Source organism: Coregonus lavaretus (genome assembly GCF_964263955.1).
Source record: "Coregonus lavaretus genome assembly, chromosome: 9".
NCBI lineage: Eukaryota > Metazoa > Chordata > Actinopteri > Salmoniformes > Salmonidae > Coregonus > Coregonus lavaretus.
This window is the reverse complement of record NC_139996.1, coordinates 42,102,416-42,231,513: the sequence shown is the minus strand read 5'-3', so window position 1 is coordinate 42,231,513 and position 129,098 is coordinate 42,102,416. Positions and strand designations below refer to the sequence as shown.

Sequence of the window (129,098 nt, the reverse complement as noted above, 5' to 3'; positions counted from 1 at the left end):
CACCAGCAACAGCATGAGGGTAACATCACAACAAGAACTTGCACCTCCATTACCCCAGCCACTAGCAGGTGACAACCTGTTGGATCTAACCACAACTGAACCAGTGGAAGCAGAGTTTATTGATTCTTGCAAAGTGAAATCGCGATTACAGCCAGCAACAACAAATTGACCCCACTCAGTGTTCTTCAAAGATACGGCGGGCCTTAGTTAGCAATGCCAACTGTGCTGTTGGCACTGAAACATGGATTTGGATTAACATTTGGGACATCTACAGCAACGTGAGAAAATTCCTTCTCCACTCTGAAGAATGTATTCAGTGAACACAGACGCAGCATGTTACATCAACGAAAAGCCCGGCTTGACCAGTTGGCATTTGAGAGGGACCTGACAAGTAAGGAAGGAGAATGGAATCAGAAACTTCTCATGATGTTCAACACAGCATGGAGGAGGCTGCAACTCTTCTAAAAGGTAAACTACAACCTTTATGGCCCTGGCCGCCATGCCAGAATTATTCATTCATTGGTTTTCCCTCATGTAAGCCTACTGGTTGTTTGGCAGATTTTTCATGTATAGTTTAGTCTTTGCTTTTTACTTCAATACATCTTTTAGATTTATTTATCTGTGATTCTTAATGTCATTGCTTGCTTTTGTGGGTCTAATTGCTATTGATAGATTGTGCTCTGAGGTGATGCTGAAATTGGCAGTGCATCTAACATTATTCTTTCAACGCGCTGACTGGTGCTGACTGGCGGCAGCCTTCTGTCCATGGTCCTGAATCATTGGTTACCATGTGTGCTGTTTTAATGAGAGCATCTTGGGCTACCAGGCTTCTCTTCAACATCTCGTGCTTTCTTGTGTGCAAAATGACAGTTGTTGTGTACATACCTAGGCCTACAATTTTTTACATTTTGTATGTAGGACCAATACCGTGTGTAGCCTACTAAAACAAGTAGGCAAACTTTTCTTCTGTTATCAATCATTTGCATTACACAGGCATTGTGTGATAGGCAACTGTAAAAGTGATGTCAATACTATGAAATAAAACATAGCCTACTTTTTCACCCCCTCCCCGATCTCTTGCTATAGTGTGTGTGTGTGTGTGTGTGTGTGTGTTTGTGTGTGTGTTGCTCTTGGAATGGGCATTTACTCTTATTCGCAGGCAGATTTAAATTACCTACAGCCATGTACAACATTTCACATCAGCTATGACTATAGAATATGCACTTAGTTTGATTTAGTTTGCTTTTCTGAAACTCTCCCATACAGAAAATATTGAGCACCTGGCGGCTTGGTTACGCTCATTGCATAGTATCACACATTTGACAGACATTTAGCCTATAGTTCTAATTATTGAAGTTTAAGCTATAAGGTCTGTAAGAATCTTTGATAATCTAGTGGTGCTCATCCTCTCGAGCTGATATATGCGTGTTGGTAGGCGCAAATTATGTTTAGGCCTACTGCAGCTACGGCTGCATTTCGGATACAAATGTGGTAGTGGGGCACATATCTTTCTTGTGTTATTATATAAAGCAACGGTTGATGATGTGTACGGCTACATTTCAGATACATTTTTGTATATTTGAACAGTAGTAGGACCAATCTACCTTGTGTTATTAGGGCTCGAAAGCAATACTAGTTTAAAATGGTAAATGCCCCCTCAGGCATGTCATCCTGGAGCTGGGCCTGACACACACACACACACACACACACACACACACACACACACACACACACACACACACACACACACACACACACAGTCCCTGCAGACCACACTACACATTTTTATCTCAATATCAAATCATTTCTGGGTATCAATTAAGTATCTTACTGTGATTGTTTCCATTAAAATGGTCAAAAAGAAGAAAAAAATAGCTTCTTAGCAAAGATCAATTTCTCAAGCAAGAATTTAGCTAGGACTGGAGTGGTCTGAGTAGTGAGGGGAAAATTGAAAACATTATTGGCAGAGAGGTTTGGAACTCTCTTTCTTTTTGGTCTATTAACTAATTTACCACCTGGTGATGTCACCAGGCAGACCAAAACTCCATCCCATCAAAACAGGCTGACATTTCAGGCGCTCTTTTCAGCCAGCTCATACACTAAAAGGACATGATCATAATTTTCACAATTGAACAGTATTATTCCAACCTCATAGTGTGAAAATATATACAGTACCTGTCAAAAGTTTGGAAATCGCTGCCCTAACGAACCCATATTAGATGGTGGGAGTGTTACTCTTCACTGTTATTATACAGTACCAGTCAAAAGTTTGGACACACCTACTCATTCTAGGGTTTTTCTTTATTTTTACTATTTTTTACATTGTAGAATAATAGTGAAGACATCAAAACTATGAAATAACACATATGGAATCATGTAGTAACCAAAAAAGTGTTAAACAAATCAAAATATATGTTATATTTAAGATTCTTCAAATAGCCAACCTTTGCCTTGATGACAGCTTTGCACACTCTTGGCATTCTCTCAACCAGCTTCACCTGGAAACATATGCTGAGCACTTGTTGGCTGCTTTTCCTTCACTCTGCCGTCCGACTCATCCCAAACCATCACAATTGGGCCAGGTCATCTGATGCAGCACTCCATCACTCTCCTTCTTGGTCAAATAGCTCTTACACAGCCTGGAGGTGTGTTGGGTCATTGTCCTGTTGAAAAACAAATGATAGTCCCACTAAGCCCAAACCAGATGGGATGGTGTATCGCTGCAGAATGCTGGGGTAGCCATGCTGGTTAAGTGTGCCTTGAATTCTAAATAAATCACAGACAGTGTCACCAGCAAAGCACCCCCACACCATAACACCTCCTCTTCCATGCTTTACGGTGGGAACTACAAATGCGGAGATCATCCATTCGCCCACACCGCATCTCACAAAGACACGGCAGTTGGAACCAAAAATCTCACATTTGGACCAAATAACATATTTCCACCGGTCTTATGTCCATTGCTCGTGTTTCTTGGCCCAAGCAGGTCTCTTCTTTTTATTGGTGTCCTTTAGTAGTGGTTTCTTTGCAGCAATTCGACCATGAAGGCCTGATTCACACAGTGATGTTGAGAAGTGTCTCTTACTTGAACTCTGTGAAGCATTTATTTGGGCTGCAATTTCGGAGGCTGGTAACTCTAATTAACTTATCCTCTGCAGCACAGGTAACCCTGGGTCTTCCATTCCTGTGGTGGTCCTCATGAGGGCCAGTTTCATCATAGCGCTTGATGGTTTTTGCAACTACACTTTGCAACTACACTGAAATTTTCCGTATTGACTGACCTTCATGTCTTAAAGCAATGATGGACTGTCGTTTCTCTTTGCTTATTTGAGCTGTTCTTGCCATAATATGGACTTGGTCTTCTACCAAATATGTCTATCCTCTGTATACCCCCCCCCCCCCCCCCCCCCCACCCTGTCACAACACAACCAATTGACTCAAACGCATTAAGAAGGAAAGAAATTCCACAGATTAACTTTTAAGAAGGCACACCTGTTAATTCAAATCCATTCCAGGTGACTACCTCATGAAGCTGGTTGAGAGAATGCCAAGAGTGTGCAAAGCTGTCATCAAGGCAATGGGTGGCTATTTGAAGAATCTCAAATACAAAATATATTTTGTTTTTTTAACACTGTTTTGGTTACTATATGTTTCCACATATGTTATTTCATAGTTCGATGTCTTAACTATTATTCTACAATGTAAAAAAGAAAAGCCCCTGAATGAGTAGGTGTGTCCAAACTTTTGACTGGTAGTGTATAAAACACAGGAAAACCCTGTTTTATACAGCACTGGGCCTTTAAAGCATGACAGTCTCTCAATGTAAGTGCATCTAATTGCATAAGAGCAGTGAGGAATGTGTGATTACTCTACTGTTGAATGTAAATGTATTAGAAATGTTATTGATTTAATTATAGCGAGCTTACTTGAAGACTTCACCTAGAGTTAACTGTACATACTGCAAAATGACATGAGGACAAATGAATGGCCCTCCACTGCCATTTATCAGTAACTGCTTCATTCTCATGTGTTTATCCTTAGAAAACAGTTTAGTTACATACAGTACATACTGTACATCTCAAAGTTTTAAGAAATACACACCTACACATTAGACATACACACACACAGCGAGAGAGAGATCCAAAGTTCTGTAAAAGCAGCCATCGCACGACTGCACTCTGTCGAGCTAATGAGAGAGAGGCCATCAGCTAACTCCATTTTAATTAGAAAATCCATTAAATGATTACATTTTAATTAAACTCGTCTTATCTAATAAGGATATGATGATCTTGAGTGGATTGTGCTCTCTTGGGTTTATTTATTTATCTATGAAGTTTACCCCCATCAGCAACCTCTTATCACTACTACTACTACTACTACACTTAAAATGAATCCCAATGAGGATATGCTGCTATCAACTCAAAAACATAGCATCTCTGGACTAAAATGAGGTCGAAAGACGGTTCCATTGAAGGCAGACAAGTGAGTTCAACATATATTCTCTGCAACCTGTACAACCATTTTGTATCACTCAAATGTTTCACAGTTTCAGGAGGAAAGACAGTCTTCCACCAATCAGCACCTGTGAGAAACAACACAAACCTACTTCATTTACAGTAACACACCCACAAATCCACCACCACACTTTATAGAAGAGAACATACAGTGCATCCTCATCATGGCTCTTGAATGAAGAGAACCGGCAAAAAACAGTTTGTGGCTGCAGGTAGGCAGGCAGCGGTGTTGAGGATCAGTGAACTCCAGTAGGGTTCTGTCTACCCCTTCCCTAATTAATACAGCCTCCGGACAGAGCTGAGCGGCTCACCACTAATGGCTTGTCGGTGGTAGCAGGCCAGAGAGCCAGTTAACACCAGCAGCCCCACGGTGTGTGATGATAGTCCACTGGGCTAGAGAGTGAGGGCTTACTCCGCTCTATGGTCCTCTCCTCTGGAGGGAAGAGTTAGCTAATACACCTGATCTGCTCTTAATGTGTCTAGTTACAGTTGAAGTCGGAAGTTTACATACACTTAGGTTGGAGACATTAAAACTCGTTTTTCAACCACTCCACAAATGTCTTGTTAACAAACTATAGTTTTGGCAAATCGGTTAGGACATCTACTTTCCAACAATTGTTTACAGACAGATTATTTCACTTATAATTCACTGTATCACAATTCCAGTGGGTCAGAAGTTTACATACACTAAGTTGACTGTGCCTTTAAACAGCTTGGAAAATTCCAGAAAATGATGTAGAAGCTTCTGATAGGCTAATTGACATAATTTGAGTCAATTGGAGGTGTACCAGTGGATGTATGGGAAAATCAAAAGAAATCAGCCAAGACCTCAGAAAGAAAATTGTAGACCTCCACAAGTCTGGTTCATCCTTGGGAGCAATTTCCAAATGCCTAAAGGTACCACGTTCATCTGTACAAACAATAGTATGCAAGTATAAACACCATGGGACCACGCAGCCGTCATACCGCTCAGGAAGGAGACGCGTTCTACACTGTCCTCTAGAGATGAACGTACTTTGGTGCGAAAAGTGCAAATCAATCCCAGAACAACAGCAAAGGACCTTGTGAAGATGCTGGAGGAAACAGGTACAAAAGTATCTATATCCACAGTAAAAACGAGTCCTATATCGACATAACCTGAAAGGCCGCTCAGCAAGGAAGAAGCCACTGCTCCAAAACCATAATAAAAAAGCCAGACTACGGTTTGAAACTGCACATGGGGACAAAGATCGTACTTTTTGGAGAAATGTCCTCTGGTCTGATGAAACAAAAATAGAACTGTTTGGTCATAATGACCATCGTTATGTTTGGAGGAAAAGGGGGGTTGCTTGCAAGCCAAAGAACACCATCCCAATCAAGAAGCACGGGGGTGGCAGCATCAGGCTGTGGGGGTGCTTTGCTGCAGGAGGGACTGGTGCACTTCACAAAATAGATGGCATCATGAGGGAGGAAAATTATGTGGATATATTGAAGCAACATCTCAAGACATCAGTCAGGAAGTTAAAGCTTGGTCGCAAATGGGTCTTCCAAATCCTATAGAAAATGTATGGGCAGAACAGAAAAAGCGTGTGCGAGCAAGGAGGCCTACAAACCTGACTCAGTTACAACAGCTCTGTCAGGAGTAATGGGCCAAAATTCCCCCAACTTATTTTTACTAGGATTAAATGTCAGGAATTGTGAAAAACTGAGTTTAAATGTATTTGGCTAAGGTGTATATAAACTTCCGACTTCAACTCTATCTCCATATTCTCTCAGTCTTGTGTCTATGCAGTATGTATGTGTGTGTGTGTGCGTGCGAGCGTGTGTGTATGAAGCCCTGATAAAGGTATTCTGTGTGTAATTGGTAGTGGCTTCCTCCTCTTGCCTGAACTGAAAGTCATTAAGAGACAGCAGTTTTCATAAGAGGATTGTAATTGTCATCCCTTCCTCCAATCGCCACCGGCTGAGTAATTGCATTCTAGTTTGCCATACAATGCATCTACTGAGTTCAATTCCACAGGAAAATATTGCTTGGGTTAGCCTGACAGTTAATCCCAATGTCATTGTCCCTGTTGGGCTGTTTCCAATCATGTCCTTTCTAAATCCCCCATTTTATGCAAGCTTACAGGCTCTCCATGCCCTGGAGGGGAGCAAATGCACACACACACACGTACACACACGCGTACAAGTACACACACGCACACAGACACACACACAGACAAACAGAAACACACACGCTGGCCCTGCAGACTACACTACACAGATTCATTCTCCACATCACTATTTTAACTCCCCTTTTCTGGGGCTCAAGAGTAGTAGCCTAAGGAATAACAAATGTTATATGGATTTAGATCTGGAGCTGTTGTCTCACTGTAAAATCAAAATATCATAGCAACTATTCGCAATAAGTCTCTGAATCATATTATGACACTGTCCTCTAATTACAAAATACCAGACGAGTTCTCTGCGACTACTTCACATCTTCCAAATGCCGAGCCAAGATAGGAGAATTCAGAGCACTGGATCCACTGGATACGGCTCCAAACAAAAAGGCGTCACCTTGTGGACATCTAGCACACCGCAACTGAAAACACGGGGGAGACTGCGCATGAAAGGTGTGATCTCGCTGGAAAGAGTGAGCCCATTGTCATTCTGCGTGTCACAAGCAGCAGTCCGGCCTAGGTCTACTATAAACATGACAACTATTTTTTTGGTTCACAAGATGATCAAAATATATATTTGCCTATTGTAACCTACCAATTGAGAAACATTGCCTTATAATTTAGCCTTCTATTTTGGTACACTAGTATCTAAAGTCAAAGCCATGGTTTTACTTCTATGCAGATGTGCGACCTACTACTCAGCTAGTGGTGGGTTCAGCTCCTTGTCTGGGCTTTAAAAGAACCAACTGGGCGGGGAGAAATGTGGCATCTGCTCTCTAAAAAAAGTAGAGGAGAAACGTTAGCTGTGTTTACTGTTCAGGTCGCTGTCATGTTTGAATGAGTCCTACTCTTGCAATTGAAAGAGCATTTATTTATATTTGCAGGCTATTCGATTTAATCAACCAAAAACTGTAGGCTATATAAAGGTAACTTATTTTAATTGGTTTATTTTGTTAATCAACCAAGAATCCAGGTGAAGGTGTGCAGAGGATTTTTTTCTAGGATGATGAATCAGCTTAGTGTTGTTATGGTGATTTTGGGTTTGCATCCCCTCTACATTGCCCATGGGCAGGTGAGTACAACACGTGTTCTAGCTAACAGCTATTGGCACTGGTTTTGTTTCTCTTGACTGATTACTTTTTAATGGAATATTGCTTTGATTTTAAAATGACCGCTTTATTTAATGTTGCATGAAAATGCTTGTTGCATTTAATTGTAATGAAAAGACATGCACAACTATTGCCCTACTGATACTAAATCCATATTGTGCATTTGGAAATAAGTGACATTGTATTACTAAAGGCATCAGTGGGGAAATTAATGGATTCTATTTAGTTCAGCATTTCTCGAACTGCATAAACAAGAAGACATCCATGGCATTCTGACACCTAGGAGCTGCAAATTGTGCCAATAAAAAATAACTGACTTCCGGGATCACATTTGCTCTTACATTTTCTCTTATATCAAAGTGGTCCTTACACATTTGGAGAACTTGGAGACTCTTTGGTCACTAATTCCTGACACACAAAATGTTCACACAGGTGGGACTTCAGTAATTGGAGCAAAACATTTCACAAGGAGCTCTGACACTGAAAATCTCACCTGTAGACTTCACACCTTTTACTCCTGTTTGAGTAAATACTACGTACACTTTTTTATTTTGTTTGTACGAAGTGAGCAGCCACACACTGGTGATACCTCAGTGGGTGTTTTCCATTGAATGGAGCCAAACATGACTGTCTATAGTTTGCACTTTAAATAAAGCAGATTTGACATACAGTATCCATTTCCCCCCAGAATGTGCAAGGAAAGCTATTGACATATTCCTATGGGTTTATAGTAATATGTCTCCTACCACTGATCTGTAATTAATAATTTACTAACCTGGGTAGGTTGGTATCTCTTGTTATGTTGATTTGAATCATTGGATCCCACTACAGTGTTACTCTACAGTAAACTAATTTAATATTTCATTCACTCACTCAAAACATTTAGGGCCAATATTTTACGAATATTCGGGTCAACTGAAATCTTAAAATTGTGGCTGTCTACTGACTGATCAGGACCTTGCTGTGCCCCCTACAGGACTGTCCGTTGAGGCAGGAGCTGCAGAGCTCTCTTCATCAGGTGGAGAAGTTGCTGTTAGCCCAGGAGGCTTCCTACCAGCAGAGCCTTCGCTCCCTGAGGAAGAGACTGAGTACCCTGCAGAACAGCGGTACCGTAACCGTCAAACATACCACCAAGGGGCACAACGGTGAGAGAGATAGATACAGTGACTGCTTAGTTTTGTCATTTGCACATTAATGTTTTTTTCTCTTTTATAATATATACTGTGTATACTGTATAGTATTGCACTAGCACTTTGATAATTACTGGACTTGTTTTATGCTTGTCTGTCTGAATATGTCATGCTTGTCTTACTGTTTGTGTGTCTCTCCCTCTCCCTGTTCAGCCACCTGTCCTAAGCCTGAGAGCCTGGCCTACGGCAGGAGGCTGGGGAGGGTGTTTGGTGTGGGGCACGAGGTGCACTTTGTGTGTAAGGCAGGTTATGAGCTGCTGGGGCCCCAGACCAGAGTGTGTCTGGCGTCTCTGAAGTGGAGCGGCCAGCAGCCCACATGCAGGGGTGAGTCAGAGCCCTGAGCCCTCACCCGCTTCTGTCTGTGTCTCTGCTCCCTCCGTGCCTAGAATGATAACATTGTGTTATTCTACTATGATATGGTACATCATTTATTACTGTATGTAATATTCAACACTACTGGAGTACTATCTCTGTGTATGAATGGGGAGCCACTTGTTTTATACTGTACTGTAACATGTGTAGACCTTGTCTCATTGCTCTTACTTGCTCTGCTTAGTGGTGTAATTTTATGGTCCCTTTTTGGTCCCCAGTCTTAAACACTGTGACCAACATCCCCGCCGCCCTACCCACGACTTCCTACCTCTACCCCTCCTCCCTCTCCACTTCTTCCTCCTCCATCTCCACATCCTCCCCGTCCTCTGCCCCACTCTCGGCCTTCGTCCGTCCGTCCCGCTGCACCCAGTTCCAGGGCTCCTCCCACTGCATCTGTGATGCAGGCTTCACCATAAGCGGCCGCGACAGCAGCATCTGCACAGGTCAGTACGGCCAAACCTTACCTGTAAAGAAGAAAGAAGAATCAACCATCAATATGGTCAAACACCATGGGCTCCACTAAATAATGTGTTACACTTTTAAGAATCAATCGGTTCTTAGAACCAGCCAATCTTAGAGCTGTATGTAAGTCATGGAATTTTTATATAGGAGTGCAGTCAGTGTACTGTTGTGATTTTGGAAGTGGACCCAATACATCAGAGCTTAAAAAATATGTAGCCTAGAGTATTGTCTATATATACTGAACAAAAATATAAACGCAACATGCAACAATTTCAAAGATTTTACTGAGTTACAGTTCATTTAAAGAAATCAGTCAATTGAAATAAATTCATTAGGCCCTAATCTATGGATTTCACATGACTGGGAATACAGATATGCATCTGTAGATCAAAGATACCTTCAAAAAAAGGTAGGGGCGTGGATCAGAAAACCAGTCAGTATCTGGTGTGACCAAAATTTGCCTCATGCAGCGCGACACATCTCCTTCATATAGAGTTGATCAGGCTGTTTATTGTGGCCTGTGGAATGTTGTCCCACTCCTCTTCAATGGCTGTGCGAAGTTGCTAGATATTGGCGGGAACTGGAACACGCTGTCGTACACGTCAATCCAGAGCATTCCATTCATTGGGTGACATGTCTAGTGAGTATGCAGGCCATGGAAGAACTGGGACATATTCAGCTTCCAGGAATTATGTACAGATCCTTGCGACATGGGGCTGTGCATTATCATGCTGAAACATGAGGTGATGGCGGCAGATGAATGGCACGACAATGGGCCTCAGGATCTTGTCACGGTATACAGTGGGGAAAAAAAGTATTTAGTCAGCCACCAATTGTGCAAGTTCTCCCACTTAAAAAGATGAGAGAGGCCTGTAATTTTCATCATAGGTACACGTCAACTATGACAGACAAAATGAGGAAAAAAAATCCAGAAAATCACATTGTAGGATTTTTAATGAATTTATTTGCAAATTATGGTGGAAAATAAGTATTTGGTCAATAACAAAAGTTTCTCAATACTTTGTTATATACCCTTTGTTGGCAATGACACAGGTCAAACGTTTTCTGTAAGTCTTCACAAGATTTTCACACACTGTTTCTGGTATTTTGGCCCATTCCTCCATGCAGATCTCCTCTAGAGCAGTGATGTTTTGGGGCTGTCGCTGGGCAACACAGACTTTCAACTCCCTCCAAAGATTTTCTATGGGGTTGAGATCTGGAGACTGGCTAGGCCACTCCAGGACCTTGAAATGCTTCTTACGAAGCCACTCATTCGTTGCCCGGGCGGTGTGTTTGGGATCATTGTCATGCTGAAAGACCCAGCCACGTTTCATCTTCAATGCCCTTGCTGATGGTTTTCACTCAAAATCTCACGATACATGGCCCCATTCATTCTTTCCTTTACACGGATCAGTCGTCCTGGTCCTTTTGCAGAAAAACAGACCCAAAGCATGATGTTTCCACCCCCATGCTTCACAGTAGGTATGGTGTTCTTTGGATGCAACTCAGCATTCTTTGTCCTCCAAACACGACGAGTTGAGTTTTTACCAAAAAGTTCTATTTTGGTTTCATCTGACCATATGACATTCTCCCAATCCTCTTCTGGATCATCCAAATGCACTCTAGCAAACTTCAGACGGGCCTGGACATGTATGGCTTAAGCAGGGGGACACGTCTGTCACTGCAGGATTTGAGTCCCTGGCGACGTAGTGTGTTACTGATGGTAGGCTTTGTTACTTTGGTCCCAGCTCTCTGCAGGTCATTCACTAGGTCCCCCCGTGTGGTTCTGGGATTTCTGCTCACCGTTCTTGTGATCATTTTGACCCTACGGGGTGAGATCTTGCGTGGAGCCCCAGATCGAGGGGGATTATCAGTGGTCTTGTATGTCTTCCATTTCCTAATAATTACTCCCACAGTTGATTTCTTCAAACCAAGCTGCTTACCTATTGCAGATTCAGTCTTCCCAGCCTGGTGCAGGTCTACAATTTTGTTTCTGGTGTCCTTTGACAGCTCTTTGGTCTTGGCCATAGTGGAGTTTGGAGTGTGACTGTTTGAGGTTGTGGACAAGTGTCTTTTATACTGATAACAAGTTCAAACAGGTGCCATTAATACAGGTAACGAGTGGAGGACAGAGGAGCCTCTTAAAGAAGAAGTTACAGGTCTGTGAGAGCCAGAAATCTTGCTTGTTTGTAGGTGACCAAATACTTATTTTCCACCATAATTTGCAAATAAATTCATAAAAAATCCTACAATGTGATTTTCTGGAGAATTTTTTTTCTCAATTTGTCTGTCATAGTTGACGTGTACCTATGATGAAAATTAAAGGCCTCTCTCATCTTTTTAAGTGGGAGAACTTGCACAATTGGTGGCTGACTAAATACTTTTTTTCCCCACTGTATCTGTGCATTCAAATTGCCATTGATAAAATCCAATTGTGTTTGTTGTCTGTAGCTTATGCCTTCCCATACCATAACCCCACCGCCACCATGGGGCACTCTGTACACAAAGTTGACATCAGCAAACCGCTCGCCCACACAACTCCATACACTTGGTCTGTGGTTGTGAGGCCGGTTGGACATACTGCCAAATTCTCTAAAACAATGTTGGAGGCGGCTTTTGGTACAGAAATTAACATTAAATGATCTGGCAACAGCTCTGGTGGACATTCCTGCAGTCAGCATGCCAATTGCACGCTCCCTCAAAACTTGAAACATCTGTGGCATTGTGTTGTGTGACAAAACTGCACATATTAGAGTGGCCTTTTATTGTCCCCAGCACAAGGTGCACCTGTGTAATGATCATGCTGTTTAATCAGCTTCTTGATATGCCACACCTGTCAGGTTGATTGATTATCTTGGCAAAGAAGAAATGCTCACTAACAGGGATTAAAACTAACATGGAACATTTCAGAGATATTTTATTTCAGCTCATGAAACATGAGACCAACACTTTACATGTTGAATTTATATTTTTGTTCAGTGTATATCAGTGATATATTGAGGAACTGTGTTTCAGACATGGATGAGTGTCAGCTGTTTCCGCTGGCGCAGCCTGGGCGCCTGTGTATGCACACCTGTATCAACACCCCTGGCAGCTACCACTGTGTGTGCCCTCATGGCTACAACCTGACCAGAGACAACCGCAGCTGCAAAGGTCAGGACCACAGACCAGACCATTCCACCAAGAAGAGCTACCACAGTACCCTGGCCTGAGCCAGTGGTTGTTACAGGGAGATTGAATTTTGATACCGCCTCTGATATTTAGCACTACTAGCGTCCATGGGCTTTTGATGGAACAGTGCTGCTTTGTAATTGCAATGGGAACTAACGGTAACTCTGTATTATATGATAAAGTCTTTCCAGTTAAACTGAAGCTTTGGAAATGTGACGTGGGCTCAGTGGGTACCAGTCTTGGTTACTTGTGTTTCTTGTCTCCCCCTCCACCTCTGGATAGATATTGACGAGTGTGAGAGCAGACTTCACAACTGCACCCAGGACCAGGAGTGTGTGAATACATACGGGGGATTCCAGTGTGTGCAAGTGGCGTGTCCTCGCATCAAAAACGCCACATACATCAAGACCTCTCCTATGTGAGTAACTGCTGTAACAAAAACAAACACTACTACCCTATCTGGTGTCACTATGCTTCCTGTTTTAACCAAATCATATAATGGTTGCACTAAGAGACTGAAAGCTACACTGACTCAATGAAGGAGGAGATTCCCTACACTCTCAATCATTTTAAAACAAACATACAATTTAGCTGTTTCTGTGGAGAGAGAGAAAAAAGTTTTCATTTCATTGTCACCACAGTGCAGCTCCACCCATCATTTGGCTCACATAACCTCATTCACCTAAATTACCCCTTGCAATAGACAACTCGTTTTTATTGCTCATACAAATAACTACTACAATTAAGACAGATATACAATCAAAAAACAACATTATTACAGTGGTTTAAGGATGTGAGTTTGGATTTATTTCTCAGTTAAGTTATATTTACTGGGTGAAACAAGAAGAACCCTCCTCTCACCCTATCCCTGACCCTCCTCTTCCTCTGCCGCTGTCCCAGGCGGTGTGAGAGGAACCCGTGCATGGTGGGGGACAAGGCCTGCTCCCAGGCTCCCAACTCAGTCTCCTTCCACTTCCTGCCCGTGGTCTCCAACATGTCCGCCCCACGGGTGCTCTTCCGGGTGTCTGCAGCCCGTGTGCTGGGTGACACGCTGCGCTTCGGCCTGCTGGGGAGTCACGGCCGCAGTCACTTCAGCATGCAGCGCTCTGGCAGGCAGACGGGCACCCTGCTCCTGGTGAGCCCTGTGCAGGGCCCTGCTACACTGGAGGCAGAGGTAGAGATGAGTGAGCTGGAGAGACAAGCCCTGCTGGGACGCTACCTCACCAAGGTCACCCTGTTCGTCTCCCCCTACGGTTTCTAGAGTGATGGAGAGGAAGAAGGGAGGAGGAGGGGTTGATGAGAGAGCACTGTCAGGTGTGGAGGTGGAGGAGAGAGAGAGAATCGAACCACTGCGAGAGCATTGTGGATAATGGCGAAGGGGAGGCCTCTGTGTAGATGGCTGTGGGTTCTGTCCTTTACAGGAAGTCCTGAACCAGCCATACTGTTAATGTGGATGCATTTTCTCCCTGGTCTGTCGGCAGAGGGATCATAGTCATGTAAATAGTGGTTTATAAACATTCCTCAGGCTTTAGGCTGCTCTCTTGTTATCACCTTGGAGAATTTTAGAGGTATTTGTATGAATAAACCAGAACGGTTCGGTGTGTTTAATTTCAGTGGGGAATGCAATGTGTTTCTTTGGGCTATGGAATCTGTAGCTCTACTATGACAGGCAGACCACCACATCAGCTGTAATGCATATACATGAGAAATGTTGAATTAAGAATTTCTGTATTTTAGTGGTATTTCTCTATATTTATTGTTTTGTATGTGTTCGGTTTTGTGTAAGGTATTTGTGATTGGAGGTCCTCTTCAAACTATATCTACTGTACCTTTTTTCTTAATTGTTACTGTTTTGGTTTATTGGATATTCTCTGAATACGTTCATAGAATAAAAAATCGATCCATTTACCTAATATAGCATGTAATGCTTCACTGTGCATGTAAAAACATCATATTGTATGCCAGGGCGACTTGGATGAGACACTTGTCCCACTCACAAGGCTATTGGGGCTGTGTCTTGGCCAGCTGATCGATGAGTGTTCAATTCAATCGTTCCACCATCCCATCACATTGCGGATGATAGGGGCTGGTCCTGGTTTTCTGAACTCCCAGAAACTGGCAAAGGTCTCCAGCCACCATCTAAAGAACACTCAAACTCCAATATCTAAAAAGCCTCAAAATGTCTTATACTGTATAAAGTGCACCTGATCCTTACAGAGAGTGTAAACTACCTATCCATCTACCCATGTATGCAGAGGAAGGCAGAGTGGGGTGGTTTTGAAGTAGGTGGAAAAAATGTAACACTCCCATGTCAGAGAGCAAACACAGGATCTGTCCCAGTCTCTGGCCTTCACACTGTCATCTCTCCATCCATCTGACCATGACTGTACACAGCTGGAAATAACTCCAACATGTGTGTACATGCACACACATCCAGAATGTCACAGGTCAGTACTTCAGATGGTCATGGGGAATAGGACATCATGTACAGTACCAGTCAAAAGTTTGGACACACCTACACATTCAAGGGTTTTTCTTTATTTTCACAATTTTCTACATTGTAGAATAATAGTGAAGACATCAAAAATAAGAAATAACACATATGGAATCATGTAGTAACCAAAAAGTGTTAAACAAATCAAAATATATTTGAGAATTTTCAAAGTAGCCACCCTTTGCCTTGACAGCTTTACACACTCTTGGCATTATCTCAACCAGCTTCATGAGGTAGTCACCTGGAATGCATTTCAATTGACAGGTGTGCCTTCTTTAAAAGTTAATTTGTGGAATTTCTTTCCTTAATGCGTTTGAGCCAATCAGTTGTGTTGTGACAAGGTAGGGGTGCTATACAGAAAATAGCCCTATTTGGTAAAAGACCAAGTCCATATTATGGCAAGAACAGCTCAAATAAGCAAAGAGAAATTACAGTCCATCATTACTTTAAGACATGAACGTCAGTCAATCCGGAAAATGTCAAGACCTTTGAAAGTTTCTTCAACTGCAGTCGCAAAAACCATCAAGCGCTATGATGAAACTGGCTCTCATGAGGACCACCGCAGGAATGGAAGACCCAGAGTTACCTGTGCTGCAGAGGATACGTTCATTAGAGTTACCAGCCTCAGAAATTGCAGCCCAAAAACTGTTGGAAAAGCATTCCTCATGAAGCTGGTTGAGAAAATGCCAAGTGTGTGCAAAACAGTCATCATGGCAAAGGGTGGCTTCTTTGAAGAATCTCAAATGTAAAATATATTTTGATTTGTTTACACTTTTTTGGTTACTACATGATTCCATACGTGTTATTTCATAGTTTTGATGTCTTCACTATTATTCTACAATGTAGAAAATAGCAAAAATAAAGAAAAACCCTTGAATAAGTAGGTGTGCCCAAACTTTTGACTGGTACTGTATGTCTGTGTATTCTGGGCCAGATGCATAAGTCGCGGCATAAGGGCCTTCTTTGTAGAAATGTTTTTATCGGGAGCTGTATTATCGGACACTGACTACTGGGGCAGGTTGAGGTGGGACACATGAAGGGTTAACCCCACGCAAGCAGACAAAGCAAGGCAGTGTGTTCCCTACAGACAGGTAATTCACTAGTCATATTTATACATTTTAGTCATTTAGCAGATGCTCTTATCCAGAGCGACTTACAGGAGCAGGGTTAAGAGCCTTGCTCAAGGGCACATTGACAGATTTTCACCTAGTCGGCTCTGGGATTCGACCAGCGATGTTTCGCTTACTGGACCAACGCTCCTAACCACTAGTCTACCTGCCGCCTCATGGCCTGAGAGCACCTCTGGCATATGATATGTTTGAGTATTCATCCTGAATGTAGGTCAACTACCTTGAATGGCCAAGTCTAGTACAGCCAGGCCCACAGAGTAGGCTAGGCATGCAGGTGTAAAAAAAACACAGTTTCACTCAGGCATTCTCAATTAGTCTACTGAAGCTGGCATCACTGGGTGTGCTTCAGAATTGTTTGTCAATTCTGGCTACTCGTGGCTGTAGATTAGAGGATTTGTGTGCTAAGGGCTGGAATGAACAAAGACCCTCCTGGTTTGGAACCTAATCTGAGTGGGAATGTGGGTTAGTGTAGGGGTTCTTGTCAGAGGAGACTGGTCCCGGCCCTATAATCCTCCCTCCTGTCAGTCCTGTGCCTACAAAATAGTGGATAACATTATAAAAACTTGCAGACTTTATTAACAAATTGTCCAACTTCAATGGTATAGAACAGAAATCAAAACCAGGGAAATGCACTGTTATTCTGTTACATCTCAATCAAATACATGGCATAATCAGAGATGAAAGCAAAGGACCTACATAAATTTATACACAAAAACATAATTACAAAACATATTTTTCATCATAATCTTAAATCATATGTTATAGTCATTGTTTAATTTTGACTGGATGAAAGCTTTTCACAGACAAAAATAACAGTAAGTATTGATAGATTGAATGACTCAACAGAATTCAATGCTGTCTGGGTAGCACAAGAGAGGAGTGGTGGTAAAAAAATAAACGCAACGGGTTCTCCCAAACTAGGTGTCTTTGTTGGAGTGTTTCTTCCCAAATCTGGGGTGTTACAGCTTTGAGGGGCGCACGAACACACACACACACACACACACACACACACCTCTGCTCAGTATTAAGGGGTGTTAGGAGTAGACTAGGGGCTTCTAATATGTATGTATGTATGTACAGTGCATTCGGAAAGTATTCAGACCCCTTGACTTTTTCCACATTGTTACGTTAGCCTTATTCTAAAATTGATTAAATAAATAAAAAATCTCAATCTACACACAACACCCCATAATGACAAAGCGAAAACAGATGTAGAAAATGTTGCTAATATATATATATAAAAAATTAAATAAAGACCTTATTTACATAAGTATTCAGACCCTTTGCTTTGAGACTCGAAATTGAGATCAGGTGCTTCCTGTTTCCATCACCCTTGAGATGTTTCTACAACTTGATTGCAGTCCACCTGTGGTAACTTCAATTGATTGGACATGATTTGGAAAGGCACACCCCTGTCTACATAAAGGTCCCACAGTTGACAGTGCATGTCAGAGCAAAAACCAAGCCATGAGGTCGAAGGAATTGTCCGTAGAGCTCTGAGACAGGATTGTGTCGAGGCACAGATCTGGGGAAGGGTACCAAAAAATGTCTGCAGCATTGAAGGTCCCCAAGAACACAGTGGCCTCCATCATTCTTAAATGGAAGAAGTTTGGAACCACCAAGACTCTTCCTAGAGCTGGCCGCCTGGCCAAACTGAGCATTCGGGGGAGAAGGGCCCTGGTCAGGGAGGTGACCAAGAACCCGACGGTCACTGACAGAGCTCCAGAGTTCCTCTGTGGAGATGGGAGAACCTTCCAGAAGGACAAACATCTCTGCAGCACTCCACCAAATCAGGCCTTTATGGTAGAACGGCCAGACGGAAGCCACTCCTCAGTAAAAGGCACGATAGCTCGCATGGAGTTTGCCAAAAGGCACCTAAAGGACTCTGACCATGAGAAACAAGATTCTCTGGTCTGATGAAACCAAGATTTAACTATTTGGCCTGAATGCCAAGCGTCACATCTGGAGGAAACCTGGCACAATCCCTACGGTGAAGTATGGTGGTGGCAGCATCATGCTGTAGGTATGTTTTTCAGCGGCAGGGACTGCGAGACTAGTCAGGATTGAGGGAAAGATGAAAGGAGCAAAGTACAGAGAGGTCCTTGATGAAAACCTGCTCCAGATGGCTCAAGACCTAAGACTGGGGCGAAGGTTCACCTTCCAACAGGACAACGACCCTAAGCACACAGCCAAGACAATGCAGGAGTGGGTTCAGGACAAGTCTCTGAATGTCCTTGAGTGGCCCAGCCAGAGCCCGGACTTGAACCCGATCTAACATCTCTGGAGAGACCTGAAAATAGCTGTGCAGCGACGCTCCCCATCCAACCTGACAGAGCTTGAGAGGATCTGCAGAGAAGAATGGGAGAAACTCCCCAAATACAGGTGTGCCACGCTTGTAGCATCATACCCAAGAAGACTGGAAGCTGTAATCGCTGCCAAAGGGTCTGAATACTTATGTAAATGTCATATTTACGTTAATTTTTTTATACATTTGCACAAATTTCTAAAAACCTGTTTTTGCTTTGTCATTATGGGGTATTGTATGTAGATTGATGAGGGGAAAAAACTATTTAATCAATTTTAGAATAAGGCTGTAACATAACAAAATGTGGAAAAAGTCAAGGGTCTGAATACTTTCCAAATGCACTGTATGTATGTATGTATATATATGGGGGATTCCTATCTGGGAATGTCAGAATAGGCACACATTGACAAATCTACCTTTTGCATGGTTACAGCGGAGGCCATTTTACAAGTACATTTATCAACTGTTTTTACAAGCAAGGAGGGAAGCGCTCACAGCTCACAACAAATCAAGAACAAGGCAATGACATAGTAGCAATGAGGGGAAAACTACTCTAAAAACTCATTTACAAGGCATAACAGTTTGTTTTGAGAAAACTATTGTTGAATCATCGTGAGAACGCATTTCAACTCCTCCTCGAGAGGAGGGCTTTCCTCTGTTTGGATTGGTTAAAGTTTAGATCACACCTGAATAAGAACTTTTGAGTTCAGTAACTAAAACCGAGCCAAGATTCTCCTGGAGTGACAACATCCAGCACCTCCCCCAAACTCGTCCCCACCACCACCGCCCTCTTCCCCTAACCTCGGCTCCCAGGCTTCACTCGAAGGTAAGGTGAAAGCCTGTGGCTACTCTTAACCTGGTCTAACAACATGGTACTTCACAGGCAATGAAGAAAAAAGGCAACGAGAACAATCAAATCAAAAAACGACTCACCAACTTTGACCATTAGTAAACAAATAAATAACGCTATTACCAAAAATACATATACATACATACATACTACCAGTCAAAAGTTTGGACACACCTACTCATTCAGGGTTTTTCTTTATTTTTACTATTTTCTACATTGTAACTATGAAATAACACATATGGAATCATGTAGTAACCAAAAAAGTGTTAAATGAAAAAATATGTTATATTTGAGATTCTTCAAATAGCCACCCTTTGCCTTGATGACAGCTCTGCACACGCTTGGCATTCTCTCAACCAGCTTCATGAGGTAGTCACCTGGAATGCATTTCAATTAACAGGTGTGCCTTCTTAAAAGTTAATTATTTCCTTCTTAATGTGTTTGATACAATCTGTTGTGTTGTGACGAGGTGGGGGGGGTTTACAGAAGATAGCCCTATTTAGTAAAAGACCAAGTCCATATTATGGCAAGAACAGCTCAAATACGCAAAGAGAAACGACAGTCCATCATTACTTTAAGACATGAAGGGCAGTCAATCCGGAAAATGTCAAGACCTTTGAAAGTTTCTTCAACTGCAGTCGCAAAAACCATCAAGCGCTATGATGAAACTGGTTCTCATGAGGATCACCACAGGAATGGAAGACCCAGAGTTACCTGTGCTGCAGAGGATAAGTTCATTAGAGTTACCAGCCTCAGAAATTGCAGCCCAAATAAATGCTTCACAGAGTTCAAGTAACAGACACATCTCAACATCAACTGTTCAGAGGGGACTGTGTGAATCAGGCCTTCATGGTCGAATTGCTGCAAAGAAACCACTACTAAAGGACACCAATAAGAAAAAGAGACCTGCTTGGGCCAAGAAACACGAGCAATTGACATTAGACCAGTGGAAATTTGTCCTTTGTTCTGGAGTCCAAATTTGAGATTTTTGGTTCCAACCGCTGTGTCTTTGTGAGATGCGATGTGGGTGAACGGATGATCTCCACATCGCCCCAGGTCTCTGAAATCTACAGGAATTCAAATGTCTAATCTGTATATATATGTATATGTTTTATCATTTGAGAATAAATAGTGATTTAAAAGAAAAACAGATCAGTTGTTGAACCGCTCTGCTCGTGATATTCTAATGCCGTTGATGTTGGAGGTTGCTCTTATCCACCTCGAGGACTAGATGCGATAGCCAGCACGAGATATGCAGCAGCCCAAATCACGAAAAATCGCCATCCTCGGGTACAGATCCGTAGGAAAGTCCTCGCTAACAATTCAGTTTGTGGAAGGCCAGTTTGTTGACTCATATGACCCAACAATAGAAAACAAATTTACCAAGATGATCACGATAAACGGACAGGAATACCACCTGCAGTTGGTAGATACAGCGGGACAGGTAGAAGTGGACACCACAGGGATTTATTTATCAACACTGAAAACATCTTACAGACCTTGAATATAATATGTCCTTCAACTAACTAATAATATGTCCTTCAACTCAAAACTGTTCGCTGCTCTGGCACCCCAATGGTGGAACAAGCTCCCTCACGACGCCAGGACAGCGGAGTCACTCACCACCTTCCGGAGACATTTGAAACCCCACCTCTTTAAGGAATACCTGGGATAGGATAAAGCAATCCTTCTACCCCCCCCCCCCCCCCCCCCCCCCCACACACAGCGGAGTCGCTCACCCCCTTCCGGAGACATTTGAAACCCCACCTCTTTAAGGAATACCTGGGATAGGATAAAGTAATCCTTCTACCCCCCCCCACCCCCCCACACACACAGCGGAGTCGCTCACCACCTTCCGGAGACATCTGAAACCCCACCTCTTTAAGGAATACCTGGGATAGGATAAAGTAATCCTTCTACCCCCCCCCCCCCCCCACCCCACAGCGGAGTCACTCACCACCTTCCGGAGACATTTGAAACCCCACCTCTTTAAGGAATACCTGGGATAGGATAAAGTAATCCTTCTACCCCCTCCCCACCCCCCCCCCCCCCCCCCCCCCCCCCACACACACAGCGGAGTCGCTCACCACCTTCCGGAGACATTTGAAACCCCACCTCTTTAAGGAATACCTGGGATAGGATAAAGTAATCCTTCTACCCCCCCCCCACCCCACAGCGGAGTCACTCACCACCTTCCGGAGACATTTGAAACCCCACCTCTTTAAGGAATACCTGGGATAGGATAAAGTAATCCTTCTACCCCCTCCCCACCCCCCCCCCCCCACACACACAGCGGAGTCGCTCACCACCTTCCGGAGACATTTGAAACCCCACCTCTTTAAGGAATACCTGGGATAGGATAAAGTAATCCTTCTACCCCCCCCCCACCCCACAGCGGAGTCACTCACCACCTTCCGGAGACATTTGAAACCCCACCTCTTTAAGGAATACCTGGGATAGGATAAAGTAATCCTTCTACCCCCCCCCCCCCCCAAATTGTAAAGTGGTTATCCCACTGGCTATAGGGTAAACGCACCAATTTGTGAGTCGCTCTGGCTAAGAGCGTCTGCTAAATGACGTTAATGTGCCCTTGAGCAAGGCACTTAACCCCAATTGCTCCTGTAAGTCGCTCTGGATAAGAGCGTCTGCTAAATGACTAAAATGTAAATGTAAATGTGTATTTCCCACCGTAAAGCATGGAGGTGGTGGTGTTATGGTGTGGGGGTGCTTTACTGGTGACACAGTCTATGATTTATTTACTGGCTACCACAGGATTCTACAGCGATACACCATCCCATCTGGTTTGGGCTTAGTGGGACTAAGATTCCAGGCTGTGTAAGGGCTATTTTACAAAGAAGGAGAGTGATGGAGTGCTGCATCAGATGACCTGGCCTCCACAATCCCCCGACCTCAACCCAATTGAGATGTTTTGGGATGAGTCGGACGGCAGAGTGAAGGAAAAGCAGCCAACAAGTGCTCAGCATATGTGGGAACTCCTTCAAGACTGTTGGAAAAGCATTCCAGGTGAAGCTGGTTGAGAGAATGCCAAGAGTGTGCAAAGCTGTCATCAAGGCAAAGGGTGGCTATTTGAAGAATCTCAAATATAACATATTTTTTCATTTGTTTAAGACTTTTTTGGTTACTACAATATTCCATATGTGTTATTTCATGTCTTCACTTATTCTATAATGTAGAAAATAGTACAAAATAAAGAAAAACCCTTGAATGAGTAGGTGTGTCCAAACTTCTGACTGGTACTGTGTGTATATATATATATATATATATATATATATATATATATATATATATATATATATATGAGAGAGAGATAGACATAAAATAAAAATGTGCAATGGTTCCAGTATCCTTTCAAACTAAATCTTCAGATCTCTATAAGCGTTTATATTTATTTTATATCTTTTTTTTTTTTATTGTTCTTGACCCTTTGTACCACCAACCATTCTTCAATACCAATGTAACACTGCGCTACCAATACCCTTGGTTTAAACCTGCTACCCTGCAGGTTCACTACTTGAAAACTAGATGGGACGCTTTTTAGAAGCCAGTTTTCAAAAGGAGACTTATCTTTCTGCACCATCCGTCAGTGTTGTGTCCACTCAGACAAATAGACCCAGCTCTCTGTCAAATGTTCATTGTTAACTGAGTACCTTGAGAGAAATGTGTGTGAATACTAGTCTGGTGTTCCAGCTATCTGTTCGATGTAAACCGTTTCTCTACCATACCACCCATTCGGTTAGCATCATGCTAACCCTACCACAAGCCAAGCATGGAGTGACTGGACTACCGTTTCAGACTGTACTATCTAAGCAGGCATCCTTGGCACTGGAGCCATCTATGATACACTGCCAGGTCTGTCAGCATAACCACGAATAGAGTAATCAATATTATTATCATCAGCTTTTAGGAGTGTAAGACTGATATAATATACTGTAGGCTGTAGGACTCCTATCCCATGAGGCTCAGTCTGTGGAGGGCATCTCAACACAACACCTGGCAGTCCCATGGCAATTCAGTGAATCTAATACACATCGGGCAACCTAAAGTCAGTCAACCACCCCATCCTCTCAGGAGAAGAACAACAATTTTACAGAAAAACAGCGTTAATAATCCCCTTCCACACACTGTCAAACACACACAGTCACACACTTTCATTCTCACACACAATCGCTCTTACTAATATCAATCTATCAGCACTGAAATCATTGAAAGCCTCTTAGGCAGGCCATAAGTAAGGAGAGGTTCTTTCTCTCTCACATAATAACTCTTCATGCTTACTGAGAACCCACCTCCCCTTCTGACCCACCAACCCCCCACAAATGAAATATTACTTAAAATAAATACTGCATCTAAATGAGGTGAAGAAAAAAAAGAACACTGCAAAAGAAACCAAAAGCAGAATCCAAATCAATAAATAATGCTTATGCCCAAGCAGGCTGGCCTAGCCGGGCCGCCTGGTGGTACAGGTCTGTTAGCGTTAGCTGGTTAGCAGTGGAGCGATAGAGGATAAAGAGGTGGCGGCATCGTCCTTCTAGAAGTCTGCTGTAGAACATAACGTGAAGACTTGGCTTTCATCAGTCAGACACTGGAATAGGGTTGGAGGGGTTGTGTGTCAGTCTCACAGTCGGGGCATGTGGGCTCTCATACCAGTGAAGCTGGGAGACCAACCACCATAGGGGAGTCTGGGTAATGTAGGCCCCAAAGTGGCCCTCCGACAACATAGCGATGATGACAGGGAAGCTTGAATGGCTCCCCCATGAAGCCCAGTCTCAGGGAGTGACGTGGAGGAGGCTGGGGGGTAAAAGAGGATAGGAGAAAGTAGGGGGACATGGTTTGTACATGGAGCCAGGCTGAAGTGGGGGTAGTTGGGGCTATGCTGAGGGAGGGGAGGGCCCTGTCCAGGTTTTTTTGCTGTTGTGGCCCTCTGAGGCCCCCCTCTCTACCTGTCCTTCTGCTCCTGCATTACTCGCTTGGTGATGCGGCCACACAGCAGGCCGAACAGGAAGAGAACGCACACGCCCAGGCCAAACATAGCCAGGATGTAGTTCTTGGAGGGTGATGTCATCACCTGCATGGCCAGGTCTGAGAAGCCTTCGGCTGGGGCCACCTGGGAGGGACAGAGAAGGAGGGGAGCAGGTGTGGGTGTCAGTCAAAGTATGGAAAAGTAGAGAGGGTTCAATGTGAAATTGTGTGAGTTCAATGCTAGACCATAGGAGGGTAGCATCCACTGTAGTGTCGCACGGTATACCGGTAATATCACGGTACCAAAACCTCATGATCCCAACATTTTTGAATACCGTAGTACCGTTTCATATGATAGTGCAGACTTTTTCAGCCCTACCGATCTAAAGAACCTGCTGGCGCATGTTTTAAAATGTTGTATAAAGTCAGTTTTGTTAAAAAATTCAGTTGAATTTAAGCAACAGCCACTAGACTATAATATCCACTATACTTTAATGCGCATTTCACGTGTGGCAGCTGTAATCAACCAGCTGCATCCCCTACCAGCCCTCACTCACCTGCTTCTCTCAGCCTACTCTTCATGTGCATCTATTCCTCCATCAGTTTTTTAAAATATAATTTAGCTGTGATGGTGATTGGGGATGCAGACCCAGACCCTGATGAATCTTCTGTTGTTAGATTTGTACATTTGTTACATCGGAGCAGCGAGCAAAGCAAGCAATGTGGATACATTGTCTTATTTCATCGCCTGTTATAACCAAGAGCACAGACCAGTCTGAGTATGTGAGCGGAGCTGGAGGAGAGCGTGCCCAATTTGACTGGAGCGCGGAGCGAGATTCCCAAAGGCGGGAGCGTCGGCCTTCTCAACCGCTCCAATTTCCCTCCAATAGCGCTCACTTCACGAGCTCAGGGCATGCTCGGCCCAGCATGCATTTGCAGTCTACTTGTGTGCTGCTATAGACCCTTGCTTTAGCTACTGTCATGGAGTTCGCTAAATATTTTCAAAGAAACTGATAGAACACACAGGTGCTAAATCAAGGTGACTTACAAAGATGTGGACCAAGAGCAAGAGAGGGAGAGCAGTGATGTAATGTCCACAACTAAATAATCACTGTGGAATCTGAAAATACATGATGGTGTACTTACTATATGCATATGCTAAAAGAAAGGAATGAGGTGGGTAGATAACTAAGTGTGTCATTGTCACAAAAGTATTTATAATATTTAAAAAAAATCTTCTCTCTTAAACGTTTAATTCATTTTTGTTCTATGATCTATACAATAGGCCATAATTGATTTTGGCCCAATAGGCCTGGCATATTCCCATGTTCAAGGAGCTTTCCGTTTTGATTGGGTTATTTTGCCTAAAAACCTTCAGGCCTACCTATAGAAAAATAAAAAATAAAACTACATCTCTGCCCAGCCTGGCCAAAAGGGTGTTTAGCATCCCCAGTGGCTCTGCAAGTATGGACAGGATCTTCTCCACTGCTGGCCTGCTCTCCAGGCACCATCGCATGAGACTGAAGCCACAGACTGGCCAAACTCGTGTTTCTAAAAATGATTTAAAAAGGCACTAAGTCATTTTTCATTTCATTTCATTCTAAGTAAGTCACAGCCTACAGTGCCTTGCAAAAGAATTCATACCCCTTAGCGTTTGTCCTATTTTGTTGCATTACAACCTGTAATTTAAATGGAATTCTATTTGGATTTCATGTAATGGACATACACAAAATAGTCCAAATTGGTGAAGTGAAATGAAAAAAATTGTAAATAATCAATAATGGAAAAGTGGTGCGTGCATATGTATTCACCCCCTTTGCTATGAAGCCCCTAAATAAGATCTGGTGCAACCAATTACCTTCAGAAGTCACATAATTAGTTAAATAAAGTCCACCTGTGTGCAATCTAAGTGTCACATGATCTCAGTATATACAGTTGAAGACGGAAGTTTACATACACCTTAGCCAAATACATTTAAACTCAGTTTTTCACAATTGCTGACATTTAATCCTAGTAAAAATTCCGTTTTAGGTCAGTTAGGATCACCACTATATTTTAAGAATGTGAAATGTCAGAATAATAGTAGAGAGAATTATTTATTTCAGATTTGATTGCTTTCATCACATTCAGAGTGGGTCAGAAGTTTACATACACTCAATTAGTATTTGGTAGCATTGCCTTTAAATTGTTTAACTTGGGTCAAACGTTTTGGGTAGCCTTCCATAAGCTTCCCACAATAAGTTGGGTGAATTTTGGCCCATTCCTCCTGACAGAGCTGGTGTACCTGAGTCAGGTTTGTAGGCCTCCTCGCACACGCTTTTCAGTTCTGCCCACAAATGTTCTATAGGATTGAGGTCAGGGCTTTGTGATGGCTACTCCAATACCTTCACTTTGTTGTCCTTAAGTCATTTTGCCACAACTTTGGAAGTATGCTTAGGGTCATTGTCCATTTGGAAGACCCATTTGCGACCAAGCTTTAACTTCCTGACTAATGTCTTGAGATGTTGCTTCAATATAGCCATATAATTTTCCTCCCTCATGATGCCATCAATTTTGTGAAGTGCACCAGTCCTTCCTGCAGCAAAGCACCCCACCAGCATGATGCTGCCACCCCCGTGCTTCACGGTTGGGATGGTGTTCTTCGGCTTGCAAGCACCCCCTTTTTCCTCCAAACATAACAATGGTCATTATGGCCAAACAGTTCTATTTTTGTTTAATCAGACCAGAGGACATTTCTCCAAAAAGTACAATCTTTGTCCCCATGTGCACTTGCAAACCGTAGTCTGGATTTTTTATGGCAGTTTATGGAAGAAGGTACTCTGGTCGGATGAGACTACAATTGAACTTTTTGGCCATCAAGGAAAACGCTATGTCTGGCGCAAACCCAACACCTCTCATCACCCCGAGAACACCATCCCCACAGTGAAGCGTGGTGGTGGCAGCATCATGCTGTGGGGATGTTTTTCCATCGGCAGGGACTGGGAAACTGGTCAGAATTGAAGGAATGATGGATGGTGCTAAATACAGGGAAATTCTTGAGGGAAACCTGTTTCAGTCTTACAGAGATTTGAGACTGGGACAGAGGTTCACCTTCCAGCGGGACAATGACCCTAAGCATACTTCTAAAGCAACACTCTAGTGGTTTAAGGGGAAACATTTAAATGTCTTGGAATGGCCTAGTCAAAGTCCAGACCTCAATCCAATTGAGAATCTGTGGTATGACTTAAAGATTGCTGTACACCAGCGGAACCCATCCAACTTGAAGGAGCTGGAGCAGTTTTGCCTTGAAGAATGGGCAAAAATCCCAGTGGCTAGATGTGCCAAGCTTATAGAGACATACCCCAAGAGACTTGCAGCTGTAATTGCTGCAAAAGGTGGCTCTACAAAGTACCTTCAAAGTGGTAGGCATGTTATGTAAATCAAATGATACAAGCCCCCCCAAAAATCTATTTTACATTTACATTTACGTCATTTAGCAGACACTCTTATCCAGAGCGACTTACAGTTAGTGCATACATTATTCTTTTTTATTTTCATACTGGCCCCCCGTGGGAATCGAACCCACAACCCCGGCGTTGCAAACACCATGCTCTACCACCTGAACTACCTCCCTGCCGGCCATTCCCTCCCCTACCCTGGACGACGCTGTGCCAATTGGTCTCCCGGTTGCGGCCGGCTACAGCAGAGCCTGGATTCGAACCAGGATCTCTAGTGGCACAGCTAGCACTGCGATGCAGTGCCTTAGACCACTGCGCCACATTTTAATTCCAGATTGTAAGGCAACAAAATAGTAAAAATGCCAAGGGGGGTAAAAACTTTCATAAGCCATTGTATATGCGCAATTTATAGACTATAATGATTTAATACAACAAAATGTTGTTTAAATGCTGAGCCCTTTATGTCCCTACCAGCCTATTGTGTCGCACTCGCAAATGCTTCACAATGTATTTCTTTGTAGGCTGTAGCCTTGAAGTAATTGAAATAATATAGCCTAAATAATTCATTTTCGTTCCTTCCTCCTTCGGCTCCCTGTCTGGCTCCTGACCTATTTAGAATGTTTATATGCTGTTTAATATGACATGTAGACTATTTGAAATGATGTGCGCTTCTTACATTCACCTTTTCATGTTTATTAAAATACTTTTCATTCAAATCCATATGATTTGGTTTCAATACTTGAAAACCAAATGGTAGGTCCAGGGAGTCACAAAATTAGATTGGTGTTGGTTAAATTGTGATTTTAATGAATGAAGCGAATTTGGAGTGGCAGTTTTTTTTACTGTGAGCACGGAGCTGTTTTTAGCGGAGCGGTTGGAAAGGACATGGAGCTCCAGAGCGGCGAGCAGGATTTCCAACCGTTCAACTCCGCTCACATGCTCTGGTCTGCAGCTTTACATCTAAGAAAATGGCTTGTCTCTAGCCTAAACTGTAAAAAAAATAAAATGCCCCTATTACCAGAGATGCCTTATTTTTCCTTTCTATCGGGATTCGGGCGCATTTGATATAATTTCACAAACCATGTCGTGGGCCATTTTATACTAATCCTGGGTTACTAATTATTGGTGTTGTTCAGTCCTCTTACCTAGCTAGCTAACAACCTGGTAATTTGACAGTAGGTTTAAGCAAAGTTGATTGTCACAGGAAGAAAGGAAAATGGTCTGCTACTCATGAGATGTGCTTGAAAAGGTAAGATTCATAGAGGCCTAATGTAAGCCTAAACTATATTCAAAAATAAATATTTCTGGTGCTTCTTAAATTCAGTTTGTGTGTGTGTTTATGAGAGTGAGGGAGACAGAGAGAGTGTGTGAGGAAGGGAGGGAGAGCGTGTCTCCGTTAACTGAAGAGTAAAAAATCAAATCAAATCACATTTTATTGGCCACATGCGCCGAATACAACAGGTGCAGACATTACAGTGAAATGCTTACTTACAGCCCTTAACCAACAGTGCATTTATTTTTAACAAAAAAAAGTAAAAATAAAACAACAAAAAAAGTGTTGAGAAAAAAAAGAGCAGAAGTAAAGAAGGTTTCATGCAGTGTTTTCCCCTTACCGACACAATGAAATGCAGATCATTATGAATGTATATCATAGGAGGTTGGTTGGACCTTAATTGGGGAGGACAGGCAAGTGGTAATGGCTGGAGTGGAGTAAGTGGAATGGTATCAAACACATGGTTTCTATGTGTTTGATACCATTCCATTTGTGCAATTCTAGCCATTATTATGAGCCGTCCACCCTTCAGCAGCCTCCACTGATGGGGTGGGGGTCCATAATAAATACAACTACTGATGTATATTCCTTCCACCAATTCCTCCAGCCAAATCTCAGGTAGGCCTTTGCAAATATGAGCAAATCAGCCATTCTATGCAGTATTATATTATACACTGAACAGTGTGAAGTTAAATTGAAATATGTTGTATTGAGTAGAAGTGTCAATTTCAGTGACAGGTTTTTGGAGAACGTTTGGGAAACATAAAAAAGCGTCCGGGGGACGGGGCGAACAGGATGCTAGACCACTGTGGTACTGCGATACTACTCGGTATCGTGACACTTGGTCTGCTATCATATTGTTTGTAAGATTTTGGTATCGTGACAAGCCTAATCGACTGATAATTCACGACAGAAAATGTAAGTACTTTAAAAAGTACAATGTAACGTTCCATAGGTTCTCTCTTGTTTTGAAGGGACACGGGTGTGAGTGTTTAGTCAAGCTAGTGACGTGTTGTTGGTGTAGGTGTCTTGTTCACCTTGGCAGCGTAGCTCCACATGTCGATGCGGTCCTGCAGTCTCTTCTTACACTCTGGCTGCAGACGCACCCTCTTGTCCTGCAGAGCCTCCATCAGACAGGACATCTCTGAGGAGGAACCAACACACACCGTCAGGTAAACAAAGCAAATATACACATATATACATAAATCGCATACACATATTATCGCAGGTGCAGCGAAATGCTTACGTTTCTAGCTCCAACAGTGCAGTAAGGCCATTCAACACAGAGGAAAAGGGCCAAAGGGGTAAGGGATGTGTGTACTAGGGACAGAGGTGTGTATACAAATTGACTGTGTGTGTGTGCGTGTGTGTTACTCACGGCGTCCTCGTCCTGGTGGGATGGCAGCACAGTGATGTTTGATGTCCAGAGCACATGCTGTGTGGAGGACAGGGTCCACAAAGATGTCTGCCTTACTCTCCTTCAGTATGTTCAACACCTCCTGAAGAGAAAACAGAGAAAGTGGTGAAGAAGAGGGAGTTTATCAGACTATTGACTCCAAGAAAGCGGAACATTGTCAGTTTGAGGAGATGAGAAACACCCACCTTCTTGCAGCCCTCCACTTTGATCTTGAGCAGGTTGACTTTGAGACACTCCTCTACTTGACCCGTCTGTTCCTGGGCCGCAGCCTCCTCTGGACACAGCCGAGAGATCTGACACACACACACACACAGTGTGTTACTCAGTGACTTACCCAATGTGTAAAAAACCTTAACACGTGTGTAAACAGTAGAAATAGTATTGTGCAGGACCGGCCGGCCTACTCACCTCGTCAGTGCAGTGCACCTGCAGCTGAGGGTCCAGTCTGTAGTCCAGAGCTGACTCCTGTAGGATCACCCTGATCTGATCCTCACAGTCAGGAGACAGACGCTGTGGACAACATTACACGTTTAGTACACACACCCAAACAGAGAAATATGCAGAAAAAATTGAAAACGCCTCAACACAGTAGTAACAACCCCCCCCAAAAAATGGTGAACGAAATAAAAAGAACCAGTGCCTTCTGACCTGGTCGGCGTATTTGAGTTTGAGGCAGGAGACGACCTGTCCCTCCAGCTCACTGTCTCCTGTAGCCTTGTTTAGGATGCTCTGGCAGAACTTCGGGATGTCAGCCTTACACGACTTCCTCAGCACCGGGTTCAACCTGTAGTCTGGACAGGACACACAGGAGAGGAGACAGGGTGAGAACCCCGGGTTTAGAGACCAGGTGAGAACAAATAATGCACAAATAATACTACAGAGGTGCTGTGTATGCATGCTGGAAGCCATAATCTCTGCTCATATTGTGAGCAGTGGTGGCTGGTGGGAGGAGCTAGAGGACGGGCTCATTGTAACGACTAGAATGAAAGAAATGGAACAGAGTCAAATATGTGGTTTCATATGTTTGATACTGTTCCATTTATTCCATTCCAACGAGCCCGTCTTCCTATAGCTCCTCCCACCAGCCTCCTCTGATTGTGAGCTATAGTGTGTGTGTGTGTGTTCAGTATCTACCTGTGTTCTGTGTGATCTGTCTCTTGGTGATCATCTGTTTACACTTGGGGTCCATCAGCTCACTGTTCTTGTTCTGCTTCAGGCACTGCAGCATGTTCTTGGCATCAGCCTCAGCGCAGAACCGCTGGTAGAGACACAGACAGACAGAACACTATGAAACTCAGATGAAACCCTGATGAAGGCAGTGTAGCTGTCGAAACGTTGGTTGTTATTATAAATGACGTTCATTTCAAGAGAGCCACAGACTATGCAGCTTTTCTCTTGTAAGAGACCAGACTATAAAAACACTGGGAGAGAAGACACATGGGAGAGACCAACATAGACACCACAAGCCACAGTCATCCTGCCTGTATGACAGTTTTACTAACCGCCAGGAACCTCTTCTTCAGAAAATTATAATTACACAAAATACACTAACATTTTATTTCAAATGCAATGTAATCAGCAATCATGGTTTGACTGAGGCGCCTTTGAGCATAGCTACATTGTTGAAGACTTCCTTACAATGTTTGCATTTGCCTTGTGTTTGGACCTGTGTTATGCTAAAACGACTCAGTGAAAAGTACATACCCGGATCATCTGCTTGCAGACCCTCATGAGTTGGTAGTCCAGCTCTGGGTCCATCATCTCTACCTCCTGCAGCTTAAACACCCTGTGGTGACAGCGCTGGGTCAGCTGCCTCTTGTTCTCCTTCAGACACTCGATCACCTATTACAGAGAGAGGGCACTCATCTTCATCGTCACAGTCATCAATAATTATCATGTAGAAATATTATAAATTAAATAAATAAATTGGTCATTTAGCAGACGCTCTTATCCAGAGCGACTTACAGGAGCAATTAGGGTTAAGTGCCTTGCTCAAGATTTTTCACCTAGTCGGCTCGGGGATTAGAACCAGCGACCTTTCGGTTACTGGTACAACGCTCTTAACCACTAAGCTACCTGCCGCCCCATATTACCGTTGCTAAACGCTTTGGTCTAGGGCACGACTGACAAGTGAGGCTGTAGTCAGGCTGATGGGAATCAGATGGAGGGAAATGCGTTTAGAATACTCATTAATAATACTGACCTGTGCGTTCCCGAAGGCCACGTTCTGGCACAGCCTCCCGATGTCCTGCTTACAGGAGTCATAGAGCTCAGGCTCCAGACGGACATCCTCAGACATCTCCAGCTCCTCCACCCTCAGCTGCTTACGACACTTGACAGACACACGCTGCTCCTTCATGTCCTGCAGAGTGTCGTTCCTCACCGTGGTGCTCAGACAGAGCACTACGTCCACCCTGGAGGGAATGTGAGAGAGGGGGAGCGAAAGAACGTTTGTTTGACAGTTTGTTCAACTATTTCCGGGTTCTCACTCAGACAGCACTCACTTCTTCTTGATGTTGGGGCAGAGTTTGAGCACGTCATCTTTGCAGGCCATCTTAAACTTGTAGGAGAAACGGAAGTCCTTAATCTGGACCTGAGAGGGAAGAGCAAAAGGAGAAGGAAAGAGCAGAGAAATGGGAGTGAAGCAACGGTCAAGGTCGTGGGTTCAATTCTCGCAAGGATCACACACATACTATGAAGAAAGCGTTTGTTAAGTGGCATATATTATGTTTCAGATCTACACCAGTGTTGGGAGTATTTTTGGAGTTGGCCCACAGACAGACTCACCAGTTGGAAGTGTGTGACGCCCACGGCACACTTGTCGTTCATCTCCTTCTGGTGTTTGTTCTGCACCAGACACTCCATCAGATCCCCCGTGTCGATCTGGTTATCTGCCACCTCCTGGGAGAGAGGGAGAGAGAGAAAGAAAAATAGAAAGTGGTCAGGAGCCAAGACTATAAGGAAAAAGGTTAGAGTACTGATAGAGTCAAAATACAAAGCCATTGAAATGCAGTATATCTCTTGTCCTTATAAGAGTCAGTGAAATCAGTTAAAGATGCACTATGTAGAAATCGTTCCGCCATTTCCTGGTTACAAAAATTCTAATAGTTCGCCTAGTTTCAGTTTATGTGACAAAACATGCAAGTATAGTGTAGAGAATTATTGTACCATCTAAACCGCTGTGAAATATATTTTCCATAACCAGAAATATTGTATTTTCAGCTGTTTGAAGCTGGTGTACAAAACCGAAAGTACAAAAACTCAACTTAAAAACAGGAAGCATAGAAATAGAGCACATAGAACAGATCTACTGCTTCTTTGGCTTGCTTTCAATGAGAATGACCGATCAATGAGAAAACTCACATTTCTATTTGAATAATGGATCATTTGAAATTCTAGACTCTTGACAGGAGATATATCCCTGTCACTGGAAGTGGAGTTGAAGGGGGGTTGATGGTATGAGAAGCCCTGAGAGAGCGCTCAGGGCTGGGGTAGAGGTAGGACTCACGTGACAGTGGGACTGGATGACTGGCTCACAGGCTCGCATCAGCAGGGTCTCAATCTGAATGTCCTGGTGGGAGGAGAGAAGAACACCCTTTTACCATGTGACCAACCATAGTTCACCACAGCCAGTTCCTCATACAGAGCAGTCAGTCAATGTGTCCCTGGTACTCCTATTTTACCTCAGACTCCAGTTCAGTCAGGTTGCCCACCACATCTCTGCACTCTGACACCAGGTCCTCTAGGTGGTCCTGTAGACACTCCAGCTCCTGGAACACCATAAAATGCCATGTCAGACTTCAATACAGAAAACGTACACCTTGGTTGTGCAATTATTACTGTCTCCCTGATCTACGCCCAATACGGTTGGCCACATGTTATAGTTAAGGAGTATGTAGCATTCTAAATAAAAATTATCACGTCAGCACTTACAGGCTACAATAAAATAGATGGATGATATGATTTAATATGCAAGTGATAAGAATGATGTGTGACAAATAGCAGGTGGTCTCCTCCAGTACCTGTCCAGACTCGGCCTTCTCACTGCACCACTTCCCCAGGTCGGTCATACAGCGTCTCTGCAGCTCCGGGTCCAGCTTCACATCCAGCGCCCTCTGGTGGAGGATACGCTGCACCTCCACTTTACAGTCCCGAGACAGCTAGGTAATATCAAAGAATAGAACTCAACATTATAGAATTCAGGATCAGGGTTTGGGTCAATTCCATTTCAATTCAGTCAATTCCAAGTCAGGCTACTTCCTGAATTGAAATGGAATTGAGGCCAACCCTGTTTAGGATGCAGGACAAGAGACAACCAGGCAGTAGGGGAGATAGGAGCCCAAGAAAGATAAGCAAGTGCCAATGCTAATGGTATGTCCCATCAAAATGAATGATGTGTTTGCTTGTAGTGTACCTTCAGTATATTGATTGGGTGATCACAAGACATAATCCCACTGTTGTCAATGAGACCAAGCAACCATTCCAGTCTAATATTCAGAGATTATTCAAATGATAGTTATTTTCATTGAAAGGCTAAAGATCATTCCTGAGTATAGAGACAATTACATTACCGAATTCCACTTCTGACACCAATGACACATTCAACATGTAAAGGTGCGCACTGATACATCAAGCCATTAGATAACTAAATAATTGCATTTTCAGAAATGTGTTCGAATTGACATTCCTCAACAACAAAACATCCATAATTTGCCCTCATTTTGACTAGAATCATCTTCAGGAATCAGAACCCAATCACATCATGACAATCATCACCACTTAACTTACTTACAATGAAACCATGTTTTCCTGTTTGTTCCACTGCATTCCCCTTTTAAAAGGACAACACTTTTAGAATGTACTGAGGACAGATGTATAGTATTTCTAAAGGTCTTAGATCACTTCAGACAACAGTTATTTCTGTGATTATTGTAAGTAAATCTATATCGCTATTCCTCTACATTAGGCACTGATGCGTTTCCTGTGTGCAGTGCGGTGCAGTCAATCATGAGTATATGAAGACATAGAAATATATATGAATGTATGCATGTCTATGGGTGCAGTCCCACCCGCCGTCCCTGCTCCTCTGTGCGGTAGGCGTGGCGGTACAGACAGGAGAAGATGGCGCCGGGTGGCATCATCTCGCTGGTCTCATTCCAGCCGTGGGTGTGGCACAGGCGGGAGGCGTCGCCCTGGCACTTCTTATACAGGATGGGGTCCAGTCTGGGAGACAGAAAGTGTGAGGATCAATCAATCAAATGCATTTAGAATGCCCTTTTTACATCAGCAGTTGTCACAAAGTGTTTTACAGTCATCCGGCCTTGACCCCAAAGAGCAAGCAAGAGTACGTCGGAGGAAGCCATACTAGGAAAATGAACACTGACCAGGCATACTAAAAACCCTTATATGGAGCCTGGTCAGGCTCCTATATTAACGTTACAGTGCTTAAAAGGCTTTGAATGTGTAGGATCACCACGTGTGTGTAGGATCGCCACGTGTGTGGAGGATCGCCACGTGTGTGGAGGATCACCATAAACTAGTGTTGCCCCTTACTTCCAATCCCGCGCTATGAAGTACTGCAGCTCCAGCAGCCTGTGTTCACAGTCCTCCACCATCTTCTCTGTGTACAGGTGCTCCATCAGACAAGACAGGATCCTACACACGTACAACAAACACACATTACTAGAGCTGAAGTATGACAGATGTTTTTTTTTAAATCACTGTTCTAGTAGTTCTCTTTCCTATTATCTTTGTAAAGTGAGCAGGAGAGTGGAAGAGTTTGGTGACTCACATGGGGTCTCCGTTGCGGATGTGTTTGCAGGCGGTCTGGATGACAGACTCACAGGCCTCGTTCAGGGCCCGGTCGATACGGTAGTCTGCCCCAGGGTCTGCCTCTTGGATCAAGGTCTGGAGCTGAGGGGGGGATAACAACAACCAATCAGTCGATAGAAATAAAAGTAGAAAAAATACATGATTTGAAGTGGATACCTGTGTACAGTATGTCTTTTCGTTCTGGTCCTTGGCTGCTCTTTAAAAGCTCCATGCTAAATGATTGTGCTCTTAATCTCAGTCTAAATAACGAATCTCCTAATATCTATGGTGAGATTTTGTAGGTGAACTGAACTCACAGCTTTCTGGCAGAGGTTGTCGATGGCGCCCTGGTCTCCTCGGCCTACCCTCATCAAACAGTGCAGGGTGCGTCCCTTGCGGTGGAGGCCGGAGCAGTGGGCCTCGATCTCCCCACGGCAATGCAGCACAATCTCTGGGCTCAGAGAGAAATCCTCCATCAACATCCTCCTGTAGTCCAACATCTCCCCCTGACATTCCCCGCTCACCGTACGACCTGGAACACACACAGGTCAGGAAATGTCATACAGGAACTGCAAGTGGGGCACTTGAAAGACATTTCATTTAATTATCTGGAGAAAAACACTAAAAGTAACACCAGTGTGACACCATATGAGAGTTTTGTAGTCCAAATACCAATATAGATTGACAAAACATAAGAGACAGAACAGGTAGACACACAGACATAGGTTAGGAAGACAAGAGCCAGCCCAACCTCTGTGTACGGCAGACTCCAAACAGAGCAGCAGGTAGGAGAGGCGGGCCTCGCGGGCGCGGGGCATGTTGGTGTCTGCGCTGCAGCGATACTTCCTCAGGTCCGTCTTGCAGGCCTTGGCCAGGGAGTAGCTCACCTTGTAGTCCTGGGCTATCAGCTTCTGACGAGTGGTCAGAGCATCTCTGCACTGTGGAGGACAACCACAACACACCACAGCTCTGGTCACAATCACTATCTGACTCATTGACTAATGGCCAGAAGAATGGAAATATAATTACCAGAACAGACATTCCAGTGTTTCCCCTAGGATTTGTGGGCATGGCCAATGGCACTGCCTCAGGCCAAAATTTTAGAGGCCCTCCTCTTGGCCGCAGAGACAACATTTTGCTGTTTTAAAGTAACTGCCCAGTGTTTCCAGATTTCTATGAAATACGACCTATAATTACTTACAATACCAGTGAAACAGTTATTTCCCAAAAATATTAATTGACTGTGTTAAAAAGCAGCTTTTCTGTGTTGGAATGGTGTGGGCGTACCCAAACAACAGAATGGTGTGGGCATATTCCGGATTTTGAAGTGTTTTTTCTCCAATTTATACTTTGTCCACAAAACAACATTATTTGTGAGATTTTCACTGGGCAGATACTTTAAAGCTAGTTTCCTGCAATTCTACACATTTTGCAGGGCTCGACATTAACATAAAAAAATATATATAAACGCAACAGGAAACAATTTTACTGAGTTACAGTTCATATAAGGAAATCAGTCAATTGAAACACATTGATTAGGCCCTAATCTATGGATTTTACATGACTGGGCAGGGGTGCAGCCATGGGTGGGCTGGTGTCCCAGGTCTAAAATCAGTCCCTGATTAGAGGGGAACAATGAAAAAAAGGCTTGATTCTTTCGACATACTGTAGAGACACGGTTCGTTCAGATCAAATGGTCACATGACCGGAGCGTGAAGGACAGTGCCTGTTGCGCACCGCACATCACCCACCTTGAATCTGAGCGGAGGCGATCAGCATTTAGAAACTATTTAACCATAAACTTCATAGTTTAAAACCTGGACGCTGTGTCATTTTTGAAGCATGTCTTACCTTGTTTCAAAGTAGCCTAGCCAAAATACGACCATAGAAATATTGAGGGAATTATTTTATAAACACACTCATGTTCTATTGGTTTTCAAATCAAAGTTATTTTAATGTCCAGCAGCCAAAGGCATAATCCCAGTCATATTAGTAATATATATTTTAATCTCTGTCACATGAAACCGCTTGCCCGTGCAATGCACTTTTGAGAACAGTGTTTTCCCACTAATTGTATTTTGGAACATTCGTGCGTAGCCTACAGCCATGTGCGCATTGTTGAGCTTATAAAATAAAGAAATACAACTTTAGCAGCATTTTAAGCTAAAACGGTCTGATCTGTTGCATCAGCATCACTGCTTTTTATTTATTTGTGCAGTCGTATGAATTTTGGATCTGTCGACCCAGAACTTTCCCAGAGTCTGTTTTAAACCGTCCTAGACATCTTTTTTATTGTCCCAGAGATGACTGGACGGCCTTAATTTCGAGCCCTCGAGGGAATTATTTTATAAAGACATAAGAATTATTATATTTGGTTATAATTGTAATGTTGCAACATTTTATAGGCTACCAACAGTGACCAACCATCCTCCAGGAGAGCCTTAAAAATGGGGCAGTGTTGTATTTTGAGACAGGCTGATTATTCAAAGAAGCCAATAGACAGAGGGTAGCCTACATTTTTGTCTGATTCTCTATGGTAAAAAGGTTAGTAATGCATTATATTTTGTAAAGTGGTTCCTACAACAATGTAAAAATGGTGTTACAGACCATGCAGTCCTACTCGTCAGAAGGACAAGTGGCTAAAAAAGTTAAATGTCAAGCCCCGTTTTAAAATATATAGCTCCATTATTTTTTCTACACACTTCATTTACTGGTTGCTAAAAATCTAATAGTTCGCCTAATTTCAGTTTATGTGACAAAACAAGCAATGTATAGTGTGAAGAATCATTGTACCGTCTAAACCACTGTAAAATACACTACATGACCAAAAGCATGTGGACACCTGCTCATCGAACATCTCATTCCAGAATCATGGCCATTAATATGGAGTTGGTCACCCCTTTCCTGCTTTAACAACCTCCACTAGATGTTGGAACATTGCTGCGGGGACTTAGGCCTGGCTCGCAGTCGGCGTTCCAATTCATCCCAAAGGTGCTCGATGGGCTTGAGGTCAGGGCTTTGTGCAGGCCAGTCAAGTTCTTCCACACCCATCTTGACAAACCATTTCTGTATGGACCTCGCTTTGTGCACGGGGGCATTGTCATGCTGAAACAGGGAAGGGCCTTCCCCAAACTGTTGCCACAAAATTGGAAGCACAGAATCGTGTAGAACGTCACTGTATGCTGTAGCGTTAAGATTTCCCTTCACTGGAGTGAAGGGGCCTAGCCTGAACCATGAAAAACAGCCCCAGACCATTATTCCTCCTCCACCAAACTTTACAGTTGGCACTATGCATTGGGGCAGGTAGCATTCTCCTGGCATCCGCCAAACCCAGATTCGTCCATTAGACTGCCAGATAGTGAAGCGTGATTCATAACTCCAGAGAACGCTTTTTCACTGCTCCCAGAGTCCAATGGCAGCGAGCTTTACACCACTCCAGCTATGCGCTTCAGCACTCGGCAGTCCCGTTCTGTGAGCTTGTGTAGCCTACCACTTCGAGGCTGAGCCGTTGTTGCTCCTAGACATTTCCACTTCACAATAACAGCACTTACAGTTGACCAGGGCAGCTCTAGCAGGGCAGAAATTTTACAGTGCCACGTTGAAAGTCACTAAGCTCTTCAGTAAGGCCATTCTACTGCCAATGTTTGTCTATGGAGATTGCTTGACTGTGTGCTCGATTTTATACACTTGTCAACAACGGGTGTGGCTGAAATAGACGAATCCACTAATTTAAAAGGGATGTCCACATACTTTTGTATATATAGTATATATTTTCAATAACCAAAAATATAGTTTTTTCTACTGTTTGAAGGTGGTGTACAAAACCAAAAGTAAAAGACGCAAAAACGAAACTCAAGAACGGGAAGCACAGAAATAAAGCACATAGAACATATCTACCACTTATTAGACTTGCTTTCAATGAGAATGACAGATCTATAACTAACATTTCCATGTGGATTTGTTAGAGTAGCCCAAAAAGTTCCATATGACCTTTTACCATCCCAAAAATTATTTTGTCAAATATATTTTTGGGAGTGGTGGCCCTGATTTAGCAGAGGCGGCATACGGCTGCTAAATGAATATAGGTGAAAGACTGCATTACCATTTAACTCTGTTCACTTGATTATACTTTAGCCAACCATCTTCCGGCGCTATTTAACTGGACAGCGCCGGAAGAAGATGGCTGCCGTTTTACAGCCCTCTAACCAATTGTACTATTATGTGTGTTTTTCCGCGTTATTTGTAATTTATTTTGTACATAATGTTTCTGCCATCGTCTCTTATAACCAAAGAGAGCTTCTGGATATCAGGACAGCGATTACTCACCTCGTATTGGACGAAGACTTTTTCTTCAACGAGGCGTTCGCGAAGGATATTCTACAGACACCCAACAAGGCCCAGATCCCCGTCATTCACGTGAGGAAGAGACGGAGATATCGTGGACGCAGATCCGGGTGCCTTGTAAGGATCCGACGGCGAACGAGTAAACTGCCTCTCCCATCAATCCTATTAGCCAACGTTCAAGCTTTTGAGAATAAAATGGACGATTTAAGATTACGGTTATCCTACCAACGGGACATTAAAAACTGTAATATCTTATGTTTCACGGAGTCGTGGCTGAACGACAACAATGACAACATTCAGCTAGCAGGCTATACGCTACATCGGCAGGACAGAACGGCAGACTCTGGTAAGACAAGGGGCGGCGGTCTGTGTATATTTGTAAACAACAGCTGGTGCACAAAATCAAATACTAAGGAAGTCTCAAGGTTTTGCTCGCCTGAGGTAGAGTATCTTATGATAAGCTGTAGACCACACTATTTACCAAGAGAGTTTTCATCTATATTTTTCATAGCTGTCTATTTACCACCACAAACCAATGCTGGCATTAAGATTGCACTGAATGAGTTGTACAAGGCCATTAATCAACAGGAAAACGCTCATCCAGATGCAGCGCTCCTAGTAGCCGGGGACTTTAATGCAGGGAAACTTAAATCCGTTCTACCTCATTTCTACCAGCATGTTAAATGTGCAACCAGAGGGGAAAAAACTCTAGACCACCTTTACTCCACACACAGAGACGCATACAAAGCTCTCCCTCGCCCTCCATTTGGCAAATCTGACCATAACTCTATCCTCCTGATTCCTGCTTATAAGCAAAAACTGAAGCAGGAAGCACCAGTGATTCGGCTAATAAAAAAGTGGTCAGATGACGCAGATGCTAAGCTACAGGACTGTTTTGCTAGCACAGACTGGAACATGTTCCGGGATTCTTCAGACAGCATTGAGGAGTACACCACATCAGTCACTGGCTTCATCAATAAGTGCATCGATGATGTCGTCCCCACAGTGACCGTACGTACATACCCCAACCAGAAGCCATGGATTACAGGAAACATCCACACTGAGCTAAAGGGTAGAGCTGCCGCTTTCAAGGAACGGGACTCTAACCCGGACGCTTATAAGAAATCCCGCTATGACCTCCGACGAACCATCAAACAGGAAAAGAGTCAATACAGGTCTAAGATTGAATCATACTACACTGGCTCTGACGCTCGTCGGATGTGGCAGGGCTTGAAAACTATTACAGACTACAAAGGGAAGCACAGCCGCGAGCTGCCCAGTGACACAAGCCTACCAGACGAGCTAAACCACTTCTATGCTCGCTTCGAGGCAAGCAACACTGAAGCATGCATGAGAGCACCAGCTGTTCCGGACGACTATGTGATCACGCTCTCCGTAGCCGATGTGAGTAAGACTTTTAAGCAGGTCAACATTCACAAGGCCGCAGGGCCAGACGGATTACCAGGACGTGTACTCCGAGCATGTGCTGACCAACTGGCAAGTGTCTTCACTGACATTTTCAACATGTCCCTGACTGAGTCTGTAATACCAACATGTTTCAAGCAGACCACCATAGTCCCCGTGCCCAAGAACTCTAAGATAACCTGCCTAAATGACTACCGACCCGTAGCACTGACGTCTGTAGCCATGAAGTGCTTTGAAAGACTGGTCATGGCTCACATCAACAGCATAATCCCAGAAACCCTAGACCCACTCCAATTTGCATACCGCCCCAACAGATCCACAGATGATGCAATCTCTATCGCACTCCACACTGCCCTTTCCCACCTGGACAAGAGGAACACCTATGTGAGAATGCTATTCATTGACTACAGCTCAGTGGTCTAAGGCACTGCATCGCAGTGCTAACTGTGTCACTAGAGATCCTGGTTCGAATCCAGGCTCTGTCGCAGCCGGCCGCGACCGGGAGACTCATGGGCGGCGCACAATTGGCCCAGCGTCGTCCAGGGTAGGGGAGGGAATGGCCGGCAGGGATGTAGCTCAGTTGATAGAGCATGGCGTTTGCAACGCCAGGGTTGTGGGTTCGATTCCCACAGGGAGCCAGTATAAAAAAAATATATATATATATATATGTAAGTCGCTCTGGATAAGAGCGTCTGCTAAATGACTAAAAAATGTAAAAAAAAAAAAAACACCATAGTGCCCTCTAAGCTCATCACTAAGCTAAGGATCCTGGGACTAAACACCTCCCTCTGCAACTGGATCCTGGACTTCCTGACGGGCCGCCCCCAGGTGGTAAGGGTAGGTAACAACACATCTGCCACACTGATCCTCAACACGGGGGCCCCTCAGGGGTGCGTGCTCAGTCCCCTCCTGTACTCTCTGTTCACCCATGACTGCATGGCCAGGCACGACTCCAACACCATCATTAAGTTTGCCGACGACACAACAGTGGTAGGCCTGATCACCGACAACGATGAGACAGCCTATAGGGAGGAGGTCAGAGATCTGGCCGTGTGGTGCCAGGACAACAACCTCTCCCTCAACGTGACCAAGACAAAGGAGATGATTGTGGACTACAGGAAAAAAAGAGGACTGAGCACGCCCCCATTCTCATCGACGGGGCTGTAGTGGAACAGGTTGAGAGCTTCAAGTTCCTTGGTGTCCACATCACCAACGAACTATCATGGTCATCATAAATGTAATGGTCCAAACACACCAAGACAGTCGTGAAGAGGGCACGACAAAGCCTATTCCCCCTCAGGAGACTAAAAAGATTTGGCATGGGTCCTCAGATCCTCAAAAAATTCTACAGCTGCACCATCGAGAGCATCCTGACTGGTTGCATCACCGCCTGGTATGGCAACTGCTTGGCCTCTGACCGCAAGGCACTACAGAGGGTAGTGCGTACGGCCCAGTACATCACTGGGGCAAAGCTCCCTGCCATCCAGGACCTCTATACCAGGCGGTGTCAGAGGAAGGCCCTCAAAATTGTCAAAGACTCCAGCCACCCTAGTCATAGACTGTTCTCTCTGCTACCGCACGGCAAGCGGTACCGGAGTGCCAAGTCTAGGTCCAAAAGACTTCTCAACAGCTTCTACCCCCAAGCCATAAGACTCCTGAACAGCTAATCATGGCTACCCGGACTATTTGCACTGCCCCCCCACCCCATCCTTTTTACGCTGCTGCTACTCTGTTAAGTATTTATGCATAGTCACTTTAACTCTACCCACATGTACATATTACCTCAACTACCTCAACTAGCCGGTGCCCCCGCACATTGACTATGCAACGGTACCCCCCTGTATATATAGCCTCCCTACTGTCACTTTATTTTACTGTATATATAGCCTCCCTACTGTCACTTTATTTTACTTCTGCTCTTTTTTTCTCAACACTTTTTTGTTGTTGTTTTATTCTTACTTTTTTGTTTAAAATAAATGCACTGTTGGTTAAGGGCTGTAAGTAAGCATTTCACTGTAATGTCTGCACCTGTTGTATTCGGCGCATGTGACCAATAAAATTTGATTTGATTTGATTTGTTGACAAAATGCCTTGCAATCGGAGCATTATTCATATGGACAAATGACAAGTAGCAGACGATGGATATGATTATTTTGGTAATGACTCTCCATTGGGAAATTCCAACCAGGCTCAACAGTAGAACACGTACCCTTTCAGACATGGCCTCCTCAAACTTGTGATTGAAGAGACACTTGTAGACTCTGCCCTCTCCAGCTGGAGTCTAGAAATCAAAGACAATGGAATTGTGATTCAATTAGCAATAATTTTTCACATTCACAAAGTGACAAATACCTTTCAGTGAGCTGAAGGTTCAACTCTGATAAAAGTATGAATGTATCAAACTCGGAATCTTAATATTATGCCTCTTGAAAGAGACGTGAGGGAATAAGAGGAGGGGGGAGGCAAGGTACTCACGTTTTCACAGAAGCGCTCGCGGTCCTCCCGGCAGGAGAAGTATAGGTATCTGTCCAGGTGGAAGTCGTCTGAGGAAAGTTCGGCCACGCGCATGATGGCCTTCTTACAGTTGGCCCCAATGGCGTGGGCCGCAGGCTGCTCCTCTGCCTCCCTGACCAGACCCTTCTCCAGGCACGCTATCACCTCGCCCTGGGAGTGCACGTCCTTAGGTACATGGGGAGAGTGAGATGGATAGGTTCAAGTTGGCTACAACACTGATGGGCCTTTGTGTATTGATGATGCATCTCTGTGTGAGGCCTGAAGAAGCGTTTGCTCTCAGAGTAGCGCTTTGAATCAGTTATAACGTTTTCCCTTTAAAATGATTTTTGTGTGCAATTTAATATAACACACAACCACAAAAACATACAAACAGCCAGAGGGGAGGGGAGGACAGACGCTAGTAAATATAGAAAAGTTCAATATTTAAAATAAATAAATAATATTAATTCAGCGTGATGAGTTATTGCTGTTGTGTTGCCCTGACAACCGGCATTTGCTTTTCGAAGGCATGGTCATTAATCATCTTTTATAAATGAATAATTCATTAGAGGAAGCCAGGATAAAAAATATGTTTTATTTAACACTGGGAGTATAGGAAGCGTGGAAACAACATTTGTCATCAATCATGGAGGTACAGTGGATATCATAAATACTCACCCCACTAAAATATAGTCCTTGCATAAGTACTCACCCCCTTTGATTAGGTAAGCCTAAATTAGTTCAGGAGTAAAACTTGGCTTAACAAATCACATAAGTTACATGGACTGTGTGAAATAATAGGGATTGTACGTATGTACACTACCAGTAAAAAGTTAGGACACACCTACTCATTCAAGTTTATTATTTATGCAGTCAGTTTAACTCTACCTACATGTACATATTACCTCAATTACCTTGACTAACCGGTGCCCCCGCACATTGACTCTGTACCAGTACCCCCTGTATATAGCCTCCCTACTGTTATTTTATTGCTGTTCTTTAATTATTTGCTATTTTTTTATTTATCTATTTTTTCCTTTATTTCACTGTAAGGTCTACACCTGTTGTATTCGGCGCATGTGGCACATTTGTCTGTGATTTATTTATAATTCAAGGCACACTTAACCAGCATGGCTACCACAGCAATACACCATCCCATCTAGTTTGGGCTTAGTGGGACTATCATTTGTTTGACAACAGGACAATGACCCAACACACCTCCAGGCTATGTAAGGGCTATTTTACCAAGAAGGAGAGTGTTGGAGTGCTGCATCAGATGACCTGCCCTCCACAATCCCCCGACCTCAACCCAATTGAGATGATTTGGGATGAGACGGACGGCAGAGTGAAGGAAAAGCAGCCAACAAGTGCTCAGCATATGTAGGAACTCCTTCAACACTGTTGGAAAAGCATTCCAGGTGAAGCTGGTTGAGAGAATACCAAGAGTGTGCAAAGCTGTCATCAAGGCAAAGGGTGGCTATTTGAAGAATCTCAAATATAAAATATATTTTGATTTGTTTAACACTTTTTTGGTTACTACATGATTCCATGTGTTCTTTCATAGTTTTGATGTCTTCACTATTTTTCTATAACATAGAAAACAGTAAAAATAATGAAAAATACTTGAATGAGTAGGTGTTCTAAAACGTTTGACCGGTCTGGATAAGAGCGTCTGCTACATGACGTAAATGTAAATGTAATGTATGTCAGATACTCCAGTGAGTGTAATTGGCTCCAATGAGTGTAATTTGCTAATAGGAATTGAAAAATAAAAGTTGACATAATTAGAAAGAAGATACTCCTCTTTTCTACTGTATGTATGGAATTCAACATTTATTCTGTTTTTTGCTATCGATATTCATAAACACATTGGGAAGAGAAAAAAAAAGTGAACCCATTGCAGTACCTCCGCGGACCCCCGGTTGAATACCCCTGTCTTAGAGTGTTCACACACTTGGTCCCTTTCAAACAATTTATGTGAACTCAGCGCGGTTTTTGTGCCATGTGAATGCTCCAAAAGGAATTCAGACCCCTCAAAAGAACCCTCGAAGCGAACCGAACTGAGACCATCTCGAGAGGTGGCCTGAGTTCGGTTCGCTTGAATTCTGTGGTCCGTTTTTGGATATTGATTATCGATTGTCAAGGAAGCACAGAAATTCCCAAACATTTGTAGAGTTTTGTACCAACACGATGTTCCGATTATTTGTTTGCAATATGTGATCTATTAGGCTAAGAGAGCTTCATAAGCTGTTTATTTGATTGTGGGCTTTGAATAGTGTGAGAAGACAACATCTGGTGAGAATCACAACATAGGTTACAAAATCAATGCAGTAGCCTACATTGGATGTACAATTTTCAATTACATCATTATTACATCTGCAGTTATTCTTCTACTATTTATAATATTTACATGTTATTATCTTCTGATGCATTGTTGGTTAAGGGCTGTAAGTAAGCATTTCACGGTAATGTCTACACCTGTTGTATTCGGCGCATGTGGCAAATACATTTTTATTTTATTTGACTATATACTGAACAAAAATAAGCGCAACATGCAACAATTTCAAAGAGGGCCAGTTCATATAAGGAAATCAGTCAATTTAAATACATTCATTAGGCCCTAATCTATGGATTTCACATGACTGGGAATACACATATGCATCTGTTGGTCACAGATACCTTAAAGAAAAGGAAGGGCATGGATCAGAAAACCAGTCAGTATCTGGTGTGACCACCATTTGCCTCATCCATGAAGAGCACACATCTCAAGCGTGCCAGTGGCCATCGAAGGTGAGCATTTGCCCACTGAAGTCGGTTACGACCCTGGTGAGGACGACGAGCACGCAGATGAGCTTCCCTTAGACGGGTTCTGACAGATTGCGTAGAAATTATTTTGTTGTGCAAACCCACAGTTTCATCACCTGTCCGGGTGGCTCATCTCAGACCATCCCGCAGGTGAAAAAGCCAGATGTGGAGGTCCTGGGCTGGCGTGGTTACACGTGGTCTGCTGTTGTGAGGTCGGTTGGACGTACTGCCAAATTCTCTAAAACGACTTATGGTAGAGAAATTAACATTCAATTCTCTGCCAACAGCTCTGGTGGACATTCCTGCAGTCACCATTCCAATTGCACGCTCCCTCAAAACTTGAGACATGGGTGGCTTTGGGTTATGTGACAAAACTGCACATTTTAGAGTGGCCTTTAACTGTCCCCAGCACAAGGTGTACCAGTGTAATGATCATGCAGTTTAAAATCAGCTTCTTGATATGCCATACCTGTCAGGTGGATGGATTATCTTGGCAAAGGAGAAATGCTCACTAACAGGGATGTAAACAAATTTGTACACACCATTTTAGAGAAATACGCTTTTTGTGCATATGGAACATTTCTGGGATCTTTTTTGTCAGATCATGAAACATGGGACCAACACTTTACATGTTGCGTTTATATTTTTGTTCAGAATAATTATTACGTCTCATCTTTTAACTAAATGCAATCTATTAGCTTCCAAAATGTAAGTAAGTATATCTAGCTGTCCGATTTCACAGAATGGCTTGTCCTGCACTTTGTAAAAACCCAGAGTGCATTGAGTGAATGTTGGAAAAAGATCTTGGTTCCTTTCTAAACATAGCAATGTGAATTCAAAGAGGACTCAAAAGAGGTGAGTCCTCATTCAACGGCAAGGGCAGTGTGAATACAAAGAACAGCGTGTACCCCAGAGTTCACTTTAAAGAGGACTGAGATCAGTTCTTTTAAAGAGGACCATATGTGAAAACACCCTTAGAGACTAACCCAAGAAGACTCACAGCTGTCATCGCTGCCAAAGTTGTTTCTAACATGTATTGACTCAGGGAGGTGAATACTTATATAATCAAGGTATAGTGTTTCATTATTTTATTACTTTAAGAAATGTTAGATTTTTCTCCCCATCCTGACAGTGTATTTTGTGTAGATCGTTGACAAAGAATGACAATTAACTAAATTTTAGTCCCACTTTGTAACAAAATGTGAAGAAATCCAAGGGGGGTGAATACTTATAACACCCACTGTAGGTAAGTTTGTGACTGTAGGGAGAGCAAATAGACATTGGCCAGGAGACTAGCCTAACACTGGAGCTCAAGTAGCACAAAGGAGGCAGTAATTCAAACCCGACCACCCTATGCCCAAACGTCATGTCATGTTTAAACACAAGGTGTCAAATAAAACTGAAAACCAAAGTAACAAATTAGAAACCAGCACAAACAAATGGGCATATCCTGCGCCTGTCTGTTTTTGTGTTATCTCTACATATAGCACAGAGACAGATTCACACAAATCCAAAGTTTGAGCAGCTACTCCAAAAAGGCATCTTGACCAATTCCTGTGGCTTGTTCTATTTTTATAGACCTTATTAGATTTTACAGGTCACTGCAAATTGTACTTGAAAATGTGCAAAGAGACCAGTGTGTATGAAGGCAAGAGCCAGCCTATTACCTTCTCGCCGGTGGAGATGCTGCCACAGTGCAGGGTGTTGATATCCTCGCGACACTTGTCCATGAAGCCACAGATGAGGCGGTAGTCACTGAACACGATGCTGGTCATCTTGATGATGTACTGGTTGCACTGGTACTCTGTGATGTTGCTGCGGTGATCCACCAGGCAGGACACCAAGTAGCCCTTCCCTCTCTCCTCCGCTGCACATTCTTTTATCTGAAGGAAGGAGGAGGAAAGGAAAATGATAGATTGTGTTTCTCAAGGTCACAATATTTTTCTTACTTATATTATACGTAATTCACATAGGAGTCACTGTTTGTTGTAGGGCTGCACAATTAATCACATTATTATCGAAATTGCAATATTGACATGTGCAATATCCATATCGCAAGTGGCTTCAATTTTTTAAATGTAATAAGGGTCCCCTGGGAAACTCTGACCAACACTTTGGCTCCTAGATAGATAGCTGGCTAGCTAAAAAGCTAGCAACAAACCAAAATATCGTAGATTGGCATACCCTAAATACATTTTTAAATGGATGAGTTCTTTTGATGTAAAAAAAAAATAGAGCAGGTAACGTTGCTATTTGGACCAGGCTGCTGCATGCAGACTGCCATTTTTGTGTTTATACTTTTTCATAATAACAAGGACAAGTCGGACAACAACAATAGAACGTTCATGATTTAATGTGTGCCAAAGACGGTAAGATGAAAGGGGACATTTATACTGAGGGGTTGGCGAGAACTTTAAATACATTACCGCAATCATGACTAAGTCGGTTGGCGGAAATAAAAGTACAGGCTTTGTTTAACGGCAATACCTTTTAGTCTGCAAAAAGTTGGCAGGTTTTCGTCTTGGTTTGAAAGGGATTTTAGTTTGGACATCAAAGTCCTGTGAACATAGGGATTAAGCCAAAACGAATCCATAATTAAAGAAATGAAAGGAAAAAACTATTAGAGGCGGACCCCTTTTTTCTGTAATTGAAACATTTCCAGCTAAGTGCATGGGTGCTTTAGGCCTAGTTAACGGTATTCAAAGTGGTGTGTGTTGCTACTAGGTGTTTTACCAATTAAAAGTGCTGTGTGTTGCTAGGTGCCAGGGACAGTGACACTTGTAGCATGAGGGACCTATAGTCAGAGCCATAAAGCTAGCTAGCCAGCCAACTTACATCGGTGATGGTGGTCTTGCACACCTCCACAGCCACAGACTCAAACTTGGGGTCAGTCGTCAGGTTCAGTTTGTAGTTCCACAGGAGCTGGAGGAGACAAGCATTGAACAAGTTTATTGATAGCTCAGAGAAAAGCCTAGGAGTACAAGGCCACCGTGTGTGGGGAATTTCAGTAGGGGTGTGATAGCCAGTCTGACCACTAGAGGAACTAACAACGCTGTATTAAATCATGACTCACGTTCAGTTACACAAACTGAAAGGGTGGTTTAATGAAGTGAGGGAGAGAGATCAGAACACTTACATGGTTGCAGTCAGCAGCGATCTCCGTTTCCTGGAGAGAGATAAGAGAGAAGACAGTCAAACTATGATCATAACCATGAAGAATATAACTTGCAGCCTATTCGCTGCTGCTTTTTCAAAGCCTGTCAGATACTCTAGTGAGTGTGATTGGCTCTACTGAGTGTAATTTGCTCAATATTAGGAGTTGAGAAATAACGTTGACATCATTAGAAAGAAGATATTCTCCTATGTTCTATGTTGTTGGTAGCGATATTCATAAAAACATTAAGATCACTTATTTATTTTTGTATATCTTAATTGATCGCTACACAGAATTTTCCTTTTTTTCTTTCCACGTATTATTTTATTAATATTTTCACAGACCCCCTGCAGTAGAGGTCTGCAGACCGCAGGGTTGAATAACCCTGTTATGAACTCCGAATGGCGCAGTGGTCTAAGGCACTGCATCGCAGTGCTAGCTGTCCAGGCTCTGTCGCAGCCGGCCGCGACCGGGAGACCCACGGGCGGCGCACAATTGGTCCAGCGTCAACCAAGGTAGGGGAGGGTTTGGCCGGCAGGGATGTGGGTTCGTTTCACACGGGGGGCCAGTATGCAAAAAAAATAATACATGTATGCATTCACTAACTGTAAGTCACTCTGGATAAGAGCGTCTGCTAAATGACTAAAATGTAAATGTACGTATCGTTTAATTTATCGTTATAATTCAGTCAATTTATCATGATATGGATTTGTGTCCATATTGCCCAGCTCTACTAAGCCACACTGTTTTATGGATGGGATAGATGAGCTGCCAGGACACTCTGTGTATCCATACTAAACACCTAGGCTACATTTACATTTGACATTTTAGTCATAGGAATACCATATTGCCCCTTTACCAATGCACCCAGAGCTTCTCTGTGCTGTATAATTCCAATCTACAAAGTCTGTCACATTAGGGCTAAGGACTTCAATCTTGGGAAAAAGTCATTAAGCAAAGCCATGGTCAGTGTTTTGTGTGGGACCAACAGGCAAAAATCTCAATTAAAGATGAACTGTTGAACTTTTGTATAATTTTAGCCAGTAGTTTTGAAAGTAGAGCTCACGAGCCAAAAGTGGTCTCCGAAAATTGCGTACTACGTCACAGACTTGAACACAGCGCGCGACACGGTTAGCTATTGTGGCTGGAACCGCGGATTGTCCCGGGCTTGTGGCTGTCTAGATCCCTGCTGTTTGTTGTTGTTTTCAATCTTCCTTGCGACCTGCCCTGTGTGGAACTGTAGGAGTAACAGCGTAACCTACGTTGTTACTATGACAAAAGACCAAAGCCGGCGGGACTATCGTTGAGGACAGTGCTGTCTCTCGATTACAGGTGAAGGATTTTAAACTTACAAAAAAAGTTGTTACAACAACAACAAAACAGCTTCAAGTGTTTTGTCCAAATACTTTTGGAGTCAACTAATTAAAGAATGGACGACCTGACCAGAGAGTTCCAGGACCTGAAGAACAGTTTGTAGTTCTCCCAGGGTCAGCTCGATGAGTTTCAACAGGAGAACGGCAAGAGTACATCAGTGCTGTATGTGAGTCCATGATAACAATGAAGGAGAAATCTGATTATCTCAGGGAAAATCAAGGTGGAATAACATGGACAGAATATATACTGGCCACTGTATGTATGTACATACAGTACCAGTCAAATGTTTGGACACACCTACTCATTCAATGTTTTTTCTTTATTTGTACTATTTTCTACATTGTAGAATAATAGTGAAGACATCAAAACTATGAAATAACACATATGGAATCATGTAGTAACCAGAAAAGTGAAACAAATCAAAATATATTTTACATTTGAGATTCTTCAAAAAGCCACCCTTTGCCTTGATGACAGCTTTGCACTCTTGTCATTCTCTCATCCAGCTTCACCTGGAATGCTTTTCCAATAGTCTTGAAGGAGTTCCCACATATGCTGAGAACTTGTTGGCTGCTTTTCCTTCACTCTGCCGTCCGACTCATTCCAAACCATCTCAATTTGGTTGAGGTCGGGTGGCGGTCCTCATGAGAACCAGTTTCATCATAGCGCTTGATGGTTTATGCAACTGCACTTGAAGAATCTTTCAAAGTTGTTGAAATGTTCCGTATTGACTGACCTTCATGTCTTAAAGTAATGATGGACTGTCGTTTCTCTTTGCTTATTTGAGCTGTTCTTGCCATAATATGGACTTGGTCTTTTACCAAATAGGGCTCTCTTCTGTATACCCCGCTACCTTGTCACAACACAACTGATTGGTTCAAACGCATTAAGAAGGAAATAAATTCCACAGATTAACTTTTAAGAAGGCACACCTGTTAATTGAAACGCATTCCAGGTGACTACCTCATGAAGCTGGTTGAGAGAATGCCAAGAGTGTGCAATGCTGTCAAAGGCAAAGGGTGGCTATTTGAAGAATCTCAAATATATTTTGATTTGTTCAACACGTTTTTTGGTTACTACATGATTTCATATATGTGTTATTTCATAGTTTTGATGTCTTCACTATTATTCTACAATGTAGAAAATAAAGTAAAACCCTTGAATGAGTAGGTGTTCTAAAACTTTTGACCAGTAGTGTGTATATGAATAAAATAATTGATATCAATAATTTAATGATGAATAATTCAAAAGAATATATAGATAATTGAAGCCTCCATATGTACTAGGAACCTAAGTGTGACTGAAAAAGTGCCTTAGGCCTTGAAAAAATTAACATTTCACAAATTGAAAGTAAGGGGATATCGGTGAACAAATGCCTTGGTCAAGGGCAAGGCTACGGCGGCGCCAGTGCAATACAGCAGTTCTGCAACATCTTTAATTGAGCCTCTCATTCTCCTTAATTGCCGACATCAACATGTTATGGAAAGAGATTAACTGATAGGAAGCTCTGGGGGCAGGTCGTCTGGATAAAGGACATCTTCACTGTGGGGTTGGTGTTCTTGGGGTGATGAGAGGTGTTGGGTTTGCGCCAGACATGTTTTCCTTGATGGCCAAAAAGCTCAATTTTAGTCTCATCTAACCAGAGTACCTTCTTCCATATGTTTGGGGAGTCTCCCACATGCCTTTTGGCGAACACCAAACGTGTTTGCTTATTTTTTTCTTTAAGCAATGGCTTTTTCTGGCCACTCTTCCGTAAAGCCCAGCTCTGTGGAGTGTACGTCTTAAAGTGGTCCTATGGACAGATACTCCAATCTCTGCTGTGGAGCTTTGCAGCTCCTTCAGGGTTATATTTGGTCTCTTTGTTGCCTCTATGATTAATGCCCTCCTTGCCTGGTCCGTGAGTTTTTCTTGGCAGGTTTGCTGTGGTGCCATAATCTTTCAATTTTTTAATAATAGATTTAATGGTGCTCCGTGGGATGTTCAAAGTTTCTGATATTTTTTTATAACCCAACCCTGATCTGTACTTCTCCACAATTTTGTCCCTGACCTGTTTGGAGAGCTCCTTGGTCTTCATGGTGCAACTTGCTTGGTGGTGCCCCTAACTTAGTGGTGTTGCAGACTCTGGGGCCTTTCAGAACAGGTGCATATACAGTTGAAGTTGGATGTTTACATACACCTTAGCCAAATACATTTAAACTCAGTTTAACATTTAATCCTAGTAAAAAATCCCTGTCTTAGGTCAGTTAGGATCACCACTTTATTTTAAGAATGTGAAATGTCAGAATAATAATAGTAGAGAGAATTATTTATTTCAGCTTCTATTTCTTTCATCACATTCCCAGTGGGTCAGAAGTTTACATACACTCAATTAGTATTTGGTAGCATTGCCTTTAAATTGTTTAACTTGGTTCATACGTTTTGGGTAGCCTTCCACAAGCTTCCCACAATAAGTTGGGTGAATTTTGGCCCATTCCTCCTGACAGAGCTGGTGAGTCAGGTTTGTAGGCCTCCTTGGTCACACACACTTTTTCAGTTCTGCCCACACATTTTCTATAGGATTGAGGTCAGGGCTTTGTGATGGCCACTCCAATACATTGACTTTGTTGTCCTTAAGCCATTTTGCCACAACTTTGTCCATTTGGAAGACCCATTTGCGACCAAGCTTTAACTTCCTGACTGATGTCTTGAGATGTTGCTTCAATATATCTACATAAGTTTCCTTCCTCATGATGCCATCTGTTTTGTGAAGTGCACCAGTCCATCCTGCAGCAAAGCACCCCCACAGCATGATGCTGCCACCCCCGTGCTTCACGGTTGGGATGGTGTTCTTCGGCTTGCAAGCACCCTCTTTTTCCTTCAAACACAACAATGGTCATTATGGCCAAACACTTCTATTTTTGTTTCATCAGACCAGAGGACATTTCTCCAAAAAGTACGATCTTTGTCCCCATGTGCATTTGCAAACCGTAGTCTGGCTTTTTTATGGCGGTTTTGGAGCAGTGGCTTCTTCCTTGCTAAGCGGCCTTAAAGGTTATGTCGATATAGGACTCATTTTACTGTGGATATAGATACTTTTGTACCTTTTTCCTCCAGCATCTTCACAAGGTCTTTTGCCGTTGTTCTGGGATTGATTTGCACTTTTCGCACCAAAGTACGTTCATCTCTAGGAGACAGAACGTGTCTCCTTCCTGAGCGGTATGGCGGCTGTATGGTCCCATGGTGTTTATACTTGCGTACTATTGTTTGTACAGATGAACGTGGTACCTTCAGGCGTTTGAAAATTGCTCCCAAGAATGAACCAGACTTGTGGAGGTCTACACATTTTCTGAGGTCTTGGCTGATTTCTTTTGATTTTCCCATGATGTCAAGCAAAGAGGCACTGAGTTTGAAGGTAGGCCTTGAAAGAAATCCACAGGTATTGACTCAAATGATGTCAATTAGCCTATCAGAAGCTTCTAAAGCCATGACATCTTTTCCTGGAATTTTCCAAGCTGTTTAAGGGTACAGTCAACTTAGTGCATGTAAACTTCTGACCCACTGGAATTGTGATACAGTGAATTATAAGTGAAATAATCTGTCTGTATACAATTGTTGGAAAAATTACTTGTGTCATGCACAAAGTAGATGTCCTAACCGACTTGACAAAACTATAGTTTGTTAACAAGACATTTGTGGAGTGGTTGAAAAACGAGTTTTAATGACTCCAAGCTAAGCGTATGTAAACTTCCGAATTCAACTGTATATACTGAGATCATGTGACAATTAGATTGCACACAGCTGGACTTCATTTAACTAATTATGGGACTTATGGAGGTAATTGGTTGCACCAGATCTTATTTAGGGACTTCATTGCAAAGGGGGTGAATACATATGCACGCACCACTTTTCTGTTATTTATTTTTTTGAAACAAGTTTCATTTCACGTCACCAATTTGGACTATTTCGTGTATGTCCATTTCATGAAATCCAAATAAAAATCAATTTAAATGACAGGTTGTAATGCAACAAAATAGGAAAAACGCCAAGGGGATGAATACTTTTGCAAGGCACTGTATAATGCACAATGTCTCAGGAAAGTCTGGGTTGGCAAATCAGTATAGAAAACAACCTGCAGGCCTGCAACCTGAACCTACAGGGCGTGGTGAAAACATTTGCACACAAAAATACAAGGCGACAAAGTCGCATAGTGTAGATACTATAGGCCTCTACGTAGAAAAAAATGAAATGGAAAGTCTGTCTGTGCTTCTCTAAGATAAAAAGAGAGACATACAGTGCATTCGGAAAGTATTCAAACCCCTTGACTTTTTTCACATTTTTTACGTTATTATAAAATTTAATAAAACATCCTCTTCAATCTACACTCTTAGCATCAAAGCCCCATAACATCAAAGCGGAAAAAACATTTTTTTTTTTTTTTTGCAAAATCATTCAAAATAATACAGGACTAACTTCATTACATAAGTATTCAGACCCTTTTCTATGAGACTCGAAATTGAGCTCAGGTGCATCCTGTTTCCATTGATTATCCTTGAGATGATTCCACAACTTGATTGGAGTCCACCTGTGGTAAATTCAATTGATTGGAAATGATTTGGAAAGGAACACACCTGTCTACATATGGTCCCACAGTTGACAGTGCATGTCAGAGCAAAAACCAAGCCATGAGGTAAAAGGAATTGACCGTAGAGCGCCAAGACAGAATTGTGTCGAGGCACAAACCTGGGGAAGGGTACCAAAAAATGTCTGCAGCATTGAAGATCCCCAAGAACACAGTGGCCTCATATCATTCTTAAATGGAAGAAGTTTGGAACCACCAAGACTCTTCCTAGAGCTGGCAGCCTGGCCAAACTGAGCGATCGGGGGAGAAGGGCCTTGGTCAGGGAGTGGCCCAGCCAGAGGCCGGACTTGAACCCGATCAAACATCTCTGGAGAGACCTGAAAATATCTGTGCAGGGATGCTCCACATCCAACCTGAAAAGGCTTGAGAGGATCTGCAGAGAAGAATGTGAGAAACTCCAAAAAAAAGAGGTGTGCCAAGCTTGTAGCGTCATACCCAAGAAGACTCGAGGCTGTAATCTCTGCCAAAGGTGCTTCAACAAAGTACTGAGTAAAGGGTCTGAATACTTATGTAAATGTGATATTTCAGGAATGTTTTTTTTTTTTTCTTCATATATTTGCAAACATTAATAAAAAAACGTTTTTGCTTTGTCATTATGGGGTATTGTGTGTAGATGGATGAGGGGGGAAAAACAATTTAATCCACTTTAGAATAAGGCTGTAACGTAAAAGAAATGTGGAAAAAATCAAGGGGTCTGAATACTTTCCGAATGCAGCATTGAGGACTTCAGGAGATCAGGGTAGTCTCAAGTTGGACTTTTTTCCCCCATTGTTACTTTATTTGAAAAGTTTATAAATAGCAGCTAAATATGGTATATAGCTACACACTGAGTGTACAAAACATTTAGAACACCTGCTCTTTCCATGACAGACTGGCCAGGTGACTCCAGGTGAACGCTATGATCCCTTATTGATGTCACTTGTTAAATCTACTTCAATCAATGTAGATGAAGGGGAAGAGACAGGATAAAGAAGGATTGTTAAGCCTGGAGACAATTGAGACATGGATTGTGTGTGTGCCCTTCAGACGGTGAATTGGCAAGACAAAAGACAAGTGCCTTTGAACAGGGTATGGTAGTGCATCAAATCTTATTGAAATGCATCAATTTGTTCCCCTAGTAAAGCTGAATCACACCGAATGGTTTCAAACTAAAACGTATCGTTCCTGTATCGGAGCCCAAGTATCTAGATGCGTATCGACTCGGTCATGAATATGAGATTAATATATAACTAGTGACCATCAACCCGCACGACCTTGAGTGTCACAAATAGAACACTAGAAGTCCTGTGTATTACAGAAAGGGGAAGTATATAAATACACTAAACATTGTGTGACACTCTAAACTGAATATGAACTTCAACTTTATTGATCTTCAATCTCTATTACATGGGCAGGGCTAAGCTGACCTTTGTTACAAGGAGCACGTACACTGAGTACACAAAACATTAAGAACCTGCTCTTTCCATGACAGACTAACCAGGTGAATCCTGGTGAAAGCTATGATCCCTTATTGATGTCACTTGTTAAATCCACTCTAATCAGTGTAGATGAAGGGGAGGAGACAGGTTAAAGAAAATTTTTTTAGCCTTGAGACATGGATTGTGTATGTGTGCCATTCGGAGTGTGAATGGGAAAGACAAAAGATTTAAGTGCCTGTGTCAAAAACTGCAACACTGCTGGGTTTTTCACACTCAACAGTTTCCCGTATGTATCAAGAATGGTCCACCACCCAAAGGACATATAGCCAACTTGACACAACTGTGGGAAGCATTGGTGTCAACATGGACCAGCAACCCTGTGGAACCCTTTCGACACCTTGTAGAGTCCATGCCCAGACGAATTGAGGCTGTTCTGGGGGCAAAGGGGGTAGGGGTTCCTAATGTTTGATACATTCAGTGTATATGCACCTACACTATATATACAAAGGTATGTGGACACCCCTTCAAATTAGTGGATTCAGCTATTTCAGCCACACCCGTTGCTGACAGGTGTATACAATTGAGCACACAGCCATGCAATCTACATAGACAAATATTGGCAGTAGAATGGCCTTAATGAAGAGCTCAGTGACTTTCAACGTGGCATTGTCATAGGATGACACCTTTTCAACAAGTCAGTTTGTAAAATGTCAGCCCTGCTAGCGCTGCCCCGGTCAAACTTTAAGTGCTGTTATTGTAAAGTGGAAACGTCTAGGAGCAACAACGGCTCAGCTGCGAAGTGTTAGGCCACACAAGCTCACAGAACTGGACCGCCGAGTGCTGAAGCGCGTAAAAATGGTCTGTCCTCGGTTGCAACACTCACTACCGAGTTCCAAACTGCCTCTGGAAGCAACGTCAGCACAAGAGCTGTTCGTCGGGAGCTTCATGAAATGGGTTTCCATGGCCGAGCAGCCACACACAAGCCTAAGATCACCATGCGCAATGCCAAGCGTCGGCTGGAGTGGTGTAAAGCTCGTTGCCATTGGACTCTGGAGCAGTGGAAACGCGTTCTCTGGAGTGATTAATCACTTCACCATCTGGCAGTCCAACAGATGAACATTTTACTCACATACTGGTATGCACATAAATATTTTGCTGTGCGACCTGGAATTAACCTTGCTCTGCACAAAACTGCAGTGTGAAATGAAATGTCAACACCACATTTCCTACAGTGATTAAGGCTGGATGTCAACATTTAGGCCTATTTGCTGTAAACAAAAAAGCAGTTGTCAGGATCAATGAAAAGCTATTGCATTATAGGGCCAATAATATCCTTTTGGGATTATACTTTTAACAAAACAATGAGCTTACAATGCATGTTTAGCTCTATTGAGACTATAAATAGCAATGAAACTCTTCAACCTGAGAGACATTGCAAAAATCCATCAAATTCCCCCAGAAAAGCTTTTTCAACACAGAACTCTAGAGGACTTTCAGAACTAAACGAACCAAGCCATGATTCCTGAAAGTAAAGCCACACTGCCATGGCCTCCCCCCCTACTCTGTGAATGGACCAAGTAAACAAAACCACAACTACCATGGAGACTGGCAGTGAGCAGCAGCCTGGAGACAGGGAAATTGCTGTGTGCCTCTCTAAACCTACCCACACCAAAAGAGCTGAGCCAAGACGACTGACAGCCACCCCAATTAACATGCCACTGAAATCTGGTGAAAATAAATTAAGTAATAATCATCAGCATTATACAATGAAGAGAGAACCACCAGTCATAAACAGAGGACAAGCTCCTCACCAAACTAAATGAACACCAACCCCTGCTCTAAACTACAATAGATAGACTCTAGACTAGAGTATGTCTACAGAATTACTAACAATCAAGGAAAACAAACCAAAAAGTGACTGCTCATTACTCTCAGACCACTGCAGGTACTAGCCCCTTGAGCTAACAGGGCCATTGCCTTGAGACTCAGGCTGCAAACACCTGATTAGGATAGACTGTCTCACATCAGTCTAGCTTTCTGGCCCCAGGCAGAGGTGGCCCCTCACCACATATTACTGGAGAGAAAGGCCATTCCCAAGCCTTTCCATAACCATTGGCTGGAAGTTTACAAAATGTCACTGAATCTACACATCTCCTCCTACATCCTCCTATCCTTCCTCTGAAAAGGACATTGCTGGAAATGTTGGCTCTGATAGGTAGTAAATATAGGACGGCAAATGTTAGACCAGGAATGGTCATGACTCACAACATATCATTAGAGGCTCAAGCTAGCCATTGCTAGTTTAATAAAGGTCATCATAGTTAGTTTGGCACATCTGTAGGTATTAACGTTACAGTAGCTGCCTAGCTAGTTAGTTAGCTAGCTAAACTGATGATGACTTCACTTTACTAACGTTACCACGGTCCTAAATGGCTGGTAAAAAAAAGTGGCACTATTTTCAGTGGCTATATTCCTCGAATGATGAAGCTCTCAAAACATATTGAATAATCAATTGCAATACCCTATATCCTCTTTTTGCAACCCAACCAGCGAGATAGTTAATGTTAGCTAAGTAGCCAACTAGCTAATAGTTAGCATCGGCTAGTAGTTAGCTAGCTAACGTTAACTGGATAACGTTACAGCTAGCTTGAGTAAAGCCAAGGCACACCCAAGTTTTAGTCGGGCCACAATATCGCCCACACTCCAACATACCTCTTTCCTATCCTGGAGGCACTCAAGCACAGCCAGGTTATTGTTCCAGGAATGTTTCGGACAAAGCCTGGTCAAGTCCTCCCGACAAGCCCCCTCTTCCGCCAGCTTCCAGCCGCTAGTGCGTCTACGAAGTGGCAGGGCCGCGAGTACTTGAGCTCCATTTACAGCAGCCGGTGCTCCGCCTTGATTTTGAGCCGGGATATCAACACTAACTGCAGGCTTGGCGAGTCCATTAATCGCAGATTTCTGTCCTCGAATCGGATGCACATACAAAAAGAAAGACATCAAAAGCAGGAGAAGAGGAACACGTCTACAAGCCGCCATCTTCGGATAACTAGCCAGCTAGGATTGCTAGCTGCAAATTACGACTACAGTGAGGGGACGTTTTCGTGCATACGTCGGCGTGTGCGTTGTTGGCAATCTCAGTCATAGATCTACATTTACTAGACTGAAAATCTAACTGAGAAAACAGAGACGGTCTGCTTCGTTACTGTTTCTCTGTAATAACTTCAAAGACAATGGATCACCATCAATCACCCTTTTACTTGCAATGAATAAACACAGTTGGGAATCTAGACCACTAATACATTTTCATTAGCCATCTCTATGGGGAAATCTAGCACTTTTGTTTCCATTATCCGACTCCTGTCGGCTCTCATTTGTTCCTGACAACCCCTGTACTGATACGGATAATTCGCCTATGAAAATACCAAATCATTGATTACTGATCTCTAAAATATAGTTCTAGTCAGAATGCAGACACGGTTGTAAACACATTTTATTTAGTGAACATTTTTTAAAAATGTAAATAACGTTAAACATTGTGCCTCATCTGCAGTATCAATCACAAATCGGGATGAAAAATAACCAATGATTAATATTTTATTACATTACAAATTGTACACAAACATTTGGTATAAAATATACATGTATATACAATTTCCTCAAACTAAAATAAGGAAACAAAAAAACAAACCCATTCAGAATGATTTTTTATACAGCTTGCTGATCAGTTGCGCTAATCTGAATCCAGGAAATGTAACACTTGTTAGCTATTGATGTCCTGATTTTCATCCATGGATCTGACTCTAACATCAGAGATTAAACACAACGTTGAAAAATTAAAACATCGGCAGCATGAATAACTGACAACACCAATTGACCGTCACATGCATAAAAAAAGAGAGGGCAAAATAAATAAAAATTATAGGATGTTTTCTGTGATTCTTAATGTAAACATTTTGGGCAGTGGTGTATCTGAACAGGCACTCCAGTTATCAGTTCCTTCATCACACTGCAGCAGTGTGATGGCTCTCCAGTACCTCCACTGCAATGCAAACCCAATAAAGGCTCATCTGTAGTCACTTTGGGTAAGAAAAGGCTGTATTAAATGGATGCCATTTATACAGTGCAGCAGCACGCTGCTCATACATGTTCTATGCTGGTGGTGTGTGTGGTGTCCTCCATAACTCCTCATTCCCACTTGTAGATTTTGAGCATCTTCTCAGTGAGAGAGGCCAAGTAACTGCCCTGGTTCACCTCAAAAGGGCAGATGTCCAACACAGGGAGGTCAGCAGACAACTTCTGAATCAGGGATCCACTCCCAGCATCCCACACCTGGAAAAATGAAATGAAATGATTAGAAACAAAGGATCAATGTGAAGCTCTTGAGACCGTTTCATATTATTCAAACTATCCCCAAACTGCCTCAAATCAGAGAGTCAAGCCTCTCACTATTATGGAGTGCTTTCAACCACAAAACAGTTGAACCATTGATCCTTCCCCAATCTCAGCAGTGGAGTAAAGTTTTAATGAGCCTAACTCCTAATAATAGACCAGCCAACCTGGAAAAAGCGCTTGCTTTTTTGTTGTTGCTTGTTACAGGCTGTCAACCATGTTATATCAAACAATGATGGAGTGATACACAAAGTAAGGCCGGATGTCACGTACATTTTTGCTTTTCTAGGGGTCAAATGTCAAATCTGGTAAAAATGGGCATAATGGAAATAGTAATAGATTTAGGGCAAATATCCTGAAATTCTTAACTAAAACTGAGTAGATTATCAAACATAAACACAGACTTCTGAATGCATTAATACACTATATATACACAAAAGTATGTAGAGACGCCTTCAAATTAGAGGATTCGGCTATTTTAGCCACACCCGTTGCTGACAGGTGTACAAAATCGAGCACACTGCTATGCAATCTCCATAGACAAACATTGGCAGTAGAATGGCCTTCCTGATGAGCTCAGTGACTTTCAACATGGTACCGTCATAGAATGCCACCTTTCCAACAAGTCAGTTCAACAAATTTCAGCCCTTTTAAAAGCTGCCCCGGTCAAACTGTAAGTCTTGTTATTGGAAGCATCTAGGAGCAACAACAGCTCAGACGCGAAGTGGTAGGCCACACAAGCTCAAAGAACGGGACCGCCAAGTGCTGAAGCGCGTAGCACGTCAAAATAGTCTGTCCTCAGTTGCAACACTCACTACCAAGTTCCAAACTGCCTCTGGAAACAACGTCAGCACAAGAAGTGTTCGTCGGGGGCTTACTGTAATGGGTTTCCATGGCCGAGCAGCCGCACACAAGCCTAAGATCACCATGCACAATGCCAAGCGTCGGCTGGAGTGGTGTAAAGCTCGCCGCCAGTGGACTCTGGCACAGTGGAAAAGCGTTCTCTGGAGTGATGAATCACGCGTCACCATCTGGCAGTCTGACGGACGAATCTGGGTTTGGTAGATGCCAGGAGAATGCTACCTACCCGAATGCATAGTGCCAATTGTGGAGTTTGGTGGAGGAGGAATAATGGTCTGGGGCCGTTTTTCATGGTTCGGGCTAGTCCCCTTAGTTCCAGTGAAGGGAAATCTTAATGCTACAGCATACAATGACATTCTAGACGATTCTGTGATTGCAACTTTGTGGCAACAGTTTGGGGAAGGCCCTTTCCTGTTTCAGCATTACAATGCCCCCGTGCACAAAGCGAGGTCCATACAGAATGGTTTGACGAGATCGGTGTGGAAGAATTTGACTGGCCTGCACAAAGAACACCTTTGGGATGAATTGGAACGCCGACCGTGAGCCAGGCCTAATCGCTCAACATCAGTGCCTGACCTCACTAATGCTTGTGGCTGAATGGAAGCAGGTCCCCGCAGCAATGTTCCAACATCTAGTGGAAAGCCTTCCCAGAAGAGTGGAGGCAGTTATAGCAACAAAGGGGGGACCAACTGCATATTAATGCCCATGATTTTGGATTGAGATTTTCGAAGAGCACATACTTTTGGCCATGTAGTCCTATGTTTCATGAGCTGAAATAAAAAATAGCTGACATTTTCGAAACACAAAAAGCGTATTCCTCTCAAATTTGGTGCACAAATTTGTTTACATCTCTGTTAGTGAGCATTTCTCCTTTGCCAAGATAATCCATCCACCTGACATATCAAGAAGCGAATTAAACATCATGATCATTACACAGGTGCACGTACCTTGTGCTGGGGACAACAGGCCACTCAAAATGTGCAGTTTTGTCACAACACAATACCACAGATGTCTCAAGTTTTGAAGGAGAGTGCAATTCACATGCTGACTGCAGGAATGTCCACCAGAGCTGTTGCCAGAGAATGTAATGTTCATCTCTCTACCATAACCCGCCTCCGTCGTTTTAGAGAATTTGGCAGTACGTCCAACCAGCCTCACAACCGCAGACCACGTGTATGGCGTCGTGTGGGCGAGCAGTTTGCGGATGTCAACGTTGTGTACAGAGTGCCACAGGGTGGCGGTGGGGTTATGGTATGGGCAGGCACAAGCTATGGACAACAAACACAATTGCATTTTATCGATGGCAAATTTAACACACAGAGATACCGTGACAAGATCACGAGGCCCATTTTCGTGCCATTCATCCGCCGGCATCACCTCATGTTTCAGCATGATGATGCACAGCCCCATGTCGCAAGGATCTGTACACAATTTCTGGAAGCTGAAAATGTCCCAGTTCTTCTATGGCCTGCATACTCACCAGACATGACACCATTGAGCATGTTTGGGGATGCACTGGATCAACAGCGTGTTCCAGTTCCCGCCAATATCCAACAACTTCGCACAGCAATTGAAGAGGAGTGGGACAACAGGCCACAATCAACAGCCTGATCAACTCTATCCGAAGGACAGGTGTCACACTGCGTGAGGCAAATGGTGATCACACCAGAAAGTAACTGGTTTTCTGATCCACGACCCTACTTTTTATTTATTTATTATTATCTGTGACCAACAGATGCATATTAATTTATTTCAACTGACAGTTCCTTATATGAACTGTAACTCAGTAAAATCTTTGAAATTGTTGCATGTTGCGTTTATATTTGTGTTCAGTATATGAACATTCAGATGTGTTCAGCTACAGTTGTGGTCTGTAGCGCCACCTAGGACCAATCTCAGATGATGTAGACCCTTCTCAGAACACTGCGGGAGACCACATTGACCCAGGATAATTTTGCCTCGTAAGATTCTGACTCTGAGCCAGAGATATTGAAACTGTAATGTAATTGTTAAGTGGTAAAACGTACAAGCAGCGAAATAGAGATGGTCACAGATTCAGACCAAATTTACTGAGCAAGTAAATACAAACTTAAATCATACTTTAAAATCATAAATACATTTATAGTTGCTTTTGGCGTAACTATTATCCTTAATGCCATGCATATAAACAGATAAAGCATATAGTATGTTCCATCATATTGGTCAAACTTGGGCATTAGCAAACCAAAATAATCCCCAGACAGTGTAGATTCCCTCTAACTACTCAGAGAGACACTTCTGAACAATAAGCACTTTACCTTGTGAGGATCAGACATTCTGGGGCAGAGATATTGGGACTAAGGATGTCAACAACTACAGACCAGTATCCCTTCTTTCTTTTCTCTCAAACTCTTAAGCGTGCCGTCTCTAGCCAACTCTCCTGCGATCTCTCTCAGAATGATCCAAACCAGACAGGTTTCAAGACTGGTCATTCAACTGAGACTGCTCTTCTCTGTGTCACGGAGGCTCTCCGCACTGCTAAAGCTAACTCTCTCTCTCTCCTCTGCTCTTATCCTTCTAGACCTATCTGCTACCTTTGATACTGTGAACCATCAGATCCTCCTCTCCACCCTCTCAGAGTTGGGCATCTCCGGCACTGCTCACTCTTGGATTGCATCCTGACAGGTCGCTCCTACCAGGTGGCGTGGCGAGAATCTGTCTCCGCACCACGTGCTCTCACCACTGGTGTCCCCCAGGGCTCAGTTCTAGGCCCTCTCCTATTCTCTCTACACACCAAGTCACTTGGCTCTGTCATATCCTCACATGGTCTCTCCTATCATTGCTACGCAGACGACACACAATTAATTTTCTCCTTTCCCCCTTCTGATAACCAGGTGGCGTATCGCATCTCTGCATGTCTGGCAGACATATCAGTGTGGATGTCGGATCACCACCTGAAGCTGAACCTCGGCAAGACGGAGCTGCTCTTCCTCCCGGGGAAGGACTGCCCGCTCCATGATCTCGCAATCACGGTTGACAACTCCATTGTGTCCTCCTCCCAGAGTGCAAAGAACCTTGGCGTGACCCTGGACAACACCCTGTCGTTCTCCGCTAACATCAAAGCGGTGACCCGATCCTGCAGGTTCATGCTCTACAACATTCGCAGAGTACGACCCTACCTTACACAGAAAGCGGCACAGGTCCTAATCCAGGCACTTGTCACCTCCCGTCTGGATTACTGCAACTCGCTGTTGGCTGGTCTCCCTGCCTGTGCCATTAAACCCCTACAACTTATCCAGAACGCTGCAGCCCGTCTGGTGTTCAACCTTCCCAAGTTCTCTCATGTCACCCCGCTCCTCCGCACACTCCACTGGCTTCCAGTTGAAGCTCGCATCTATTACAAAACCATGGTGCTTGCTTACGGAGCTGTGAGGGGAACGGCACCTCCTTACCTTCAGGCTCTGGTCAGACCCTACACCCAAACGAGGGCACTACGTTCATCCACCTCTGGCCTGCTAGCCCCCCCTACCTCTACGGAAGCACAGTTCCCGCTCAGCCCAGTCAAAGCTATTCGCTGCTCTGGCACCCCAATGGTGGAACAAGCTCCCCCACGACGCCAGGACAGCGGAGTCACTGACCACCTTCCAGAGACACTTGAAACCCTACCTCTTTAAGGAATACCTGGAATAGTATAACAGTAATCCTTCTTTCCCACCCCCTCCCAAGAAAAAAAAAGGGGTGGTTGTCCCACTGGCTATCCTAAGTTGAATGCACCAATTTGTAAGTCGCTCTGGATAAGAGCGTCTGCTAGATGACTAAAATGTAAAATGTAATGTGTAAATGCAGTCGAAGTTGACATTTTTGGGGTAATGATAAATCTTTACCATATTCACTGAATAAATAAAAAACACATGTTCATCACATGCATACACACACAAATAGCTCACCATGGTGGAGTTGGTGGCCTCGTCCCCGGCACACACCAGAGTGGAGCCCTCCCCGGCCGGGCTTCTGAACACGGCATTCTTGGTGAGCAGCTTGCAGGAGGAGCCGGCGCTGAATGTCTGGACTGGGTTGCAGGAATACGAGGGCTCCTGAGCCGCGTCCTGCTGGGGGGTCCTGTTCAGCTCCATCAGAACACAGCGCAGCGATGGTTTGGAGCGCCCTGGACGGGATCAAACACACAGACTGTCAGTCTAAATACTAGAGCAAGTGGTCACCTACCCTGGTCCTGGAGAGCTACTGGGGAGTGCAGGCTTCTGTTCCAGCCCAGCACTAGCTAAAACAAAACACCTAGAATAAATCATGCAGCAAGTAGAGAGAAGCCAGGACAACAAAGACCCTGGCAGCAGTACAATGCACACAAATGATATGCATATACATTTTATTACACACACAGGCACACATATATACACAGTACCAGTCAAAAGTTTCTACACACCTAATCATTCAAGGGTTTTTCTTTATTTTTACTATTTTCTACATTGTAGAATAATAGTGAAGACATCAAAACTATGAAATAACACATATGGAATCATGTAGTAACCAAAACAGTGTAAACAAATCAAAATATATTTTATATTCCTCAAATTAGCCACCCTTTGCCTTGATGACAGCTTTGCACACGCTTGGCATTCTCTCAACCAGCTTCATGAGGAATGCTTTTCCAACAGTCTTGAAGGAGTTCCCACATATGCTGAGCACATGTTGGCTGCTTTTCCTTCACTCTGCGGTCCAACTCATCCCAAACCATCTCAATTGGGTTGAGGTCGGGTGATTGTGGAGGCCAGGTCATCTGATGCAGCACGCCATCACTCTCCTTCTTGGTCAAATAACCCTTACACAGCCTGGAGGTGTGTTTTGAGTCATTGTCCTTTTGAAAAACAAATAATAGTCCCACTAAGTCCAAACCAGATGGGATGGTGTATCGCTGCAGAATGCTGTGGTAGCTATGCTGGTTAAGTATGCCTTGAATTCTAAATAAATCACAGCAAAGCACCCCCACACCATAACACCTCCTCCTCCATGCTTTACGGTGGGAACCACACATGCAGAGATCATCCGTTCACCCACACCGCGTCTCACAATGACACAGCGGTTGGAACCAAAAATCTCAAATTTGGACTCCAGACAAACGGACAGAATTACCTCTGGGTCTTCCATTCCTGTCGCAGTCCTCATGAGAACCAGTTTCATCATAGCGCTTGATGATTTTTGCGACTGCACTTGGAAGAAACTTTCAAATTTCTTGAAATGTTCCATATTGACTGACCTTAAAGTAATGATGGACTGTCGTTTCTCTTTGCTTATTTCAGATGTTCTTGCCATAATATAGACTTGGTCTTTTACCAAATAGGGCTATCTTCTGTATACCCCGCTACCTTGTCACAACACAATTGATTGGCTCAAACGCATTTAGGAAAGAAATTCCACAAATTAACTTTTAATAAGGCACACCTGTTAACAGAAATGCATTCCAGGTGACTATCTTATGAAGCTGGTTGAGAGAATGCCAAGAGTGTGCAAAGCTGTCGTCAAGGCAAAGTGTGGCTAATTGAAGAATCTCAAATATATTTTTTGGTTACTACATGATTCCATATGTGTTATTTCATAGTTGAAGTCTTCACTCTTATTCTACAATGTAAAAAATAAAGAAAAACCCTTGAATGAGTAGGTGTGTCTAAACCTTTGACTGGTAGTGTACATACACACACACACACACACACTTTAGGCCCTTCATTGCCCCTCATAGTCCTCCCCAGGATGGTAGTGTCTCACCTGGTCTGTAGGTGACCAAACAGTGTCTGCTCTCTGGCTGCACCTGGATGTCTGTGCAGCATCCCGTCTCCAGGGGCAACATGTGGGGTCTATAGGTGGTCCCGTCTACTTGCTCCCAGAAGCAGCCCCCCTCCAGAGAGCCTGAGATGAGGCCACCACATGGGAACGAGCTGGAGGCGGCGCGAGGCACATAGGACAGGGATGCCACGGGACACCTGGGAGGAGCCAGAGGTCATGGTTTGTGCCTGTGGTTTTAATCACACTGCATACTAAATATGTATTACATACAGTGCCTTCAGAAAGTATTCAGACCCCTTGACTTTTTCCACATTTTATTAGGTTACAGCCTTATTCTAAAACAGATTATTGTTTTTTGCCCCTCATCAATCTACACACAATACCCCATAATGACAAAGCAAAAACAGATGACATTTTTACTAACTTATAAAAAATTTATAAAAACTGAAATAATACATTTACATAAGTATTCAGACCCTTTACACAGTACTTTGTTGAAGCACCTTTGGCAGTGATTACAGCCTCAAGTCTTCTTGAGTATGACGTTACAAGCTTGGCACACGTGTAATTGGGGAGTTTCTCCCATTCATCTCGGCAGCTCCCCTCAAGCTCTGTCAGGTTGGATGGGGAGCGTTGCTGCACAGCTATTTTCAGTTGTCTCCAGAGATGTTTGATGAGGTTCAAGTCCGGGCTCTGGCTGGACCAATCAAGGACATTCAGAGACTTGTCCCGAAGCCACTCCTGCGTTGTCTTGACTGTGTGCTTAGGGTTGTTGTCCTGTTGGAAGGTGAAACTTCGACCCAGTCTGAGGTCCTGAGCGCTCTGGAGCAGGTTTTCATTAAGGATCTCTCTGTACATTGCTCTGTTCCTGACTAGATCCTGACTAGTCTCCCAGTCCCTGCCGCATGATGCTGCCACCCCCATGCTTCACTGTTCAATCTTGGTTTCATCAGACCAGAGAATCTTGTTTCTGATGGTCTGAGAGTCTTTAGGTGCCTTTTGGCAAATCCAAGCGGGCTGTCATGTGCCTTTTACTGAGGAGGGTCTTCCGTCTGGCCACTCTACCATAAAGGCCTGATTGGTGGAGTGCTGCAGAGATGGTTGTCCTTCTGGTAGGTTCTCCCATCTCCACAGACAAACTCTAGAGCTCTGTCAGAGTTACCATCGGGTTCTTGGTCACCTCCCTGACCAAGGCCCTTCTCCCCCGATTGCTCAGTTTGGCCGGGCGGCCAGCTCTAGGAAGAGTTTTACTGGTTCCAAACTTCTTCCATTTAAGAATGATGGAGGCCACTGTGTTCTTGGGGACCTTCAATACTGCATTTTTTTTTTCTCTGACATGCACTGTCAACTGTGGGCCCTTATATAGACAGGTGTGTTCCTTTCCAAATCATGTCCAATCAATTGAATTTACCACAGGTGGACTCCAATCAAGTTGAAGAAACATCTCAAGGATGATCAATGGAAACAGGATGCACCCGAGCTCAATTTCGAGTCTCATAGCAAAGGGTCTGAATACTTATGTAAATAAGGTATTTCTGTTTAATTTTTAATACATTGGCACAATTTTCTAAAATCCTGCTTTAGCTTTGTCATTATGGGGTATTTTGTGTAGATTGCTGAGGATGTTTTATTTATTTAATTAATTTTAGAATAAGGCTGTAACGTGACAAAATGTGTCTGAATACTTTCCTTAGGCACTGTATTATAATATATTACACTATGTGAATTACATTTTACACACACACCGTATAAATTAATATTAATTCCACTATCTTTGAGAATGAGTAGCAAAACTCAACTGCTAGAAATAAAATACAAAATCTAAGCCCAGAACCTGGTCAGATCCTGTGGTGAAGGTCAAACTAGCTAGGATATATTGACAGGTGTAGTTCAAACTGTGGTGGCAAATACAGACTAGCTGATCTTCGCCCCCTGCCTGGCTGTCAGACTGACCTGGAACGTAACGGCTGTAGCTCCTGGACGTGCGTGCTGGTGTCCCTGGTGTCATACACCAGCACAGAGCCATTACTGAGACCAGCGTACACATAGTTGTTATTGTCCAGGCACCAGCAGCAGCTCCACACTGGTTTCCCTGTGTTGTAGGTCTGCACCACCGTGTTGGTCATTAGACTGCAGGAGAATAATGGTAGTTAGGATATTAGATTTAGAAGGTAAAATACTGTCCTAAATAACCATCAAGGGTTTTGTTTTCAATCTAGGTCTGAATGGTTCTTGCAACTTAGCAAAGATCAATGTTCTTCTCCATCAGAGCCTAAGGCTATGAAGTCAACACCATTCTGGAACACACGGTCCTGAATCTCTCTGTTTGGACACAGACTGACTATCTGGTTACCTGGTGAGTTTGATGGTGTTGTCCAGGGCAGCAGAGAGCAGGAGGCTGTCGGCCTGTCTGTTGAAGGCCAGGCCTCTGATCTGTTTGACATGGATAGGAATGTACTGGCAGGCCTTCAGATTCATCGTGCTCACCTTCTTCACCCCGCAGCCTGGCAGGTGGGGGGGGGAGCGCAGAGGGAGAGAAATTATTCCAAGAGGTAGCAAATATTTCCCTTTGATATTTTCACATTATGAAATCTGTGCAAAAAACAAACGTTCACAGCTATTTCGTACTGAAAGCGCATCAAAGCTTATCAAAGGTCTTACCGGGCACCAGGGGGGTGTGTGGGGAGGGCTGAGAGGCCAGCAGGCAGCTGAGGGGTTCACAGTAGGATAGCACCCTGCAGCCCCCCGCCTGGGACACCAGCACGGCCTTGGAGAAGACGTAGTGGCCCCCCTGGGTGCTGTCTTGTCTCCGAGAGTGCCCAGAGAGAGAGGCCCCTGAGCTCTGAGAGGGCCCACAGCCAGGCTGGGCCATCAGCGTCTTCAGCTCCTGACAGAGGTGGAAGGAAGAAAAAGTGACCCACCAGCACTGTTCAATACCAATGGAAGTCAAGTCAAGCATACCAGATACAGTATGTGATCAGCAAAACATTGAAAATCAGGATACAGTCATCATAGTGGATTTGGGGGTTGATCAATCTCAATGATTACAGCTCGGTATTCTAGTCCACCTGATAAATGGATGGGAGACTGGGGGATGACTGGTAAAGCAATGGGAATAAAGTACCTGTAGCTGCTTGAGCAGTTTCCCACATTCGTCGGTCATCACCTGCAGTTGTAGCCGGCACTGCGCTGACTCCAGTTCAGCCTTCCTACGCAGTGAATGCTCTTGCTCCAGTGACCTGCAGACAACAACACATTCAAACAGACAGACAGACTCACTCTCAACAGCTCCCTCCCTACAGAAGTGAATCAGGCCAAATCAATGCCAATATCAGCAGATCAGAAGACAAACTAAAGCAGCTACTTTACCTCTTCATACTCTCCTGCTCGGTGTTGTCCAGAGCCCTCAGCTTGCGCGCGTACAGGAGGACGATATCGGAGCGCTTGGCCTTCTTGTTGCACTGCAGACATACAGCAAATCATCATTACAAGAGCCAGATGGAGTCTGATGGGACGCCTTCACATCACTGCATATTAAGTCAATTGTTTTTTGGGGTCATATTTTATGGCAGTATTTTCTCAGATGTAAGTAATTCAGAGGGCATTTTTGAATGCTTGAGGAAACTGCGCCTTCAGCACAGATTCCACCTGGTGCCAGTCACTACAGTGGAAGTAGGAGCTCGTTTTTTCTACTTACGATGGAATACATTTTCCTTTCTTTCACTGCAAATGCTTTTGTAATTTTCCTGTTCATAATGGAACCAGGAGCAATTCCAGTCCTCTCCCCCCAGACATACCAAGGCTGACAGACAGACATGAAGACAATGACCTGGGGACACTTGGCTCCATGGCCTTGGCCCTTCACCCAGCGGTCGATGCAGGTGTAGCCAAAGAGATGTCCGCAGCGCAGGGTGGCCAGGCGATGCTCCCCTGACGTGGTCCAGGGCTCAAAGCAGATGGAGCAGGTCTCCCCTTCCCCCTCTGCCTCATCCCCCTGGGATGATCGAAGGGCCGGAGCACTGGAGGCTAGTGGGGCTGATACGCCCTAGAGGGGACAGAGAGATGATGCATGACATTTCTGACAGTGCATGGGAAGAAATACAATGGCACACAATGCTACTAGAGAAACTGCACTAATGAGCTAATCATGTAAATATTAAGCCCATCCAAGAGTGTAGGCCTATCACTGGCAATGAATGTGGTCTTACCTCAGGATTCACTTGATTTCCAGTCTCTGTTCTCGCAGCCTCTGTGGTTGCATTAGAATCTATACACAGGATAGGCATGGTGAGATTCAACTTTTTATAGGTGACAGTGGAAAATGGCTATGCATGGATCAGACTTGAGCTTAGTTTACCTGAAGAATAAAGGCCTTGGGGTGGCGTGACTGTAACTGGAGGGTTTGGACGAGGGCTGGAGGGAACGGCAGGGTTGGGAGGGTCTGCTGCTAGCCCTGGGGCCTCTGCCTCATCCTCTGACTCGCTCACCTCTGTCGTACTCCCAGAGTCGCCCTCGGCTTGGTTGGCTGCAGGGACTCGCAGCAGGAAATCCAGGAAGCTGCTAGCACGAGCAGCGGTCTGGGTGGAGTTGTGCACCCTGACGCCTGGCCTTTAACCACACAGAGACAATACAGGTACAATCAATGAGTATAACATGGGGTGAAATAGGTACTCAATTAAGCATACAATTATGTCTCCAGTATGGATATACAGTTTAGAGTGAATCCAGTCCAACCATAACTACCTGGCTCTCCGCTGCCTCTGGGTGGCTGCTGTGGTGACCCTGCGCCCAATATGACCCTCCATTCTGATCCTGGGTCCAACTTGACCCTCCACTCTGACTCTGTTCTGACTGAACGCCCAGGTGTTCGGGAGCCGTGGTGGGTCACGGGGAGCTGCGTCTGCCTCATCCTCTACCTCTGTTTCACTGCCAGAGTCAGGGATGACGATAGGGAGATGTACCTGGTCTGCCACATCATCTGGCTCTGGTTCCCTACTGGGGCCCCCCAGCTGCAAGTCCACCTCCATCACCTCCATCTCACGACCTATGGGGTGGGGGGGCTGAAAATGAATTGCATTCAATAGGCAGGATAACCCAACTGCCTGAGATGTTCACAAATGATTTCACTCTTGACTTCAGTGTTATCAGACACTAGCGTAGCCAATGGTTTTAAATGCAAGTAAATGTGTGTAGTGCAGGCAATGCTGCCTGGAGCAACAAACGGTGACAACAAAAATGCTAACTTTGCTAGCTACCTAAATGTACATTCTTTGACATCTAGTTAACACAAGCTAAATTAGATAGAAAATCTAACGTTAGTGATGAGACTAGTTAGCTATTATGTAAATGATAATACATTAGCTACATAACGTTAAAGGGGCAATCTGTTACTACATCCATTTTTGGACTTATCAATGTATCCATTTACTCTTGAAGAATATAAATTATAAATGCCTCATGAGCTTAGTTTAACTGTCGTATCCCATCAGAACCCAAAATATAAGCATGTTTTACTCCAACGTTTGTTTACATTTACTTTGTTTACAAACTTCATAGCCTCAAAACGAGGTTAAAACTTTAATGTTGATATCATGACTGCTAAGTCCTTGCATCCATAACTTTGTATATGAATTTGAGCGTAATTACATTTCTCCATCCCTCAACCGATTTCTAAAACTGTGGCGGGGACTCACTTTGTTATTGTTGGAAATCATAGATTGGCGCTTAAAAGGTAACAGTTAGGTTACAATGATAGTTTAGTTAGCCACATGCCATTGTTAACTCCGTAGCTAACTATATAGCTAGTTACAGTGCCATAGCCAGCTGCACAGGCGGAGCAAAAGAGAACACGGAACAGGATTCCGGATGCAGGTTTCAGAAACTGGCAAGTAGCCAACGTTACATTGAGAGACTAGCTGAATAAAGTAAATTCCATGGGGAACAAAGTTTACATTGACGGAAGCCAAAGCAAAGGCCGCTCTGCTAGCTAGCTAGAGTAACGTTAGCTACTTGAAACAGTAAACAGCACAACTAGTTAACTAGCTAGCTAAGGTACATTACCAATTTGATTATTTGGTGACAGTCTCGATTGTGATCAATTAAATAACGTTACCACAGAGTTTTCATAGCTATTTACTTTTTTTGGAAATTGCCTAAATTAGCTAGAATGGTAGCTAGCTAGTTCCCCTCAGATCAGTCTCTGCTTCTGGCAGTGTTGCCAAAGATTTGTATAACTAAACCATCCGTTGCATCTTCTTCTTCAATAGGGTTTATCGGAGGGTTGGCATCCAACGTTATGGTGCATTACATTACCGACACATACTGTACCGGAGTGTGGGCCAGAGACAGGGAGAAACTAAATCCTACCTGCCAGCCCAGTTGCTCTTAAAAAAGATAACATATTTGAGACTATATCTAATGACGTTCTACTCAATATACTCTAAACTAATTTGCTGTATCCTATTAGTATCTCTATTCCACTGCTCCTGCCATCTCTGCATCATGACTGTCCATATCAGGCTTTTTGCCTTGCTCATTGAAATTACAACAACATCCCCGCTACTAAGTGCTTGTTTAGCCAGTACATCGACTGCCTCGTTCCCCTCCACCCCCACATGCACTGGGACCCAAGTAAATCTTATCCGTATACCAACCTGTCTAATCGTGTCATGGGTTTGTAGTGCTGCGACTAACTGTTTAAATTAGTTTCATGGGCAGTGTAGCATCTCACATCTACTTCTTACCTTGAAAATGTGCGTTTGACACAAACTATCCTTGCCAGTGTCAAACTTCGTGGGTTACCATGAAAAGGTAAATGGTTCAACTACATTGCCTTTAACGTCAAAGGCATTATATTTGGTGTAACAATCCGATCGCAGCCATAGTTTCGTTGCTAGCCCTTCTTCTTTTTCTACTTCTTCTTCTTCTGTGGATTTTATGGCGGACTACAACCCAAAAAGGTGTTTGCCGCCACCAACAGGACGGGTTGAAAAAACAAAACAAGGTCAAAAGAAAATCCATTCGTGATAGGGAAACTAACTTAATCCACCCAAATAAAAATAGTACATTGACAAAAACAAAACCCCCACTTCTTCCTTCTTTCAAATCTCCATATCTCCCTTCTCAGGCTCTAGGGCCGAGAGGGTGATACGGCTTGTGACAATATTCCATGTAACTTCTCCGCAGATAAATATTTCAGTCCCAGGAACCGCTCCGCCGCATCCACAATGATATCTATCTTCCTGGACCTTCTCTCCACCTTGGCAGTGACATTTAATCACTATAGCTATAAAGGCCACAAAGTCCACCTTCTTAACCTTTAAAATGTCAGGGTCCTGCTGGTGAAAGACAACCCCTGTAGCCTGCAGTGAAGGCCTATCCACCACCATGGACTCTTCAGGAGCACTATTCAAACCCTCAACCCTTTTAACAGCTGCTGCATATGAAATGCTCTCGACAGCCCTGACTTTGGCCACCCTTGTCGGGCAATCGAAAGACGTAGCTTCATGGTTCCCACCACAATTGCAACATGTCACATTTTCAGCACTTTAAAACACATGACATTATCTTTTCCACAACTTGGACATCTCAGCTTCTCGCTTCTGCAAACACTTGAAACATGACCAAAAGCTTTACAATGATCACACTGCATTGGTCTTGGGATAAATGCTCTGACTCTGTAGTTTATATACCCCAACTGCACTTGAGTAGGGAGAGACTCTATATCAAAAGAACAGATAACTTCACTTTTTCACCATTCACCACACGATTCATCCGACGTGCAATCAATCACTCCAGGAATAATTTTAATCTCTTCAAATTCGACTTCCCACGAGGTGCCAGATATAACCCCCGAAGAGACACACTCGACACTTCAAACTTATCAAATCAGGTGAGACACAACGCATGTTCCTTCTGATCTGCAGAAGCCCAAAAAATCTAAACATGCCCGCCTCTCGTGATCCTCACAGCCTTCACTTTACCCAGCACTCTCTACACCAGTTTGGATATCTCAAATGGTTTCTTCAAGATTGGTAATCTGCTCAGCTGCTCCTCATTAACAAACCGTACTCCTACTAGATACGAAGGGACATTCTCTTCACTATTCCAATTCTCCTTGATTCTACCGCCATTAGATTCAGAATCAACTTCATCGTCCGCTTACGCCATATATTTCCCCCCCCTCACTGTCATTTCGAAGGCTGGAAAGTCCCCGCCACCAGGCTTCAATCATTTTCTTCTTCGATGAGGTTTAACGGCGGTTGGCATCCAATACATGTTGCATTACCGCCACCTACTAGACTGGAGTATTTTTTAATTTTTTTTATTTCACCTTTATTTAACCAGGTAAGCCAGTTGAGAACAAGTTCTCATTTACTGCGACCTGGCCAAGATAAAGCAAAGCAGTGCGATTAAAAACAACAACAACACAGAGTTACATATGGAATAAACAAAACGTACAGTCAATAACACAATAGAAAATCTATATACAGTGAGGGGGGCAGTGGTCTAAGGCACTGCATCGCAGTGCTAACTGTGCCACTAGAGATCCTGGTTCGAATCCAGGCTCTATCGCAGCCGGCCGCGACCGGGAGACTCATGGGCGGCGCACAATTGGCCCAGCGTCGTCCAGGGTAGGGGAGGGAATGGCCGGCAGGGATGTAGCTCAGTTGATAGAGCATGGCGTTTGCAACGCCAGGGTTGTGAGTTTGATTCCCACGGGGGGCCAGTATATAAAAAAAAAATCTATTCACTAACTGTAAGTCGCTCTGGATAAGAGCGTCTGCTAAATGACGTAAATGTAATGGAAAAAAGTATTTGATCCCCTGCTGATTTTGTACGTTTGCCCACTGACAAAGACATGATCAGTCTATAATTTTAATTGTAGGTTTATTTGAACAGTGAGAGACAGAATAACAACAAAATAATCCAGAAAAACGCATGTCAAAAATGTTATTAATTTATTTGCATTTTAATGAGGGAAATAAGTATTTGACCCCTCTGCAAAACATGACTTAGTACTTGGTGGAAAAACCCTTGTTGGCAATCACAGAGGTCAGACGTTTCTTGTAGTTGGCCACCAGGTTTGCACACATCTCAGGAGGGATTTTGTTCCACTCCTCTTTGCAGATCTTCTCCAAGTCATTAAGGTTTCGAGGCTGACGTTTGACAACTCAAACCTTCAGCTCCCTCCACAGATTTTATATGGGATTAAAGTCTGGAGACTGGCTAGGCCACTCCAGGACCTTAATGTGCTTCTTCTTGAGCCACTCCTTTGTTGCCTTGGCCGTGTGTTTTGGGTCATTACATTTACATTTACATTTACGTCATTTAGCAGACATTTACCAGAGGTGCCGATCCCCTCACAGCTCCATAGGCAAGCACCATGGTCTTGTAACAGATGCGAGCTTCAACTGGAAGCCAGTGGAGTGTGCGGAGGAGCGGGGTGACGTGAGAGAACTTGGGAAGGTTGAACACCAGACGGGCTGCGGCATTCTGGATGAGTTGTAGGGGTTTAATGGCACAGGCAGGGAGACCAGCCAACAGCGAGTTGCAGTAATCCAGACGGGAGATGACAAGTGCCTGGATTAGGACCTGTGCCGCTTCCTGTGTAAGGCAGGGTCGTACTCTCCGAATGTTGTAGAGCGTGAACCTGCAGGATCGGGTCACCGCCTCATTGTCATGCTGGAATACCCATCAATGACCCATTTTCAATACCCTGGCTGAGGAAAGGAGGTTCTCACCCAAGATTTGACGGTACATGGCCCCGTCCATCGTCCCTTTGATGCGGTGAAGTTGTCCTGTCCCCTTAACAGAAAAACACCCCCAAAGCATAATGTTTCCACCTCCATGTTTGACAGTGAGGATGGTGTTCTTGGAGTCATAGGCAGCATTCCTCCTCCTCCAAACGCGGCGAGTTGAGTTGATGCCAAAGAGCACGATTTTGGTCTCATCTGACCACAACACTTTCACCCAGTTCTCCTCTGAATCATTCAGATGTTCATTGGCAAACTTCAGACGGCCCTGTATATGTGCTTTCTTGAGCAGGGGGACCTTGCGGGCACTGCAGGGTTTCAGTCCTTCGCGGCGTAGTGTGTTACCAATTGTTTTCTTGGTGACTATGGTCCCAGCTGCCTTGAGATCATTGACAAGATCCTTCCGTGTAGTTCTGGGCTGATTCCTCACCGTTCTCATGATCATTGCAACTCCACGAGGTGAGATCTTGCATGGAGCCCCAGGCCAAGGGAGATTGACAGTTCTTTTGTGTTTCTTCCATTTGTGAATAATCGCACCAACTGTTGTCACCTTCTCACCAAGCTGCTTGGCGATGGTCTTGTAGCCCATTCCAGCCTTGTGTAGGTCTACAATCTTGTCCCTGACATCCTTGGAGAGCTCTTTGGTCTTGGCCATGGTGGAGAGTTTGGAATCTGATTGATTGATTGCTTCTGTGGACAGGTGTCTTTTATACAGGTAGCAAACTGGGATTAGGAGCACTCCCTTTAAGAGTGTGCTCCTAATCTCAGCTCGTTACCTGTATAAAAGACACCTGGGAGCTAGAAATCTTTCTGATTGAGAGGGGGTCAAATACTTATTTCCCTCATTAAAATACAAATCAATTTATAACATTTTTTACATGCGTTTTTCTGGATTTCTTTGTTGTTATTCTGTCTCTCACTGTTCAAATGAACCTACCATTAAAATTATAGACTGATCATTTCTTTGTCAGTAGACAAACGTACAAAATCAGCAGGGGATCAAATACTTTTTCCCTCACTGTACAGTGTGTGCAAATGTAGTAAGTTATGGAGGTAAGGCAATAAATAGGCCATAGTGCAAAATAATTACAATTTAGTATTAACTAAATTATAACTGTGTATAACTCCCTTATACTTTAAAAAATGTATAATAATAATACCCTACCATCTAACACTATACTCACAAAAACATAAAATAAAAATAAATACCATACTCCACTATTTAAATCTATTTAGTCCTACTTCAGGCCAACAGCCTGAAAGGATGGGACACCACCACTTAACACACCCTGTAACTCTTCTGACGTCAAGTCTCGCACACCCAAATACCTCTCTGCAGCTGCCACCACAACCTCAATTTTCTGCGACTTACGTTCCATCCCTGCAGTACAGTTGATAACCATTGCTATAAATGCTAAAAAGCCAATCTTACTGAAACATATATCACTTGTTGGTTTATCCCTCTGTACTGGTACATATCTTCTACTCACACCACTGCTCTCAGGATCCCTTCCCTTGACCCATCTTCCTCTACTTTCTTCACTGCCTCAGCATATGACAACTTCTGCACTACTCTAACCCTGGAAACCTCAACCTGCCTCTCTTGCACGGGACATTTCGGATCCCCAGCCCCATGGGCACCCCTACAATTAAAACATACCACTACTTTCGCCAATGCTACACATTCCTTTGTCTCATGCCCTTCTGCACACTTCTCAAACCTAGGAACCTCCCTCTTACACACTGCTGCCACATGCCCATAAGCTTGACACCTGTAACATTTTAATTTATTCGGCACAAAAGCTCGTACAGGATAACTTATATATCCTAACATCACTTTGTTGGGGAAAGACTCAACGTCAAAACTCAAAAGAACAGACAACGACTTTTGTTTCACCACTCACGCCACCCTGTCTGCTTTGAACCAAATGACAAGCACCACAAACACAGGGATTCTTCCCCTTCAGTTGGTCAGCTTTCACATTTACCATTACCCCTTTCAATGGCGCCGTTTTCTTGAGATCAAAACAATTCACATCTCTTGCCCCCATTCGTTTAACGCGGAGTGCCCGCTCCCTCTGATCAGCAGAAACACAAACAATTATCTCAAGACCCCTTCTGGTTACCCTCACTGATTCCACAGCACCCAACTCCGTTTTCACCCACCCTGAAACCACAAATGGATCAGCCAAAAGGCAAGGGTCCACTTTTTCCAAAAACTTTACTCCTACTGTCACAGACTCATCTTTATCCTGACCCTCGGTGCAAGCTTCGGGCTCTGAGAACTTCACCACAGCTACCACCTCCAAAACTTTGCCCTCATTCACTTCCATTTCTCCTCCTGTCTTCAACTCACTCTGCTTACACTTTCTAACATTCTTTCTTTCACAAACCATCTCCCTTTTTTCCACCATTTTTAACCAACTCAAGCTCACCCTCTTCCTCCCTCTCTCTCTTAGACCTCCTCCGTATTCCAAGTATACGTCTCCTTATGATAATACTGCACATCTCCTGACATACATCTTGTTCTTGCCTTCTCAAGGGACGCCATTTAACCGGCTGTCACAATCTCCGTATAATCAGCACGAACCCCTCGGGAGTCTTCAATAATGTTTCAACAACAGCACCTAGAGCCCCACAGAGGATGCGTTACAATACCCATAAAACCTAGCGGTCAAACACGGAAATAGTTCTAATCGTCTTTCCACCATAACATTTTTGACATAGTGAATTTTACAAACACTTCAAATGTATTATGTTTGGTGTAGGCTTACCATGGCGTGACATTTTCATAACTGTTTAATTTTCTCTCAGACAAGGTGAGTTTTATCAATATAGTCGCATCAATGTACTCTCAAAAAGTTTGAAATGCTAATTAACAACAGAGAAGACCTCAGCAAGACTCCAAATTCCTGCAGGATGCCCCTGCATGCCATCTCTAGCCGGCACTGTCAGCTACCGTTCACCAGTGCCATCAGAGACCTTATGTCCCCTTTCTCTGTCTTAGTTAGCCACTGACTACACTTTAGCTAGCTAGTTAGCAGAGCAGTAGATCAAACAAATATTTTTGTTTTACTAAGCGTAGATAATTGTTTGTACAATATGTTGACTTTGGTGTCTAGTTCTGACCTTAAGGCATTTTTCAAGGATGAGCATTAAAAGGGGAGAAGACCACTATAAGTCTGGCCATGTGGAGAAGTGCAGCTATAGTGAGGGGCAACTTACCGGTCTTGTCCAGCATGAATGGTAAAGTTTATCCTGTGTCGCTGAATGTAGCTATTAAGATAGGTTTCAGCATCTTAGCAATTCTATGTGTTCTATACAGCTGTCAACATTCTACAAGGAAAGAGCCACGTAATCAATTATATAATCATTAACCAGATTACCCCAGATACCAGATTTAGATGAGTGATAACTCAGTTGTAGAATGTTGTCATTGATGAGAATGAATCTAAAAATCTATTGACATTCAGAATGATTTACTTTATTTAGATATCCAGCCTGTATTGTAGTTGCATGACCAGAGACAAATCTTCAAAGGCACAGTATTTATTTATTCGGAGTGGTACATACATTCACACAGTCTTGATTAATAGGATCCTTCCCACTGTATGATTGATATGTCAAGTGATAAAATCCCAATTTATCAATTAAAAGTTTATGGAGGATCTCCCAGGATCTCCACATCCGGCTTCTTCACCTGTGGGATCGTCTGAGACGAGCCACCCGGAGAGCTGATGAAACTGAGGAGTATTTCTGTCTGTAATAACTCACTTTTGTGGGGAAAAACTCATTCTGATTGGCTGGGCCTGGCTCCCCAGTGGGTAGGCCACTGCCCAGTCATGTAAAATCCGTAGATTAGGGCCTAATGAATTTATTTCAATTGACTGATTTCCTTATATGAACTGTAACTCAGTAAAATCATTGAAATTGTTGCATGTTGCTTTTATATTTTTGTTCAGTACACATATAAGTTTTGCTCAAAGCAGCCAACTAAAGTAATTTATACCATGACATTGAATACTTGTTTCTGGTTGACTTGAAGGGCATTCTAGAGCATGTATTACTTAAGCGATAATGCCCGAGAAGCCGGTGTTTGGAGGATATATTGGCACAGATGTTGTTAGGCCAGAGACGAAGTCGAAGGCCGGCAAACCTTGCCAATATATCCTCCAAACACCGGCTTCGAGGGCATTATCACTTTTATACAACAGGTTACCAACATACTCAAATAATGATTTAAAAAATGTTATTTTTATGAATTTATTCATACTATTTCATCCTTCCACAAGATATATTCTCGACACAAATCTAGGTTTGCTAGCCAAGCCGTTCGTACTAATGTTCCATTGCCATACTGGCTGGCAACATTCTTATCCCTTCCTTGCTAGCTAGCCAACTATGGCTAACTTACAGTCACGTCAAAAAGTGCAGCCAGAATAACAGCAAAGTAGCTGCATTTTGCATTTGTTTAAGCTGTTTTTCGAGTGATAATTATTTGGATACATCCATAACAATGAGCTAATGAGGTGCGATTTCACCTGCTATAGAAAATGTGCTCACTCCGGACACTGTTGTTCAGAGGAGCTAGCCAACAACACAGCTAACACAATCACTTCAAACGGAAGCTGGAAAGACTGCAAACTAGCTGCACTTAGTTTCTTTTGACCTTTTTTCAATTGACATGTCTTTGTATATACAGTGGGGAGAACAAGTATTTGATACACCTGTAATTTTTTTATCATAGGTACACTTCAACTGTGAGAGACGGAATCTAAAACAAAAATCCAGAAAATCACATTGTATGATTTTTAAGTAATTAATTTGCATTTTATTGCATGACATAAGTATTTGATCACCTACCAACCAGTAAGAATTCCGGCTCTCACAAACCTGTTCGTTTTTCTTTAAGAAGCCCTCCTGTTCTCCACTCATTACCTGTATTAACTGCACCTGTTTGAACTCGTTACCTGTATAAAAGACACCTGTCCACACACTCAATCAAACAGACTCCAACCTCTCCACAATGGCCAAGACCAGAGAGCTGTGTAAGGACATCAGGGATAAAAGTGTAGACCTGCACAAGGCTGGGATGGGCTACAGGACAATAGGCAAGCAGCTTGGTGAGAAGGCAACAACTGTTGGCGCAATTATTAGAAAATGGAAGAAGTTCAAGATGACGGTCAATCACCCTCGGTCTGGGGCTCCATGCAAGATCTCACCTCGTGGGGCATCAATGATCATGAGGAAGGTGAGGGATCAGCCCAGAACTACACGGCAGGACCTGGTCAATGACCTGAAGAGAGCTGGGACCACAGTCTCAAAGAAAACCATTAGTAACACACTATGCCGTCATGGATTAAAATCCTGCAGCGCACGCAAGGTCCCCCTGCTCAAGCCAGCGCATGTCCAGGTCCGTCTGAAGTTTGCCAATGACCATCTGGATGATCCAGAGGAGGAATGGGAGAAGGTCATGTGGTCTGATGAGACAAAAATAGAGCTTTTTGGTCTAAACTCCACTCGCCGTGTTTGGAGGAAGAAGAAGGATGAGTACAACCCCAAGAACCCCATCCCAACCGTGAAGCATGGAGGTGGAAACATCATTCTTTGGGGATGCTTTTCTGCAAAGGGGACAGGACGACTGCACCGTATTGAGGGGAGGATGGATGGGGCCATGTATCGCGAGATCTTTGCCAACAACCTCCTTCCCTCAGTAAGAGCATTGAAGATGGGTCGTGGCTGGGTCTTCCAGCATGACAACGACCCGAAACAAACAGCCAGGGCAACTAAGGAGTGGCTCCGTAAGAAGCATCTCAAGGTCCTGGAGTGGCCTAGCCAGTCTCCAGACCTGAACCCAATAGAAAATCTTTGGAGGGAGCTGAAAGACCGTATTGCCCAGCGACAGCCCCGAAACCTGAAGGATCTGGAGAAGGTCTGTATGGAGGAGTGGGCCAAAATCCCTGCTGCAGTGTGTGCAAACCTGGTCAAGACCTACAGGAAACGTATGATCTCTGTAATTGCAAACAAAGGTTTCTGTACCAAATATTAAGTTCTGCTTTTCTGATGTATCAAATACTTATGTCATGCAATAAAATGCAAATGAATTACTTAAATATCACACAATGTGATTTTCTGGATTTTCTGGATTTTTGTTTTAGATTCCGTCTCTCACAGTTGAAGTGTACCTATGATAAAAATTACAGACCTCTACATGCTTTGTAAGTAGGAAAACCTGCAAAATCTGCAGTGTATCAAATACTTGTTCTCCCCACTGTATATCCATAAAAATTATGCCAGCTGATTCATGATTTCAACTGGCTGAGAAACGCTGCCTGCCTGTCTGTCTCATCCCGACTCCCGACATATTCATTACTATTGGAAGCTGGAGATCAAATTTGAATATTGAAACAATGTTGTAAATGTTGGAGAGACAGACAGCACGATTTATACAAATCTCCGCTGCTAAAATCTAAATGTTAGTCTAAAAGAAATGTGAGATAATGTCTAGATGCTTTTTATAGTGGAGATCAAGTTTATAAATTGCTTAGCTGGGCTGATGAGACAGTGGATTGCGCAGTCAGATGGAACAGAGTCATAGATTTAGCCGGTGCAGTAACTTGTGGAATAGACACCGGCTGGAATGCGGTTTTAAACACTCAGTATTCAGGATTAGACCCACCAGTTGTATAATTAAGCAATAAGGCCTGAGGGGGTGTGGTATATGGCCAGTATACCATGGCTAAGGGCTGTTCTTAATGCACGACGCATCGCAGAGTGCCTGGACACAGCCCTTAGCAGTGGTATATTGGCCATATACAGTTGAAGTCAGAAGTTTACATACACTTAGGTTGGAGTCATTAAAACTTGTTTTTCAACCACTCCACAAATGTCTTGTTAACGAACTATAGTTTTGGCAAGTCAGTTACGATGTCACGATCGTCATGGAGAGACCAAGGCGCAGCGTTGCGGGTGAACATATTATATTTATTAAATGATCACACGATCAAAACAACAAACGAAAAACGTGACGTCTATGGTTAAACACATACCAACACGAACAAGAAACCACAAACACAACGTGAAAGACAGACAGTTAAATATGGCTCCCAATCAGAGACACCCAGCTGACACTCGTTGCCTCTGATTGGGAGTCACTCAGACCAACATAGAAAAATCAAACATAGAATTACACACCCTGGCTCAACATAACATTGTCCCCAGAGCCAGGGCGTGACAGTACCCCCCCCTAAAGGCTGGCGCGGACTCCGACCGCGCCAACTAAATCCCACAGGGGAGGGACCGGGTGGGCACTCCGCCTAGGCGGCGGATCCGGCTCCGGACATGACCCAGGCACGGGTTGTGCTGGACTGACGACGCGCACCCCTGGCTTGGTGCGTGGAGGAGGAACGGGCCTTACCAGGCTGACGACGCACACCGTAGGCTTGGTGCGTGGAGCAGGGACAGGCCGGACTGGGCTGACGAAGCACACCACTAACTTGGTGCGGGGAGCAGGAACGGGCCGAGCCGGGCTGACGAAGCGCACCACTGCCTTGGTGCGGGGAGCAGGAATGGACCGGACCGGGCTGACGAAGCGCACCCCTGACTTGGTGCGGGGAGCAGGAATGGGCCGGACCGGGCTGACGACGCGCACCACTGACTTGGTGCGGGGAGCAGGAATGGGCCAGACCGGGCTGACGACGCGCACCACTGACTTGGTGCGGGGAGCAGGAATGGGCCGGACCGGGCTGACGACGCGCACCACTGACTTGGTGCGGGGAGCAGGAATGGGCCGGACCGGGCTGACGACGCGCACCACTGACTTGGTGCGGGGAGCAGGAATGGGCCAGACCGGGCTGACGACGCGCACCACTGACTTGGTGCGGGGAGCAGGAATGGGCCGGACTGGGCTGACGACGCGCACCACTGACTTGGTGCGGGGAGCAGGAATGGGCCGGACCGGGCTGACGACGCGCACCACTGACTTGGTGCGGGGAGCAGGAACGGGCCGCGCCGGGCTGACGAAACGCACCACTGACTTGGTGGGAGTGGCAGGAACAGGCCGGACCGTACTGGGAACACACACCACTGGCCCTACTTGAGGATCAGGAACAGGCCGGACCGGACTGGCAACACACGCCAGTACCTCTCGCCGTACCTCTACAACCTCCTTCCCCCTGGTGACCAGTGACTCCCGTAACCTGGCGGCCTCCTCTGCCAACCCGCTGGACCGCTCTATCGCGGCCTCCTGCTGCCCCGACGTCGTGAGCCCCCCCCCTAAAAAAATTCTGGGGGTCTCTCCTCCCCGTGGGCCAGGCCTCCATCGTTCTCGCCCAACTCTCGCTCCTCTGTCTCCAACTCTCGCCATTCAGCTCCTCAATGGGCTTGACCCAGTCGAAGCTCCTCCTCAACTGGTCCCAAGTCCACCCTCTCTGCTCCTCACTAGGCTTGACCCAGTCGAGGCTGCCACGGAGATCTACCAGCGATGGCTCCTGGACACGCTGCTTGGTCTGGTTTAGGTGGTTTCTTCTGTCACGATCGTCATGGAGAGACCAAGGCGCAGCGTTGCGGGTGAACATATTATATTTATTAAATGATCACACGATCAAAACAACAAACGAAAAACGTGACGTCTATGGTTAAACACATACCAACACGAACAAGAAACCACAAACACAACGTGATAGACAGACAGTTAAATATGGCTCCCAATCAGAGACACCCAGCTGACACTCGTTGCCTCTGATTGGGAGTCACTCAGACCAACATAGAAAAATCAAACATAGAATTACACACCCTGGCTCAACATAACATTGTCCCCAGAGCCAGGGCGTGACAGTACCCCCCCCTAAAGGCTGGCGCGGACTCCGACCGCGCCAACTAAATCCCACAGGGGAGGGACCGGGTGGGCACTCCGCCTAGGCGGCGGATCCGGCTCCGGACATGACCCAGGCACGGGTTGTGCTGGACTGACGACGCGCACCCCTGGCTTGGTGCGTGGAGGAGGAACGGGCCTTACCAGGCTGACGACGCACACCGTAGGCTTGGTGCGTGGAGCAGGGACAGGCCGGACTGTCCCCAGAGCCAGGGCGTGACATACAACATCTACTTTGTGCATGACACAAGTCATTTTTCCAACAATTGTTTACAGACAGATTATTTCACTTATAATTCATGTATCACAATACCAGTGGGTCAGAAGTTTATATACACTAAGTTGACTGTGCCTTTAAACAGCTTGGAAAATTCCAGAAAATGATGTCATGGCTTTAGAAGCTTCTGATAGGCTAATTGACACCATTCGAGTCAATTGGAGCTGTACCTGTGGATGTATTTCAAGGCCTATCTTCAAACTCAGTGCCTCTTTGCTTGACATCATGGGAAAATCAAAAGAAATAATCGAAAAAAATAGTAGACCTCCACAAGTCTGGTTCATCCTTGGGAGCAAATTCCAAACGCCTGAAGGTACCACGTTCATCTGTACAAACAATAGTACGCAAGTATAAACACCATGGGACCACGCAGCCGTCAAACCGCTCAGGAAGGAGACGCGTTCTGTCTCCTAGAGATTAACGTACTTTGGTGCGAATCAATCCCAGAACAACAGCAAAGGACCTTGTGAAGATGCTGGAGGAAACCGGTACAAAAGTATCTATATCCACAGTAAAACGAGTTCTATATCAACATAACCTGAAAGGCCGCTCAGCAAGGAAGAAGCCACTGCTCCAAAACCCCCATAAAAAAGCCAGACTACGGTTTGCAACTGCACATGGGGACAAAGATCGTACTTTTTGGAGAAATGTCCTCTGGTCTGATGAAACAAAAATAGAACTGTTTGGCATAATGACCATCGTTATGTTTGGAGGAAAAAGGGGGACGCTTGCAAGCCGAAGAACACCATTCCAACCGTGAAGCACGGGGGTGGCAGCATCATGTTGTGGGGGTGCTTTGCTGCAGGAGGGACTGGTGCACTTCCCAAAATAGATGGCATCATGAGGAAGGAAAATGATGTGGATATATTGAAGCAACATCTCAAGACATCAGTCAGGAAGTTAAAGCTTGGTCGCAAATGGGTCTTCCAAATGGACAATGACCCCAAGCATACTTCCAAAGTTGTGGCAAAATGGCTTAAGGACAACAAAGTCAAGGAATTGGAGTGGCCATCACAAAGCCCTGACCTCAATCCTATAGAAAATGTGTGGGCAGAACTGAAAAGGCGTGTGCGAGCAAGGAGGCCTACAAACCTGACTCAGTTACACCAGCTCTGTCAGGAGGAATGGGCCAAAATTCACCCAACTTATTGTGGGAAGCTTGTGGAAGGCTACCCGAAAAGTTCGACCCAAGTTAAACAATTTAAAGGCAATGCTACCAAATACTAATTGAGTGTATGTAAACTTCTGACCCACTGGGAATGTGATGAAATAAATAAAAGCTGAAATAAATAATTCTCTCTACTATTATTCTGACATTTCACATTCTTAAAATAAAGTGGTGATCCTAACTGACCTAAAACAGGGAATTTTTACTAGGATTAAATGTCAGGAATTGTGAAAAACCGAGTTTAAATATATTTGGCTAAGGTGTATGTAAACTTCCGACTTCAACTGTACCACAAACCCCAGAGGTGCCTTATTGCTATTATAAACTAGTTATAAATAAATGTTTTTTCATACCTGTGGTATATGGTCTGATATACCACGGCTGTCAGCCAATCAGCATTCAGGGCTCGTTCAACCCAGTTTATAGTTTCCTATAACGCACAGTATATTTGCACGGTAGAATTCAATGGCTATAGTTCATTCTTACATGTTCTATGTTTTGAGCTGCTTTTGAAAGCAAAAGTCGAATTGAAAACATTGGCATTGTTGAATTTGATTTTCATAATAGCAAGCTAGGACTGATTGTTTGGTTAGCTAAACTAGCAAGTCTGTTTGTTTGGTTACCACGGCAACTACTGTAGCTATGTAGTAAACTTGCTAGCTACTTCAGTGGATGTTTAACACATTTCTACCAGCAAATGAACACATTTCTAGTGGAAAATGTGAAATTATAGCCATGGTTAAAAGGGATAATCAACTCGGGGGTCTATGCCTTCTCTGGAAAATATTGCAACTCCATGGAAGGTCATTTATACTCTGCTAGCGTGTTGTGGAACACACGTTCCATGTCATCCATTATTTTCCATAGAACGCATAGCCCCTCGTTGATTATCCCTTACAAAGTTTACGTTATCATGGGCACAGTGGGAATTTATATCTGTGATGTTGAAATAATTTCTTACCCCGTGTCTTACTTGCTGAAGACCCCAGTCATCCCTGCCTGTACCCGACATTGTTGAAAAACACATGAACAATGAAAAAAGATCATACACAAACAATAAGCGCCTAGCATAGATCATATTACATTCAAGTTTTGCTCAAAGCAGCCAACTAAAATCATGTATACTGAACAAAAATATCAGTATCTGGTGTGACCACCATTTGCCTCATGCAGCGCGACACATATCCTTCGCATAGAGTTGATCAGGCTGTTGATTGTGGCCTGTATGAAGTTGCTGGATATTGGCGGGAACTGGAACACGCTGTCATACGTCGATCCAGAGCATGCACAATGGGTTACATGTCTGGTGAGTATGCAGGCCATCAAAGAACTGGGACCATTTCAGCTTCCAGGAATTGTGTACAGATCCTTGTGACATGGGGCCGTGCATTTTCATGCTGAAACATTGCCATCGATACAATTTAATTGTTTTGATTGTCCGTAGCTTATGCCTGCCAATACCATAACCCCACCGCCACCATGGGGCACTATGTTCACCACGTTGACATCAGTGAACCTGCTCACTAATAGGGATGTAAACACATTTGTGAACAAAATTTGAGAGAAATAAGCTTTTTGTGAGTATGGAACATTTCTGGGATCTTTTATTTCAGCTCATGAAACATGGGACCAACACTTTACATGTTGTGTTTATATTTTTGTTCAGTGTAGTTAATCTCTGTACAGTATGTTAGTTTGTCAGCTAACTAGCCAGCCAGTTTAAGTGAAATGATTAACTGACAATATTTCAAATGAACTGCCAACATCAAAGCAAAGGGCTACCTGCTATCCTGGCATCTGGCATCATCCCTCATGCCTGGAACTTCAATGTTTCCATTGAACTCCAAATAAGAAGTGAGTAGAGTTGGATAGGACACACCCTATGAAAATCATCCGGACTGCTTAATAACTAGAGAGAGAGAGTACATCTAAGGATGGGAGAGCCATCACTTCCAGCAGATCTCCTTGCTGAGGGTGACGTTGATCATGCACTGCTTCTCATGGGGTGTGATGTCACGCCTCATGTCTAAAACATGGGGAAAAGGGGACATAAAGTAGAATTTCTAGATGCATAGAAATGTTTATGTTTTACACAATATTTATCTGGACAGAAAACACATTGTTTCTCATAACACAAACACACCTTGGACAATGTGACAGGTGGTCCCTCAACACCCAATCTTAAGTCTTGAGAACCTTACACAAACATGACAAACATACTGTGCAGATATATCTACAAATTCATGTTATACACAATATTGTATCACATTTGATGAGTTACTGACCTATCAGTCCACAGGCTCAATCTGCTGTAGTCTCTACAACTGGACGCTTATCAAATCAAATTGTATTTGTCACGTGCACCGAATACAACAGGTGTAGTAGACCTTACCGTAAAATGCTTACTTACAAGCCCTTAACCAACAATGCTGTTTTAAGAAAATATAGAAAATATTTACTAAATAAACTAAAGTAAAATAAAATAAAAGTAACACAATAAAATAACTATAATGCTCGGGTCACACTGGCACATGATGTCCATGCACTGGATGGCCTGAGGGATGCATTCATGTTGGACTGGAAAACAAAGAGACATTTTATCAGTGGTGGGTCTTTATCTGGACAGAAAACACATTGTTTATCATAACACAAACCCACCTTGGACAATGTGACAAGTGGTCCCTCAACACCCAATCCTCATGCCTCATTGTTTGTTTTTGTTTCCCAATCAACAGCTACTTCTCTGGTGAGTGGGTCTTGGAGGTTTACAAGTGCACAGCAAGTCTGCACCAGCACATTACTATAACAACGCAGATAAGGTGGGATGAATCTCAGGATTTAAAAATATTTTAGTTGAGCAGTTGTCCTCTCAACATGGATCCTGTTTCTCGCTATGTATTTTGTGAGATGCATCTCACTCTCTGTGAATCTTCCATGGTTCATCAGGAATGGAGGAACGTTCACAGTGACTCATGCAGGCATCAAGCTCTGGATCAAGAAGCCTATGTCTGCCAAAATCATGTCTCCAGACGTGAAGATCTTCTCAAACCCGACTTCTGGACAATGGCTTTGTTCGACACAGATCCTGGATACAGATCACTGCAGTATGTTATCACCGCATTAGGTGTAACTCCCAGGAGTAGCTTGACGGAGTGTATGGAATGGTACACAGAGTAGGTTTGCGTCTGCAGATCCATCTGACTTGGAGTAGCAACTTCTATGTCAGTACAGTCAATGACCATCCTGCAGTTTCTGCTGGACACCTGAAAAGATGCAGGCAAGCTCGTTTGGTTCTCCTCCCGACTTGGAACAGTCTTCATGAAGCTAATGAAAAAAAATTAAATTGATAGTAACATTGCTGACAGTGCTTGCACTACAACAGAATGGTTGAGGCAGGTTCAAGTTGCTGTAGCTGTGACAGAACTTCATAAGCGCCATAAACACTTGATCCTCAAATGACAGCACATCTACCCTCCACTTGGCAAAGTAGACAATGTAACGTTCCAGGTATTCAACAACGATTGTAGTGGCTTCCTTACCAACTGAACATAGCCACTGCCCAAGCCTGAAGCGGGGTTGTTTTGGACGCATACAGTCCACATTCGAAGTTCCCAAACAGCAAAAACATTCAATGAGATCCAGGGATATGGTGCAACAAAAAAGTGTATTCTTCTTATATCTAACAAGAAATGATTCTCCAATCAACTTAAAGCATAGATTACTTGATGTGAGGAATACATAATATTATTGTCTGTATGGTCAAAAGACTATATGCTCCCGCATCAAGCTAGGACTCCCCTCCCCCTGAAGGCCCAAATTCCTGCTTTTATCCTATCACTAACACACTTACCACAGTGCAATGAATGGCAAGAGGGGGAGACAAAAACTAAGTTACACTAATAACAAAGGACTATATCTCAATCAGGTAAATATAAATCATAAAGGTACGTACCTAATATTTCATCACATACATTCAGACATTTACCCACACGTACATGTAGCTCTGTATGTTATGTCTTTTATACAAATATGTCTAAATCGGCTCTAACATACCGGCCCCTAATTGTTAACTGCACTGAATGCATAACAATTACTTAATATTCAAAAATAGAGCCAATACACAAAACATGCTATACCAGAGCAGTATTACAGTTCATTGCTATATATAAATATTCAAGGTCCCATATAGGACAAGAGTCCATTGATCTCAGTCCTAGATTTGAAGTGTTCAAGTGTTCAACATTCAAATAATGTCAAGAGTTTGACGTCCAAAAATGTAAGAGTACGACATCCAAGAATCAGAGGTGCACGTGATTAAAAGATGGAGCACTGTGTGTGTGTGTGTGTGTGTGTGTGTGTGTGTCTCAGTCAGCCACCTCCAGGAGCAGACAGAGTTTATTGATAGCTTCTCTGTAAGATGTTGGTCTTTGTCTTAACCATGACGCTCCGGACAATACCTTTTGGCCCCTGGCATAGCCTCCACCACATGCCCCATTAGCCAAGAGTTCCTTGGGGCTGTGTCATCGACGATGACAACAAGGTCACCAGGACTGAAGTTTCTCTTAGTTTTGTTCCACTTGTTCCACTCCTGCATAAGTGGAAGATACTCCCTTTTCCATCTCTTACTTGTTACTGGGCCCCTTCGACAGATGAACCTGCGCAGGGCATTGATGCAGGAATCTGTATCCAGATAACTAGCAACTTCTAGATGGACAGCTCGACTCACAAGGCAAGTAAAGATCACACCATACCGCTTCACATGAACTCGGCCTCGCTTCACCTTTATGGGGCCGAAGTAATCTATTCCCACATGGGTGAAAGGCGGCAAATCAGGTGACACCCGATCTTGTGGAAGGTTGGCCATCTTCTGTTCTCCAGCTCTAGCTTGCATCCGCCAGCAGAAGACACAGCTCTTAAGGATCTTCCTTGCCAAGGAGTTGGCACAGGGCATCCAATATCGCTGGCGAAGTCTAGAAAGCATGTGACCTCTCCCAGAGTGGCCAACATGCTCATGGATGTGGAGTAAGATCAGTCTGGAGATGTGGGAGTCTTTGGGCAGGATCATAGGATTCTTTAGTTCCGTAGGCATAGCAGCTTTGCTTAACCTTCCTCCCACTCTCAGAATGCCATTGTCAACAATTGGATCAAGCTTACAGATTGAGCCACTTCCCTTGGCACATTGTCTTCCTTTCACAACGAGTGCAATTTCTTGTTTAAAGTGCTGTCTTTGCTCAAATCGAATTATGACCTTTTCTGCTTCATCTAGGTCATCCACAGACGGACTTTCTTTTCCATATGTCAGTTTGAACTTGTCAATTTGTTCCTTCAGTGAGTTTGTTAAACTCTGATCTGATCCTGGATCAGTTTTGTGAGAACTTTCCTTTTCTGGCCTAACTGTAGAAGAAGTCTCTTCAGTTTCAGCATCCAGACAACTGCTTTCTTCAAGCTGTTCCATGTCGAATAGTATTCAATCAGTTTGCTGGTCGGACTATTTTCTTCCACACTTGTACTGTTCACAATGATGTCTTTTCCCGAAGGGATGGAGCCAAGCTCCTCGGGGACTTTCGGCCATTGTGTTTCTGCTTTCTCCAGGAATTCTGATCCTTTGAGCAATCTCTTTGAGTTCAGGAAAGTTTCATTATGTAACCCTCGAGGCATCGTCGGCTGGGTTGTGTTTGGAGTTCAAATACCTCCACTGTTTTGCTTTCGATAGGTCACAGATCACAGCAACAATATTAGCCACAAATGTATGGAATCTCTTGGTATCGTTGCAGATGTATTTTAGCACAGACTGACTGTCTGTCCAGAAAGTTGACTCCTCGAGTTCAATCTGGAGCTCCAACCTTAACATCCTGTCCACTCACACCGCCATTGTTGCTGCAGCAAGTTCCAGTCTGGGGATCGTTATCTGCTTGAGTCGAGTCACCCTTGATTTCCCCAGCATGAATGCGATGTGGACCTTTTCCATACCATTTGTGAACCTAAGGTAACTTGCCGTGCCATAACCTTGTTCACTTGTCACCGAAGTGATGCAGCTGTGCGGTCTTGACTTGACCAAAGTTCTCAGGCATCATGAATCTGTCAATCTGAAATCTGGACAGCTGATCCAGCTCTGAGAGCCATCTCTTCCATGAAAGAGCGTTCTTCGAGGATGACTTCATCCCATCCACACTATAGCTTGCAGAGCTCTTGAAGAATTTGCTTTGCTTTTAATATGAATGGGGCGAGGAAACCTAATGGATCATAAACAGAGCTGACAGTTTTTTTTATTTCTTTTTTTGTCATTTAGCAGACGCTCTTATCCAGAGCGACTTACAGTTAGTGAGTGCATACATTTTCATACTGGCCCCCCATGGGAAACGAACCCACAACCCTGGTGTTGCAAGCACCATGCTCTACCAACTGAGCTACACGGGGCCCAGGGACACAGTTGAGAGAATACCTCTTCTTGTAAGGGGTCTGTTCTTGATAGTGACTCGGAAGGTAAACGCATCACTTTCAATGTTCTAACAGATTCCAAGTGCTCTTTCAGAAGCCAGCACAGCGCGGCTGTTGTTGACCCACTTGGTCAACTAGAACCCACCCTGAGAGCACATCTGAGGTTTTTTGTGAGAGCTATGGCTTGTTCTTCTGTGGCCACTGATTTGATGCAGTCATCAACATAGAAGTTGGACTTGACTGTTTCAATCACCTCTTCATCGTACTTCTCACACTTGTCTTCTGCCATCTTTTGCAGTGCAAAGTTTGCGCAACTTGGAGAGGATATAGCCCCGAAAAGATGTACCGTCATTCAGTACTCCTCCAACCTTTTGTTAGTATCTCCATCTGACCACCATAGGAATCGCAGGAAGTCTAAGTCATTTCATGGACACGTACTTGATGGAACATTCCTTCGATGTCTGCCATCATGGCAATATGCTCTTGTCGCAATCTTAGCAAGACTCCGATGAGCGTGTTTGCCAGGTCAGGGCCTTGAAGGAGTTCACTGTTGAGAGATGTGCCTTTATATGATGATGAGCAGTCGAACACCACTTGTATTGTTCCTTTGCGCTTATGGTGAACACCATGGTGCGGTATGTACCATACCTTGCCTTTCTCTCTGAGGAGCTGTTCTTGTGGTACCTTCTCGGCATAACCTTTTGTTATTACCTCTTCCACGAAGCCTTTGTACTCTGCAGCATAAATTTCGTCCTTCTTGAACTTCCTGATAAGATTTAGAGCCCGCTGCTCTGCCATGTCACGGTTATTTGGCAGGACTACATCTTTGTTGTGAAAGGGCAACGGTAAGTAGTAGTGACTGTTTGAGGGTTATGGAGCTTGATACCATCTCCATAAACATACAATCCTCAGCTGACATCTCACTTTTCTTTTCATGCTCTCTCTCAGGAAAGTCATGGTTGTACTGATATACAAGAAGAACGCATGCCCACATAGAAAATACTACATAACAAAGAATATACACACCCTGACTCAACATATACGAGTCCCCTGAGTCAGGGCGTGACACATTGCCTTTGGAGCATCTACGCCAATCAGGACTTCAACGTCGGCATTAATCTCCTTCAACTGAACCTCTTTCAGGTATGGCCACCTTTTGAGATCTTTCTGAGTGGGAATGTTCTCTCGTCATTGGGATCTTACTCTGGGTGTAGACGTTTGGTAATCCAAGAAATGTGTCGCCTTCCATGTTGCCAATCTCTAATACAGATATCTCAAAGCGCTTGGTAGGACTCTCCTGCCCCATTGTGCATAGCAGAATTTCAGTCTCACTGCCTTCAGCTTTCAGCTGCCTCATGAGTCTCTCCGAACAAAATGTTGCTGAGCTACCAGAATTGGGAAATGCATAGGTTAACACAGACTTGCTTCCATTTGCCATCTTTACTTGAACTGGCACAATTGCAGGTGCACAATCTGTACCGGCCCCGGTATCTTCACCAGCTTCCAGTGAAACAAGAGCACTGCTGACGGTCTCCTCTCGCTTTACTGCTACACCACTCATATCCACCTTTTGAGATCTAAATCTCTCTCTTCCTTCAATGTGCAGGATAGTGGGGTGCTTTCTTTGACAGCTCATCCTTTTTTTACATTCTTTGCATAAGTGTCCTCTCATCAAACAGCAAAAACAAAGGCCTCTTGATCTCAGAAACTCAACCTTGAATTTGTGTGGCTGTGCCTTCACCTGTTGGCAGTCGACCAATGAATGCGCACCAGCACAAAATACACAATATACTGGGATCAGCAGAAGGGTAGGTACCTGGTCTCTTTACTTTGAATGTTTGTTCTTTTAAAAGCTTTTTCAGAGTCTCCATCTGCCGTCACAAGGTCACTGAACTGGGCCCTCAGGTGGCTTTTCTCTAAAATATCACATGCTGTAGTTTGTAGGGAAGTTTTGACATGATCAACTTTATGTTATATTGGAGGGAAGATTAAGCTCTTCCATGTTCTTTAGGTCTTGCATAGCTTTACAGCAACCTCTAAGATAGATTGCATAGCCACCCAGTCCCTTTCCATCATTCAGTTTGATGTTTGTCCAGTTCCGAACTTTTTCAATGTAAGCAGTGGTGACTGATTTCATTGCCAAAGTGTTCCTTTAACAACCTCTTAGCCTCTGCATAGCCTCTTCTGGCTTCCATATGCAGACAACTGCAGACCAGAGGTATACTGTTCCAGGTATTAGAGCCTATCCTGGTGGCTGCTTGTCTTATTTACATTTACGTCATTTAGCAGACACTCTTATCCAGAGCGACTTACAGTTAGCGAGTGCATACATTTTTCATACTAGCCCCCCGTGGGAATCGAACCCACAACCCTGGCGTTGCAAGCGCCATGCTCTACCAACTGAGCTACAGGAGGCTACATGCTCAAATGCATGCATAAATGGCCTAAAGTTTAGAGGATCACCGTCAAACATAGTTATCTCCCTAACGGGGAGTGTAGCCTGTTTGTGCTGTAGTACAAGGAGGTCAGCAATTTCATTCTGCCTTTGCATGACAGTAGAGAGGTTATCATGGCTGGTATTATGGCTGATACCCACAATGTTGATTCTGTGTTGATTGCTAGACCTTGCTGTTGGCTGCTGAAGGGTGTGGTTTATGACTATTTTCTGAATGGGTTTTGATGGCTTTGTTGTCTGTTGTTGTAAAATCCTTTGTAGTGGGGTCTTTGGAACTGCACCTACTCCTGTAAACTCAACAGGTGATGGTTCAGGTTCCTCAAAGACCTCGGCACTCTGGTTCTCAAAATAGGAGTTCATTCCATCTTCTTGGCTTAGTAAGTGGGCTGCCACGGCATGGGATTGAGAAATTGACTCAAAACTCTCTAGGACCTTCAGTGTGGCATTACAGTTGAAGTCGAAAGTTTACGTACACCTTAGCCAAATACATTTAAACTCAGTTTTTCACAATTCCTGACATTTAATCCCAGAAAAAATTCCCTGTCTTAGGTCAGTCAGAAGTTTACATACACTCAATTAGTATTTGGTAGCATTGCCTTTAAATTGTTTAACTTGGGTCAAACGTTTCGGGTAGCCTTCCACAAGCTTCCCACAATAAGTTGGGTGAATTTTGGCCCATTCCTCCTGACAGAGCTGGTGTATCTGAGTCAGGTTTGTAGGCCTCCTTGCTCGCACACGCTTTCTCAGTTTATTTTCTGAGGTCTTGGCTGATTTCTTATGATTTTCCCATGATGTCAAGCAAAGAGGCACTGTTTGAAGGTAGGCATTGAAATAGATCCACAGGTACACCTCCAATTAACTCAAATGATGTCAATTAGCCTATCAGAAGCTTCTAAAGCCATGACATCATTTTCTGGAATTTTCCAAGCTGTTTAAAAGCACAGTCAACTTAGTGTATGTAAACTTCTGACCCACTGGAATTGTGATACAGTGAATAAGTGAAATAATCTGTCTGTAAACAATTGTTGGACAAATTACTTGTGTCATGAACAAAGTAGATGTCCTAACCAACTTGCCAAAACTATAGTTTGTTAACAAGAAATTTGTGGAGTGGTTGAAAAACAATGAATGGTCTCAGGATGCTTTACTGTTGGCATGACACAGGACTGATGGTAGCGCTCACCTTGTCTTATCTGGACAAGGTGTTTTCCGGATGCCCCAAACAATCGGAAAGGGGATTCATCAGAGAAAATGACTTTACCCCAGTCCTCAGCAGTCCAATCCCTGTACCTTTTGCAGAATATCAGTCTGTCCCTGATGTTTTCCTGGAGAGAAGAAGGATTACTATTATACTATTCCAGGTATTCCTTAAAGAGGTAGGGTTTCAAGTCTCTCCAGAAGGTGGTCAGTGACTCCGTTGTCCTGGCGTCGTGGGGGAGCTTGTTCCACCATTGGGGTGCCAGAGCAGCGAATAGCTTTGACTGGGCTGAGCGGGAACTGTGCTTCCATAGAGGTAGCGGGGCTAGCAGGCCAGAGGTGGATGAACGTAGTGTCCTCGTTTGGGTGTAGGAATGATGACGGCACGTGTGTCCTTCCATGGTTAACAGAGGAAGAACAATGATTTCAAGCACCACCCTCCTTTTAAAGCTTCCAGTCTGTTATTCTAACTCAATCAGCATGACAGAGTGATCTCCAGCCTTGTCCTCGTCAACACTCTCACCTGTGTTAACGAGAGAATCACTGACATGATGGCAGCTGGTCCTTTTGTGGCAGGGCTGAAATGCAGTGGAAATGTTTTTTGGGGATTAAGTTCATTTTCATGGCAAAGAGGGACTTTGCAATTAATTGCAATTCATTTGATCACTCTTCATGACATTCTGGAGTATATGCAAATTGCCATCATCAAAACTGAGGCAGCAGACTTTGTGAAAATTAGTATTTGTGTCATTCTCAAAACTTTTGACCACGACTGTATATGCTGCTTTGTCCGTTTCCAGTTCAATTTTTTCCATCCTAACATTCAGTTGAGCTTTCTCCAGTTCCAATGCATGCTTGTCCTGTAATGACACTTGGCGAGCGAGTAGAGCTGCTCTCTCTGCCTCAGCTTTTAGGCGTGCAGAGGACACTGAGGATGATGCAGCCTTAGAATACTTTGTTTTACTTGATATTTTGATACATTGGAAATGCTGTCATGTGGTTCAATGAGTGTTTGTGGCTCCACTTCAGCATTTTTCCATCTTTCCACCTCTTTCAGGAAATGTTCATAAGTCATTCTTGGTTGATAATAGTTTCCTCCTCTGTGACCAGCTATAGTATAGATTCATGAGCATTCTTAAAGTCATTGAGAACAACATCAAATGCTTCAAGACACTCATTCACAGTTTCGACATTTCCTCCATCAACAAGAAGGACTTCATTCATTTTGTGTGTACATACTCCAAGTTTGCCTCTCAGGGCTGCATAGAGTGAATTTAGAGGCTCCTCTGCCCTCTCCAGTGGGGTCTTATTTGGGATTTCATCCGCCATTATTCACTTTTAATTAACTCAATTTACATTGACACAGTTGTTGATTTGATTGTTAAACGCAATGCCCCTTTAGACCTCCTTTAACGCTTTAAAACACAGTCATCCATTTCAACATTCTGACCGATTTTGCTTTCAAATTCGGCATTTTAGATGTGTTTAAACACTTCATCCCATTATAGTTTTGTCCCCTTTAATTACATTTAAACACGCAGTATCTTTAGATCCTTTAGTTGCGTTCCATTGATGTCTTGCATTTCCACGTTAGGCCTAATATTAGACATTTGATTAGGCTACATTGTGCATAGGATCTCAGTGTTGCCCAAACTCAAACGTATTAATTGTTTTCACAGCGCTGTGTTTTGATTTCCATTCCCAAGTTTATCAAGCATAACAATTATGAGCACATTTGTGGTTCCATAATATGCTTGATCAAACGATTGCATTGAACTGAAATGGTCCACCCACGCAGACAGTGTGGTGAAGAAGGCACAACTGAGCCTCTTCAACCTCAGGAGGCTGAAGAAATTCGGCTTGGCACCTAAAACCCTCACAAACTTTTACAGATGCACAATTGAGAGCATCTGGTATGGCAACTGCACCGCCCGCAACCACAGGGCTCTCCAGAGGGTGGTGCGGTCTGCTGAACGCATTATCGGGGGCAAACTACCCACCCTCCAAGACACATACAGCACCCGATGTCACAGGAAGGCCAAAAAGATCATCAAGGACATCAACCAAACTGAGGGTTTTGCATTGAACTGAAATGGTCCACCCACGCAGACAGTGTGGTGAAGAAGGCACAACTGAGCCTCTTCAACCTCAGGAGGCTGAAGAAATTCGGCTTGGCACCTAAAACCCTCACAAACTTTTACAGATGCACAATTGAGAGCATCTGGTATGGCAACTGCACCGCCCGCAACCACAGGGCTCTCCAGAGGTTGGTGCGGTCTGCTGAACGCATTATCGGGGGCAAACTGCTATCATCCAGAAGGCGAGGTCAGTACAGGTGCATCAAAGCTGGGACCGAGATAATGAAAAATAGATTCTAGCTCAAGGCCATCAGACTGTTAACTTGCCATCACTAGCACATTAGAGGCTGCTGCTGCCTATTGAAATCACTGGACACTTTAAGAAATGGAACACTAGTCACTTTAATAATGTTTACAGTCACTTTAATAATGTTTACATATCTTGCACTACTCATCTCGTATGTACAGTGAGGGAAAAAAGTATTTGATCCCCTGCTGATTTTGTAAGTTTGCCCACTGACAAAGACATGATCAGTCTATAATTTTAATGGTAGGTTTATTTGAACAGTGAGAGACAGAATAGCAACATAAAAATCCAGAAAAACGCATGTCAAAAATGTTATAAATTGATTTGCATTTTAATGAGGGAAATAAGTATTTGACCCCTCTGCAAAACATGACTTAGTACTTGGTGGCAAAACCCTTGTTGGCAATCACAGAAGTCAGACGTTTCTTGTAGTTGGCCACCAGGTTTGCACACATCTCAGAAGGGATTTTGTCCCACTCCTCTTTGCAGATCTTCTCCAAGTCATTAAGGTTTCGAGGCTGACATTTGACAACTCGAACCTTCAGCTCCATCCACAGATTTTCTATGGGATTAAGGTCTGGAGACTGGCTAGGCCACTCCAGGACCTTAATGTGCTTCTTCTTGAGCCACTCCTTTGTTGCCTTGGCCGTGTCTTTTGGGTCATTGTCATGCTGGAATATCCATCCACGACCCATTTTCAATGCCCTGGCTGAGGGAAGGAGGTTCTCACCCAAGATTTGACGGTACATGGCCCCGTCCATCGTCCCTTTGATGCGGTAAAGTTGTCCTGTCCCCTTAGAAGAAAAACACCCCCAAAGCATAATGTTTCCACCTCCATGTTTGACGGTGGGGATGGTGTTCTTGGGGTCATAGGCAGCATTCCTCCTCCTCCAAACACGGCGAGTTGAGTTGATGCCAAAGAGCTCGATTTTGGTCTCATCTAAGCACAACACTTTCACCCAGTTCTCCTCTGATCATTCAGATGTTCATTGGCAAACTTCAGACGGGCCTGTATATGTGCTTTCTTGAGCAGGGGGACCTTGCGGGCGCTGCAGGATTTCAGTCCTTCACGGCGTAGTGTGTTACCAATTGTTTTCTTGGTGACTATGGTCCCAGCTGCCTTGAGATCATTGACAAGATCCTCCCGTGTAGTTCTGGGCTGATTCTTCACCGTTCTCATGATTATTGCAACTCCACGAGGTGAGATCTTGCATGGAGCCCCAGGCCGAGGGAGATTGACAGTTCTTTTGTGTTTCTTCCATTTGCGAATAATCGCACTAACTTTTGTCACCTTCTCACCAAGCTGCTTGGCGATGGTCTTGTAGCCCATTCCAGCCTTGTGTAGGTCTACAATCTTGTCCCTGACATCCTTGGAGAGCTCTTTGGTCTTGGCCATGGTGGAGAGTTTAGAATCTGATTGATTGATTGCTTCTGTGGACAGGTGTCTTTTATACAGGTAACAAACTGAGATTAGGAGCACTCCCTTTAAGAGTGTGTTCCTAATCTCAGCTTGTTACCTGTATAAAAGACACCAGGGAGACAGAAATCTTTCTGATTGAGAGGGGGTCAAATACTTATTTCCCTCATTAAAATGCAAATCAATTTATAACATTTTTGACATGCGTCTTTCCGGATTTTTTTGTTGTTATTCTGTCTCTCACTGTTCAAATAAACCTACCATTAAAATTATAGACTGATCATTTCTTTGTCAGTGGGCAAACGTACAAAATCAGCAGGGGATCAAATACTTTTTCCCCCTCACTGTATATACTGCATTCTATTCTATAACAAGAAATGATTCTCCAATCAACTTAAAGCATAGATTACTTGACGTGAAAAATACATAATATTGTCTATATGGTCAAAAGACTATACCCCTCCCGTGTCTAGCTAGGACTCCCCTCCCCCCGAAGGCCCAACTTCCTGCCTTTATCTTATCACTAACACAGTGCAATGAATGGGCAAGAGGGAGAGACAAAAACTAAGTTACACTAATAACAAAGGACTATATCTCAATCAGGTAAATATAAATCATAGAGGTAGGTACCTAATATTTCATCACTTACATTCATATTTCATATATTTACACACACGTACATGGATCTCTGTATGTTCTGTCTTTTATACAAATATTTCTAAATCGGCTCTAACAACAATGTTGAACATGTCTTTGTCTGGAAGTCCTGTTTCCATCCTAAGTATTTTATCAGACAGCTGTGATGCTGAATACCTGTTGTGGGTATACAGTTGATTCATACATTCTTCAGCGGCCGAGGGGCCTGGAACTTCAATGTCTGCCATGGTGGATGTGTCTGGGTCTTCCTCTTCTGCCATGGTGGATCTTCCTCTTCTGCCATGATGGATGAGCTACCTTTTCTGGTAAATACAGGTCAATTTCTCTTTCCCAACGGAAAATGGCAGCTACAGACCAAAGTGTTGTCACTGGGTTTCTGGTCCGCCTGTCTGAAATACAAAAAAAAAGTTTATTTTACTAACTAGCTAGGTTGATTACTAAAATGGTAACATCTATATTTAAATACCATAACCCACAGACTTGGCTATAGTAACGGTAAAAGACTCAGCTTTTGTCTATTTGCATATCTAAAATCATACTATGTGGATGGGCATTTTTGCTGGGATGGAGGAATGATCTGGAATGCTCAACTAGATGATCAGGACAGTCTAGGGTACTATTTGCCCAAAGAAGTGAAGTATTGCGATGAGCTATGCGATTCCAATTCTAATGAGGAAAGTTAAAACCCTCAGTTTGGCACATTTTCTACTAGCCATTTCACTGCTGTGTAAGGCTAGTATGGCACATTGTCTACTAGCCCAGTCTGAAAAGTACTAGTCTCGGGCTAGCTTAATTTTCATCCCTGCTGACATGTCTAACTGACTTCACAGGTCATTTGATTAGTGATGTACAACAGATGCACTCATGGAACAAAGCTGTTTCTGTGTTTTGTATGGGGAAAACATTGATCCCACAAGTCCTTTGTGAGCTAGCTAGCCAACTTTAGCTAATGTAGCTATCTAGCCAACGAAGGTGCCTAACTAGCTAACCCACAAGGCAATATTTAGCTAGCTAGCTAGTTAACATTAGCTTACCATTTGTGTAGTCAGACTTTTCTGTGGTGACACGCTAGCTAACCAATTATCCTGTGGGCCATCAAATGTTGCCAGTAGTTTGCAAATGTTTGCCAATAGTGGTGAATCTGCGGCAAACCTTTGGCAACAATAACATTTATTGGCACTAGTGGCAAACAGTTTGCCAGAGTTTTTTTTCTGGCAGACAATTCTCTCACGATTCTATTTGAATCTGTGGCAAACCTGTGGCCACAACATTTATTGCCACTGATGCCATTTCTGGTGAACACTTGAGTTCCAAGACCAGTAACATTTGATGACCAACCAGGGGGATTAGAAAAATATGTTGTAAAATGGAAACCAAGCTATGTAGCTAACTACCTACCAAATTTGTCAAGTGAGTGTCTAACTTAATTAGGTAGCAATGTCATGTGTTATGGGATACATTGAAACACATTTTGTTGATACCAGTTTCAATCTGTCAGCGCCACTGACTGGCTAGCGCTTAGCTAGCTAACATTAGCTATCATATTGAGGCCTTCAATCAACAGATAAGTATGTGTGGATCAGACAGGTCAAGGCTACTTTCATGCATGGCTTTGAGATGTAATTTACACTCTGAAAAATGCTGGGTTGTTTGATGACCCAATTGCTGGGTTGCAGGCATTGGGTCAATAGTTTGGTTGTTTTCTGTAAATACAGCAAGGGTGGGTTGTTGGTGCTGGGTTATTAAGGTTGGGTTATGGTTATTTGACCCAGCCAGTGGGTTAATTTTCCCGCCACCAGAACTTGAGCAGAAGTTTCGAGACGTGGCAATTTGCAAGTCTTCTAGTTGTAGTGCGACTGAGTAACTGACTGAGTAGAACATGTCTATCATTATTTCAACAGACTATGGGTGTTGTGGCTGACTGAAACTGGTAAGTAACAAACTATGTTATGTACAGTATTTGATGGTTATTCAGGTTAAATAGGTTGTCCTATCATAAATAGGTAGCTAACTAACGTTAGCTTGAGCGTTAGCTAATGACCATTACCTAGCTAGCCATTTTATTTGCTAGTTTACTGAAGTATTGTCGCGGTATAACTAAATGTATGTTTTTTGTCCACGTTTGGCTGGCTAATTACTGTAGCTAGCTACAGTGCATTCAGAATGTATTCAGACCCCTTGACTTTTTCCACATTTTGTTACGTTACAGCGTTATTCTAAAATTGGATAAATCGTTTTTTTCCCTCATCAATCTACACACAATACTCCATAATGACAAACCAAAAACTGTTTTTTTTTGTGTGCAAATGTATTAAAAATAAATAACTGAAAAATCACATTTACATAAGTATTCAGACCCTTTACTCAGTACTTTGTTAAAGCACATTTGGCAGCGATTACAGCCTTGAGTCTTCTTGGGTATGACTCTACAAGCTTGGGACACCTTACGGAGTTTCTCCCATTCTTCTCTGCAGATCCTCTCAAGCTCTGTCAGGTTGGATGGGGAGCATCGCTGCACAGCAATTTTCAGGTCTCTCCAGAGATGTTTGATCGGGTTCAAGTCCGGGCTCTGGCTGGGCCACTCAAGGACATTCAGAGACTTGTCCCGAAGCCACTCCTGCGTTGTCTTGGCTGTGTACTTAGGGTCGTTGTCCTTTTGGAAGGTGAACCTTCGCCCTAGTCTGAGGTCCTGAGCGCTCTGGAGCAGGTTTTCATCAAGGATCTCTCTGTACTTTGCTCCGTTCTCCTTGCCGTCGATCCTGACAAGTCTCCCAGTTCCTGCCGCTGAAAACAATTCCCCACAGCATGATTCTGCCACCACCATGCTTCACCGTAGGGATGGTGCCAGGTTTCTTCCAGATGTAACACTTGGCATTCAGGCCAAATAGTTCAATCTTGGTTTCATCAGACCAGAGAATCTTGTCTGTCCTTTAGGTGCCTTTTGGCAAACTCAAGTGGGCTGTCATCTGCCTTTTACTGAGGAGTGGCTTCCGTCTGGCCACTCTACCATAAAGGCCTGATTTGTGGAGTGCTGCAGAGATGGTTGTCCTTCTGGAAGGTTCTCCATCTCCCCAGAGGTACTCTGGAGCTCTGTCAGAGTAACCATCGGGTTCTTGGTCACCTCCCTGACCAAGGCCCTTCTCCCCCGATTGCTCAGTTTGGCCGTTCTGACAGCTCTAGGAAGAGTCTTGGTGGTTCCAAACTTCTTCCATTTAAGAATGATGGAGGCCACTGTGTTCTTGGGGACCTTCAATGCTGCAGAATTTTTTTTGTACCCTTCTCCAGATCTGTGACTCGACACAATGCTGTCTCGGCGCTCTATGGACAATTCCTTCAACCTCATGGCTTGGTTTTTGCTCTGACATGCACTGTCAACTGTGGGACCTTATATAGACAGGTGTGTTCCTTTCCAAATCATGTCCAATCAATTGAATTTACCGCAGGTGGACTCCAATCAAGGTGTAGAAACATCTTAAGGATGATCAATGGAAACAGGATGCACCTGAGCTCAACTTCGAGTCTCATAGCAAAATGTCTGAATACCTATGTAAATAAGGTATTTCTGTTTTTAATTTGTAATAAATATGCTAACATTTCAAAAAACCTGTTTTCGCTTTGTCATTGTGGGTTATTATGTGTAGATTGATGAGGGAAAAAAAAGTAATCCATTTTAGAACAAGAATGTAACGTAACAATATTTGGAAAAAGTGAAGGGATCTGAATACTTCCTGAAACCACTGTAACTACACTGCATGGCCAAAAGGGCCAAAAAGGATTCAGCCATAAGAGCATTAGTGAGGTAGGGCACTGATGTTGGGCGATTAGGCCTGGCTCGAAGTCGGTGTTCCAGTTCATCCCGAGGCTCCCGAGTGGCGCAGCGGTCTAAGGCACTGCATCTCAGTGCTTGAGGCGTCACTACAGACCCCCTGGTTGGATTCCAGGCTGTATCACAACCGGCCGTGATTGGGAGTCCCATAGGGCGGCGCACAATTGGCCCAAAATCCCAAAGGTGTTAAATGGGGTTGAGGTCAGGGCTCTGTGCAGGCCAGTCAAGTTCTTCCACACCGATCTCGACAAACCATTTCTGCTTTGTGCACGGGGGCATTGTCATGGTGAAATAGGAAAGGGCCTTCCCCAAACTGTTGCCACAACGTTGCAAGCACAGAATTGTCTAGAATGTCATTGTATGCTGTAGCGTTAAGATTTCCCTTAACTGGAAATAAGGGGTGTAGCCCGAACCATGAAAAACAGCCCTAGACCATTATTCCTCCTCCACCAAACTTCACAGTTGGCACTATGCATTCGGGCAACTGCCAAACCCAGATTAGTCCGTCGGACTGCCAGATAGTGAAGCGTGATTCATCACTCCAGAGAATGCGTTTCTACTGCCCCAGATTCCAATGGCGGCGAGCTTTACACCACTCCAGCCGACGTTTGGCATTGCGCATGGTGATCTTAGGCTTGTGTGCGGCTGCTCGGCCTTGGAAACCCATTTCATGAAGCTCCCGACGAACACTTATTGTGCTGACATTGCTTCCAGAGCCAGTTTGGAACTTGGTAGTGAGTGTTGCAACAGAGGACAGACGATTTGTATGCGCTACGCGCTTCAGCACTCGGCAGTCCTGTACTGTGAGTTTGTGTGGCCTACCACTTGACGGCTGAGCCGTTGTTGTCCCTAGATGTTTCCACTTCACAATAACTAGATGTTTCCACTTCACAATAACAGCACTTACAGCTGACCGGGGCAGCTCTAGCAGGGCAGAAATGTGGCTTGTTGGGAAGGTGGCATCCAATGACAGTGCCACGTTGAAAGTCACTGAGCTCTTCATTAAGGCCATTCTACTGCCAATGTTTGGCTTTGGAGATTGCATGGCTGTGTGCTCGATTTTATACACCTGTCAGCAACGGGTGTGGCTGAAATATCAAAATTCACTCATTTGAAGGGGTGTCCACATAGATATAGTGTATGTCTCTAGCCAAGTCTGACACTTCTTCTGGACCGTCTCGGATACTGTTTCACTCATTAGCTAACATTAGCTAAGTTAGCTGGCTAGCTAAATTACCATAGCTAGATTTGACTTATTTTCCATCTGTGTTAATTTAACCAAGTTATTTGGCAGGGTTATCTCATGCTTGCATGGTGATTGATTGAATTAGCTAGCATTACTGTACTGGTTTTGAATGGTTTCTAAGTTCTGACAGTGGCAGCTTTAGTCAGACTTGTGAAGTTGAGGATGGATCTAAATTCTGTTAGCTAGCTAACATTAGAGTTTGCTTGAAATTTGATGTAGCCAGGTTAGTAGAGCTAAGCTAGCTAGCTAGCTATGTTTCTAACATTTCTTTATGTACTTAAATGCAGAGGTCTAGGCCAATGGACAGCTTTGTAAAGGATACGCTGAATGAGTGGAACCTGGCCTCTTTGATTGCAAAGTTTGAGGGTAAGTAAAACTGAAATTCCTTTTTGAGAGTGGTGACAGAGATTTTTTGGGGGAAAAACACAGATTTTCTTTTACCCTGCCCTTATAAAACAAATATTGCAATCAGAGTGCTGTATAAATGCAGTATGATGCAAATACTGCGTCCAAAATAACACCTTTTTTTACTGCAGTAATTTTGCAGTGGAGTTGCAGTTCGACTGCAGTTACTGCACTTTTACTGCAGTTTCAAAACTGCAATCTTTTTTTATAAGGGTGTGAAAAACAGCATCTACGCGTTCCACATTGTCATTGTTAACCAATAGTACAACCTTAATGGAAACTTGAAAGACTTAACTTCACCAGAGCCTCTTAGAACCATGCAGCCACTTTGAGACTAAAAACATTATATGAACTGCTACCATGGGTAGTGTTGTGGAAATTACCACCAGGGACTCAAAGTCAAACTTAAAAGAGTAATTCTTTATTATCAGCAAGCTGGAGAGGTTCCATCAAACGTAATGCACCATAGTACACGTCGGTCGGGAGCTCCCCGGGGGTAGTCCCAATCAGAAAGTATTCAGACCCCTTGACTTTTTCCATATTTTGTTACGTTACAGCCTTTTTCTAAAATAATAATTATAAATACATATTTTTCGTTATCAATCTACACACAATACCCCATTATGACAAAGCGAAAACAGGTTTTTAGACATTTGGTAAATTCAATTGATTGGACATGATTTAGAAAGGCACACACCTGTCTATATAAGGTCCCACAGTTGACAGTGCATGTCAGAGCAAAAACAAGCCATGAGGTCGAAGGAATTGTTGATAGAGCTCCGAGACAGGATTGTGTCAAGGCACAGATCTGGGGAAGGATACCAAAACATTTCTGCAGCATTGAAGGTCCCCAAGAACACAGTGGCCTCCATCATTCTTAAATGGAATAATTTTGGAACCACCAAGACACTTCCTAGAGCTGGCCGCCCGCCCGGCCAAACTGAGCAATCGGGGCCTTGGTCAGGGAGGTTACCAAGAACCCGATGGTCACTCTGACAGACCTCCAGAGTTCCTCTGTGGAGATGGGAGAACCTTCCAGAAGGACAACAATCTCTGCAGCACTCCACCAATCAGGCCTTTATGGTAGAGTGGCCAGACGGAAGCCACTCCTCAGTAAAGGCACATGACAGCCCACTTGGAGTTTGCCAAAAGGCACCTAAAGACTCTCAGACCATGAGAAACAAGATTCTCTGGTCTGATGAAACCAAGATTGAACTCTTTGACCTGAATGCCAAGCGTCACGTCAGGAGGAAACCTGCCACCATCCCTACGGTGAAGCATTGTGGTGGCAGTATCATGATGTTTTTCAGCGGCAGGGACTAGGAGACTAGGCAGGAGGGAAAAATGAACGGAGCAAAGTACAGAGAGATCCTTGATGAAAACCTGCTCCAGAGCGCTCAGGGCCTCAGACTGGGGCGAAGGTTCACCTTCCAACAGGACAACGACCCTAAGCAAAAAGCCAAGACAACGCAGGAGTGGCTTCGGGACAAGTCTCTGAATGTCCTTGAGTGGCCCAGCCAGAGCCCGGACTTGAACCCGATCGAACATCTCTGGAGAGACCTGAAAATAGCTGTGCAGCGACGCTCCCCATCCAACCTGACAGAGCTTGAGAGGATCTGCAGATAAGAATGGGAGAAACTCCCCAAATACAGGTGTGCCAAGCTTGTAGCGTCATACCCAAGAAGACTTGAGGCTGTAATTGCTGCCAAAGGTGCTTCAACAAAGTACTGAGTAAAGGTTCTGAATACTTATGTAAATGTGATATTTGAGTTTTTAATTCTTATCAAACTTGCAAAAATTTCTGCTTTATCAATTTTTGAATAAGTCTGTAATGTAACAAAATCTGGAAATACTCAAGTGGTCTGAATAGGGTTGGTTCCTGCATGTGACTGGCACCATCTTCTATCTTATCTTATAGGACATATTCTGGGCGTTCTGCCAAAAGGTCTGAGGAGGTGGTCATGACCGTCTCCCCATCATATCTCTACCCAGCACCTACAGGAACCAATGATTGTATGAGACAAGATGTGCAATTCAAGGTTATCTCTTCAGACAACAACATTTTCCTCACAATAGTCTGGCCTTCATTTTACTATACTTGCTTTATTGGTCATTTGCACAGATATTCTGTCACAGTGACCAACCTGACACACAACAAACACATCACAGGCTGGGAGCAGCTCATGGGCACTTAGGGATAAAGATTCATTTGTTTTGCTCGTTCATCACTCCCTTGACTTTTGTTCAACCATTTGACCTGGCCTATCAACCCTTCCCTCATCAAATGTAGTAATTTAGAAATGTGGGTGAAACTATCCCTTAAAATCTCCCCCCTAGTGATTAAGCCTAGCGGTTAAGAGCATTGGGCCAGTAGCCGAAAGGTCGCAGGTTGAAATCCCAGAGCCAGCAAGGTGGAAAAACCTGTCGTTCTGCCCTTGAGCAAGGCAGTTAACCCCCAACAACAACTGCTCCCAAGGCGCCGAAGACATGGATGTCGATTTAAGGAAGCCCCCCGCACCTCTGATTCAGTGGGGTTGGGTTAAATGCAGAAGACACATTTTGGTTGAATGCATTCAGTTGTGCAACTGATTAGGTATCCCCTTCCCCTTCATATTCCAATGCTAATATGCTCTTAAGGCACTATTTATAGCTCTGTTAGATGGACTTTTTGTTTGTTTTAATGCATTTTTGCTAGCTTTTTGCCTACTGTATGCTATGTGCTTGTTTGCCTTTAGTTAAACTACTGTTGCACATAAATCTTCATATATTTGTATGATTAATGACTATTTTTAACCCAGCATTTTTTTGTGTAACAATAATTCATTTTGGAAAGATTATATGAATTGCCATATTAGGCATATCTCAATCTCAATTTTTTAAAGATGCTAATATAACACATTTTAGTGTCCTATTTTTTTCTGTTTTGTGTTTTCTTATTGTTTCAGTGCATGCATTCAACAAGCTTTGAATGAAGGACTTCCACAGGCAATAGTTCTGAACTGGGTTTGATTTAGTTTTAGTTTTAATTACAAAAATTCCATTGGTTGAAATCTATTGCTCAGTTATCGCTTGTCTAATGTAAATAATTATGTAGTTACCCCTTTAAACATCCTAAGGTCAACATCCCCATAGTGTTCACATTTCTCTCATGTAAATGTGGTAGTTACATAAAAATATTAAATAAACAATTTATTTGGGAAATATCCAGTCTTTGCTCTTTTCGTCATTACCATGCTAATGATTTCAAGTTCATTTAAAGTTATGTGATTTGGTTTATGTAGATACAACATTTCAATGTCAACATACAGTAACCAAAAACCTGATCTAATTTTCATATTCATATTGAGCTTGCATTAAATTTGCAGCAAACAATATAATGTTTGCCACATGTTTCCCAGGATTGTTTGCCAGAAGTTCACAATTTGCGACAAATTGGACAAAGGTTTGCCAGAAGCCCATTTTTTTCGGTAAGGGGTCAGTTGGTCTTCCTTTGAACTGGGGAATGGGGATGATAGTGGTTCTTGGTTTTTCTCTTCTCCAGCCATGTTTCTGAGAGATGGAGATGGACCTCTGTGTTTGTTAGTCCTCCTCTAACTTCTCCACCACATTGCGCAGCTTGTCCACCAACACTGTGGAACAGAGAAACTTGATTAGTAAACAAGAATAACTGAGATGACAAATAGGAATCCATATGGAACAGCTGTATGTTCCTGTACATTCATCATATGCCATTTAATTGTGTTGTATTACCTCCCGCTGTTGGCCTGTAGAAGCTGTCGTAGGAGCGACAGTCATTGATCAGTTCTCCCAACTGTTGAGGGCAGTCTTCAAGAAAAGGTTCAGTATATTTTTCTTTTTGTGTGACCAGTCTGATCAGAAGGACAAGAGGACAGAAATGGAATGATACATTTCTAAATATGACAGAGCAACTACTGCATGCTTATAGAGAGAGAAAAAACCCAACCATGCTATTTTCAGATATACAGTTGTGGTCAAAAGTTTTGAGAATGACACAAATATTAATTTTCACAAAGTCTGCTGCATCAGTTTTTATGATGGCAATTTGCATATACTCCAGAATGTTATGAAGAGTGATCAGATGAATTGCAATTAATTGCCAAGTCCCTCTTTGCCATGAAAATGAACTTAATCCCCCCAAAACATTTTCACTGCATTTCAGCCCTGCCACAAAAGGACCAGCTGACATTATGTCAGTGATTCTCTCATGAACAAGGCTGGAGATCAGTCATGCATCTGTCATGCTGATTACATTTACATTTTACATTTACATCATTTAGCAGACGCTCTTATCCAGAGCGACTTACAAATAGGTGCATTCACCTTATAGCCAGTGGGATAACCACTTTACAATGTTTTTTTTTTTTTTTTTTTTTTTGGGGGGGGGGGGGGGTGGGGGGGGGGGGTGGGGTGGGTTGGAGTAAGGGCGGGGGGTAGAAGGATTACTTTATCCTATCCCAGGTATTCCTTAAAGAGGTGGATTGAGTTAGAATAACAGACTGGAAGCTTTAAAAGGAGAGTGGTGCTTGAAATCATTGTTCTTCCTCTGTTAACCATGGTTACCTGCAAGGAAACACATGCCGTCATCATTGCTTTGCACAAAAAGGGCTTCACAGGCAAGGATATTGCTGCTAGTAAGATTGCACCTAAATCAACCATTTATCGGATCATCAAGAACTTCAAGGAGAGAGGTTCAATTGTTGTGAAGAAGGCCTCAGGGCGCCCAAGAAAGTCCAGCAAGCTCCAGGACCGTCTCCTAAAGTTGATTCAGCTGCGGGATCAGGGCACCACCAGTGCAGAGCTTGCTCAGGAATGGCAGCAGGCAGGTGTGAGTGCATCTGCACGCACAGTGAGGCGAAGACTTTTGGAGGATGGCCTGGTGTCAAGAAGGGCAGCGAGGAAGCCACTTCTCTCCAGGAAAAACATCAGGGACAGACTGATATTCTGCAAAAGGTACAGGGATTGGACTGCTGAGGACTGGGGTAAAGTAATTTTCTCTGATGAATCCCCTTTCCGATTGTTTGGGGCATCCGGAAAACACCTTGTCCAGAGAAGACAAGGTGAGCGTTACCATCAGTCCTGTGTCATGCCAACAGTAAAGCATCCTGAGACCATTCATGTGTGGGGTTGCTTCTCAGCCAAGGGAGTGGGCTCACTCACAATTTTGCCTAAGAACACAGCCATGAATAAAGAATGGTACCAACACATCCTCAGAGAGCAACTTCTCTCAACCATCCAAGAACAGTTTGGTGACGAACAATGCCTTTTCCAGCATGATGGAGCACCTTGCCATAAGGCAAAAGTGATAACTAAGTGGCTCTGGGAACAAAACATCGACATTTTGGGTCCATGGCCAGGAAACTCCCCAGACCTTAATCCCATTGAGAACTTGTGGTCGATCCTCAAGAGGCGGGTGGACAAACAAAAACCCAAAATTCGGACAAACTCCAAGCATTGATTATGCAAGAATGGGCTGCCATCAGTCAGGATGTGGCCCAGAAGTTAATTGACAGCATGCCAGGGCCATAAATCAACAGGAAAACGCTCATCCAGATGCAGCGCTCCTAGTGGCCGGGGACTTTAATGCAGGGAAACTTAAATCCGTTCTACCTCATTTCTACCAGCATGTTAAATGTGCAACCAGAGGAAAAAAAACTCTAGACCACCTTTACTCCACACACAGAGATGCATACAAAGCTCTCCCTCGCCCTCCATTTGGCAAATCTGACCATAACTCTATCCTCCTGATTCCTGCTTATAAGCAAAAACTAAAGCAGGAAGCACCAGTGACTCGGTTAATAAAAAAGTGGTCAGATGACGCAGATGCTAAGCTACAGGACTGTTTTGCTACCACAGACTGGAACATGTTCCGGGATTCTTCAGACAGCATTGAGGAGTACACCACATCAGTCACTGGCTTCATCAATAAGTGCATCGATGATGTCGTCCCCACAGTGACCATACGTACATACCCCAACCAGAAGCCATGGATTACAGGAAACATCCGCACTGAGCTAAAGGGTAGAGCTGCCGCTTTCAAGGAATGGGACTCTAACCCGGACGCTTATAAGAAATCCCGCTATGCCCTCCGACGAACCATCAAACAAGCAAAGAGTCAATACAGGACTAAGATTGAATCGTACTACACTGGCTCTGACGCTCGTCGGATGTGGCAGGGCTTGAAAACTATTACAGACTACAAAGGGAAGCACAGCCACGAGCTGCCCAGTGACACAAGCCTACCAGACGAGCTAAACCACTTCTATGCTCGCTTCGAGGCAAGCAACACTGAAGCATGCATGAGAGCACCAGCTGTTCCGGATGACTATGTGATCACGCTCTCCGTAGCCGATGTGAGTAAGACTTTTAAGCAGGTCAACATTCACAAGGCCGCAGGGCCAGACGGATTACCAGGACGTGTACTCCGAGCATGTGCTGACCAACTGGCAAGCGTCTTCACTGACATTTTCAACATGTCCCTGACTGAGTCTGTAATACCAACATGTTTCAAGCAGACCACCATAGTCCCCGTGCCCAAGGACTCTAAGATAACCTGCCTAAATGACTACCGACCCGTAGCACTGACATCTGTAGCCATGAAGTGCTTTGAAAGGCTGGTCATGGCTCACATCAACAGCATTATCCCAGAAACCCTAGACCCACTCCAATTTGCATACCGCCCCAACAGATCCACAGATGATGCAATCTCTATTGCACTCCACACTGCCCTTTCCCACCTGGACAAGAGGAACACCTACGTGAGAATGCTATTCATTGACTACAGCTCAGCATTCAACACCATAGTGCCCTCTAAGCTCATCACTAAGCTAAGGATCCTGGGACTAAACACCTCCCTCTGCAACTGGATCCTGGACTTCCTGACGGGCCACCCCCAGGTGGTAAGGGTAGGTAACAACACATCTGCCACACTGATCCTAAACACGGGGGCCCCTCAGGGGTGCGTGCTCAGTCCCCTCCTGGACTCTCTGTTCACCCATGACTGCATGGCCAGGCACGACTCCAACTTTTTTTTTTTTTCTTTTTTTTTTAAATTTTTTTTCACCTTTATTTAACCAGGTAAGCCAGTTGAGAACAGGTTCTCATTTACAACTGCGACCTGGCCAAGATAAAGCAAAGTAGTGCAATAAAAACAACAGAGTTACATATGGGGTAAAAAAAAAACATAAAGTCAGAAATACAACAGAAAATATATATACAGTGTGTGCAAATGTAGCAAGTTATGGAGGTAAGGTAATAAATAGGCTATAGTGCAGAATAATTACAATAGTATTAACACTGGAATGCTAGATGTGCAAGAGATTATGTGCAAATAGAGATACTGGGGTGCAAAAGAGCAAAATAAATAACAATATAGGGATGAGGTAGTTGGGTGGGCTAATTTCGGATGGGCTGTGTACAGGTGCAGTGATCGGTAAGGTGCTCTGACAACTGATGCTTAAAGTTATTGAGGGAGATAAGAGTCTCCAGCTTCAGAGATTTTTGCAATTCGTTCCAGTCATTGGCAGCAGAGAACTGGAAGGAATGGCGGCCAAAGGAGGTGTTGGCTTTGGGAATGACCAGTGAGATATACCTGCTGGAGCGCAGACTACGGGTGGGTGCTGCTATGGTGACCAATGAGCTAAGATAAGGCGGGGATTTGCCTAGCAGTGATTTATAGATGGCCTGGAGCCAGTGGGTTTGACGACGAACATGTAGTGAGGACCAGCCAACAAGAGCGTACAGGTCACAGTGGTGGGTAGTGTATGGGGCTTTGGAGACAAAACGGATGGCACTGTGATAGACTACATCCAATTTGCTGAGTAGAGTGTTGGAGGCTATTTTGTAAATTACATCGCCGAAGTCAAGGATCGGTAGGATAGTCAGTTTTACGAGGGCATGTTTGGCAGCATGAGTGAAGGAGGCTTTATTGCGAAATAGGAAGCCGATTCTAGATTTAACTTTGGATTGGAGATTCTTTATGTCAGTCTGGAAGTTGAGTTTACAGTCTAACCAGACACCTAGGTATTTGTAGTTGTCCACATACTCTAAGTCAGACCCGTCGAGAGTGGTGATTCTAGTCGGGTGGGCGGGTGCCAGCAGCGTTCGATTGAAAAGCATGCATTTAGTTTTACTAGTGTTTAAGAGCAGTTGGAGGCTACTGAAGGATTGTTGTATGGCATTGAAGCTCGTTTGGAGGTTTGTTAACACAGTGTCCAATGAAGGGCCAGATGTATACAAAATGGTGTCGTCTGCGTAGAGGTGAATCTGAGAGTCACCAGCAGCAAGAGCGACATCATTGATATACACGGAGAAAAGTGTCGGCCCAAGAATTGAACCCTGTGGCACCCCCATAGAGACTGCCATAGGTCCAGACAACAGGCCCTCCGATTTGACACACTGAACTCTATCTGAGAAGTAGTTGGTGAACCAGGCGAGGCAGTCATTTGAGAAACCAAGGCTATTTAGTCTGCCAATAAGAATGCGGTGGTTGACAGAGTCGAAAGCCTTGGCCAGGTCGATGAAGACGGCTGCACAGTACTGTCTATTATCAATCGCGGTTATAATATCGTTTAGGACCTTGAGCGTGGCTGAAGTGCACCCGTGACCAGCTCGGAAACCGGATTGCATAGCGGAGAAGGTACGGTGGTATTCGAAATGGTCGATGATCTGTTTGTTAACTTGGCTTTCGAATACTTTCGAAAGGCAGGGCAGGATGGATATAGGTCTGTAGCAGTTTGGATCTAGAGTGTCACCCCCTTTGAAGAGGGGGATGACCGCGGCAGCTTTCCAATCTCTGGGGATCTCAGACGTTATGAAAGAGAGGTTAAACAGACTAGTAATAGGGGTAGCGACAATTTCAGCGGCTAGTTTTAGAAAGAAAGGGTCCAGATTGTCTAGCCCAGCTGATTTGTAGGGGTCCAGATTTTGCAGCGCTTTCAAAACATCAGCTGTCTGAATTTGTGTGAAGGAGAAGCGGGGGGGGCATGGGCAAGTTGCAGCAGAGGGTGCAGAGTTGGTGCAGAGTTAAGGGTGCAGAGGGTGCAGAGGGTGCAGAGGGTGCAGAGGGTGCACCCTCTGCAGAGGGTGCAGAGTTAAGTTTGCCGACGACACAACGATGAGACAGCCTATAGGGAGGAGGTCAGAGACCTGGCCGTGTGGTGCCAGAACAACAACCTCTCCCTCAACGTGACCAAGACAAAGGAGATGATTGTGGACTACAGGAAAAAAAGAGGACTGAGCACGCCCCCATTCTCATCGACGGGGCTGTAGTGGAACAGGTTGAGAGCTTCAAGTTCCTTGTTGTCCACATCACCAACGAACTATCATGGTCCAAACACACCAAGACAGTCGTGAAGAGGGCACAAAAAAGCCTATTCCCCCTCAGGAGACTGAAAAGATTTGGCATGGTTCCTCAGATCCTCAAAAAATTCTACAGCTGCACCATCGAGAGCATCCTGACTGGTTGCATCACCGCCTGGTATGGCAACTGCTTGGCCTCCGACTGCAAGGCACTACAGAGGGTAGTGCGTACGGCCCAGTACATCACTGGGGCCAAGCTTCCTGCCATCCAGGACCTCTATACCAGGCGGTGTCAGAGGAAGGCCCTCAAAATTGTCAAAGACTCCAGCCACCCTAGTCATAGACTGTTCTCTCTGCTACCGCACGGCAAGCGGTACCGGAGTGCCAAGTCTAGGTCCAAAAGACTTATCAACAGCTTCTACCCCCAAGCCATAAGACTCCTGAACAGCTAATCATGTCTACCCGGACTATTTGCACTGCCCCCCCACCCCATCCTTTCTACGCTGCTGCTACTCTGTTAATTATTTATGCATAGTCACTTTAACTCTACCCACATGTACATATTACTTCAACTACCTCAACTAGCCGGTGCCCCCGCACATTGACTCTGCACCGGTACCCCCCTGTATATATAGCCTCCCTACTGTTATTTTATTTTACTTCTGCTCTTTTTTTCTCAACACTTTTTTTGTTGTTGTTTTATTTTTTTAAAATAAATGCACTGTTGGTTAAGGGCTGTAAGTAAGCATTTCACTGTAATGTCTGCACCTGTTGTATTCGGCGCATGTGACCAATACAATTTGATTTGATTTGATTTGAGATTGCATAGGTCTTGAAAAAGAAGGGTCAACACTGCAAATATTGACTCTTTGCATAAACTTAATGTAATTGTCAATAAAAGCCTTTGACACTTATGGAATGCTTGTAATTATACTTCAGTATACCATAGTAACATCTGACAAAAATATCTAAAAACACTGAAGCAGCAAACTTTGTGAAGACCAATACTTTTGACCACGACTGTATAGTATCACTGGTATTGGTGATAGTGTTTGTTACACACAGCATTTAAATTAATGGAGTTGACACACCTTTGAAGGGAATCTTGCGGGTTGCAATCTCCCACAGGACAATGCCAAAACAGCAAAGAACACAACAATTCAAACAGAGTGAACGTGGAGTAGAAAATTTGAATATAAAAATTATTTATTTGATTTTGACATTAATTTACAATAGTTGAGAGTGTGTTGTATGTGTGATTGGAAGCAGACCTGTACATCTCACAAGCTTTGTTGTAGGGATGGTTGATACTCTCAAGCTGCTGAGGGGAGCTGTAGCATAAGGAGCTGCTCTTCCAGTCCTTAGTCCTCTTCAACGACGTCACTGTTTGGGCCAGCTTAAAACCTGCCAGCTGACCACACACAACAGAATTGCGATAGAGTACTTCAACACTGTAAACATGGAACATCAACTACACATCTTCAAAACAACCTCATCAATCACATATCGTTGACATATACTGATATAAACACATTTAGCTGCAATCATATACCCATCTGCCTCTATTTAGCAGTGGCCTTACTTTCTGAGTTTATCGCTTTGTGGTGCCAACACATATGGCTGTGTAGTGGACAGCATTGAACCTCATACCTTTACTCTGTACCTGGCATCTACCAGGAACTTGCTGCTGTTGATGCATCCATGCACTTTAAACTTTTCCTCAGACTGGTGCAATCTATAGTGATATAAATATTAGCTAGTCTTGACAGGGTAGCTCAATGTGATTAAGGTACACTTTCTAGTGCTCTGAACTTTGGTGAGAGAGGCACAGGGCACAGATCCAGTGTACCTATTGTTTTAGTGAAGAAACAGAACATACTAATATTGGTGGACAGAAGTTTTAGTAGGTGGATCATGGACACATGAACAGGAATCTAACGTTCTTCTGTTGAATATAGCCAAATTGAACCTGCCGTGTTACCTGTGACACTTGGCCATGGCAGGGCCATCAGAGCTGCGACTTTATTAGCCAGCTATTAGCATTGCATTCCACCGCTCTGGTGAAGTCCTGTCATGTGTGCACAGGACACACGCCTTTGTACTTTTGGAGAGGTCGGGTGGGAAGGGTAGAAACTAGAAAGGGAAGGTGCTTGGACTTTACCCGACAGAGACATTATTCAACTAAAAGATTAGACTATAGATTGATTCTTTATTGTTTCAATATAACACATTTATGGTAACAATATGATAGAGATAGTGCTCTATGTGTCATGTGCAATAGGCTGGTTCTAATCCCAGAGCCGACTAGGTGAAAAATCTGCCGATGTGCCCTTGAGCAAGGCACTTAACCCTAATTGCTCCTGTAAGTCGCTCTGGATAAGAGCGTCTGCTAAATGACTAAAATGTAAATGTAAATGTGTAGTGACTGGTCTACTTGTGTAGGGCACAGGGTAAAGACATTCATTTCTATGGTGGTATACCTGTAGACACCCTGTGCTGCGTCCAGACTCATGCGAGCCTTTCTGTCCCAGAGCATGTCGCTTTGGGAATCCAGCACCTCTCTCAGACTGCCCTTCTCACAAAACTCCATGACAATGAGGAAGTTTGGAATGGGTCCTGCAGGACAACCACGGTAGAGAAGAGGATTATTAAATGCAACAAGGGCACATAATCATCACATTTTGATATCATATCCTGAAATCACATGGTAATATCATATCCTGCAATCACTTGGTGATTACTTTGCTCATTATAACTGTACTTTGCTATACACATTCTTGCACATACGTGGTTGCCAATTTGCCCTCTGCCACTGTCGTAGAAATATTTGACTCAAAAATAGTCAACTCAAAAATATCTCTCAAGACATCGGAGCTTGTGAATCTAAGAATTAGACTTTATTATTTGCATGACAAAGCCGAGCTTGCTCCATGGAACAACAACTGTCTCTCTTTGGCTTAGAGCTCCCTTTTATACACACAAATGCATAATCATGTTACATAGCATATACAGTCCCTCCCCTTAGGGCAAATGATTAACTTATTTTAGTGCCACTCTACCCTTATCTTTCAATGTCCAAATGTCACATGTGGTTTACTCCAAAAGGTCATGGGCGCTTTTCCACAGGAAGCCTCTTCCCTAATCTCATTATATTGGTAGCAGACCCTTTCCCTAATCTCATTACACATACATACATTTAAACATTTATCATTTACCATCCTCCCTGGCCCTTGAGATTATGTGCATGTGGCCATGTGTCAGGTCATAGGGTCATAAGCAAAACAAATGATAACACTAGGTCCATTGTTACTCCAATCTCCACACAGCCATCACATGTCATTGACATACCTAGACCAGCTGCAGAGAGTTTATGAAAAACACATAAATGTCTCTGCTCTGTATTAACCCTTCAACTGGTTCTCAATCCATAAACATTTTAAGGCATATAGGTGTTTAATTCTACAACATATGTAATTGAAAATCATCCATACCACTGACTGACTGCATGTATAGTTCCACTCCATTGCTGATAGATTAATTATTAATGACTAATTATTACACCCTGAAACTGTGTGTAATGTGTTAGAAATGTGTGAGTGTAGGACCAGTAAAGGCTATGGCATTGAGCCACTATTTAGCAATGTGAGTAAGAGTTAGGCCAGACAACAAAGGCAACTGATAACTGAGGAATTTAGGGAGTAGAGAAACTGTTATGAAAACATGGTGCAGAATATTGTGAGAACGGCAATAACTGAGTAATGCAGGGAGTAGGCTATGATGAGTGTGTATGCATGTGTGTGTGTGTGTGTGTGTGTGTGTGTGTATGTATGTATGTGTGTGTGTGTGAACTGATGGTCAGGAGAGCAGTTTAAGAGTGGAAAACTACAGCCCGCCTACAGAGGGGAGGGATTTTTTTGTATGACGTATGAGTATAAAAGATGGACTCTGAAATTGTAATGGCAGAATTCTCAATGAATAAATCTCTGACCATGATTCGTGTAAATTCTTCATCTACAGTGGGGAAAAAAAGTATTTAGTCAGCCACCAATTGTGCAAGTTCTCCCACTTAAAAAGATGAGAGAGGCCTGTAATTTTCATCATAGGTACACGTCAACTATGACAGACAAAATGAGAAAAGAAATTCCAGAAAATCACATTGTAGGATTTGTTATGAATTTATTTGCAAATTATGGTGGAAAATAAGTATTTGGTCAATAACAAAAGTTTCTCAATACTTTGTTATATACACTTTGTTGGCAATGACACAGGTCAAACGTTTTCTGTAAGTCTTCACAAGGTTTTCACACACTGTTGCTGGTATTTTGGCCCATTCCTCTATGCAGATCTCCTCTAGAGCAGTGATGTTTTGGGGCTGTCGCTGGGCAACACAGACTTTCAACTCCCTCCAAAGATTTTCTATGGGGTTGAGATCTGGAGACTGGCTAGGCCACTCCAGGACCTTGAAATGCTTCTTACGAAGCCACTCCTTCGTTGCCCGGGCGGTGTGTTTGGGATCATTGTCATGCTGAAAGACCCAGCCACGTTTCATCTTCAATGCCCTTGCTGATGGAAGGAGGTTTTCACTCAAAATCTCACGATACATGGCCCCATTCATTCTTTCCTTTACACGGATCAGTCGTCCTGGTCCCTTTGCAGAAAAACAGCCACAAAGCATGATGTTTCCACCCCCATGCTTCACAGTAGGTATGGTGTTCGTTGGATGCAACTCAGCATTCTTTGTCCTCCAAACACGACGAGTTGAGTTTTTACCAAAAAGTTCTATTTTGGTTTCATCTGACCATATGACATTCTCCCAATCCTCTTCTGGATCATCCAAATGCACTCTAGCAAACTTCAGACGGGCCTGGACATGTACTGGCTTAAGCAGGGGGACACGTCTGGCACTGCAGGATTTGAGTCCCTGGCGGCGTAGTGTGTTACTGATGGTAGGCTTTGTTACTTTGGTCCCAGCTCTCTGCAGGTCATTCACTAGGTCCCCCCGTGTGGTTCTGGGATTTTTGCTCACCGTTCTTGTGATCATTTTGACCCCACGGGGTGAGATCTTGCGTGGAGCCCCAGATCGAGGGAGATTATCAGTGGTCTTGTATGTCTTCCATTTCCTAATAATTGCTCCCACAGTTGATTTCTTCAAACCAAGCTGCTTACCTATTGCAGATTCAGTCTTCCCAGCCTGGTGCAGGTCTACAATTTTGTTTCTGGTGTCCTTGGACAGCTCTTTGGTCTTGGCCATAGTGGAGTTTGGAGTGTGACTGTTTGAGGTTGTGGACAGGTGTCTTTTATACTGATAACAAGTTCAAACAGGTGCCATTAATACAGGTAACGAGTGGAGGACAGAGGAGCCTCTTAAAGAAGAAGTTACAGGTCTGTGAGAGCCAGAAATCTTGCTTGTTTGTAGGTGACCAAATACTTATTTTCCACCATAATTTGCAAATAAATGTGATTTTCTGGATTTTTTTTCCTGAATTTGTCTGTCATAGTTGACGTGTACCTATGATGAAAATTACAGGCCTCTCTCATCTTTTTAAGTGGGAGAACTTGCACAATTGGTGGCTGACTAAATACTTTTTCCCCCCACTGTATATTCTGTTTGATTATTCTGTTTACTGTGGCAGCACCATTTCACCAAATCAAATTCCTGGTGTACATGGCGAGTAAAGGTGATTTGGATTATATCCAGTCTCCCATTTCTTCAGCAACTACAGTATTTCACATACTGCATAACAAATAGAGAAGCTCACTCACCGCTGTCTTCCTGGACACAGATCCCAACCATTTGTAGGATGTTTGGTGATTCAAAGTGCTTCATGGTTCCCACTTCCTTTTTAAAAATGGTTCTCACCTGACTGTGTGGGACAAACATAACCCATTAAACAAATAGATGTTTAGCACTGAAGTTGATATTACAAGACCTCTCTGAGACATCTTGTATGCTATGCTACATACCTCAGGCTTGTACTCCTTGAGTAGCTGTATCTTTTGATGGCCACTGGGAATTTGTTGTACTCTCCTTTGAATATCTCTGAATTTTTGATGAAGGGCTCTTTGGGCACGTTGTAGATCAGCTCCTCTGGCTTGATCTCTCTGATGTCTTGATAAAAAATACTGGGCTTCATTACTGTCAATGGGAAACACACAACAAAGTCAATGAGATAGATAGCAAGTCACACATGGACTTAGGAACATAACACATCAATAACACAGAGAACTGAAGGTCCAACAGGACAACACACCATCATGCAAAATACAGTGCGGCTTGAGAGACCATGGGGTGCTTTCCTGGTGCAGGATTGAAACTGTGCTGTGTTTTGTAACCTGATTTGATTGACCCATTGTTTACTATCGCATGCTCACTACTTTCATCTGTACAGAGTGCCGTCAATATAGTTTGTATGAGTGGAACTTGAGTGATTGTAGTATCAAACAAAAACAGAGAAAGGTATAAACCACACAGGAACGAACAAGCAAACAGACCCACATTCTCCTTTATCATCAGACGCTGGTCAAGGGCAACGAGAAATGAGAAACAATAGTTGTTCAGATTCCAAATTAAGTAGTACAGCTAGTAAACAAATAAAGATTAAACTTTCTTAGTTTCATTCAATTGGACATTAATCTATAGAGGCATACTTGCATGTTTCCAAAACAGCTTTGATGTATTTTACATCTTCTTGGGTGGAGTCCACTTTCCCAAACACTGCTTCCACTTTCTCATGTAGCACTGTGGGATAAATGTTCACAATGTCACCTGCCTGTGATTAACCCCAGTCAAGCCACACACACACACACACACACACACACACACACACACACACCGCTACATATGGTGTAGTCGGCAGGATCAGTGACTGGCCATAAAACAGCCCAGACCTCCTGGCAGTGACCACAGTACACATATACAGGGAAGCTACATGATTAATACCTTGCACTAAAAACTGCATGGTAGCAGCGTCTCACATTTCTGCAGCTACAGATTATCGATCTCCCTGTCCGCCTTATCCTCTCTCAATTGCATGTCCTCTCTGAACATCTGCTGTAGCTTCTCTCTGTGATCCACCTGCAGGGCTAGCGACAGCATCTGAGCTGAATCTTTCAGGCGCATGGTCTAACTCTCAAGCTCTTCTCACTGCTTGTAGGCCTTTAACACGCGGTTCATGAAGTTGGTGCTGGCGTAATTCTCAACCATGTCCTGGGCATTTTCCAGGGTGAGTTTGAGCTCACGCAGGCTGTTCTCCACAGGGGCAGGGTCTTCCCCCAGCCCCTTTACCATGCTCACCGTATTTGCCAAGGCTTTTACGCGCTGGGCCAAACGCTGACAGCACTTTTTATTGGCTTACACTTCAGCACATAAAGAATAGAGCTTCTTCGCTATGCCCATGTCACGGAATCTGCCGAGGCTGCTCCTCCTCCTTGTTCGGGCAGGCTTCAGCGTTCGTCGTCCCCGGAGTACTAGCTGCCACCGTTGAATGTTTCGATGTTCGTTTGGTTTGGTCTGTCTGTTACACCTGTGTCCGTTTGGTCTTGATTATGTGCCTTATAAGTTTCCTGTGGTTGTTTTCGTTAGTTGTGTGTTATTTTATTTCCTGTCTGTTGGTGGTATCCTGTGCAGTACTCTGGAATTGTTATTGTAACGCACTGTGTTGCGTTGTCGTTCTGCCTCCTCGTTAGAGGTACTTTATTTGGTACTGGTTGTACATTTAGTAAAGTCTTGTTTGACTTAGCTTATGCTGTCACGCCCTGGCTCTGGGGACTCTAATATGTTGAGCCAGGGTGTGTATAGTCTATGTGTGTTCTAGGTTTCACTTTCTGGTTTTGTATATCTATGTTGGCCAGGGTGGCTCCCAATCAGGGACGGCTGTAGCTCGTTGTCTCTGATTGGGAGTCATACTTAGGTAGCCGTTAGGCATTCATTTGGTGTGGTTTCTTGTTCGTATTTGGTTTGTGTATTGTCGTATCGGGTGAATGGTGGCAATTATTGCTGTCAACAAAGAGTCCGCTTATGCTGCACAATGATTAGAGGCTTTTATTAATATCACAAGGTTACAGCATAAGTTACAGACCCGCGGTGTCTGGAGAACGGCATCCCAGATTGCAATGGCCGTTCTGCCTTCTCCTTCGGTTTTCCCCCTACTTATAAACAATGCAAAAAGATGCTCCCTCTTCTGGCCAATCACCAGTCTCCCCTGTCTACAACACACTTCCTGTCTGTTGTATGTGACGTTACACTAAAACATTCCCTCTTGATACTAAAATCAACATTCTTTCAGTTCCACTTAAAAACATTTAACAACGTCATAATCTCAATACACGACAGTATGACCATTGACTGTCACGTCATCGTTTTGTTGTTTTGATCGTGTGATCATTAATATAATAAATATGTTCTCATTCGACGCTGCGCCTTGGTCCTCCTCTCTCACCGACGATCGTGACAGAAGAAACCACCAAGATTTGACCAAGCAGCGTGTCCAGGAGCCATCGCCAGGGAGATCTCTAGCAGATCTCCTTCGCCTCCTCGACTGGGTCAAGCTGGGTGAGGAAGAGAAGGGCTTGACATTGAGGCAGAAGGGCGAGAGGCTGGCGAGGGACATGGAGACCTGGTCCACGGTAGGAGAGCGCCCAGAAAATGTTTAGGGGGGGGCTAACGCCGTGGACGACGGGCCAGCAGGAGACCGCGGCAGAGCGGCCCAGCGGGTTGGCAGAGGAGGCCGCCAGGTTACGGGGGCCACTGGTCGAAGAGGGGGTGGAAGGTGTAGAGGCACGGCGAGAGGTACTGGGGTGTGTTACCAGTCCGGTCCGGCCCATTCCAGATCCCTGCGTAGGACCAGTGGTGTGTGTCCCCAGTACGGTCCGGCCTGTTCCTGCTCCCCGCACCAAGTCAGTGGTGCGCTTCGTCAGCCCGGCTCGGCCCGTTCCTGTTCCCCGCACCAAGTCAGGGGTGCGCTTCGACAGCCAGGCTCGGCCCGCTCCTGCTCCCCACACCAAGCCAGTGGTGTGCGTCGTCAGTCTGGCACGGCCCGTGCCTGTTCCACCGGTGGCTGGTCCGGCACTGGTCAGATGCTTCACGCCGGAGCTAGAGCAATCCGCTCCACCAGTGTGCAGTCCAGCTCCGGCCAGCGGGGCCACACCGGACCAGGAGTACTTTGGGGGGTTGGAGAGGGAGCGGGGATCAGGCCCGGAGCCGGATCCGCCGCCTAAGCGGAGTGCCCACCCGGTCCCTCCCCTGTGGTATTTGGTGGGCGCGGTCGGAGTCCGCGCCTTTAGGGGGGGGTACTGTCACGCCCTGGCTCTGGGGACTCTAATATGTTGAGCCAGGGTGTGTATAGTCTATGTGTGTTCTAGGTTTCACTTTCTGGTTTTGTATATCTATGTTGGCCAGGGTGGCTCCCAATCAGGGACGGCTGTAGCTCGTTGTCTCTGATTGGGAGTCATACTTAGGTAGCCGTTAGGCATTCATTTGGTGTGGTTTCTTGTTCGTATTTGGTTTGTGTATGACCATTGACTGTCACGTCATCGTTTTGTTGTTTTGATCGTGTGATCATTAATATAATAAATATGTTCTCATTCGACGCTGCGCCTTGGTCCTCCTCTCTCACCGACGATCGTGACATATGCGTCCTGCGTCTGACTCCTCTCAACGCACCCACATCAACAGTGACAGCCCAAGACGGGCACTGTGATGTCCATGGCTGAGGAGAGAGGAGACAAAGGTTTAGAAATGCATTAGTTTCCCCCTAAAACATAGGTCTGAGAACGTCTCTAGCTACAGTATACAGTATATATTTTTATTATCAGAGGACATTGGAGTTCGCCAAAAAAACAGTAGATTATTCTGGTTGGAATTGTTACTTTCCTGCCATGTAAAAATTACTGCTATGGCAGATTCGAATGGGACTAAAATTACAGATGTGGTGTTTTGTGTTCGTGCACATAATTACAGTGAGGGAAAAAAGTATTTGATCCCCTGCTGATTTTGTACGTTTGCCCACTGACAAAGACATGATCAGTCTATCATTTTAATGATAGGTTTATTTGAACAGTGAGAGACAGAATAACAACAACAAAATCCAGAACAACGCATGTCAAAAATGTTATAAATTGATTTGCATTTTAATGAGGGAAATAAGTATTTGACCCCTCTGCAAAACATGACTTAGTACTTGGTGGCAAATCCCTTGTTGGCAATCACAGAGGTCAGACATTTTTTGTAGTTGGCCACCAGGTTTGCACACATCTCAGAAGGTATCTTAACATTTTAATTGTGATGTACACTACCGGTCAAACGTTTTAGAACACCTACTCATTCAAGGGTTTTTCTTAATTTTTACTATTTTCTACATTGTAGAATAATA

The 129,098-nt window shown here is 43.8% G+C and overlaps 3 protein-coding genes and 1 pseudogene across 6 annotated transcripts; 1 reads left to right on the top strand and 3 right to left on the bottom strand.

Moving 5' to 3' along the window:
* Positions 1–7,658: 7,658 nt before the first annotated feature.
* Positions 7,659–14,220, top strand: LOC311135431 (fibulin-7-like; the record flags this gene model as incomplete). Its single annotated transcript, XM_084169379.1, has 7 exons — positions 7,659–7,727; positions 8,741–8,909; positions 9,108–9,278; positions 9,545–9,769; positions 12,804–12,941; positions 13,242–13,377; positions 13,860–14,220. The coding sequence occupies 7 exons, from the start codon at positions 7,659–7,661 to the stop codon at positions 14,218–14,220; spliced, it is 1,269 nt and encodes a 422-aa protein (XP_084025505.1).
* Positions 14,221–23,177: 8,957 nt separating this feature from the next.
* LOC311135275 (Golgi apparatus protein 1-like) lies at positions 23,178–61,356 on the bottom strand. 2 transcript variants are annotated; one of them, XM_084169230.1, is made up of 26 exons: positions 61,000–61,356; positions 50,860–50,889; positions 50,559–50,645; positions 49,391–49,606; positions 44,901–45,104; positions 44,635–44,706; positions 37,408–37,594; positions 36,974–37,188; positions 36,637–36,758; positions 36,399–36,500; positions 35,915–36,068; positions 35,638–35,676; positions 34,868–35,005; positions 34,529–34,615; positions 34,354–34,416; positions 33,633–33,746; positions 33,350–33,438; positions 33,049–33,259; positions 32,550–32,687; positions 31,980–32,103; positions 31,494–31,636; positions 31,254–31,355; positions 31,031–31,138; positions 30,807–30,927; positions 30,466–30,572; positions 23,178–24,863 (listed from the first exon to the last, which is right to left on the bottom strand). In XM_084169230.1, the coding sequence occupies exons 1-26, from the start codon at positions 61,321–61,323 to the stop codon at positions 24,696–24,698; spliced, it is 3,465 nt and encodes a 1,154-aa protein (XP_084025356.1). In that variant the 5' UTR covers positions 61,324–61,356; the 3' UTR covers positions 23,178–24,695. The 2 variants fall into 2 exon arrangements, with proteins under 2 accessions (XP_084025356.1, XP_084025357.1); XM_084169231.1 differs by lacking the exon at positions 35,638–35,676.
* A 403-nt stretch (positions 61,357–61,759) lies between these two features.
* LOC311134730 (E3 ubiquitin-protein ligase rfwd3.S-like) lies at positions 61,760–76,239 on the bottom strand. Of its 2 annotated transcripts, none has more exons than XM_084168501.1 (13): positions 76,056–76,239; positions 74,056–74,356; positions 73,670–73,920; positions 73,521–73,579; positions 73,142–73,357; positions 72,682–72,773; positions 72,437–72,551; positions 71,974–72,199; positions 71,666–71,816; positions 71,266–71,442; positions 69,295–69,509; positions 67,464–67,681; positions 61,760–62,616 (listed from the first exon to the last, which is right to left on the bottom strand). In XM_084168501.1, exons 2-13 carry the CDS (start codon positions 74,346–74,348, stop codon positions 62,473–62,475), a joined length of 2,157 nt encoding a protein of 718 aa, XP_084024627.1. In that variant the 5' UTR covers positions 74,349–74,356; positions 76,056–76,239; the 3' UTR covers positions 61,760–62,472. The 2 variants fall into 2 exon arrangements, with proteins under 2 accessions (XP_084024627.1, XP_084024628.1); XM_084168502.1 differs by having other exon boundaries at positions 74,056–74,372; positions 76,056–76,232.
* Positions 76,240–112,989: 36,750 nt separating this feature from the next.
* LOC311135356 (mixed lineage kinase domain-like protein) lies at positions 112,990–126,124 on the bottom strand (annotated as a pseudogene). Its single transcript has 10 exons — positions 125,704–126,124; positions 125,377–125,467; positions 124,693–124,851; positions 124,492–124,592; positions 121,209–121,344; positions 120,379–120,463; positions 120,000–120,139; positions 119,816–119,869; positions 113,161–113,279; positions 112,990–113,039 (listed from the first exon to the last, which is right to left on the bottom strand). The product of its transcript is annotated as a mixed lineage kinase domain-like protein (transcript).
* Between the last annotated feature and the right edge of the window lie 2,974 nt (positions 126,125–129,098).

Bases quoted from the DNA above. Each gene is read 5' to 3' on its own strand.
- LOC311134730 (XM_084168501.1), bottom strand. From the start codon at position 74,348: ATGGAGGTGATGGAGGTGGACTTGCAGCTGGGGGGCCCCAGTAGGGAA. The intron at 72,552-72,681 runs GTAAAGTAGCTG...TGTTGTCTGCAG, and splicing joins GAGCAGGAGAGTATGAAGAG to GTCACTGGAGCAAGAGCATT. The intron at 67,682-69,294 runs GTGAGACACTAC...GATCCCGTCCAG, and splicing joins TTTGGTCACCTACAGACCAG to GGCGCTCCAAACCATCGCTG.
- LOC311135275 (XM_084169230.1), bottom strand. From the start codon at position 61,323: ATGGCGGCTTGTAGACGTGTTCCTCTTCTCCTGCTTTTGATGTCTTTC. The intron at 36,501-36,636 runs GTGAGTCACCAA...GTACGTGTGTAG, and splicing joins ATCCGCAACGGAGACCCCAT to GATCCTGTCTTGTCTGATGG. The intron at 30,928-31,030 runs GTGGGTGTTTCT...TTTTCTCTTCAG, and splicing joins AAGTGGAGGGCTGCAAGAAG to GAGGTGTTGAACATACTGAA.